At 46.3% G+C, this 111,379-nt stretch overlaps 1 protein-coding gene and 1 pseudogene across 2 annotated transcripts; one reads left to right on the forward strand and one right to left on the reverse strand.

Annotated features, from left to right (window-relative positions):
- Window positions 1-30,766: 30,766 nt before the first annotated feature.
- Window positions 30,767-110,316, forward strand: GALNS (galactosamine (N-acetyl)-6-sulfatase). 2 transcript variants are annotated; one of them, XM_063947522.1, is made up of 15 exons: window positions 30,767-31,049; window positions 55,154-55,277; window positions 55,982-56,056; window positions 57,859-57,961; window positions 60,336-60,479; window positions 62,141-62,207; window positions 67,265-67,392; window positions 70,688-70,827; window positions 70,923-71,026; window positions 79,846-79,982; window positions 87,325-87,427; window positions 90,771-90,892; window positions 101,764-101,881; window positions 107,539-107,673; window positions 108,004-110,316. In XM_063947522.1, the coding sequence occupies exons 1-15, from the start codon at window positions 30,951-30,953 to the stop codon at window positions 108,088-108,090; spliced, it is 1,686 nt and encodes a 561-aa protein (XP_063803592.1). In that variant the 5' UTR covers window positions 30,767-30,950; the 3' UTR covers window positions 108,091-110,316. The 2 variants fall into 2 exon arrangements, with proteins under 2 accessions (XP_063803592.1, XP_063803593.1); XM_063947523.1 differs by lacking the exon at window positions 107,539-107,673 and having other exon boundaries at window positions 30,773-31,049.
- Window positions 94,981-95,100, reverse strand: LOC134981656 (5S ribosomal RNA; annotated as a pseudogene).
- Window positions 110,317-111,379: the final 1,063 nt, after the last annotated feature.

Raw genomic sequence — 111,379 nt, forward strand, 5'->3', positions numbered from 1 at the left:
GATCAAAAGTTTACATACCCTGGAGATTTTGGCCTGATAACATGCACACAAGTTGACACAAATGGGTTTGAATGGCTACTAAAGGTAACCATCCTCACCTGTGATCTGTTTGCTTGTAATGTGTGTGTGTGTGTGTGTGTGTGTGTGTGTGTGTGTGTGTGTGTGTGTGTGTGTGTGTGTGTGTGTGTGTGTGTGTGTGTGTATAAAAGGTCAGTGAGTTTCTGGACTTCTGAAAGACCCTTGCATCTTTCATCCAGTGCTGCACTGACGTGTCTGGATTCTGAGTCATGGGGAAAGCAAAAGAATTGTCAAAGGATCGGCGGGAAAAGGTAACTGAACTATTTAAAACAGGAAGGGGATATAAAAAGATATCCAAGCAATTGAGAATGCCAATCAGCAGTGTTCAAACTCTAATTAAGAAGTGGAAAATGAGGGATTCTGTGGAAACCAAATCACGGTCAGGTAGACCAACAAAAATTTCATCCACAACTGCCAGGAAAATTGTTCGGGATGCAAAGAAAAATCCACAATTAACTTCAGCTGGAATACAGGACTCTGAAAAAAAAGTGGTGTGGTTGTTTTAAGATGCACAATAAGGAGGCATTTGAAGAAAAATGGGCTGCATGGTCGAGTCGCCAGAAGAAAGACATTACTACACAAATGCCACAAAGCATCCCGCTTACAATACTACAAACAGCACAGAGACAAGCCTCAAAACTTCTGGAACAAAGTCATTCGGAGTGATGAGACTTAAATTTGGAGTGGAGTCAACAAGGCCTATGATGAAAGGTACACCATTTTTTACTGTGAAACACGGAGGTGGATCGCTGATGTTTTGGGGATGTGTGAGCTACAAAGGCACTGGAAACTTGGTCAAAATTGATGGCAAGATGAATGCAGCATGTTATCAGAAAATACTGGAGGAAAATTTGCACTCATCAGCCCGGAAGCTGCGCATGGGACGTACTTGGACGTTCCACCATGACAATGATCCAAAACACAAGGCCAAGTCGACCCGTCATTGGCTACAGCAGAATAAAGTGAAGGTTCTGGAGTGGCCATCTCAGGCTCCAGACCGCAATATCATTAAGCCACTCTGGGGAGATCTCTGACGTGCAATTCATGCAAGACAGCCCAAGAATTTACAGGAACTGGAGGCTTTTTGCCAAGAAGAATGGGCAGCTTTACCATCTGAGAAAATAAAGAGCCTCATCCACAACTACCACAAAAGACTTCAAACTGCCATTGATGTTAAAGGGGGCAATACACGGTATTAAGAACTGGGGTATGTAAACTTTTGATCAGGGTCATTTGGGTATTTTCTGTTGTCATTATGATGTAAAAAGAGTAAACACAGTTGTTTGACAATAAATGGCTTCACCCAATGACTAACCACGAGTGAAACAAACGTTTGAGTTATCATTCATATTCTCTGACGTTTGTGTGTGTATGTGTATATATATATATATATATATTATATAAAATCAGCAGCAGTTTGGGTGGCACTCTCAGTACTGGCATTCAATTCAAATAACTGGACAAAAGAGTCTCCTTCACGATTAACATTTTGGTATTATTAACCTTTGCCAGGCTCCTTACGTAGGTTAATAATACCGAAACATTGATTGTGAAGGAGACTCTCGTGTCCAGTTATTTGAATTGAATACCATATACCATATATATTTATATATTAGTCCTTAGGGGCCCCCCATGTCTTAAGTACACCAGGCCCCCCCAAAGCCTTAATTCGGCTCTGCCCGTGCACTGTGGCAGAGGGGGGCGCCACTGGCCAGGGAAGTGGTTGCAGAGAAGTTTCCCTGTGTGAGGCGCAGCCAGAGAGCCCCCAGTCCCATAACTTGCGCCCACCTCACTTTCACTGCCTGTTTCTGGCCTACTCTGCCAGTAACTAAAATCATGAGCTGCAGCTGTCACTGAGTGCAGTCCGGCCAGAGGAGGGAGGAGAGGCCACGATTCCCGCTCAGCCCCTCTTCTCTCACTCTACCTCCGACCCTGCTTGCAATTTCCACCAGCGATCCCCAGAGTTAACATGAAAGCAAGAGCCACGCTGCTGTTCTAGGCCCCGGACCAGGTAAGTAAATAGCAATATAATTGTCACTCACAGCCTGTACCCACCACCCTTTCCTTCTCTGTGTCACACTCTCACCCACTGCTACTGTTGTTACGCTTTCCATGGCATCACCCACTGCTGTCACCCTCTCCCTAGTACCACCCTCTCCCTGTCACCCACTGCTGTCACCCTCTACTTGGCGTCACCCACTGATGTTACCCTCTCCCTGTCACCCACTGCTGTCACCCTCTCCCTGTCACCCTCTCGCTAGCATTACCCTCTCACACCCATGGCGCTATTAAGTTAAGGGAAGCACTGTATAACAAAATTGCATTTATGTCCTCCTTCCACTCCCTCCCTAGTCCCAAAGACTAGCTCTTTTTTTTTTTTTCTTCATAAAAATTTACAATATATTAGCCACCTGCTCATCACAAGTTTGATGAGCAGTCAGGCTGCAGGCATTGGCGGCGGTGGCATCGGACTGATATGCGAATTGGTGGGGGGCCGGGGCAGTTGATGGTGGGTGATTTTGTAAGCCATTGGTGGGGGTGGTGGCCATTAGTGGTGAGGGTAGCGGGCATCAGGGACAGTGGCAGTAGCAGACATCGGCTCAGTGGCGGTAGCGGGCATTGACTCGGCGGCGGTATGGATCATCGGCGGGACTCGGACATTATGGTTGCAGTGCTTCACCAGCTACTGACCTCACCGCATGCCACTGGTGTGGAGGGCTGCTTAAAAGCTATCTATACCCTTGCAGGGGCTACTTGAGCCGCAGAAACTATTGAGGCGTGGGCTCATGAAATAGAGGCTGAGTTTCCGTCCAATTTTTCTGAACATGCCAAACAATGTCTCTCTTATATTGTCACGGCATCTCATTACATTAAAGAAGCAGCTTCAGATGCAGGTGTTCTGGCGGCCAAGGCTGCTACGACATCCATCTTGTCTCGCTGTATTCTCTGGTTGCGGTCCTGGTCGGTAGACTTGGACGCTAAGAAAACCCTGGCGGTGCTCCCGTTTAAAGGAAACATCCTCTTTGGTGAGGATCTCAACAAGATTGACGCTGACTTGGCGTCTGCTAAGACTGCATGTCTACCTAGTATGACTCCTTTGGCCCCGGAGGCTAAGAGTACTTCCTTTCGCCCTCCTGGTAAAGCAAAAGGTCAGGCGTACCCGAAACATTCTCGCACTTCCAAAACCACCAAGCTCAAGCCTAAACCTGCCTGGGCTGCCGGTCTGCCGGCTTCCAAATCTGACAAGCCTGCGGCATGACGGGGCGAGCCTCCCCCTGGGGGATCCCAGGGTGGGAGGCCGACTTCTACAGTTCCGCCAGGTATGGTTGAAGACCACTTCAGACGCTTGGGTACGGGAAGCCATCACCCAAGGATACGCTTTATCCTTCAAGACACGTCCCCCTCCTCGCTGTTGCCTGACGGACATCCCGTCGGATCAGGGGAAAGCAACAACTCTCTGTTTAGTGGTACAGTTCCTCTTGGACACTGGAGTGGTAGTGCTGGTGCCTCTGGCTCAGAGGGGCAGGGTTTACTATCCAACGCTGTTCCTAGTCCCCAAACCAAATGGTTCCTCCCGGCCCATTCTTAACCTCAAATCTTTGAACAAGTTTGTGAGGGTCTCCAAGTTTTGTATGGAGACCCTTCACTCTATTGTCCTGGCTTTGGAACCAGGGGACTATATGGTATCCCTGGATATACAGGATGCTTACCTGCATATCCCTATTGCCATGTCACATCAGCAATACCTGTGGTATACAAGATTTGGCCAAAAAGAATGTGTCTTGGGTAGACCACTGTCATGTCGACCTTTTGTACCTGTCGACCTAAGGCATGTCAGCCTATTGACTGTGGACCATAACATTGTCGATCTATTATATCATAACCAATGGGCATGCTATGCTCATTGATTAACAGCCACCCATTCATACTACTTGACACAGAGGCTGGCAAGGGTTAGTACTTAAACCACAGCCGCCTTCCGTGCTTCTCAATGAATTACTTGTCCTCCTATCGCCCACAAATAGGCAGAATCCTCAGCATGGTTGGGACTAAAAACACTACACTGATCTCAAATATAGGGGGTCATTCTGACCCGTTTGAACGCAGCGGTGCGAACGGATCAGCTCTGCGCAAGCGCGGCGGAGTCAATGCGCAGGCGCTTCATTGCTCAAACGATGCCGGGAACGAAGAAAGCAGTCGCAGCTCGGATCGCAAGAAGATTGACAAGCGGGAGGCGGTTCGGGGCGTCTACTCACCGTTTTCCGGGTGTGGCGTGGAGATCCGAACGCAGGCGTGTCGAGGCGTTTGTAGGGCGGATGTCTGTTGCCCAAAATTTTGTATATTCTTTTACAGTCTCCAGTTTATATATTCCCCTCCTTTTTTAGGAAATTGAACAGCATACTCTTCTCTTTAATCTGGGCCAATAAGAGACCTAAAATTCAATTGGCTACCCATACTAGATCCAGACTGGATGGGGGATTTGCACTCCCCAATTTTCAATTATACTATTATGCTGCTCGAATGTCACATATGAGGGCATGATTACAAGATGTTGATGTCTGCTCTTTACATTATGCGTTTATCCACTGTTATTACCCTGATTTCACTCTTCTGCAGGTTCTACTAAGTGGGAATACTGTATGTCTACTTATTCTCCCCCCCCCCCCCTCCCATTGTCTTCCAATATGTAAAAATTTGTCAGGCCCTTAGAAAATTGGCTAGGTTTGATGACTTAGATCCAGATACTCCCCTTTGGCAGTCTCGTTGGCTCCCTGAATTAAACTCTTTTGACGGGTGAGTAGCGTGGGCCCCTAAAGCTGTAGTATCCTTATCCCAGGTGTATTGTGATGGTATATTGAAATAATTCCAACAATTTAAGGAGGAATTTACCTTGCCTAATTCCAATTTTTATCGGTACGTCCAACTCAGACATGCATTACAAACACAATTAAGGACTCCCCGTATTTCCTACTAAGACCTTTATTCTCAGCCTTGGACATATTAGGACCGTCTCTATGGTTAATTCCTTTCTTCTTGCTCAGTTTCACATTGATCCTCTCTCCCGTCTCCGTGTTAGCTGGGAGACTGATTTGGGTCGTATGGACGATGAGGAGTAGGATCTCGCTAGAAAATACCCATGTACGGCTACGAAATCTCTTTGGCAGATCCAGTTTTATATAGTTCAAAGGACGTATATGACCCCTGTGAGACTGAGCAGGATTGGAGCCGGTCACTCCAGAATGTGCCCTAAATATAACACTACCCAGGGAACTTTTTGGCATCTGGTGTATTACAGGCATTCTGGATGGGGGTCAGGTAGATTCTGGAAGACACGGGTATACCTTCAGTATTGCTTACTCCAAAGTTATGTGTTTTTGGAGCGGATGTCTCTGACTCTCCAAGTGGGAGGGACTGTATGTTCATAATATGTGTGCCTTAGTGAAAATGTGTATTGCCAGGGGGCGGATGGCACATAATGGACCCACATTATCCACTTTTAAAATGCTTGTTAACGATAACGTATTTAAGGAACGCTATGTTTTTATGCAAAATAATGCTAGCTCTAGGTTTTGGAAAATATGGTCTTTTTGGCTTGATTCTACACACTCTGCACCAGATTTTCCTCCATAATTCTTTTCTCATGTATTTATTTATTACCAGTTATTTACATATTCCACAGCGATTTACAGAGACTATTTGCTCATTCACATCAGTCCCTGCTCCAGTGGAGCTTACAGTCTATATTCCCTACCACATGTACACATAGACACATTCACATTAGGGTTCATTTTTGCTGGGAGCCAATTAACCTACCAGTATATTTTTGGATTGTGGGAGGAAACCGGAGTACCCAGAGGAAACCCGCGCAAGTACGGGGAGAATATACAAACTCCACACAGTTAGAGCCACGGTGGGAATTTAACCCATGACCTCAGTGCTGTGAGGCAGTAATGCTAATCATTACACCATCCATACTGCCCGTCATATATAGGACTGTTGAGTATTATTGAGCGAAGATATGGACAGTTCGGAGTGCTTGCTTTTGGCATTATTGCTTATGATTAATTTTGCAATGTAATTGGGATTTACGTCAGCGTGTTGGGATTTTCCCTTTTTTTTTCTTAGGTGTTAGGATTAGTTTAGGTTAGTTGTAAAACTAAAAATTAAAAACAATATTGAAGAAGGTATAAGAATACACGTACAAATTCTTTTATTCTTGAACAGATTCTTTTATTGGATTACAGATCAATTGATTCTCTCTTTGATATGTGCTAGGTGTCCATGGTTTCTATTGTAACTTGTCATACCTCCAATGTTTACTTTTGCCTCCGATTGTATGTATATTGCTTTTTTCTTTTTGTAATGTCTTTACGTGTAAGCATTACTTTCTCTTCAATAAAAAAAAAATACTCTATTAAAAAAAAACTTACCCCAGTGTGGCTGGGACACTAGTTCCCAGGGGCAAAACATGCAGGGGCGGCAGGCATGGAGGGCGTAGTCACAGGGGATGTTGGGCGTAGGGGAAGGGGGGATTGCAATCCCACGCTTTCGGGGCCTGGGATTGCAGTCCCGGCAACCTCCCTTCTCCCGATGGTGGCCCTGCTCACCTAGATAACCGTAACCCACTCCGCAATGATCTACCAACTCCCACCTTACACCTCTTTAGTACATCCTCCACACCACAGCCCACCTCAGTTTCCCCTCTTACTATTCTTTTTCTGCTGCCACTCTCTGCCACCCGCTCACAAAGCAGAGCCAAGCTGCCGACACTCTGAAGCCTAGAGAGCCGCCTGGAGCCTAATTAGGCCGCTGCAGTAGCTAACACAGATCCTTAAATGTTCTGACCCTTCCTGAGAGAAAACTATTGCATTTTGATTAAAATTTTTGGCACATTACTTTTCACAATACAATGTAGAGTCCTGTACAGTCTTCTCTTTTCATTATTAGGGAATTGCAAAACAACGCTATTTTGTGGGTTAAACTATAATGAGCCAATCAGCTAGCTAGGAACTAATCATATAACTGTGGAACTTACCTTATTGATATTTTATCACTATTTCTCCTTACGTCCTAGAGGATGCTGGGGACACTTCAAGAACCATGGGGTATAGACGGGATCCGCAGGAGACATGGGCACTTTAAGACTTTAAAAGGAGTGTGAACTGGCTCCTCCCCCTATGCCCCTCCTCCAGAGTCCAGTTTAGAATCTGTGCCCAGTGAGACTGGATGCACACTGAGGAGCTCTCCTGAGTTTCTCTGAAAAATACTTTTGTTAGGTTTATTATTTTCAGGGAGACCTGCTGGCAACAGGCTCCCTGCATCATGGGACTGAGGGGAGAGAAGCAGACCTACTTCTGTGAGTTTCAAGGCTCTGCTTCTTAGGCTACAGGACACCATTAGCTCCTGAGGGTCTGAACGCTAGGTACACCTAGATGCTCGTTCCCGGAGGACGCCGTCACCCCCCTTACAGAGCCAGAAGTCGAGTGAGTAGAAGATCAGAAGACTTCAGTGACGGCTTTGAGGTAATGCACAGCGGCCGCGCTGCACGCCATGCTCCCACACACACAGCGGCACTAAAGGGTGCAGGGCGCGCGGGGGGGGGGCGCCCTGGGCAGCATAAAATCCTCATGTTAAGACTGGCTATGTGGTATTTAAGTGCCTAGGCATTGAATATTTTAAAAATAATATAAAAAAATAGCGGGGCTGAAGCGCGCCATTAAGGGGGCGTGGCTTAGCCCTCACAGCTCTCATCAGCGCCATTTTCTCTTCACAGAGCTGCAGAGACGCTGGTCCTTCCTCAACACTGCTGTATCAAGTAACAGGGTGCAAAACAGGGGGGGCACAGTTAATTTGGTGCTGGATTTATTATATAAAAGCGCTAACAGGTCTGAGGCATTATATAAAAAAGTTTCAGAACCGGGATAGGCGCTGGGTTGTGAGCTGGCACACTCCCTCTGTGTTTCTCTGACAGGCTTTACTGTGGGTCTGTCCCCTATATGCCCAGTGTGTTTGTGGTGTCGGTACACATGTGTCGGCATGTCTGAGGCTGAGTGCTCTTCCCAGGAGGAGACTGGATTAGGGAAAGAAACGACTGTGGGAGTGACCCTGTCGGTAAATGTTTTGAGTGCTTTGAATGCGAATGTGGCTCTATTAAATAAGAGATTGGATACGTCTGAGTCTCAGACCCAGGCATGGAAGAAATCCGTGGAGGATGTGTTGTCACAAGTTCAGACCCCCTTGGGGTCACAAAAGCGTTCTTTTACCCAGATAGCAGATACAGATACCGACATGGACTCTGACTCCAGTGTCGACTATAGTGATGCCAGATTAAATCCAAAACTGGCTTAAAGCATTCAGTTCATTGTGGCGGTAAAAGACGTGTTACATATCACGGAGGACCCTGCTGTTCCTGATACAAGGGTCTGTATGTTTAAAGGAAAGAAACCTGAGGTAACGTTCCCTCCCTCTCATGAACTGAACGCTCTTTTTGAAAAGGTTAGGGAAAATCCTGACAAGAAGTTTCAGATTCCCAAGAGAATTCCGGTGGCATATCCGTTCCCCTCTGGGGATAGGGAAAAGTGTGAGTCACCCCCCAATGTGGACAAAGCTCTATCACGGCTGTCCAAAAAGGTGGCGCTTCCGTCTCCTGACACGGCAGCCCTAAAGGAACCTGCGGATCGTAAGCAGGAAAATACATTGAAATCCATTTATGTCACTACGGGTACGCTACTCAGACCTGCAGTTGCTTCGGCGTGGGTGAGTAGCGCTATTGAAAAGTGGGCAGATAACTTGTCATCTGAGTTAGATACCCTGGATAGGGATAGCATTCTTTTGACACTGGGTCATATCAGGGATGCTGCAGCCTACCTTATGGAAGCTGCGAGGGACATTGGCCTTTTGGGTTCAAGGGCCAATGCTATGGCAGTCTCAGCTAGGAGAGCATTGTGGATTCATCAATGGAATGCTGATGGCTATGGAGTCTCTGCCATATAAAGGTGGTGTCTTGTTTGGTGACGGCCTCGCTGACCTGATATCTACGGCTACCGCGGGTAAGTCATCCTTTTTACCTTATGTCCCTGCACAACAAAAGAGAACGCACCACTATCGGATGCAGTCCTTTCGGCCCAATAAATACAAAAGAGGACGAGGGTCTTGCTTCCAGAGGAAGAGGAAAGGGGAAAAAGGACACCGGCTGTGGCAGGTTCCCAAGAGCAGAAGTCCTCTCCAGCTTCTACCAAATCCACCGCATGACGCTGGGACTCCTCTGCGGGAGTCCGCACCAGTGGGGGGCACGTCTCCGACTCTTCAGTCATTTCTGGGTTCGTTCGGACCTAGACCCATGGGTATTAGAAATAGTGTCCCAAGGGTACAAGCTGGAATTTCAAGACGTGCCCCCTCGACGATTTTTCAAATCAGCCTTACCAGTTTCTCTTCCGGACAGGGAGGTGGTATGCGGTGCTATACAAAAGCTATGTCAAAATCAAGTCAATGTCACGGTGCCCCCGTCACAACAGGGAGAAGGCTTTTATTCGAGCCTGTTCGTGGTCCCGAAGCCGGACGGTTCGGTCAGACCTATTCTGAACTTAAAATCCCTCAATTTCTATCTAAAAAAATTCAAATTCAAGATGGAGTCTCTCTGAGCAGTGATCTCCAGTCTGGAGGAAGGGGATTTTATGGTGTCGGTCGACATAAAGGATGCCTACTTACACGTCCCCATATATCCTCCACATCAGGCTTACCTTAGGTTTGCCGTTCAGGATGTCATTACCAATTTCAGACGTTACCGTTTGGTCTGTCCACGGCTCCGAGGGTTTTTACCAAAATTATGGCGGAAATGATGGTTCTCCTGCGCAAGCAAGGAGTCACAATTATCCCGTACTTGGACGATCTCCTGATAAAAGTGAGGTCCAAGGAGCAATTACTGCAGAGCATGACTCTCTCCCTGACACTTCTGCAACAACGTGGTTGGCTCCTAAACTTGCCAAAATCACAGTTGGTTCCGACGACAAGGCTGTCGTTCTTGGGTATGATTCTGGACACAGAATTACAGAGAGTTTTTCTTCCAGTGGAAAAGGCTCTGGAAATTCAGAACTTGGTCAAACAGATTCTGAAGCCGGCAAGAGTGTCGATTCATCAATGCACTCGGTTGCTAGGGAAGATGGTGGCGGCCTACGAGGCCATTCAGTTTGGCAGATTCCATGCCAGAGTGTTTCAGTGGAACCTGTTGGACAAATGGTCTGGATCCCATCTGCACATGCACCGACAGATAATCCTGTCTTCCAAGACCAGAATCTCACTCCGGTGGTGGCTGCACAGCTCTCAACTCCTAGAGGGACGCAGATTCGGGATCCAGGACTGGATCCTGGTGACCACGGATGCGAGTCTCCGAGGCTGGGGTGCAGTCACACAGGGGGAAAATTTCCAGGGAAAATGGTCAAGCCAGGAAGCTTGTCTACACATAAACATTCTGGAATTAAGGACCATTTACAATGGCCTTCTACAAGCGGAACATCTTCTTTGCGATCTGCCCGTCTTGATTCAGTCGGACAACGTAACAGCAGTGGCGTACGTAAACCGCCACGGCGGAACGAAGAGCAGAGCGTCAATGGCAGAAGCCACAAAAGTTTTCCGCTGGGCGGAATGCATGTAAGCACTCTTGTCAGCGGTCTTCATTCCGGGTGTGGACAACTGGGAAGCAGACTTCCTCAGTCTCCATCCAGGAGAGTGGGGTCTTCATCAAGAGGTCTTTGCAGAAGTGACAAGTCGTTGGGGAATTCCTCAAATAAACATGATGGCGTCTCGCCTCAACAAGAAACTTCTGAGATATTGTTCCAGGTCGAGGGACCCTCAAGCAATAGCAGTGGACGCCCTAGTGACACCGTGGGTGTTTCAGTCGATATATGTGTTCCCTCCGATTCCACTCATTCCAAAAGTCTTAAAGATCATAAGAAGAACAAGGGTTCATGCAATCCTCATTGTTCCAGACTGGCCGAGGAGGGCCTGGTATCCAGATCTTCAGGAATTACTCATAGGAGATCCCTGGCCTCTTCCTCTACGAAATGATCTGTTACAGCAGGGGCCGTGCGTGTACCAAGACTTACTGCGGCTTCGTTTGACGGCTTGGAGGTTGAACGCAGGATCTTAGCCCGAAAGGGTATTCCCGGTGAAGTAATTCCCACACTGCTTCAGGCTAGAAAAGAGGTAACGGCGAAACATTATCACCGTATTTGGAGGACATATGTGTATTGGTGTGAATCCAAGGAGGCTCCTACGGAAGAATTTCAGCTGGGCCGTTTTCTCCATTTTCTGCAAGCAGGGGTGGTGCGGGCCTAAAGTTAGGCTCAATTAAAGTACAAATTTCGGCATTGTCAATTTTCTTACAAAAAGAATTGGCTTCCCTTCCGGAAGTTCAGACTTTCGTGAAAGGCGTGCCGCACATCCAGCCTCCCTTTGTGCCCCCGGTGGCACCGTGGGATCTTAACGTGGTGTTACAGTTCCTGCAATCTCATTGGTTTGAACCTTTACGTAAGGTAGAGTTGAAATTCGTCACTTGGAAAGCGATCATGCTGTTGGCCTTGGCCTCTGCAAGGCGGGTGTCTGAATTGGCGGCTTTGTCTCACAAGAGCCCCTATTTGATCTTCCATGAAGATAGAGTGGAGTTGAGAATTCGTCAGCAATTTCTGCCTAAAGTGCTGTCATCGTTTCACATGAACCAACCTATTGTGGTGCCAGTGGCTACTGACGCCTTTGAGGAATCAAAGTCTCTAGATGTGGTCAGAGCTTTGAACATTTATGTAGCCAGAACGGCTAAGATTAGGAAAACGGAGGCTCTGTTTGTCCTGTATGATCCCAACAAGAATGGGGCTCCTTCTTCCAAGCAGACTATTGCACGCTGGATCTGTAATACGATTCGGCAAGCTCATTCTACGGCTGGATTGCCGTTACCGAAATCGGTGAAGGCCCATTCTACCAGAAAGGTTGGCTCATCCTAGGCGGCTGCCCAGGGGGTCTCTGCATTACAGCTTTGCCGAGCAGCTACTTGGTCGGGATCAAACACTTTTGCAAAGTTTTACAAGTTTGATACCCTGGCTGAGGAGGACCTCTTGTTTGGTCAATCGGTGCTGCAGAGTCATCCGCACTCTCTCGCCCGTTCTTGAGCTTTGGTATAAACCCCATGGTTCTTGAAGTGTCCCCAGCATCCTCTAGGACATAAAGAGAAAATAGGATTTTAATACCTACCGGTAAACCTTTTCTCTTAGTCCGTAGAGGATGCTGGGCGCCCGTCCCAGTGCGTACTGTATCTGCAGCTATTGGTTATGGTTACACACGTGTTGTGTTGCGTTTATAGTCAGCCTGTTGCTGTCATTAGTCATGCCGTTGCATGCGTTGGGTTAAATGCCATGTTGTACGGCATGTTTGAGGTGTGAACTGGTGTATATCTAACCTTAGTTTAAATCAAAATAAATCCTTTTTCCTCTAAATGTCCGTCTCCCTGGGCACAGTTCCTCTAACTGGAGTCTGGAGTTGGGGCATAGAGGGAGGAGCCAATTCACACCCCTTTTAAAGTCTTAAAGTGCCCATGTCTCCTGCGGATCCCGTCTATACCCCCTGGTTCTTTAAGTGTCCCCAGCATCCGCTACGGACTAAGAGAAAAGGATTTACGGGTAGGTATTAAAATCCTTTTTTTTTTTTTTTTTTTTTTTAATATGTCATATTTAACATATATTAACCTGGGCCCGTGCCTCATACTTCACAGCCTCAGTGAGGATAATAATTCCTAGTTAACTAATAGGATGCATTCTCTTGATTACTGGTTGAGCACACAAAATGGCTACCGTTTGTATGGTGACAGGTCTACGTTAATAGTAAATATGCATATAGGGGGCCATTCCGAGTTGATCGCTAGCTGCCGTTGGCAGCGCAGCGATCAGGCTACAAAAACGGCATTTCTGCGCATGCACCGCAATACGCACGCACATCGTACGGGTACAAAGCCCGTTGTTGTTTTGCACAGGTTCTAGCAAAGTTTCCAGTCGCACTGACGTACGCAAGAAGATTGACAGGAAGGGGTCGTTTCTGGGTGTCAACTGACCGTTTTCAGGGTGTGTTTGCAAAAACACAGGTATGTCTGAAAAAACGCAGGCGTGGCTGGGCGGTCGCTGGGCGGGTTTATGACGTCAAATCTGGACACGAATAGGCTGAAGTGATCGCAAGCGCTGAGTAGGTTCAGAGCTACTCTGAAGCTGCACAAACCTTTTGCAGAGCTCGGCTGCACATGCGTTCACACTTCTGCTAAACTAAAATACACACCCAGTGGGCGGCGGCATAGCGTTTGCACGGCTGCTAAAACTAGCTAGCGAGCGATCAACTCGGAATGACCCCCATTGTCCTTAAAACAGTGAGCTCCAGTATTGTACTTCATCACTATGGTGTCAATAAGAAACCATGGGGGAGATTAAATTAAGCTTAAAGTTCTGTAAGAATTTCGTGCAACCTGCAGTGCGCACAAAGCAGGAGGGAAAACTTTGCTCATTCATTTTTGCTGTTTCCCAAATCCATTTCTCAGGGAACTCTAATAGAGCAGGTTTTCCCTATCTTCTTGCTCCACAGGTGGCACTAATTATTTAACTGGCGATTCTGTGAGGTGATCTGGGAAACGTGTAGTTAGATTTCCCTGAGAAATGGAGTTGGGAAACTCTGCTTTATTGCTAGCAAGGTAAAACAAGTGAGGTTTTCTAGCCTAGTAACCTGCAGTGTACTAACACGAGAGGTTATACCAGAACTTCACTGCTAATTGAATCTCCCCCTATAAATGAAGATAAATGAGAGATATTCATAAAATCTGCCTTGCTACAAGCCCTTACTGCAGAAACTGACCATCCTTGCACAGAAAAGCTCATTTGCGAACTACCCGCACTGTCTCGTTCACTGCACCAGTGCGTCCATATGTGTTAGAATGCATTTTATGAAGCACATCCTATTCCAGTCTTTGGAACTTATTATCTCTTCAGGGCCACACCTGAGAACTTTTTCCAAATCAGTTTAACTTCATTCAGGTCTGATAGGCCCTACACACTGGCCGACAATCCTCAAAGATATCGACAATCTCGTTCATTATTGAACGAGATAACATTCATATCGTGTGGAGTCACCAGCGATGAACGATGCGCGGCCCCGTCGGCTGTGCATGCAGGCCAATATGGACGATCTCGTCCATATTTGCCTGCACTTGTATGGAGCCGTGTGATGGGGGGAGTGAAGAAACCCACTCCTCCCCATCACTGCCCCCTGCCGCTGGGTCGCCCGTCTACCATACCGGTCGGGCAGCTTGACGGCGTATCGCCGTGTCTGTAGGGATGTTTAAAGTAGCCACAGGGTTGGGAGGATATTTGATGTGATTGTGAGTTGGTTGTAAAGCAAAAAAGAGCAAGTAATTTTGCACATGGAACAAACCATATAGCAAGTCGAGAGTTGCACATACATTTATTATATTTGCGTACAAGTTCGAACTGCTTTTACATGTAGCTCACACATGCTGGGCAGCTTTAGTTTACATTGCAATTTACTGTAGATCTGATTAGGGCCACCCCTGACATATATAATCTCTCCTCACATTTACATCTGCCGCCTGCAGTGCAACATGGTTTTGCCAAGGTGCAAAATTACTTGCTCTTTTTTGCTTTACTCCTAACTAAAAGTCGGGCCTATTGTATTTATTATGTCTGGCACTGTTGTACCGAAGAAACACTGAATTGCTCGGACTAAGCCTAGAAATTTGCTTTTCTGCTGAAGAGCAACATGAAGGCTGATCCCTTTCTCTGGAATTCTCTACCTCTCCCCCTCAGACTCTCCACTTCTCTACAAAACTTCAAACGGGCTCTTTAAGGCCTATTTCTTGGCCCAGCCAAATCTAATCCTAACCCTCTGTTCCATGCTCTCTGTCTACCCCATCTGTGTCACCCCTGTCTGCAGTGGCGTAACTACTGCCCCCGCAGTCCTCGCGGTGGCTTGGGGGCGAGGGGCTGCGGGGGCGCCACTGACTTAGAACAGATTGACATGCGGACGAGCGTCCGCATGTCAATCTGCGGTCTCCTCTCCCTCCCTGCTGTGTTGGAGGGACACGGAACGCACATCGCGCGTCTCTCCTGCGTCCCTCCCTGGCTCTCCCCCGGCCGGTCTAAGGAAGTGCCGTTCGTGAGCTCTGATTGGCTCACAAACCGGCACTTCCTTTATTAGACCAGCCGGGGGGAGAGCCAGGAGGGACGCAGGAGAGACGCGCGATGCGCTCCGTGTCCCTCCAACACATGGGGGGGGGGAGCAGGCACTTGGGGCATATACCTGGCACTGTGGGCATATACCTGGCACTGGGGGCATATACCTGGCACTGTGGGGGGAAGATCTGGCACTTGGGGCATATACCTGGCACTGTGGGGGGCAGATCTGGCACTGGGGGCATATACCTGGCACTGTGGGGGGAAGATCTGGCACTGGGGGCATATACCTGGCACTGTGGGGGGCAGATCTGGCACAGGGGGCATATACCTGGCACTGTGGAGGCAGATCTGGCACTGGGGGCATATACCTGGCACTGTGGGGGGAAGATCTGGCACTGGGGGCATATACCTGTCACTGTGGGGGCAGATCTGGCACTGGGGGCATATACCTGGCACTGTGGGGGCAGATCTGGCACTGGGGGCATATACCTGGCACTGTGGGGGGAAGATCTGGCACTGGGGGCATATACCTGGCACTGTGGGGGAATATCTGGCACTGGGGGCATATACCTGGCACTGTGGGGGAATATTTGGCACGGGGGAGCAGGCACTGAGGGGGCATATGTGGCACTGTGGGGGAATATTTGGCACTGGGGGGAGCAGGCACTGAGGGGGCATATGTGGCACTGGGGGGGGGGGGTATATGTGGCACTGGGGGCATGTACCTGGCACTGTGGGGGAATATCTGGCACTAGGGGCATATACCTGGCACTGTGGGGGAATATCTGGCACTGGGGGCATATGTGGCACTGGGAGCATGGCCCTAGCAACAAGCACTACCCCCTAGCAACGAGCATGACACCCAGTGCATGAAACCCCTGGCAACGAGCATGACACCCTGAGCATGAAAACCCCTGGCACCGTGCATGGAACCAAGAGCATGAAACCCCTGGCAACGAGCAGGTAATTTAAAAGTAATTAGAAGCATTAATGTAGAACTTAATGTGTAATGGGCATTACGGTGTGTGTCATAATGTATCAGGCATTATGGTGTGTTGTATACTATATCACGGGCATTGTGGTATAATGTCTCAGGATCATTGTGGTGTGGGTCATACTGTGTCACAGACATTGTATGTGCTATAATGTATCAGGGGCATTGCAGTGTGTAGCATAATGTATAACGGGCATTGCGATTCCTGTCATAATGTGTCACAGGCATTACGGTGTGTGGCATAATGTGTCTGGGGCATTACAGTGTGTGCATATTGTGTCATGTGCATTATTGTGTGTGGAATAATGTCTAAGGGCCATTGCAGTATGTGGCATAATGTATACTGGGCATTACTATAAGGAGGAAAAATGACAAATAATGTAAGGGGCATGAATCAGGATTATTTTTCTTTCCTGTGGTGGCCAACGTATGGGCGTGCAGGTTGCAAAACTGGGGTATAAGGTAGTCTTTTCCTGCAATGCCACGCCCTCCACGCAAAGCCACGCCCATTTCGACAAAGCCACACACCCTTTTTGCCACAGGCGCGCGCATTTTTCTACCTTTGCTAGTGCCAATTACGGGGGGTATGGGGGGGGCGCCGAAGGATTTTTTGGCTTGGGGGAGAAAAATTTCTAGTTACGCCACTGCCTGTCTGTCTGCCTCTCCCCTTTAGAATGTAAGCTCTCACGAGCAGGGCCCTCTTCCCTCATGTGCTTATCCTTTTCTTACTTTAATAATCTTCAACTGCACCAAATCCCGCTGTTTTCTGTCACCCTAATATTCATTTCAGTGTCATCTGCTGATGTAGCTATATTTATTTACCCTGTACTTGTCCTATATTGTCTTCACCTGTCGCTGTTTTGATTATTTGTTTATGTACTCTAATTGGGCGCTGCAGAACCCATGTGTCGCTATATAAATAAAGGATAATAATAATAATGAAGGCGTAAATGTGTCACATTAATAATATAGGACAACACCACATCTCTGGGTCATTTTCATGTGTCTAGATATTTGTGTTACATAGGTGCACCTAGAAACGTGCTTTTATCATAAAAGTACACCTGCAGGGGACCCACCTAAGGTTTGGGGGTAAGGCCCAATCTCTATGACCGCAAAGGACACAGGAAAATAAAATCTCTGTACAAGAAGCAATGACCTTGTCTCCACCTGAAAAATGGGTATAATTCCCCCTTCCCCCCAAATAGTACATTTTAGAAATAAGGATGCCCAGATTTGCAAATTAAAGCATCTTCTATTTATGTTCAAAAAGAGAGTGCGTCTTGGTAAATGGCCATACATTTATAATGAATGATGAAGGCCACCGTCGCAGCGCATTAGGCACCCTGCAAAACAGAGTGGTGTAATGGGTCTGATATCTATACAAAGAAAAGGGAACCGACATGGTATTATATTCTGGGATGAGTTAAATACCAAAGGAAATTTTGTAAATCAGTTCAGGTTGTGGCCCGGAATACAGGAGCATGACATATATTAGTCATGTGGAGTTTTGAAAAAGGATAAAATCACGGAAATGCTGACACGGCCCATTTTATGAGAGAGACATTTGCTAGGATCACAATGTCCTATTTACTTCTTGACTGATTTAACTTGGGTCCAGCTGATTACTCCATAAGCCTCAATGCTTTTCATATTCATAGAATCGGGTGTAATTCAGTCAAAATGTAATTGGGAATACAACAAATCAGTCAAATGCCCCCTCAATCAACTGTGGAACCCTGACACAGGGCCGGCAACAGAAATCTTGGGGCCCCATACAGTGATATCTCTGGGGCCCCCTCAGATGATGTGTATATATATATTTTATGAATGCGTAACAGAATTTGCGCTATATAAGAAACTATATATATATATATATATATATATATATATATATATATATATATATATAGAGAGAGAGAGAGAGAGAGAGAGAGATAGATACATATATATATATATATATATATATATAGCATACCTCCCAACATGACACCTTTCTTATCCATTAACCTGTTCAACACAGGTGCTGGCAATCACAAATTAACAGAAAAGTCAAGAAGCAGAGCATTGTGTCCCTCCTGGAGAGGGTCATGTTGGAAATATGTATACCTCTCCTTCCTCCCCCCTACATACCACAGTCTGCGTCTTCCTCTCTCCTTTCTCCCACACACCCCACAGTCTGTCTCTTCCCAATAACTCCATGCTCCATTCCCAGCTCCACCACCCCAGGAAGAGACTCAACTGTGCTGCACTCCCCAGACCCGAACACTGCACAGCAGACCCTACCAGAAGAGGCCAATGCAGGGCACGGGAATCCTGGCTAGCGGAGCTGCTACCATGTCCCGTAACTTCCTGCAACAGAGCAAAACCCGGAAGAGCGGATGCACACTCACTCTGCACAGTCACTGTGTGTGAGAGGCTCCTGTCACTCTGAGGATGTGGACACACTGCCTGCAGCTCGCTGCCCTATTTGGACAAGACGGCTCACATCCCTGCCGGGTACTTATCAGCCTATACTTGGGGCCCCTCTGATCCTTGGGGCCCGGTACAGTTGTACCCTGCTGTTGCCGGCCCTGCCCTGACATCACAAAGCTGAGCCCACTGTATACTGGTACAGTAAAGAAGGAGATTTGCATTTATTTCCAAGCACACATTATGGCCTACTTGTGTAAAACTCTAAATCGGGCCCTGTATTTCGGTTAGGCTCTGTATTTGACAGCTAGGCAACTGCTTAGGCCACACGCACATGAAAGGGGCAGCTGGCTCCGGCTTCTTCTACCTCATACTTTGGCCCAGGTTTATCAAGACTTGGAGAGTGATACATTTCACAGTGATAAAGTACCAATCAATCAGCGCCTCACTGTCATTTTTCAAACACATATCTACATGATAGTTAGGAGCTGATTGGCTGGTACTATATCACCGTGCAATTTAGCAGTCTTGAAGGCTTGAAAAATCTGGGCCAGAGTTCTCAGGTAGTCCTATATTCTCCTCACAATTCCTCCTTAGGGGTATATGCAATTGCGGTCGAATTCCCGAAATTGTCGAAAAACGGGACTTTTTCGCCCAAAAAAAAAATTCGACAATGCAATTCAGTACTTTCCGTCAAAAAAACTGACTTTCAAAATTTGACTTTTTGAAATTCGACATTTGTCAAATTCGACATTTCTGCAATGGTACAAATGCGGCAATTCGACAAAAGTATATTCAATTGAAGTTTGGAAATTCGACAACAGTGCTTTTAGACAGTAAATTCGTCATTTTCAATCCACCACACTTTGGTGGGTGAATCTAATAAAAAAAATTTAAAACGTGTTTTTTTTATTGGTAATAGCATATCTATTTATATTAGAAGGGATTAGGTACTTGGTTTGTCTTTTTGGGAGGCACAAGTATTATTTATATATTTTGAACCTTTTTTTTTTTTTTTTTTTTTTAGATGGAATGGTAAAATCTCGGAAAAAAATGGCGTGTGGTCCCCCCTCCAAAGCATAACCAGCCTCGGGCTGGTCTAGCCGGTCCTGGTTCTAAAAGTCCGGGGGGAAAATGGACAAGGGATCCCCCGTATTTTTAAAACCAGCACCGGGCTCTGCGCCTGGTGCTGGTGCAAAAAATACGGGGGACAAAAAGAGTAGGGGTCCCCCATATTTTTAACACCAGCATCGGGCTCCACTAGCTGGACAGATAATGCCACAGCCGGGGGTCACTTTTATACAGCGCCCTGCGGCCGTGGCATTAAATATCCAACTAGTCACCCTGGCCGGGGTACCCTGGGGGAGTGGGGACCCATTCAATCAAGGGGTGTGTCCCCCAGCCACCCAAGGGCCAGGGGTGAAGCCCGAGGCTGTCCCCCCCCCCCCCCATCCAAAGGCTGCGGATGGGGGGCTGATAGCCTTGAGAAAATGACAAGAATATTGTTTTTTCCTGTAGTACTACAAGTCCCAGCAAGCCTCCCCCGCAAGCTGGTACTTGGAGAACCACAAGTACCAGCTTGCGGGAGAAAAACGGGCCCGCTGGTACCTGTAGTACTACTGGGAAAAAAATACCCAAATAAAAACAGGAGACACACACCTTGAGAGTAAAACTTTATTGCACACCTGCCGACACACACATACTTACCTATGTTGACCCGCCGACTGCCACGTCTCCTGATCCGACGATCCGGGGTACTTGTGAATAAAATTATACTCACCTCAATCCAGTGTCCAGATATAAATCCTCGTACTTGGCAAAAAAAATAAACGAACACCCGACCAAGCCGGACTGAAAGGGGTCCCATGTTTACACATGGGACCCCTTTCCCCCGAATGCAGAGACCCCCCCCCCCCCCCGTGACTGCTGTCACAGAAAGGTCTCTTAAGCCAATCAGCGAGCGCAACGTCCTGGCACTCTGCTGATTGGCTGCACGTCTGAGCTGTCACAGCGCATCGCAAAGCCTCTCCATTATACTCAATGGTGGGAACTTTGCCGTTAGCGGTGAGGTCACCCGCGGTCAGCGGCTGACCGCGGGTAACCCCACCGCTGACGGCAAAGTTCCCACCATTGAAAGTAATGGAGGGAGCTGTGCGATGCGCTGTCTGAGCTCACACGCGCATACAGCCAATCAGGTGAGTGCAACAAAGTAGCGCTTCCTGATTGGCTGAAGGGACCTCTGTGACAGGAGTCACGTGGGGTCCCGGCATTCGGGGAAAGGGGTCCCATGTGTAAACATGGGACCCCTTTCAGTCCGCTGGTCCGGGTGTTCGTTTATTTTTTTTGCCAAGTACGAGGATTTATATCTGGACACTGGATTGAGGTGAGTATAATTTTATTCACAGGTACCCCGGATCGTCGGATCAGGAGACGTGGCAGTCGGCGGGTCAACATAGGTAAGTATGTGTGTGTCGGCAGGTGTGCAATAAAGTTTTACTCTCAAGGTGTGTGTCTCCTGTTTTTATTTGGGTATTTTTTTCCCAGTAGTACTGCAGGTACCAGCGGGCCCGTTTTCTCCCGCATGCTGGTACTTGTGGTTCTCCAAGTACTAGCTTGCGGGGGAGGCTTGCTGGGACTTGTAGTACTACAGGAAAAAACAATATTCTTTACATTTTCTCAAGGCTATCAGCCCCCCATCCGCAGCCCTTGGATGGGGGGGACAGCCTCGGGCTTCACCCCTGGCCCTTGGGTGGCTGGGGGGGGGACCCCTTGATTGAAGGGGTCCCCACTCCCCCAGGGTACCCCGGCCAGGGGTGACTAGTTGGATATTTAATGCCACGGCCGCAGGGCGCTGTATAAAAGTGACCCCCGGCTGTGGCATTATCTGTCCAGCTAGTAGAGCCCGATGCTGGTGTTAAAAATTCGGGGGACCCCTACTCTTTTTGTCCCCCGTATTTTTTGCACCAGGCGCAGAGCCCGGTGCTGGTTTTAAAAATACGGGGGATCCCCTGTCCATTTTTCCCCCGGATTTTTAGAACCAGGACCAGCTCGAAGAGCCCGAGGCTGGTTATGCTTTGGAGGGGGGACCCCACGCAATTTTTTTTCGGGGTTTTTCCCGTTTTTTAAAAATCGGAACAAAATCCGTCAAATCGGCCGTTTTTCGTCAGCAGGACTGTTGAATCCGTTTTTTATTGAATATGGTCAATTTCGGCACCCACTTGCAGAAATTAGACTGTCGAATTAAAAAACGGCCGAAAAATTGCCGCGATTCGCCGCTAATTGCATATACCCCTTAGTGTCCCTGATGTGTCCCCATCAGCTCTAGTTTAGGGTTGTACCTCTATGATGTAGGATTTTCTGACAGATTTATATTTTCACCTTCTTCATAAAAAAAATTAATGAAAATGACCCTTATTGATTTCTGCAGTAACATATGGCTTTCCACAGGATTTTATAATTTTGACACCAACCTATTGTAAATCACAGACCCATCAATGCAGCAATTAAATATTCCGCACATGTACAAGTATTAATATAAAAGTGAACAGAGGCAAAGTCCTGGCCGGTAAACACAAGGGTGCGCTGTTCTATAATTCCTTTCACCAGTAATGGTGCAAAATACTGTTGTAGATCACACAACCTTATTTCCTAGTGCAGTCCAGAAAGGGGTAGCAAAGTCTGACAGATTGCAGCAGTTCCTGGCGCACCAGCCTGCAGCACCTTTGGGAGGTTTATAAATCTCCTTCTCACCCTCACGGGGTGCTGTAGGGTTTCACAGTAATCATGAGAGACGGTGACACTTGTCATATAACTTTGAGATTACACACACTCACATAAATACACTCATACACCTACTGAAACCTTCCAAGGAACAGGTGAGATTATAGTAAAATCCCCAATCACATGGCCCTTAGTGGTTTATGAGTCCCATCTGATCAGCGTTAGCCAGACTGCACTTGCATCTCTTTCTACCTTGCCAGGAGGAGATGGTATTTCCTGTGTGTCTCATCAATGCTGCTCTGTAGTGAGGTCACTTCATCTGTGAGGGTGACACATGGAGCACAGAAACAGCGATTGCCCCTTGGGCTTGGCCGCATTCACGCACTTACTTATAAGTAACACCTCGCTGAGCTTCTCTTCTGGAGCTGTTGCCATGTTGTAGGAGAAAGGGCACAGACCAGCAATGAGAGACCTATCCAGGATTCACAACATTATTATTTTTTGCAGGTGTTACTGTAACTGTCTCCTTTTATCTAAGACCCTCCTCAGTGAGATATGGGGTAGCTGACAAGTCCCCATACCCACTGCCGCTGGCTTGGTAGATCTCTCAATAAAGCAGCCATAACCTGGCTAAACCTATGGGGGCTGGAGGCTGCTATTTGATTGGAAACAGGGGAACTGCAGCACATACCTCTTAGCCAGTGGCTCAAATTATGACAATAGCAATATTATAATACGATTACTAGAGCTGCCGCCGCAACATGCAGTTTAAGGGACAGAGCAAAACGGGTGCACATGTCCAGTGGCAGCAGCTTCTCCTACCAAGTTTGCTGTGTATGTGGATCTGACCCCTTAATCGGTGCACTGGACCAGAGAGTAGCTGCCAGAAAGAAGAGACAGGTGCCTTACCATGATGGTGGGAGAATGTGTAGAAAGTGCAGTTCTGTCTCCATACCTCCCAACATTGGGAAAGATGAAGCAGGACTCTCTTGCATGGCGCAACCAAAAAATGAGTTTTATGGTAAGAACTTACCTTTGTTAAAACTCTTTCTGCGAGGTACACTGGGCTCCACAAGGATAGACATTGGGGTGTAGAGTAGGATCTTGATCCGAGGCACCAACAGGCTCAAAAGCTTTGACTGTTCCCAAGATGCATAGCGCCGCCTCCTCTATAACCCCGCCTCCGTGCACAGGAGCTCAGTTTTTAGTTAACCAGCCCAATGCAGTAGCAGGAATAGAGACGACAACAGTTAGTAGCCACAAACACCACATTCTCACGACAGGAGAAGTGTCAGCGGCTAATGCCATACCAACCCAAAGAAGCTAAGTGCGTCAGGGTGGGCACCTTGTGGAGCCCAGTGTACCTCGCAGAAAGAGTTTTAACAAAGGTAAGTTCTTACCATAAAACTCGTTTTCTGCTGCGGGGTACACTGGGCTCCACAAGGATAGTTATTGGGGATGTCCTAAAGCAGTTCCTTATGGGAGGGGATGCACTGTAGCGGGCATAAGAACCCGGCGTCCAAAGGAAGCATCCTGGGAAGCGGCAGTATCGAAGGCATAGAACCTTATGAACGTGTTCCCTGAGGACCACGCAGCTGCCTTGCACAATTGTTCAAGGGTCGCATCACGGCGGGCCGCCCAAGAAGGTCCAACGGACCGAGTAGAATGTGCCGTAATGTGAGCAGGAGCTGACAGACCAGCCGTCACATAAGCATGTGCAATCACCATTCTAATCCATCTGGCCAAAGTCTGCTTGTGAGCAGGCCAGCCCCGTTTGTAAAACCCAATCAGAATAAAGAGAGAATCAGATTTCCTAATAGAAGCAGTTCTCTTCACATAGATACGGAGAGCCCGTACCACATCCAAAGACCGCTCTTTGGGAGACAGATAAGGAGAGACAAGGGCCGGAACCACAATCTCCTGATTAAGGTGGAACGAAGAAACCACCTTAGGCAAATAACCAGGACGAGTCCTAAGAACCGCCCAGTCACGGTGAAATATCAGATATGGGGAACTACAAGACAAGGCACCCAAATCCAACACTCTTCTAGCTGAGGCAATAGCCAACAGAAACACCACCTTAAGTGAAAGCCACTTAAGATCAGCTGAACCAAGAGGTTCAAACGGAGACTGTTGTAACGCCTCCAAAACCACCGACAAGTCCCAAGGAGCCACAGGCGGGACATAGGGAGGTTGGATACGCAACACACCCTGAGTAAAGGTATGCACATCAGGTAAGGTCGCAATCTTTCTCTGAAACCACACCGACAAGGCAGATATTTGAACCTTGAGGGAGGCCAGACGCAGGCCTAAGTCCAGGCCCTGCTGAAGAAAAGCCAACAACTTGGCTGTACTAAACTTGGAAGTGTCATAATTGTTAGATGCGCACCAAAGTAAGAATGCCAGACCCTATGGTAAATCCGGGCAGAAGCCGGTTTCCGGGCCCGCAACATAGTTTGAATGACTGCCTCAGAAAACCCTTTAGCCCTCAAGACGGAAGCTTCAAGAGCCACGCCATCAAAGACAGCTGCGCTAGGTTATGGTAGACACTGGGGCCCTGAACGAGGAGGTCTGAATAACCCTGGGCAGGAGTGACACCGGAGGTAACACTTACGGCAGCCGAAACCTCCACGGCACCGCCAGCGCATCCACGAATGCTGCTTGAGGATCCCTTGTCCTTGCTCCGAAGACCGGAACCTTGTGATTGTGTCGAGACGCCATCAGATCCACGTCTGGAAGGCCCCACTTTTCCACTAGGAGTTGAAACACTTCTGGATGGAGGCCCCACTCTCCGGCGTGTACGTCCTGACGACTGAGAAAGTCCGCTTCCCAATTCAGAACTCCCGGAATGAATATTGCGGATATGGCCGGTAGATGGCGTTCCGCCCATTGCAGAATCCGTGAGACTTCCTTCATTGCCAAACGGCTTCGAGTGCCGCCTTGATGATTTATGTAAGCCACTGTGGTGGCGTTGTCCGACTGTACTTGAACAGGACAGTTCTGAATTAAATGCTGGGCCAAGTTCAACGAGTTGAAGACCGCCCGCAATTCCAGAATGTTGATCGGGAGGAGAGATTCCTCCTTGGTCCACCGACCCTGAAGGGAGTGTTGCTCCAGCACCGCGCCCCAAACCCTTAGACTAGCATCTGCCGTCAACAGTACCCAGTCGGATATCCAGAAGGGACGGCCCCTGCACAATCATTGGTCCTGGAGCCACCAGTGCAGCGACAGACGGACCTCCGGAGTCAATGAGATCATGTGAGACCTGATCCGGTGAGGCAGGCCGTCCCACTTGGCCAGAATCAGCCTCTGGAGGGGGCGAGAATGGAATTGAGCATACTCCACCATGTCGAATGCTGACAGCATGAGGCCCAGCACCTGCATTGCCGAATGTATCGACACTTGCGGACGAGAAAGGAAGCAACGAATCCTGTCCTGAAGCTTCAGGACTTTCTCCGGAGACAAGAACAACCGCTGGTTGTGAGTGTCCAATAGCGCTCCCTGGTGTACCATGCTCTGAGCAGGGACCAGGGAGGATTTCTTCCAGTTGATGGGCTTGCAGAAACCGGACAGTCATATCCAGATGACGCAGGAGAAGTTCTGGGGAATTTGCCAGGATCAACAAGTCGTCCAGATACGGCAGGATCCTGACCCCTTGACGGCGGAGTACCACCGTCATCACCGCCATAACTTTGGTGAAGACTCGTGGTGCCGTAGTTAAACCAAAAGATAACGCCCGAAACTGGTAATGTAGGTTGCCAATCGCACACCTCAGGTATTGCTGATGCGACACTGCTATCGGAATATGCAGGTAAGCATCTTGTATATCCAGGGAGACCATATAATCCCCAGGTTCCAAGGCCAGAACTATAGAGCGAAGGGTTTCCATACGGAACTTGGAAACTTTCACAAACCTGTTCAATGCCTTGAGATTGAGGACCGGGAGGACCCATTCGGTTTCGGGACTAGAAACAGCGGAGAATAGTACCCCCGGCCTCTCTGAGCAAGAGGCACCTGTACTACCACTCCTGTATCTAGGAAGGTCTGTACCACCGAGGTGTAGAGTGTTTGCCTTTGTCTGGTCCAAAGGGACGTCTGTCAGGCAAAATCGATGAGGGGGACGGTTTTTGAAGGCTATGGTGTAACCTCGAGTGACGACTTCCCGTACCCAGGTAGCTGAAGTGGTCTTCAACCATTCCTCGGTATACCCTAGAAGCCGGCCCCCCACCCTGGGATCCCCCTGGGGGAAGCCCGCCCCGCCATGCGGCAGGCTTATCGGTCTTGGAAGCTGGCTGACGGGCAGCCCAGGCACTTTTGGGCTTTGGCTTACCAGGTTTGGAAGTGCGGGCCTGCTTGTGGTACGCCTGACCTTTTGCTTTACCTGAAGGACGAAAGGGGCGAAAGGAAGTACCTTTAGCCTTCGACACAGAAGGAGCGGTACTTGGCAGACAGGCAGTTTTGGCAGTAGCCAAGTCAGCCACTATCTTATTTAAGTCCTCCCCAAACAGAATATGTCCCTTAAAAGGGAGTACCTCCAGGGTTTTTCTAGAGTCCAGATCCACAGACCAGGATCTCAGCCACAATATCCAGCGAGCCAGGACTGACGTAGTAGAGGCCTTGGCTGTTAGAATACCAGCATCAGAAGCCGCCTCTTTAATATAGTGAGAAGCTGTGACAATATATGACAAGCACTGTCTAGCATGGTCAGAAGAGATTTCAGCTTCTAACTCCAAGGCCCATGCTTCAATAGCCTCTGCAGCCGATGTTGCTGCAATAGTGGGCCTTTGTGCAACACCCGTGAGGGTGTAAATCGCTTTCAGACAACCCTCCACACGTTGACAACCCTCCACACGTTTATCCGTAGGCTCTTTTAGAGACGTGACGGTAGTGACAGGTAGAGCTGGGGAAACCACCATCCTAGCCACATGCGAGTCCACTGGAGGAGGCGTTTCCCAATTTTTAGACAGCTCTGGCTAGAGATGTGTAGCTCACTCTTGAGCCGCTCTTTTGAGCCGGCTCTACTAAGTGAGCCGTGAGCCGTTTCAAGTGAGCAGCGGTTCTTCAGCGACGGTTCACCTGTGTCAGCTCCCTCTGTCTGTGTGTAACTGTAATGAGATGATTCATGACTCATGAGAAGAAGTGACTCGCTCCCGGCTCCAGGCAGGAAGTGGAACAGAGCCGGCGCAGTGAGCGGCGGTTCATCACTGAGTCAGTGTATGTGAAGAATTGCTCACTGCGCCGGCTCTGTTCTCTAATTCCTGCCTGGAGCCGGGAACGAGTCAGTTCTTCTCATGAGTCATGAATCATCTCATTACAGTAAAGGCCCGTACACACTGGCCGATATATTGCGGGACTGTCGGCCAGTGTGTACGGCCGATACGTCTGTGATCTCCGTCATTCACAGACGTATCGCGTCGGCCGCGCAGCACAGCCGATGGCCAATATATCTACCGATATATTGGCGCGTCGCTGTGTGTGTACAGACCGCCCGTACACATGCTGCGGCGACCGGCGGTGATTGACAGCTGAACTGGGCTGGCGTGTACACACGCCCGCCCAGTTCATGACGTCAGTCCCCGACGGATCGGGCAGTGTGTATGCTCAACACACTGTCCGATCCGTCCATAGATATATCTGCAGATCAATTGATCTGCAGATATATCTATTAGTGTGTACCCACCTTTACACACAGACACAGGTGAATCGCCGCTCACGTGGAGTCTGTTATTTATTGCAGGTGTGTAATTATAAGTATATGTATGTGTGCTTTCCTTTTTTTTTTTAAAGAGAGGATGTGTAAAGGGCGGCTCTTTATTTTCCTCCCCTGGAGAAGAGGGGCAGGGGATGGTAATGTGGGTGCTGCTGCACGAATACCAATATTAATGTAATTAGTGAGCCGTGAGCCATGAGCCGTTCAAAAGAACCGTCTCTTTTCGATGAGCTGAGCCGCTCATGGAAAAGAGCCGAGTTGCCCATCTCTAGCTGTGGCGCGAGGGGATATCGAGCCAGCATCTTCTTTTGAGGCACAAGCTTCTTTCCTGGATTTCCCCAGGATTCCTGAGGTATTTCCACTAGGTGGTCAGAATGAGGTAAAACTTGTTTAACCACCTTCTGACGCTTGAACCTATCTGGTTTCTTAGGAGGGACGGATGGCTCGGGTTCATCCGTAATCTGTAGAATCAACTTAATAGCCTCCAAAAGATCAGGAACATCCACATGTGAACTACCCTCCCCATCAGCCGTATCTGTGTCAGAATCTGTGGGGTCAGTGTAAGCGCCATCTTCATCAGACGAGGTGTCAGAGACAGCAGTGGATTGTGAGGAGGTTAGAGCTCGCTTAGAGGACCCCTTGGTCTTAGACGAGCGAATGTCAGACTTTTTAGTAGTCAAGGACTGGTTCAATGTCTTCAGTTGAGCAGACAAATTATCTGCCCACGGTGGGTTAGCCGCGGGGACCACATACGGTTGAACCGCCATAGGAGGTTCCATAGGGGGCGTTAGTTTAGTAACTAGCGTATGCAGAAGTGTGGAGAAAGTGGCCCACGGCGGGTCATTATGGACCCCCGTTGCCACAGTCCCACTGAGCCCCCAGAACCAGAGCCCGCAGCTGCTATATTCTCCTCATAGGGATCTGTGGCATCAGCAACACCGGCAGTGTGTTCAGACCCAGAACCGTTACCCTCAGAAGCAGACATGATATAACTTGCAGTATCAGGTAACACAGTACAATTGTCAGCAGCACAATACCCCTTGCCTAAACCCCTGCGCGGTGTAGTCAGCACAAGCAGAGATACAGGAGAGATATGGTGACTAAAATCACATAGAAAAATACAATTAAGAGTATATATTGTGAATATCCTATATTATATTATTATAAACCTGACGCACCAAGCCCCCTCAGGTTATAGGATATAGGGACAGCAAGTTGAGTGAGAGACACGAAAGAAAATCACCCAGCAAGCTAATGCACACACATATAGTCACAGTTATACAATGCAGAGGTTATTACCAACAATAATACTGCACTGGACTAGCTTATATATATAGCTATGTAGTCAATAGATATAACACTGCACAGTAAGAACTGGATGTATATCCCAGGGTACTTGTACCAGAGAACCCTGACTAAATGCACTCTTTCTTAACTATCACTGTCTAAATGACATGTAGAATACTTAAGTGTCATGTAAAGTCACAGCGCTGACTACCAGGCGGCTTTACAAAGGAGGATTTGCCCAAGCAGTCCCAGGAACAGTGTAGCTGAGAGAAATGGCGCCCACACACTGACAGGGAGTGAGGGAGAGACAGATATGCAGCTCCAGGGCGGGAACATTTACTGGAAATGGTGCCCTGGGGCTGGGGGAGGGGCTCCAGGTCTAAGCCTTATCCCCTCTGCTGGCAAAACCACCTGGTACTGCGGGCTACAAATAAAAAAGGTTTAAAGAGAAAACCTGACCTGCACCCATGCCCTGGTGATCTAGTGGGATCGCCTGTACTGCCACAGTGTCCAGCGCGTGCGGCCCGCCTCCCACTGGCCTGACCAGAAGAAAACCGGAGCCTCCCGCTGTAGTTACCCGGCAACCAGGGCACAGGAGTGTACAGCGCCGCTGGGGAGAAATGGAGCTGCAGCAGTGAATGTCACTAAACATGTACACACTGCTGCAGCCCTTGAAGTCTTCACTTTTCTTCATTAAAAAAGCTCTTCTTAGGGCTGCCCGGAGCAGCCACTCTGTTATGTGCCTGCTATCTGCAGCACCAACTACAAAACTGAGCTTGTGTGCAGGGAGGCGGGGTTATATAGGAGGCGGCGCTATGCATCTTGGAAACAGTCAAAGCTTTTGAGCATGTTGGTGCCTCGGATCAAGATCCTACTCTACACCCCAATGTCTATCCTTGTGGAGCCCAGTGTACCCCGCAGCAGAAACAGGTGTGTCCTATAGAAAAGGGGGCATGGCTTTTCAACCAGGAGCCACGCCCCCGTTTGCATCACTGTTGGGGCATGGCCAGCGCTCAGTTAGCAGCTGGCCATGCCCCCAGTCCCTGTCTCTCGTGAATAGCGTATACACTGCGCATGCACATTTTGAATGTCGGTGGGATTGGGGGGTCGCATTTTTTTTATGTTTGCACTGGGAGCCAAATTGTCTAGTAACAGCCCTGCCCCTTCTAGAAATACTCTGGTTTGCCCCTGTGTATCGGAGATATCTTCTTTGAATTGCAGAACTGGCCTGTGATTATATATCAAATCACACATACTCCCCCCTGCTACGGTGCTACAAGACATTTATATTACACGTATCCCTCATTTCCTCTTGCAGAGCATCCTGTCCCCCCCCCCCCCTCCACCGTCCTTTTTCAACAGTGTGTGCTCTCTCTGCTCTCAGCTACACGGCAACAGGAAGATTTACAGCAGCAGCGCCGAGCAGTCCGAGGCTGTGTAGTCATGTGACTGCAGCAATCACATGACTGGTTCAACAGTGAAAGTAGAGTAACAGAACTTATAGCGAAGAACTAGCAGTAGCTACAGTACTGCCATGTCTCCTGTGTGGGCTCTGGCTGTTCTCTGTCTTCTCCGACCCGCTCTGGGAACCAACGGGACCCGTCCCAATATCGTTCTGCTGCTGATGGATGATGTGAGTGCACAGGGAGGGCTGGTGTGCTTGTCAGTCTGATAACTTCTTCCTGCTTGTGCGTTCTGAGCATCAGAGCTTACACCTATGTAACAGTATATTGCAGTACACGCCTTTGTGTTTATGTATTGTTACTGTGTAGGCTTTCACACCAGTGCGTTTGCATGTACTAGTTAACACTAATTCAGAGTACATGGGGCTCTAGTGGTTCACTTTTGGAGCTCAGCGGTGCAAAATGTGACTTTGGTGTGTATACAGGTATGGTTGCGTCTATATTCTCTTCGCGCTAAGGACCTTTCCCATAACCCCCTGGGTCCATGTCACAATCTATTTGGAATAGAAAAGTGTGGCGAGCGGAGCGAGACACCGAGCCCGATGCGTGGCGAGCGAAGCAATGCTGCATAGAAAAAAAAAATACCCTAAACGAACGGAGAACGAAGGAAACATTTAGGAGCTGTAAGGGCGGAAGTTGTCTCCTGCCCACTCGTTTTGTCACGTCCAGGTCCTTTGCACGAAGGCAACATAGACACAACCATACAGGTATATGGGATACAGACGGTCTTAGGTTGACCACACTTAGGGGGACATTTAGTAAGCAGTGATAAGAGCGGACAAGTGAGCCAGTGGAGAAGTGCCCATGGCAATCAATCAGCAGCTCTGTATCATTTTATATTATGCAAATTATAGATGTTACTTCAGTGCTGATTGGTTGCCATGGGCAACTTCTCCACTGGCTCACTTCTCAGCTCTTATCACTGCTGAGTATATGTCCCCCCTAGTTCAACAGTCATTAGGTTGACCACTATTGGTCGACATGGTCATTAGGTCGACATGGAAAAATGTCGACATGAGTTTTTCACAAAAATTTTTTCTTCATTTTTTTTAACTATTTCATACGTTTTTACTTTATGATCCACGTGGACTATGATTGGGAATAGTAACCTGTGTCGAGCGCAGCGGTAGCACAGCGAGGCACCTTCGCTAGCCATGCGTGTGGACACAATGCACTAATTGGGGTTCCCCGTCACTTTATGAAGAAAACGACACCAAAAAAAGTAAAAAAAAACTAATGTCAACCTTTTTCCATGTCGATATTTCCAGTCATGGGGTAGATCATTGGTGGCTATGACCCATGGTTTTAAAACACCAATAAAAATACACCAGCATTTAATCTTATTACAGTTGTAAAACCATCGGTACCATAATCGATGGCTTTGAGAACACGTTTCCAAGTAAATCTACACTCTGTCTCAAAATAAAAGCTTTTCTCTATCGTCCTAAGTGGATGCTGGGGTTCCTGAAAGGACCATGGGGAATAGCGGCTCCGCAGGAGACAGGGCACAAAAAAGTAAAGCTTTTACCAGATCAGGTGGTGTGCACTGGCTCCTCCCCCTATGACCCTCCTCCAGACTCCAGTTAGATTTTGTGCCCGAACGAGAAGGGTGCAATCTAGGTGGCTCTCCTAAAGAGCTGCTTAGAGAAAGTTTAGCTTAGGTTTTTTACTTTACAGTGAGTCCTGCTGGCAACAGGATCACTGCAACGAGGGACTTAGGGGAGAAGTAGTGAACTCACCTGCGTGCAGAGTGGATTTGCTGCTTGGCTACTGGACACTAGCTCCAGAGGGACGATCACAGGTACAGCCTGGATGGTCACCGGAGCCGCGCCGCCGGCCCCCTTGCAGACGCTGAAGAGAGAAGAGGTCCAAAATCGGCGGCTGAAGACTCCTGAGTCTTCATAAAGGTAGCGCACAGCACTGCAGCTGTGCGCCATTTTCCTCTCAGCACACTTCACACAACAGTCACTGAGGGTGCAGAGCGCTGGGGGGGGCGCTCTGAGAGGCAAATAAAAACCTTATTAGAGGCAAAAAATACCTCACATATAGCCCACAGAGGCTATATGGAGATATTTAACCCCTGCCTAACTTCAAAAATAGCGGGAGACGAGCCCGCCGAAAAAGGGGCGGGGCCTATCTCCTCAGCACACAGCGCCATTTTCTCTCACAGAAAAGCTGGAGAGAAGGCTCCCAGGCTCTCCCCTGCACTGCACTACAGAAACAGGGTTAAAACAGAGAGAGGGGGCACTGATTTTGGCGATATTGTATATATATAAAAGATGCTATAAGGGAGAAACACTTATATAAGGTTGTCCCTATATAATTATAGCGTTTTTGGTGTGTGCTGGCAGACTCTCCCTCTGTCTCCCCAAAGGGCTAGTGGGTCCTGTCCTCTGTCAGAGCATTCCCGGTGTGTGTGCTGTGTGTCGGTACGTGTGTGTCGACATGTATGAGGACGATGTTGGTGAGGAGGCGGAGAAATTGCCTGTAATGGTGATGTCACTCTCTAGGGAGTCGACACCGGAATGGATGGCTTATTTAGAGAATTACGTGAGAATGTCAACACGCTGCAAGGTCGGTTGACGACATGAGACGGCCGACAATCTATTAGGACCGGTCCAGGCGTCTCAGAAACACCGTCAGGGGTTTTAAAAACGCCCATTTACCTCAGTCGGTCGACACAGACACAGACACGGACACTGAATACAGTGTCGACGGTGAATAAACAAACGTATTTCTCATTAGGGCCACACGTTAAGGGCAATGAAGGAGGTGTTACGTGTTTCTGATACTACAAGTACCACAAGAAAGGGTATTATGTGGGAGTGAAAAAACTACCTGTAGTTTTTCCTGAATCAGATAAAATAAAATGAAGTGTGTGATGATGCGTAGGGTTACCCCGATAGCAAATATTGGCGTTATACCCTTTCCCGCCAGAAATTAGGGTACGTTGGGAAACACCCCTTAGGGTGATAAGGCGCTCACACGCTTATCAAGTGGCGTTACCGTCTCCAGATACGGCCGCCCTCAAGGAGCCAGCTGATAGGAAGCTGGAAAAATATCCTAAAAAGTATATACACACATACGGTGGTTATACTGCGACCAGCGATCGCCATCAGCCTGGAGATGCAGTGCTGGGTTGGCTTGGTCGGATTCCCTGACTGAAAATATTTTATTCATGTAGAGCATTTAATAGGATGCATTCTATATATATGTATGTGAGATGCACAGAGGGATATTTGCTCTCTGGCATCAAGATAAGTGCGTTGTCCATATCTCCCAGAAGATGTCAGGGACACGACAGTGGTCAGGTGATACAGATCCCATACGGCAGATGGAAGTATTGCTGTATAAAGGGAAGGAGTTATTTGGGGGTCGGTCCATCGGACCTGGGGACCACAGCAACAGCTGGGAAATCCAACCTTTTTTACCCCAAGTTACATCTCAGCTAAAAAAGACACCGTCTTTTCAGCCTCAATCTTTCCTTTCCCATGAGGGCATGCAGGCAAAAGGCCAGTCATATCTGCCCAGACATAGAGGTAAGGGAAGTAGACTGCAGCAGGCAGCCCTTTCCCAGGAAAAGAAGCCCTCCACCGCGTCTGCCAAGTCCTCAGCATGACGCTGGGGCCGTGCAAGCGGACTCAAGGTGGGGGGGTAGTCTCAAGAGTCTCAGGGCGCAGTGGGATCACTCGCAAGTTGACCCCTAGATCGTACGAGTATTATCCCAGGGGTAAAGATTGGAGAGTCGAGACATTTTCTCCTCGCAGGTTCCTGAAGTCTGCTTTACCAACGGCTCCCTCCGACAGGGAGGCAGCATTGGTAAAAATTCACAAGCTGTATATCCAGCAGGTGATAATCAAAGTACCCCTCCTACGACAAGGAAAAGGGTATTATTTTTCCACACTATATTGTGGTACTGAAGCCAGACGGCTTGGTGACACATAGTCTAAATCTAAAATGTTTTGAACACTTACATAAAAGGTTCAAATCGAGATAAAGTCACTCAGAGCAGTGATAGCGAACCGGAAAAAAGGGGACTATATGGTGTCCCTGGACATCAAGGATTACCTCCATGTCCAAATTTTGTCCTTCTCATCAAGGGTACCTCTGGTTCGTGGTACAGAACTGTCAATATCAGTTTCAGACGATGCCGTTTGAATTATCCACGGCACCCCGGGCCTTTTTACCAAGGTAATGGCCGAAAAGATGTTTCTTCAAAGAAAAAAGGCATCTAAATTATCCCTTACTTGCACGACCTAAAAAGGGCAAGTTCCAGAGAACAGTTGGAGGTCGGAAGAGCACTATCTAAAGTAGTTCTTCGACGGCACGACTGGATTCTAAATATTCCAAGAATCGCAGCTGTTTTCCGACGATACGTCTGCTGTTCCTAGGGATGATTCTGGACACGGTTCAGAAAAAGGTTTTTCTTCCCGAGGAAAAAGCCAAGGAGTTATCCGACCTGTCAGGAACCTCCTAAAACCAGGAAAGGTGTCTGTACATCAATGCACAAGAGTCCTGGGAAAAATGGTGGCTTTTTACGAAGCAATTCCATTCGGCAGATTCCATGCAAGAATTTTCCAAAGGGATCTGTTGGACAAATGGTCAGGGTCGCATCCTCAGATGCACCTGCGAATAACCCTGTCGCCAAGGACAAGGGTATATCTTCTGTGGTGGTTGCAAAAGGCTCATCTATTGGAGGGCCGCAGATTCGGCATACAGGATTTGATCCTGGTGACCACGGACGCCAGCCTGAGAGGTTGGGGAGCAGTCACACAAGGAAGAAACTTCCAGGGGGTATGGACGAACCTGGAAAAGTCTCTTCACATAAACATTCTGGTACTAAGAGCAATCTAAAATGCTCTAAGCCAGGCGGAACCACTCCTGCAAGGAAAACCGGTGTTGATTCAGTCGGACAACATCACGGCGGTCGCCCATGTAAACAGACAGGGCGGCACAAGAAGCAGGAGTGCAATGGCAGAAGCTGCCAAGATTCTTCGCTGGGCGGAGAATCACGTAATAGCACTGTCAGCAGTGTTCTTCCCGGGCGTGGACAACTGGGAAGCAGACTTCCTCAGCAGACACGATATTCACCCGGGAGAGGGGGGTCTTCATCCAGAAGTCTTCCACATGCTAATAAACTGTTGGGAAAGACCAATGGTAGACATGATGGCGTCTCGCCTCAACAAGAAATTGGACAAGTATTGCGCCAGGTCAAGAGATCCACAGGCAATAGCTGTGGACGCACTGGTAACACCTTGGGTGTACAAATCAGTATATGTGTTTCCTCCTCTGCCTCTCATACCAAAGGTATTGAAGATTATACGGTGAGGAGGAGTAAGAACAATACTAGTGGCTCCGGATTGGCCAAGAAGGACTTGGTACCCGGAACTTCAAGAGTTGGTCACGGACGACCCGTGCCCTCTACTTCTGAGAAGGGACCTGCTACAACAGGGTCCCTGTCTCTTTCAAGACTTACCGCGGCTGCGTTTGACGGCATGGCGGTTGAACGCCAGATCCTAAAAGGGAAAGGCATTCCAGAAGAAGTCATTCCTACCTTGATTAAGGCAAGGAAGGAAGTCACCGCGAAACATTATCACCGCATTTGGCGAAAATATGTCGCGTGGTGCGAGGATCGGAGTGTTCCGACGGAGGAATTTCAACTGGGTCGTTTCCTACATTTCCTACAATCAGGATTGTCTATGGGTCTCAAATTGAGATCTATTAAGGTTCAAATTTCGGCCCTGTCAATATTCTTCCAAAAAGAATTGGCCTCAGTTCCTGAGGTACAGACTTTTGTTAAAGGAGTACTGCATATACAGCCTCCTGTGGTGCCTCCGGTGGCACCGTGGGATCTAAATGTAGTTTTAGATTTCCTCAAATCCCATTGGTTTGAACCATTGAAAAAGGTGGATTTTAAATATCTCACATGGAAAGTGACTATGTTACTGGCCCTGGCTTCCGCCAGGAGAGTATCTGAATTGGCGGCTTTATCTTATAAAAGCCCTTATCTAATCTTCCATTCGGATAGGGCAGAACTGAGGACTCGTCCGCATTTTCTCCCTAAGGTGGTATCAGCGTTTCACCTGAACCAACCTATTGTGGTGCCTGCGGCCACTGGCGACTTGGAGGACTCCAAGTTGTTGGACGTTGTCAGAGCCTTAAAAATATACATTTCAAGGACGGCTGAAGTCAGAAAATCTGACTCGCTGTTGATACTATATGCACCCAACAAGTTGGGTGCCCCTGCTTCTAAGCAGACGATTGCTCGTTGGATTTGTAACACAATTCAACTTGCTCATTCTGTGGCAGGCCTGCCACAGCCTAAATCTGTTAAGGCCCATTCCACAAGGAAGGTGGGCTCATCTTGGGCGGCTGCCCGAGGGGTCTCGGCATTACAATTCTGCCGAGCAGCTACGTGGTCGGGGGAAAACACGTTTGTAAAATTCTACAAATTTGATACCCTGGCAAAAGAGGACTTGGAATTCTCTCATTCGGTGCTGCAGAGTCATCCGCACTCTCCCGCCCGTTTGGGAGCTTTGGTATAATCCCCATGGTCCTTTCAGGAACCCCAGCATCCACTTAGGACGATAGAGAAAATAAGAATTTACTTACCGATAATTCTATTTCTCGGAGTCCGTAGTGGATGCTGGGCGCCCATCCCAAGTGCGGATTATCTGCAATACTGTACATAGTTATTGTTAACAAATTCGGGTTATATTGTTAAGGAGCCATCTTTAAGAGGCTCTTTCTGTTATCATACTGTTAACTGGGTTTAGATCACAAGTTGTACGGTGTGATTGGTGTGGCTGGTATGAGTCTTACCCGGGATTCAAATTGCCTCCCTTATTGTGTACGCTCGTCCGGGCACAGTACCTAACTGGAGTCTGGAGGAGGGTCATAGGGGGAGGAGCCAGTGCACACCACCTGATCTGGTAAAAGCTTTACTTTTTTGTGCCCTGTCTCCTGCGGAGCCGCTATTCCCCATGGTCCTTTCAGGAACCCCAGCATCCACTACGGACTCCGAGAAATAGAATTATCGGTAAGTAAATTCTTATTTTCTCTGACGTCCTAGTGGATGCTGGGAACTCCGTAAGGACCATGGGGAATAGCGGCTCCGCAGGAGACTGGGCACAAAAGTAAAGCTTTAGGACTACCTGGTGTGCACTGGCTCCTCCCCCTATGACCCTCCTCCAAGCCTCAGTTAGATTTTTGTGCCCGGCCGAGAAGGGTGCACACTAGGGGCTCTCCTGAGCTTCTTAGTGAAAGTTTAGTTTTAGCTTTTTTTATTTTTAGTGAGACCTGCTGGCAACAGGCTCACTGCATCGAGGGACTAAGGGGAGAAGAAGCGAACTCACCTGCGTGCAGAGTGGATTGGGCTTCTTAGGCTACTGGACACCATTAGCTCCAGAGGGACCGAACACAGGTCCAGCCTCGGAGCTCGGTCCCAGAGCCGCGCCGCCGGCCCCCTTACAGAGCCAGAAGCAAGAAGAGGTCCGGAAAAATCGGCGGCAGAAGACATCAGTCTTCAACAAGGTAGCGCACAGCACTGCAGCTGTGCGCCATTGTTACTCAGGCACACTTCACACTTCGGTCACTGAGGGTGCAGGGCGCTAGGGGGGGGGCGCCCTGAGCAGCAATGTAAACACCTTGGCTGGCATAAATACACCACATATAACCCCCAGGGCTATATGGATGTATTTTAACCCCTGCCAGAACTCACCAAAAAGCGGGAGAAAAGGCCGCCGAGAAGGGGGCGGAGCCTATCTCCTCAGCACACGGGCGCCATTTTCCATCACAGCTCCGCTGGAAGGACGTCTCCCTGACTCTCCCCTGCAGTCCTGCACTACAGAAAAGGGTAAAAAAGAGAGGGGGGCACTAATTTGGCGCAGTTTTGATACTAACAGCAGCTATAAAGGGAAAAGCACATTTTATAGTGGTATTCCTGTCTATATATAGCGCTCTGGTGTGTGCTGGCATACTCTCCCTCTGTCTCCCCAAAGGGCTAGTGGGGTCCTGTCCTCTATCAGAGCATTCCCTGTGTGTGTGCGGTGTGTCGGTACGATTGTGTCGACATGTTTGAGGAGGAAAATGAGATGGAGGCGGAGCAATTGCCTATTATAGAGTTGTCACCCCCTAGGGAGTCGACATCTGAGTGGATGAGCTTATGGAAGGAATTGCGTGACAGTGTCAGCTCTTTACGACAGACAGTTGACGACATGAGACAGCCGGCTACTCAGCTTGTGCCTGTCCAGGGGTCTCAAACGCCATCAGGGGCTTTAAAACGCCCGTTACCTCAAATCACAGACACGGATACTGACTCCAGTGTCGATGATGAGGAGTCAAACGTGACTTCCACTAGGGCCACACGTTACATGATTGAAGCAATTAAAAATGTATTGCATATCTCTGATAATACAAGTACCACTAAAAAGGGTATTATGTTTGGTGAGAAAAAACTGCCTGTAGTTTTTCCTGTATCCGAGGAATTAAATGAAGTGTGTGATGAGGCGTGGGTTTCCCCCGATAAAAAACTGATAATTCCTAAAAGGTTATTGGCATCGTACCCTTTCCCGCCAGAGGATAGGGCACGTTGGGAAACACCCCCTAGGGTGGATAAAGCGCTCACACGCTTGTCTAAACAGGTAGCACTACCCTCTCCTGATACGGCCGCCCTAAAGGAACCTGCCGATAGAAAGCTGGAGAATATCCTAAAATGTATATACACTCACACGGGTGTTATACTGCGACCAGCAATCGCCTCAGCCTGGATGTGCAGTGCGGGCCTGGCGTGGTCGGATTCCCTGACTGAAAATATTGATACCCTAGATAGGGACAGTATATTACTGACTATAGAGCATTTGAAGGATGCATTTCTATATATGCGTGATGCACAGAGGGATATTTGCCGACTGGCATCAAGAGTTAGCGCGCTGTCCATTTCTGCAAGAAGAGGTTTATGGACGCGGCAGTGGTCAGGTGATGCAGATTCTAAAAGGCACATGGAAGTATTGCCTTATAAGGGGGAGGAGTTATTTGGGGTAGGTCTATCAGACCTGGTAGCCACGGCAACTGCTGGAAAATCCACATTTTCTCTAACGTCCTAAGTGGATGCTGGGGACTCCGTCAGGACCATGGGGAATAGCGGCTCCGCAGGAGACAGGGCACAAAAATAAAGCTTTAGGATTAGGTGGTGTGTACTGGCTCCTCCCCCTATGACCCTCCTCCAAGCCTCAGTTAGGTTTTTGTGCCCGTCCGAGCAGGGTGCAATCTAGGTGGCTCTCCTAAAGAGCTGCTTAAAAAAAGTTTTTAGGTTTTTTATTTTCAGTGAGTCCTGCTGGCAACAGGCTCACTGCATCGAGGGACTTAGGGGAGAGAATTTCAACTCACTTGCGTGCAGGATGGATTGGATTCTTAGGCTACTGGACACCATTAGCTCCAGAGGGAGTCGAAACACAGGTCTCACCCTGGGGTTCGTCCCGGAGCCGCGCCGCCGACCCCCCTTACAGATGCTGAAGATTGAAGGTCCGGAAACAGGCGGCAGAAGGCTCTTCAGTCTTCATGAAGGTAGCGCACAGCACTGCAGCTGTGCGCCATTGTTGTCACACACTTCACACCAAGCGGTCACGGAGGGTGCAGGGCGCTGCTGGGGGCGCCCTGGGCAGCAATATTTAATACCTTTATGGCAAAAGAATACATCACATATAGCCATTGAGGCTATATGTATGTATTTAACCCATGCCAGATATCTAAAACTCCGGGAGAAAAGCCCGCCGAAATAGGGGGCGGGGCTTATTCTCCTCAGCACACAGCGCCATTTTCCTGCTCAGCTCCGCTGTGAGGAAGGCTCCCAGGACTCTCCCCTGCACTGCACTACAGAAACAGGGTAAAACAGAGAGGGGGGGCATTTTTTGGCGATATTTTGATATATTTAAGCTGCTATAAGGAACAACACTTATATAAGGTTGTTCCCATATATATTATAGCGCTTGGGTGTGTGCTGGCAAACTCTCCCTCTGTCTCCCCAAAGGGCTAGTGGGGTCCTGTCTTCGATAAGAGCATTCCCTGTGTGTCGGTACGTGTGTGTCGACATGTATGAGGACGATGTTGGTGTGGAGGCAGAGCAATTGCCGATAATGGTGGTCACCCCCCAGGGAGTCGACACCGGAATGGATGGCTTTGTTTATGGAATTGCGTGATAATGTCAGCACATTACAAAAATCAGTTGACGACATGAGACGGCCGGCAAACCAGTTAGTACCTGCCCAGGCGTCTCAGACACCGTCAGGGGCTGTAAAGCGCCCTTTACCTCAGTCGGTCGACACAGACCCAGACACAGACACTGAATCTAGTGTCGACGGTGATGAAACAAACGTATTTTCAAGTAGGGCCACACGTTATATGATCACGGCAATGAAGGAGGCTTTGCATATCTCTGATACTGCAAGTACCACAAAAAGGGGTATTATGTGGGGGGTGAAAAAACTACCTGTAGTTTTTCCTGAATCAGAGGAATTAAATGATGTATGTGATGAAGCGTGGGTTAACCCAGATAGAAAAGTGCTAATTTCAAAAAAGTTATTAGCATTATACCCTTTCCCGCCAGAGGTTAGGGCGCGCTGGGAAACACCCCCTAGGGTGGATAAGGCGCTCACACGCTTATCAAAACAAGTGGCGTTACCGTCTCCTGATACGGCCGCCCTCAGGGATCCAGCTGATAGGAGACTGGAAACTACCCTAAAAAGTATATACACACATACTGGTGTTATACTGCGACCAGCCATCGCCTCAGCCTGGATGTGCAGTGCTGGGGTCGTCTGGTTGGATTCCCTGACTGAAAATATTGATACCCTGGATAGGGACAGTATTTTATTGACTATAGAGCAATTAAAGGATGCTTTCCTTTATATGCGAGATGCTCAGAGAGATATTTGCACTCTGGCATCGAGAGTAAATGCGATGTCCATATCTGCCAGAAGGAGTTTATGGACGCGACAGTGGTCAGGTGATGCGGATTCCAAACGACATATGGAAGTATTGCCGTATAAAGGGGAGGAATTATTTGGCGTCGGTCTATCGGATCTGGTGGCCACGGCAACTGCCGGAAAATCCACCTTTCTCTATCGTCCTAGTGGATGCTGGGGTTCCTGAAAGGACCATGGGGAATAGCGGCTCCGCAGGAGACAGGGCACAAAAAGTAAAGCTTTTCCAGATCAGGTGGTGTGCACTGGCTCCTCCCCCTATGACCCTCCTCCAGACTCCAGTTAGATTTTTGTGCCCGGCCGAGAAGGGTGCAATCTAGGTGGCTCTCCTAAAGAGCTGCTTAGAAAAAGTTTAGCTTAGGTTTTTTATTTTACAGTGAGTCCTGCTGGCAACAGGATCACTGCAACGAGGGACTGAGGGGAGAAGAAGTGAACTCACCTGCGTGCAGGATGGATTGGCTTCTTGGCTACTGGACATCAGCTCCAGAGGGACGATCACAGGTACAGCCTGGATGGTCACCGGAGCCGCGCCGCCGGCCCCCTTGCAGATGCTGAAGTCAGAAGAGGTCCAGAATCGGCGGCTGAAGACTCCTGCAGTCTTCTAAAGGTAGCGCACAGCACTGCAGTTGTGCGCCATTTTCCTCTCAGCACACTTCACACGCAGTCACTGAGGGTGCAGGGCGCTGGGGGGGGGCGCCCTGGGAGGCAAATGTAACCTATATAAAGGCTAAAAATACCTCACATATAGCCCCCAGAGGCTATATGGAGATATTTAACCCCTGCCTGGATTCACTAAATAGCGGGAGACGAGCCCGTCGGAAAAGGGGCGGGGCCTATCTCCTCAGCACACGGCGCCATTTCCTCTCACAGCTCCGCTGGTCAGGACGGCTCCCAGGTCTCTCCCCTGCACTGCACTACAGAAACAGGGTAAAACAGAGAGGGGGGGCAAATTTATGGCGATATTTTGATATATATAAAGCAGCTATAAGGGAGCACTTATTATAAGGCTATCCCTGTTATATATAGCGCTTTTGGTGTGTGCTGGCAAACTCTCCCTCTGTCTCCCCAAAGGGCTAGTGGGTCCTGTCTTCGTTAGGAGCATTCCCTGTGTGTCTGCTGTGTGTCGGTACGTGTGTGTCGACATGTATGAGGACGATATTGGTGTGGAGGCGGAGCAATTGCCAAATATGAGGATGTCACCCCCTAGGGAGTCGACACCAGAATGGATGCCTTTATTTATGGATCTACGGGATAGTGTCAACACGCTAAAGCAGTCGTTTGACGACATGAGACGGCCGGACAATCAATTAGTGCCTGTCCAGGCGACTCAAACACCGTCAGGGGCTGTGAAACGCCCTTTGCCTCAGTCGGTCGACACAGACCCAGACACAGGCACTGACTCCAGTGGTGACGGTGACGAATCAACCGTATTTTCCAGTAGGGCCACACGTTATATGATTTTGGCAATGAAGGAGGCGTTACATTTAGCTGATACTACAGGTACCACTAAACAGGGTATTATGTGGGGTGTGAAAAAACTACCTATAGTTTTTCCTGAATCAGAAGAATTAAATGACGTGTGTAATGAAGCGTGGGTTGCCCCTGATAAAAAGCTGATAATTTCAAAGAAATTATTGGCATTATACCCTTTCCCGCCAGAGGTTAGGGAGCGCTGGGAAACACCTCCTAGGGTGGACAAGGCGCTAACACGCTTATCTAAACAAGTGGCGTTACCCTCTCCTGAGACGGCCGCACTTAAAGATCCATCAGATAGGAGGATGGAAAATATCCAAAAAAGTATATACACACATGCAGGTGTTATACTACGACCAGCTATAGCGACTGCCTGGATGTGCAGTGCTGGGGTAGTTTGGTCAGAGTCCCTGATTGAAAATATTGATACCCTGGACAGGGACAATATTTTACTGTCGTTAGAACAAATAAAGGATGCATTTCTTTATATGCGTGATGCACAGAGGGATATCTGCACACTGGCATCACGGGTAAGTGCTATGTCCATTTCGGCCAGAAGAGCTTTATGGACGCGACAGTGGACAGGCGATGCGGATTCAAAACGACATATGGAAGTTTTGCCGTATAAAGGGGAGGAGTTATTTGGAGTCGGTCTATCAGATTTGGTGGCCACGGCTACAGCCGGGAAATCCACCTTTCTACCTCAAGTCACTCCCCAACAGAAAAAGGCACCGACTTTTCAACCGCAGCCCTTTCGTTCCTTTAAAAATAAGAGAGCAAAGGGCTATTCATATCTGCCACGAGGCAGAGGTCGAGGGAAGAGACAGCAACAGGCAGCTCCTTCCCAGGAACAGAAGCCTTCCCCGGCTTCTACAAAAGCCTCAGCATGACGCTGGGGCTTCTCAAGCGGACTCGGGGACGGTGGGTGGTCGTCTCAAAAATTACAGCGCGCAGTGGGCTCACTCGCAGGTAGATCCCTGGATCCTGCAGATAATATCTCAGGGGTACAGGTTGGAATTAGAGACAGATCCACCTCGCCGTTTCCTGAAGTCTGCTTTACCAACGTCCCCCTCCGAAAGGGAGACGGTTTTGGAAGCCATTCACAAGCTGTACTCTCAGCAGGTGATAGTCAAGGTACCTCTTCTACAACAAGGGAAGGGGTATTATTCCACTCTTTTTGTGGTACCGAAGCCGGATGGCTCGGTAAGGCCTATTCTAAATCTGAAGTCCTTGAACCTGTACATAAAGAAGTTCAAGTTCAAGATGGAGTCACTCAGAGCAGTGATAGCGAACCTGGAAGAGGGGGACTTTATGGTATCCTTGGACATCAAGGATGCGTATCTCCACGTTCCAATTTACCCCTCACACCAGGGGTACCTCAGGTTCGTTGTACAAAACTGTCACTATCAGTTTCAGACGCTGCCGTTCGGATTGTCCACGGCACCTCGGGTCTTTACAAAGGTAATGGCCGAGATGATGATTCTTCTTCGAAGAAAAGGCATATTAATTATCCCATACTTGGACGATCTCCTAATAAGGGCAAGGTCCAGAGAACAGCTAGAGATGGGATTAGCACTGTCGCAAGAAGTGCTAAAACAGCACGGGTGGATTCTGAATATTCCAAAATCCCAGTTAATGCCGACAACTCGTCTGCTGTTCCTAGGGATGATTCTGGACACGGTTCAGAAAAAGGTTTTTCTCCCGGAGGAAAAAGCCAAGGAGTTATCCGAGCTTGTCAGGAACCTCCTAAAACCAGGAAAGGTGTCTGTACATCAATGCACAAGAGTCCTGGGAAAAATGGTGGCTTCTTACGAAGCAATTCCATTCGGCAGATTCCACGCAAGAATTTTCCAAAGGGATCTGTTGGACAAATGGTCAGGGTCGCATCTTCAGATGCACCTGCGGATAACCCTGTCTCCAAGGACAAGGGTGTCTCTTCTGTGGTGGTTGCAGAGTGCTCATCTATTGGAGGGCCGCAGATTCGGCATACAGGATTGGATCCTGGTGACCACGGACGCCAGCCTGAGAGGTTGGGGAGCAGTCACACAAGGAAGAAACTTCCAGGGAGTATGGACGAGCCTGGAAACGTCTCTTCACATAAACATTCTGGAACTAAGAGCAATATACAATGCTCTAAGCCAGGCAGAACCTCTGCTTCAGGGAAAACCGGTGTTGATCCAGTGGGACAACATCACGGCAGTCGCCCATGTGAACAGACAGGGCGGCACAAGAAGCAGGAGTGCAATGGCAGAAGCTGCAAGGATTCTTCGCTGGGCAGAGAATCATGTGATAGCACTGTCAGCAGTGTTCATCCCGGGAGTGGACAACTGGGAAGCAGACTTCCTCAGCAGACACGATCTTCACCCGGGAGAGTGGGGACTTCATCCAGAAGTCTTCCACTTGCTGGTAACCCGTTGGGAAAGACCAATGGTGGACATGATGGCGTCTCGCCTCAACAAAAAACTGGACAGGTATTGCGCCAGGTCAAGAGATCCGCAGGCAATAGCTGTGGACGCGCTGGTAACGCCTTGGGTGTACCAGTCGGTGTATGTGTTTCCTCCTCTGCCTCTCATACCAAAAGTATTGAGAATTATACGGCAAAGAGGCGTAAGGACGATACTAGTGGTTCCGGATTGGCCAAGAAGGACTTGGTACCCGGAACTTCAAGAGATGATCACGGAAGATCCGTGGCCTCTACCTCTAAGGAGGGACTTGCTTCAGCAGGGTCCCTGTCTGTTTCAAGACTTACCGCGGCTGCGTTTGACGGCATGGCGGTTGAACGCCGGATCCTAAAGGAAAAAGGCATGCCGGAAGAAGTCATTCCTACTTTGATTAAAGCAAGGAAGGAAGTAACCGTGCAACATTATCACCGAATTTGGCGAAAATATGTTGCGTGGTGCGAAGATCGGAGTGCTCCGACGGAGGAATTTCAACTGGGTCGATTCCTACATTTCCTGCAATCAGGATTGTCTATGGGTCTCAAATTGGGATCTATTAAGGTTCAAATTTCGGCCCTGTCGATTTTTTTTCAAAAAGAATTGGCTTCAGTCCCTGAAGTCCAGACCTTTGTTAAGGGAGTGCTACATATACAGCCTCCTGTGGTGCCTCCAGTGGCACCGTGGGATCTCAATGTGGTTTTGGACTTTCTAAAATCTCATTGGTTTGAACCACTAAAGAAGGTGGATTTGAAATATCTCACATGGAAAGTGACCATGCTTCTAGCCCTGGCTTCGGCCAGGAGAGTGTCAGAACTGGCAGCTTTATCTTACAAAAGCCCATATCTGATTTTCCATTCGGACAGGGCAGAACTGCGGACTCGTCCGCATTTTCTCCCTAAGGTGGTGTCAGCATTTCATCTGAACCAGCCTATTGTAGTGCCTGCGGCTACAAGTGACTTGGAGGACTCCAAGTTACTGGACGTTGTCAGAGCATTAAAAATATATATTGCAAGGACAGCTGGAGTCAGAAAATCTGACTCGTTGTTTATATTGTATGCACCCAACAAGATGGGTGCTCCTGCGTCTAAGCAGACGATTGCTCGTTGGATCTGTAGCACAATCCAACTTGCACATTCTGTGGCAGGCCTGCCACAGCCTAAATCTGTAAAGGCCCACTCCACAAGGAAGGTGGGCTCATCTTGGGCGGCTGCCCGAGGGGTCTCGGCATTACAACTTTGCCGAGCAGCTACGTGGTCAGGGGAGAACACGTTTGTAAAATTTTACAAATTTGATACTCTGGCTAAGGAGGACCTGGAGTTCTCTCATTCGGTGCTGCAGAGTCATCCGCACTCTCCCGCCCGTTTGGGAGCTTTGGTATAATCCCCATGGTCCTTTCAGGAACCCCAGCATCCACTAGGACGATAGAGAAAATAAGATTTTACTTACCGATAAATCTATTTCTCGGAGTCCGTAGTGGATGCTGGGCGCCCATCCCAAGTGCGGATTATCTGCAATAATTGTACATAGTTATTGTTAACTAATTCGGGTTATTGTTGAAGGAAGCCATCTTTCAGAGGCTCCGCTGTTATCATACTGTTAACTGGGTTTAGATCACAAGTTGTACGGTGTGATTGGTGTGGCTGGTATGAGTCTTACCCGGGATTCAAAATCCTCCCTTATTGTGTACGCTCGTCCGGGCACAGTACCTAACTGGAGTCTGGAGGAGGGTCATAGGGGGAGGAGCCAGTGCACACCACCTGATCTGGAAAAGCTTTACTTTTTGTGCCCTGTCTCCTGCGGAGCCGCTATTCCCCATGGTCCTTTCAGGAACCCCAGCATCCACTACGGACTCCGAGAAATAGATTTATCGGTAAGTAAAATCTTATTTTTTACCTCAGACCCCCTCCCAACAGAAAAAGACACCGTCTTTTCAGCCGCAGTCCTTTCGGTCCTATAAGAACAAGCGGACAAAAGGACAATCATATCTGCCTCGGGGCAGAGGAAGGGGTAAGAGAGGGCAGCAAGCAGCCCCTGCCCAGGAACAGAAGCCCTCTCAGGGTTCTGCAAAGCCCTCAGCATGACGCTGGGGCCTTACAAGCGGACTCAGGAGCGGTGGGGGGTCGACTCAAGAATTTAAGCGCACAGTGGGCTTGCTCACAGGTGGACCCCTGGATCCTGCAGGTAGTATCTCAGGGTTACAGGTTGGAATTCGAGAAGTCACCCCCTCGCAGGTTCCTAAAGTCTGCTTTGCCAACGTCTCCCTCAGACAGGGCGACGGTATTGGAAGCCATTCACAAGCTGTTTTCTCAGCAGGTGATAGTCAAGGTACCCCTCCTACAACAGGGAAAGGGGTATTACTCCACGCTATTTGTGGTACCGAAGCCGGACGGCTCGGTAAGACCTATTCTAAATCTGAAATCTTTGAACCTGTACATACAAAAATTCAAGTTCAAGATGGAGTCACTCAGAGCAGTGATAGCGAATCTGGAAGAAGGGGACTTTATGGTGTCCCTGGACATAAAGGATGCTTACCTGCATGTCCCAATTTGCCCTTCACATCAAGGGTACCTCAGGTTCGTGGTGCAAAACTGTCATTATCAGTTTCAGACGCTGCCGTTTGGATTGTCCACGGCACCTCGGGTCTTTACCAAGGTAATGGCCGAAATGATGATTCTTCTGCGAAGAAGAGGCGTATTAATTATCCCTTACTTGGACGATCTCCTGATAAGGGCAAGGTCCAGAGAACAGCTGGAGGACGGAGTAGCACTAACCCAACTAGTGCTGCAACAACACGGGTGGATTCTGAATTTTCCAAAATCTCAGTTGACCCCGACGACACGTCTGCTGTTCCTGGGAATGATTCTGGACACGGTTCAGAAAAAGGTGTTTCTTCCGGAGGAGAAAGCCAGGGAGTTATCCGAACTTGTCAGGAACCTCCTAAAACCAGGGAAAGTGTCTGTGCATCAATGCACAAGAGTCCTGGAAAAGATGGTGGCTTCTTACGAAGCGATTCCATTCGGCAGATTCCACGCACGAACTTTTCAGTGGGATCTGCTGGACAAATGGTCCGGATCACACCTGCAGATGCATCAGCGGATAACCTTATCGCCACGGACAAGGGTGTCTCTTCTGTGGTGGTTGCAGAGTGCTCATCTGTTAGAGGGCCGCAGATTCGGCATACAGGACTGGGTCCTGGTGACCACGGATGCCAGTCTGAGAGGCTGGGGAGCGGTCACACAGGGAAGAAACTTCCAGGGAGTATGGTCAAGCCTGGAGATGTCTCTTCACATAAATATACTGGAGCTAAGAGCGATTTACAATGCTCTAAGTCTGGCAAAACCCCTGCTTCAGGGTCAGCCGGTGTTGATCCAGTCGGACAACATCACGGCAGTCGCCCACGTAAACAGACAGGGCGGCACAAGAAGCAGGACAGCAATGGCAGAAGCTGCAAGGATTCTTCGCTGGGCGGAAGATCATGTGATAGCACTGTCAGCAGTATTCATTCCGGGAGTGGACAACTGGGAAGCAGACTTCCTCAGCAGACACGATCTACATCCGGGAGAGTGGGGACTTCATCCAGAAGTCTTCCACATGATGGTGAACCGTTGGGAAAAACCAATGGTGGATATGATGGCGTCCCGCCTCAACAAAAAACTGGACAGGTATTGCACCAGGTCAAGAGACCCTCAGGCAATAGCTGTGGACGCTCTGGTAACACCGTGGGTGTTCCAGTCAGTGTATGTGTTCCCTCCTCTGCCTCTCATACCAAAAGTACTGAGAATTATACGGCAAAAGGGAGTAAGAACGATACTAGTGGCTCCGGATTGGCCAAGAAGAACTTGGTACCCGGAACTTCAAGAGATGCTCACGGAGGATCCGTGGCCTCTACCTCTAAGACGGGACCTGCTTCAGCAGGGACCGTGTCTATTCCAAGACTTACCGCGGCTGCGTTTGACGGCATGGCGGTTGAACGCCGAATTCTAAGGGAAAAAGGCATTCCGGAAGAGGTCATTCCTACACTGGTAAAAGCCAGGAAGGAGGTGACTGCACAACATTATCACCGCATTTGGAGGAAATATGTTGCGTGGTGTGAGGCCAGGAAGGCCCCCACGGAGGAATTTCAACTGGGTCGATTCCTACATTTCCTGCAAACAGGATTGTCTATGGGCCTCAAATTGGGGTCCATTAAGGTTCAAATTTCGGCCCTGTCGATTTTCTTCCAGAAAGAATTGGCTTCAGTTCCTGAAGTCCAGACTTTTGTAAAAGGAGTACTACATATACAGCCCCCGGTTGTGGCCCCAGTGGCACCGTGGGATCTTAATGTAGTCTTGGATTTTCTCAAATCCCATTGGTTTGAGCCGCTCAAATCGGTGGAGTTGAAGTATCTTACATGGAAAGTAACCATGCTACTGGCCCTGGCTTCAGCCAGGAGAGTATCAGAATTGGCGGCTTTATCATATAAGAGCCCATATCTGATTTTCCATACGGACAGGGCAGAACTGCGGACGCGTCCTCATTTTCTGCCTAAGGTGGTGTCAGTGTTTCACCTGAACCAGCCTATTGTGGTGCCTGCGGCTACTAACGATTTGGAGGATTCCAAGTTGTTGGACGTGGTCCGGGCATTGAAAATATATATTTCAAGAACGGCGGGAGTCAGAAAGTCTGACTCACTGTTTATATTGTATGCACCCAACAAGATGGGTGCTCCTGCTTCTAAGCAGACGATTGCTCGTTGGATTTGTAGCACAATTCAACTTGCACATTCTGTGGCAGGCTTGCCACAACCTAAATCTGTCAAGGCCCATTCCACAAGGAAAGTGGGCTCATCCTGGGCGGCTGCCCGGGGGGTCTCGGCATTACAACTCTGCCGAGCTGCTACTTGGTCAGGGGCAAACACGTTTGCAAAATTCTACAAATTTGATACCCTGGCTGAGGAGGACCTTGAGTTCTCTCATTCGGTGCTGCAGAGTCATCCGCACTCTCCCGCCCGTTTGGGAGCTTTGGTATAATCCCCATGGTCCTGACGGAGTCCCCAGCATCCACTTAGGACGTTAGAGAAAATAAGAATTTACTTACCGATAATTCTATTTCTCGTAGTCCGTAGTGGATGCTGGGCGCCCATCCCAAGTGCGGATTGTCTGCAATACTTGTACATAGTTATTGTTACAAACAAATTCGGGTTGTTATTGTTGTGAGCCGTCTGTTCAGAGGCTCCTACGTTTGTCATACTGTTAACTGGGTTCAGATCACAAGTTATACGGTGTGATTGGTGTGGCTGGTATGAGTCTTACCCGGGATTCAATATCCTTCCTTATTGTGTACGCTCGTCCGGGCACAGTATCCTAACTGAGGCTTGGAGGAGGGTCATAGGGGGAGGAGCCAGTACACACCACCTAATCCTAAAGCTTTATTTTTGTGCCCTGTCTCCTGCGGAGCCGCTATTCCCCATGGTCCTGACGGAGTCCCCAGCATCCACTACGGACTACGAGAAATAGAATTATCGGTAAGTAAATTCTTATTTTTACCCCAGGTAGCTTCTCAACCTAAGAAGACGCCGTATTATCAGGCGCAGTCCTTTCGGCCCCATAAGGGCAAGCGGGCAAAAGGCGCCTCATTTCTGCCCCGTGGCAGAGGGAGAGGAAAAAGGCTGCAACAAACAGCCAGTTCCCAGGAACAAAAGCCCTCTCCCGCCTCCGCAAAGTCCTCAGCATGACGCTGGGGCTTTACAAGCGGACTCAGGCACGGTGGGGGCCCGTCTCAAGAAGTTCAGTGCGCAGTGGGCCCACTCGCAAGTGGACCCCTGGATCCTTCAGGTGGTATCTCAGGGGTACAAATTAGAATTCGAGACGTCTCCCCTTCGCCGTTTTCTAAAGTCTGCTTTACCGACGTCTCCCTCAGACAGGGAGGCAGTATTGGAAGCCATTCACAAGCTATATTCCCAGCAGGTGATAATCAAGGTACCCCTCCTACAACAGGGAAAGGGGTACTATTCCACACTATTTGTGGTACCGAAGCCGGACGGCTCGGTGAGACCAATTTTAAACCTAAAATCCTTGAACACTTACATACCAAGGTTCAAATTCAAGATGGAGTCACTCAGAGCAGTGATTGCAAACCTGGAAGAAGGGGACTATATGGTGTCTCTGGACATCAAAGATGCTTACCTACATGTCCCAATTTACCCTTCTCACCAAGGGTACCTCAGGTTTGTGGTACAGAACTGTCACTATCAGTTTCAGACGCTGCCGTTTGGATTGTCCACGGCACCCCGGGTCTTTACCAAGGTAATGGCCGAAATGATGATACTCCTTCGAAGGAAGGGAGTTTTAGTTATCCCTTACTTGGACGATCTCCTGATAAGGGCAAGATCCAGGGAACAGTTGGAAGTCGGAGTAGCACTATCTCAGATAGTGCTGCGCCAGCACGGTTGGATTCTCAATATTCCAAAATCGCAGCTGATCCCGACGACACGACTTCTATTCCTAGGGATGATCCTGGACACAGTCCAGAAAAAGGTGTTTCTCCCGGAGGAGAAAGCCAGGGAGTTATCCGAGCTAGTCAGAAATCTCCTAAAACCAGGCCAAGTCTCAGTGCATCAATGCACAAGGGTCCTGGGAAAGATGGTGGCTTCCTACGAAGCAATCCCATTCGGCAGATTCCACGCAAGAACCTTCCAGTGGGATCTGCTAGACAAATGGTCCGGGTCGCATCTTCAGATGCATCAGCGGATAATCTTGTCACCAAGGACAAGGGTGTCTCTCCTGTGGTGGTTGCAGAGTGCTCATCTTCTAGAGGGCCGCAGATTCGGCATTCAGGACTGGGTCCTGGTGACCACGGATGCCAGCCTGAGAGGCTGGGGAGCAGTCACACAGGGAAGAAATTTCCAGGGCTTGTGGTCAAGCCTGGAGACATCACTTCACATAAATATCCTGGAGCTAAGGGCCATCTACAGTGCTCTAAGCCTAGCAAGACCTCTGCTTCAAGGTCAGTCGGTGCTGATCCAGTCAGACAACATCACGGCAGTCGCCCACGTAAACAGACAGGGCGGCACAAGAAGCAGGAGGGCAATGGCAGAAGTTGCAAGGATTCTTCGCTGGGCGGAAAATCATGTGATAGCACTGTCAGCAGTGTTCATTCCGGGAGTGGACAACTGGGAAGCAGACTTCCTCAGCAGACACGACCTCCACCCGGGAGAGTGGGGACTTCACCCAGAAGTCTTCCACATGATTGTGAACCGTTGGGAAAAACCAAAGGTGGACATGATGGCGTCCCGCCTCAACAAAAAACTAGACAGGTATTGCGCCAGGTCAAGGGACCCTCAGGCAATAGCTGTGGACGCTCTGGTAACACCGTGGGTGTACCAGTCAGTGTATGTGTTCCCTCCTCTGCCTCTCATACCCAAGGTACTGAGAATCATAAGAAGGAGAGGAGTAAGGACTATACTCGTGGCTCCGGATTGGCCAAGAAGGACTTGGTACCCGGAACTTCAAGAGATGCTCACAGAGGACCCGTGGCCTCTACCTCTAAGAAAGGACCTGCTCCAGCAGGGACCCTGTCTGTTCCAAGACTTACCGCGGCTGCGTTTGACGGCATGGCGGTTGAACGCCGGATCCTGAAGGAAAAAGGCATTCCGGATGAAGTCATCCCTACCCTGATCAAAGCCAGGAAGGATGTAACCGTACAGCATTATCACCGTATTTGGCATAAATATGTTGCGTGGTGCGAGGCCAGGAAGGCCCCTACAGAGGAATTTCAACTGGGTCGTTTCCTGCATTTCCTGCAAACAGGACTGTCTATGGGCCTAAAATTAGGGTCCATTAAGGTTCAAATTTCGGCCCTGTCGATTTTCTTCCAGAAAGAACTGGCTTCAGTTCCTGAAGTTCAGACGTTTGTCAAGGGGGTACTGCATATACAGCCTCCTTTTGTGCCTCCAGTGGCACCTTGGGATCTCAATGTAGTTTTGGGGTTCCTAAAATCACATTGGTTTGAACCACTCACCACTGTGGACTTAAAATATCTCACATGGAAAGTGGTGATGCTGTTGGCCCTGGCTTCAGCCAGGCGTGTCTCAGAATTGGCGGCTTTATCCTATAAAAGCCCTTACCTAATTTTTCATACAGACAGGGCAGAATTGAGGACTCGTCCTCAATTTCTCCCTAAGGTGGTTTCAGCGTTTCACTTGAACCAGCCTATTGTGGTACCTGCGGCTACCAGGGACTTGGAGGACTCCAAGTTACTGGACGTAGTCAGGGCCCTGAAAATATATGTTTCCAGGATGGCTGGAGTCAGAAAATCTGACTCGCTGTTTATCCTGTATGCACCCAACAAGCTGGGTGCTCCTGCTTCTAAGCAGACTATTGCTCGTTGGATTTGTAGTACAATTCAGCTTACACATTCTGTGGCAGGCCTGCCACAGCCAAAATCTGTAAAAGCCCATTCCACAAGGAAGGTGGGCTCATCTTGGGCGGCTGCCCGAGGGGTCTCGGCTTTACAACTTTGCCGAGCAGCTACTTGGTCAGGGGCAAACACGTTTGCTAAATTCTACAAATTTGATACCCTGGCTGAGGAGGACCTGGAGTTCTCTCATTCGGTGCTGCAGAGTCATCCGCACTCTCCCGCCCGTTTGGGAGCTTTGGTATAATCCCCCCAGCATCCACTAGGACGTCAGAGAAAATAAGAATTTACTTACCGATAATTCTATTTCTCGTAGTCCGTAGTGGATGCTGGGCGCCCATCCCAAGTGCGGATTGTCTGCAATACTTGTACATAGTTATTGTTACAAAAATCGGGTTATTATTGTTGTGAGCCATCTTTTCAGAGGCTCCTCTGTTATCATGCTGTTAACTGGGTTCAGATCACAGGTTGTACGGTGTGATTGGTGTGGCTGGTATGAGTCTTACCCGGGATTCAAAATCCTTCCTTATTGTGTACGCTCGTCCGGGCACAGTATCCTAACTGAGGCTTGGAGGAGGGTCATAGGGGGAGGAGCCAGTGCACACCAGGTAGTCCTAAAGCTTTACTTTTGTGCCCAGTCTCCTGCGGAGCCGCTATTCCCCATGGTCCTTACGGAGTTCCCAGCATCCACTACGGACTACGAGAAATAGAATTATCGGTAAGTAAATTCTTATTTTTTTAAGTTAACTATTCCTTTGTTTTACTTTACTTTGCTTTGCTTCATAGTGTGCCTTCCCTAGGAGAGCATGTTCAGAACACTATTCTTTTCCCCCCTCCTGCTGTACACCCTGGAGGATGTGACTATAATAATTTATCACAAATTTCTGCCAATATAATTTTTATATTTATACCTTTAAACTGCATGATTGGCAAAAATATTTGTCAACAAAGCTGTTTAAATGACACTGACATTTTGCACTTTTGGTATAGATGGGATGGGGAGATCTCGGTGTGTTTGGTGAACCCTCCAAAGAGACCCCTAATTTGGATCAGATGGCCTTGGAGGGAATCCTGTTTCCAGATTTTTACACAGCAAATCCTCTATGTTCTCCATGTAAGTATGTTTACTATAAACGCTTCAGATTAAAACTAACATTTTGTTTTATATTTTCTAGATGTTTTATATAGTATGTACCATTAAAGTGTGTACCATGCAATCCATAGACTATCAATGAAGACAAGTAGCAGTGTGAACAGGGCACACATATAGAGACATAGGGGGTAATTCTGAGTTGATCGCAGCAATTGGGCAAAACCATGTACACTGCAGGGGGGCAGATATAACATTTGCAGAGAGAGTTAGATTTGGGTGGGTTATTTTGTTTCTGTGCAGGGTAAATACTGGCTGCTTTATTTTTACACTGCAATTTAGATTTCAGTTTGAACACACCCCACCCAAATCTAACTCTCTCTGCACATGTTATATCTGCCCCCCATGCAGTGCACATGGTTTTGCCCAACTGCTAAAAAATTTCCTGCTGCGATCAACTTGGAATTACCCCTCCGTAGAATAAAGACTTAGGCATAGATTTATTAAAGCTTCTACAAATAAAGTGGTGTTGCCCATAGCAACCAATCATATTTTGTCTATCATTTTCTAGGATGCAGTAGAGAAATGATAGCTAGATTCTTATTGGTTGCTATGAGCCCCACTTTCTATTTGTAGACGGTTTAGCAGTTCCATGCAGTTTGTCATTTTAATTAAACCATGTGTGGATCCCCTCCAGTAACAGTATGACTATTCTTTGTATTGTATAGCAAGAGCAGCCTTACTAACTGGACGTCTTCCCATACGGAACGGATTTTACACGACAAACAGCCACGCCAGGAATGGTAAGGGGAACTTCTACTGCTCACTTTGGGTTCTTATTGAGGCAGTTTTTTATTTTGAAACTTGTAATGCTGAGGTGGTATATAATGATTTCCCTCCTGGTAGTGTGTATGTGTGGCGATGGAGAACTCTGAATACAAATTTTCATGTTGAGGGGAAAAAAAAAGAGCAAACACTTTGAACACTACAAAAGAAATAAAGTGCATCCAAACAAAACAACAAATATTGTGTAAGAGAGACGTTAGCTCAGTAAGAATATAAGCTGTATAATATAACGGATGTACATAGGACTGTCTAAGGGGGTTCCAGGGTGCAAGTGGGACGAGTCGGCTCTATAAAGCGTTCCGTAAAAAAAGAGCTTCACATGAGATTCTTTATGTAGCAAGGCCTGCACCCAGTCCATACAGAGCACATAGTAAAGTTTAGTAAGGAAGAGGCGCAATAAATGTGGGATGCTCCTGAATCCAGAAGTGGCGGATAGACCTGGCCACCTCAGAGACGTAGAGGATATTCTATTTATTAATTATTGTTGTTAGTGATTTTGTTTTGCTGACTCATATTTACTGCTGTCTGTTCCCATGGGTGTTACAAGTTATGGCATTGTATTACATTTCCACACTTCCTATTTAACAGGGCCTCCCACCTTCAGACAACTTTAATTTATGAACCTATAAAGCACCCCTATCAGTCTATATTAAATATAATGATATGCTCCCCAGACTGCCTTTTTCCACCACATGTGTATATATACTTGATTTCTTAATTTTTTGTTATATAGCCACAGCATAAAGTACTCTGTTAGGTATATACATACATACAAGAATACACAGGGTTGAAGGGGAGGGACCTGGTTTTCATACCGGCGTTCAGGATGCAGCAGTTTGAATACAGATGCCGTAATTCCAACACTGGCTAGAAGACCAACGTCGGGATACCGAAATTGACCACAGTGCCAGGTGCCGGAATCCCGACTGCCGGCATCCTGATCATAAGTATGCCGGTTAGGGTGAGAATGTTGGGGATAGAGGTTAGGCACTAGAGGGAGCTCCATGGGGATCAGTACGAGATCCCGGCGGTCAGGAGACCGACGCCGGGATCCCGGCAGCGAGCGCAGCGTGTCCCCTCGCGGGTTAGCTGTGCTTGCCACGCTTCAGGCCCAGTCACAAGGTTCTCTTCCCCTCCTGGTGGTGGCGTGGACCACCACCCAAGAGGGGTAACCAGCCAGTGGTCGGGACCCCGACCGCTGGTATTTCAGCTGGTGTCGGGATCCTGACCGTTGGGATCCCGACAAGTGGTAAATTGACTACGTCCCGCCCCATGCTACCACTTCTTCTCCTGTTATTATTAAATTCCATTAACTTACATCCAAGTAGGGCTGTTTTTGTTTTTATTTTGTCCTCTTATATAATGTTAAAGTGCTCTATGGGACAATGCACATTGTTTACAGTGTGTAAGGATTATTTGGGCTGTACTTAAAGACAATGGCAATACTAATCTGGTACTATAATGTGATATTTTGTTAAAAATTACATAAAAAAGCCATAAAGAAAAAAAAAAAACTATATTTAGTGAAATCTGCAAAAGATGATGTGCAACCTGATACAATAAAGTTGCATGACGGTGTAATCTTCATTGCACGGTCTTTTGTACCGTCTTAACTATTAATTTTAAAGTGTCATAATTCATGGTGTCAGTCTAATGTTTATGAACCTGACATTTAAATAACAAAAATGACTGATTCCTCTGTATCCGGCTTTCTTGAGAATATAATAGGTAGATAATAAGTCTGACTCTCTTTGTACAGCGTACACCCCACAAGAGATAGTGGGTGGAATCCCTGATTCTGAGGTGCTGCTTCCTGAGCTGCTGAAGAAGGCTGGATACGTCAATAAAATCATTGGCAAATGGTAAGACCTCTGTAGAAGGTTGATGGTTTCAGGCTACAAGGAGGTAGATTTGAATGGTTATGAACATTACTTGAGGCCTACGTGGAAATGCATCAAACCTGCTAAACCATATAGAAGTGGACAAGTATAGACATTTCCCATAGCAACCAACAATTTGTAGAGTGATAGAAGCTGATTGGGTGCCATGGGCAATTTCTCCACTTGTCCACTCTTTAGAAGGTTTCATACATTTCCCCTGAAATTACTAAGTAAGCTAAGGGTAAATGTTACCTACTACTATATACATGTGTGGATATGGAGAATTGCTTACACTGTATAAAGCTTTGCATTGCTATAGTGGAGGGAACTGTGGACTTTTTAAAAAAGTCTATGTTTGTTTGTATATCAGACATGCTGCAGACTGCTCATAGCATATCTGCACATTGGGGGTCATTCCGAGTTGTTCGCTCGCTGACATTTTTAGCAGAATTGCGATCAGGCTAAAAAACAGCAATTCTGCGCATGTGTATGGTCCGCAGTGCGCACGCGCAAATGCTTTCACACAAAACTATGCAATTTTACACAGGGCTGTGCGACGCTTTTCAGTCGCTCTGCTGATCGGTGAGTGATTGACAGGAAGTGGGTGTTTCTGGGTGGTAACTGAGCGTTTTCCGGGAGTGTGACAAAAAACGCAGGCGTGCCAGCCAAAAACGCAGGAGTGGCTGGGGAAACGGGGGAGTGGCTGGCCGAACGCAGGGCGTGTTTGTGACGTCAAACCAGGAACCAAACAGTCTGCAGTGATCGCAATCTAGGAGTAGGTCTGGAGCTACTCAGAAACTGCAGGGAAATATTTAATAGCAGAATTGCTAACCTTTCGTTAGCAATTCTGCTAAGCTAAGATACACTCCCAGGGGGCGGCGGCCTAGCGTTTGCAATGCTGCTAAAAGCAGCTAGCGAGCGAACAACTCGGAATGAGGGCCATTGCTCAAAAGTTAGAGTAGCACGGTTGGCGTAGTGATTAGCATTACTGCCTCACAATACTGACATTTTGAGTCCAGTTCCCACCAAGGCCTGATCTGTGTAAAAATTGAATGGTTATGGTGTTATTGTCTGACAGTCCTCGAGTCAAATTGTTGACATGCAGTCTGTCCCTAACCTCTGCCCTGCAGCCTAAGGCTGGGTACACATACCTGCAGATATAGGACCCACCGCTATGCCGGCCGATAAAGGTAAGTGTATACACTTACCAATGGGATGCTCGATGTGTCGGTCTGTGTCATGCAACTGGGCGGGCATTTGCATTTAACAGTCCAGCTGTAACGTTGCCCCTGCAGAAAGTGTACGCCGTAAACACAGCACAATGTGCCGACACATCTGCAGTTCTATAGGCCACCGGTTGTGCCGCAGGGCCGACATGAAATGTCTGTGAACAACGTAGTTCACAGACATCTCGCTGGTAAACACCGTCGACAAGCCCACGGTATATCTGCTATTCAATTGAACAGCCTATATATTGGCAAGTATGTACCCAGCATAGCACCAACCCTCCTGGCGGTGCCTAACTCTAGCTATTGGCATACTGAAACTGTTGCCACTTCACATTTTGAACCATGCCGTCGTTCTGATGTTGACATGGTTACTAACAACCTTTCGACCGGATACAAATTTGTATGTTATCCCCGTGTTTCTATAGGCTTTCTCCCACAAGCCAGAAACATACAGTACTGGCAAATGAATTGAATTATGACAATAAATTTGACCTTGGCATTGTGGTTTGGAATATAGATTGTAGGGACTGATGTGAATGATTAGATAGTCTCTGCAAAGTGCTACGTAATATGTGAAGCGCTATATGAAGAACTTAGTAAAGGTCCTCATTCCGAGTTGATCGCACGTAGCAACTTTTTGCTGCTCTTGCGATCAACTAGACGCCGCCTATGGGGGAGTATATTTTAGCATAGCAGGGCTGCGATCGCTTGTGTAGCCCTGCTATGCTAAAAAAGTTTCCTGCAAAACAAGACCAGGGTCAGACTTACTTACCCCGTGCGACGGATCCAGCGACGAAGGTCCCAGGATTGACATCAGACATCCATCCTCCTGTACACACCTGCGTTTGGATCTCCACGCACGGAAAATGGTGAGTATTCGCCCCGGAACGCCTCCCCGCTGTCAATCTTCTTGCGCTAGCATTTACTTTCTTCTCTCTTCTTGTCATTGCCCGGCGACGGCTGTTGCTGGGCAATGACGCGAGTGCGCATTGCGGGCACCACGCATGCGCAGATCCGACCCGTTCGCACCGCAGCGAAGAACCGCTGCATGCGAACGGGCCGGAATGACCCCCTAAATTCTGATCTGCAAAGTCTTACTGCCCCTTTCTGGTTGTACTCTCTTGCAGGCACTTGGGGCACAGACCCAGATATCATCCCCTCAAGCATGGCTTTGATGAATGGTTTGGATCTCCTAACTGTCATTTTGGGCCCTACAATAACAAAGTACGGCCAAATATACCGGTATACAAAGACTGGGACATGATTGGCAGGTAATTTCTCCTCCCACTCCCTAATACAAATGAAACAATGAAAATAAAACTTTTTTCACAAGCATATTTTATTATTTTTAACTTTTGGGTTCAACAGACGCTACTTAAAGTATTTGGGTATTTTGACTTCTAATGCAGCAATGTTAATAAACCTTGCAGTCCATGTTCTGCAGTGTTTGTTCTGTGCTTGGGAGTTCTCAAACGATCATATTTCTATCCCGTGATCCCAGGTATTCGGGTTGTAACTTATGGACAGACACTTACATTCGGGTTCTCACCCGTAGGCACTGAAAGGTTTCTTTAAACACCCAAATGAAATCAATGCAACCAGCCCGTCACCGGAAATGCTGCACACTTACATTTATATCCGCTCTCGCGTTCCCATAAAGGTATCTTTCAATGAAGGTCCAGATAATTCCACGATATCCCAAAAAAGGTTTAATATACAATTAAAACACTGAATCACGCAGAGAGATCCATAAACCACACAAAGAAAGACGCTCCGGCCAGTCCGGCTGCAGATATGGACTGGATGTAATCATGGCAGAGGTTTCAGATGTTCCCGGCTTCTCGGATCTCCTTTCTGGTCACACAGTCGCAACAACTATAACGCGTTTCAAAGGTTTTCCCTCTTCATCAGATAGACTAAGTGTCTGTCCATAAGTTAAGACTCTCATACTCTCTGATCTATATTGGAAGATTATGACTGGGTACACACACGATTTGCCATATCGGAACGGCAAATCGTGTTGATTGTGTAATGTGTACCCATAATTGCGTGCTCCCGCAGATTGCATGTGACCTTTTCCAATTGTCTGTGCTGCATGGCCAACCAGACGATATTGTGTGTTACGCGGTGCAGTGTAATGAAGGAAGGAACGAGATGTCGGTCGTCATTCGTTACATTGCTTGGTGCGTAACGGCAGTCTGGCGGGGTGAAGGGAAATCACCCGAGCATCGGCCCAAATGCCGGTCGTCCTAGTGTGTACCCAGCCTAAGAGTAAAGTCGGGTACAGACTCTCCAATTTATGAGGCCGATCAGCTGATAATTTGGATAGTGTGTATGAAGGAGCCTTAGCGGATAAACGTCTTAAAATGCTGCTGCAACAGTTAGATCGGGAGGTCAGGATCTGGTATACTGCGCACTCTATCCCACTTCTGACCTCCCAATCCCGTTGAAGACATACAAAGGAAGTATACTCTGAGGTAGAAATTGTTCAGTGTGTACAGGTGCAGACTGATCCGGTAATCGCTCTGTTGTATCAGGACATTCATTGTATTGGCAGAATTAGCTGATAGTTTGTACCCAGCATAAACCTCAGTATTGGTCTGCACATTGCCTGAGCGTGAAATATTTTATAATTGCCTGTCCATTATACTGTGGTCATAACCACTCTGCACTATTTTTCTCTCACCTGATCAAAAGTTGGAATGTGCGATTATTAGCTCAGTATTGGACACCTCCTTTATATGGTCTCAGTTGCTGGGGAGTCCAGCTCTGCAGGCCCATTCCCTTTTCATTAGTTCTAAGAGGTGTTCTAAACCTTAAGTCCCTCCCATTAAAAAAATAATTGTAAATGTAATCCATTTAGGCACCTGTTTATTGATTTATATATTTTGGCATTGTGACTCTTAGTACTATTGTGTCATATTCTCTGCAGATATTATGAAGAAATAAGCATCAATCAAAAGACTGGAGAGTCAAATCTAACTCAGATATATTTACAGGTACCGCTGCTTTCTGTTTTCCACTAAAGGGACTTTGTGTGATTCATATAGCAAAAAACAAAATAAGTGTACTGTAAGGCGCAAGTATAACTATTGTGTTGCCGATCCTGAGTCAGACGCAAACGGCTGTGGCAGCTATATTTACCACCTTTATGCTAATGCCACTATCCATACGGCTTTATGTATACTGTCACACTGAATATTTATGTGAAGCTTCTCTAGACAGCTTAGATTTTGCAGCAAAGTCTATGGCGGCAGGAGTGATGGCAAGAAAGGCCTTATGGCTCAGTTCGTGGGCAGCAGATATGCATTCCAAAAATAGGCTTGTCTCTCTCCCATATGAAGGTTCCCTGTTATTTGGTAACAAGCTGGAAGCCATTATACAAAAGATGACAGGAGGTTTGTCTGCAAGATTACCTCAGGACAGGAGGAACAAATTTCCGATTCCATCTCCTAAACAGCAGTTTAGAGAAGCGAGGAGCTATAGACCGGGTTGCCCTTACGGAGGCAGATATTCTTCAGGGACAACTAGACGGTCCTTTCGTCAACCCTGTAGAAGTAGTAGTAGAAGACAATGACTATTACAGGATGTCATCAACTGTGCCAGTCGGGGGCAGACTTTGGGAATTTGTCGATCATTGGCAGGAGTCGGTTCAAGACAGATGGGTATTGGACATGATATCCCAAGGGTATCAGGTAGAGTTCACAGTGGTTCCAGGTTGTGACCGTTTTCTGCTATCAGACCTGCCCTACTGCAACGTTGGAAATAAGAGCTTTAGAATACAGTTTAAATGATCTAATAGTGTTAAGAGCTGTGGAACTTGTCCCTTCATCACAGATAAAGAAGGGCTTCTACTCCCGAATATTCTTGGTGAAGAAAATAATGGTGGGATTCAGAACTATTCTAGATCTCAGACAGGTCAACAGATTAGTGAGAGTAAAGAGATTCCATATGGAGACCCTGAAGTCCATTCTGTTGGGTGTAAAGAAAGAAAGGATTTTATGGTGTCAGTAGATCTCAAAGATGCTTACTTCCACATTCCAGTATCTGTCACAACTGAGGGCCTGAGCTGACGGGAGGCAGCCTCAGTTGTAGGGGCTGAGATGTACCGGAACCTGGGAGGTTGTATCAGACCCCTGGACATGTAAGTAACATGAATAATAACTGCCCGAAGGCGTGACCACGACAACTTGGATAAAAGTCAATGATGTTTATTATGACAACTCCGCAACACAGCAGCAGTAAAAGAAAACGTAAAAGTCAGCAAAGAATAAATACAGTTCCTGGGTACTACAGGATGGCAGGAGCCACAGGGCACTGGTAGTGTGAGATAGTTCTTATGATCTTCTAGATGGAAAGTCCTTACCAGGCCCGACTGTAGCAATGGAGATAACCCAGGATTGTGCCAGCTGGTGTTCCAGGAAAAGCTGGGTTGCTGAAGATAAAACAGCTGCTGTGGATACTGGCTGGAACCAGACTGTTGTTAGCACGGAGTGGATACTGGCTGGAACCAGTTAAATAATAAATGAACTTGGGAGCGATGAAATATGAACTGAAATGTAGAACTTGAGAGCGGAGAAATAATAATACCGGTGGAGAGTGGTAAAGTGTAGAAAGGACACCGGCCCTTTAAGGGAAGCTGTACTCTGCTGGAAGCTGAGCTGGAAGCAGGTAATGTTGTAGCTGGAAACAGATGAATCCACAATGGATTGGAGAGTCAGGCTACACCGCAGGTGGAATGCTGGTGCGGGTCTCTATGGTGGAAGTCTTGAGACAGGAGCTGGAACCTGGAAGACAATCACAGGAGAGAGACAAACAGGAACTAGGTTTGACAACCAAAGCACTGACGCCTTCCTTGCTCAGGCACAGTGTATTTATACCTGCAGCAAGGAAGGGATTGGCTAGGCAATTATGCAGATTATCAATACTGAGAACAGATTGGTGGAAATGATCAGCTGACAGAATCCAAGATGGCTGCGCCCATGCAGACACTTGGAGGGAAGTTTGGTTTGTAATCCATGTGGTAATGAAAACAGTAATGGCGGCGCCGGCCACCGGAGACAGGAGGCGCCAGGCTGACAGATGCACATCCAACCACGCGGACACAGCGGAGGCCGCGGCTGACGTAATCGCCACTCAGACACTCTGCATGCAGAAGTTCAGGGACGGCGGCGGAGGCCGCAGGAGACGCCATGCCAGGTGTAATATGGCGTTTACTGTGACAGCGTCCCAGAGTGACAGGAGAGGATACAGGAATGTACACATCAGGATAACAGATGGGATCCGGTCCTGGAGCGCTGAGCCAGCCTTAGGAGGCATCTGATGGGTAAGAAATGGCGTCCAGATACCCGGATCGTGACAGTATCCAAGCAATCCAGAAAAGACCTCAGATTTTTTTCAGGGAAACCATTTCCAGTTCACCTGTCTTTCTTTTTGGCTCTCAAAATCCCCAAGAACGTCCACAAATGTTCTCGCGGCACTCATAGCTTTTTTTTTTTAAGAGGACATGGTATAGCAATCTGGTTATACCTAGATGATCTATTGAAATGTGGAGGATCAAGAGGAATAGTAAAGGAAGCTCTGGACAAGACAATGCGTGCCCTTCAGTATCACGGCTGGATAATAAATTGGAAGAAGAGTCAGAACCGACACAGTAAACCCAATTTTTTGGAGTACAAGTGGATATTCACCAATATGTTATAGGTCTGTCAGAAAAAAGGTGCAGGAAAATTCAAGACCTCGCATCCTTGGTAAAAAGTTGCAACTTGGTAAAAACATTGCACATGGGAATGCGTTTACTGGTTACTGGGAATGATGTCTTCCACCATAGATACATTACATTGGGCAAGATGGAGAATAAGAGAATTACAATGGGACATACTAAAGTACAGTCGAAGAGGGGACTCATTAGGTTACAGTGTAAAGCTACATCAGACTAAAAGATTCCCTGGCCTGGTGGATAGACCCAGAATTGATCAATAGAAAAATGTCTCTGTGGTATTAACAACAGATGTAAGTGTGACAGGACGGGGACCATATTTGTTACAACAAAACTGTCAAGCTCGATGGAGTCGTCAAGATAGGAGGTTCTCTTTGAATCACAGAGAGATGAAGGCAGTCTGGAATGCGATGAAAACCTTTTAAAGTCAGTTGCTGGGGAGTCATCTGAAGATATTCTCGGACAATGTAGTGGTAGTAGCTTATGTAAACCACAGGGTGGTACTAAGACCAGAGTGCTACTAAAAGGTATCAGAGGTTCTGGAATGGGTAGAAGGACCACCTCAAATCTCTGTCAGCATTGTATGTGGCAGGAAAGGAAAATATGGTGGCAGATTTTCTCAGTAGACAAGAAGTGTTACCAGGCGAATGGGAGTTGGGTGACATGGCATTTCAGAGTATTGTAGAGAGGTTCGGTGAACCTCAGGTGGATCTCATGGCTACATATCTCAATGCAAAATTACCTCTCTTTTTTTTTCTCCCGATTATCATCTTTCAGGAACTGGAGGAGTAGACACCGTTTGCTTGGCATGGAACTTCAAATGGAACTTCAAACTGGAGTATGTGTTCCCACTGTTTCCAATTATCATTCGCATCCTGAAGAAAATCGGGGAGGAAAAACTACGAGTCATAATAGTCCTTCCCTACTGGCCAAAGAGAGTGTGGTTTCTTCAGTAATAAAAACGGCGGTGGAAAAGCCCGGGATATTACCAGTAACAGTGGATGTAGTACACCAGGGGCTACTAGTTCACCCAGGCCTGCTGCAGCTTTGCTTGACGGCATGGAGATTGAACGGGAACTACTGAGAAAGTGTCTGTCTGAACAAGTTATTAATCTTCTGTTGCAGCTGAGAAAGAAGGTCTCCTCTAATGTTTATTATAGGATTTGGGAGATTTTATTTCTTCGGATTCAAGATTCAATGTCAGAGAGGCAGACACGCCTCAAGTATTACAGTTCCTACTCGATGGATTCAAAAAAGGGTTGGCTATATGACCTATTAAAGTTCAGATAGCAGCTCTCAGTGTATTACTGGATCGAAGATTGTCTGAAGAGTATCTTGTAAGGAAGTTCTGTCAGGAAATTCAGAGGATACGGCCTCAAATCAGATCAGTCCTAGCTCCGTGGGATTTGAATTTGATACTGAATGCCTTAATGTTACCTCCTTTTGAACCATTACAAGACATTCCTGTAAAACTATTGACTTGGAAAGTAGTCTATCTAATGGCCATCACCTCACTCACCTCACCTGCTGGATAAAGTTGTTTTGAGAACAAATCCAAGTTTTCTACCTAAGGTAGTTTCAGAATTTCATTTGAATCAGTAAATTTATTCTACCTGCCTTTTATCCTCACCCACAAAACAGGAAAGAGAAAACATTACATAGCTTGGATTTACAATCTCGATTTATCTAGACAGAACCGAAGGTTTTCAGAAGACAAAACATTTGTTTGTGCTTCATGCAGGGGTAAAGAAGGGTGGAACACTAACAAAATAGACTATCTCCAGATGGATTAAAGAACTGTTAACGTTTGTGTTTGAGAAAAGTGGTTGTGACGTTCCCGGAAGAACTGAAGGCACACTCTACCAGGGCGATTGCAACTTCTTGGGCTAAGAAGTCTCAGGTGTTGGCGAAAAACACATGCCTTTTTCTAGCCACTATGCGTTGGATGTTACAGACGCCCACTTTGCTAATCATGTCCTTAAGGGGGCATTATAATATTTATTCAGCATGAAATTATGTGTCTTGGACCATTTGTTACACTTTATTATTATTATTATTATTTGGTATATCCGAGTGTAAGGGCTGCCATGAAGAAGTGTAGGAGAAAAATGCAAATTATAAAAGGGATTAAGAAGAGCTTGAGGTGCAGAATTCATAATTATGAATTAAGAGGAGTTGGTCAATTCAGCAGAATAGGAGATTGATATAAATCTTATAAATATTAGCTCAATCCAATAAGTGTTACCAGTGCTAAGTTTAGGTAATAGTTTCACTTTAAGTTATCTAACCAAGATGATTGCATATAATTGTTTTACTTTTTCTTTTGTCTATTATCAGGAAGCCTTGAATTTCATTAGCAGTTATGGAGTTGGCAAGCAGCCGTTCTTTCTTTACTGGGCAATAGATGCCACTCATGCTCCTGTCTACGCCTCCAAACCATTCCTTGGAACGAGCCGCAGAGGCCTGTAAGCTATGTAGCATAGAATTGAAACACTTGTACATTAAGTATTGCACTATTATTTTAAAGCTCTTAGGAGATTGCGGTCAGTATTCTGAGGTTAGAAACCAGTCATGCATATCGCTTTGGCTTTTATCACGGAAATTTCTGATTCATACAGCTCATCCTGATCTGCGGTCCTAAAGGAGAAGTGTTATTCTTGTTCATCTTATGACATTAACTCATCAATTAGTTGATGTCTGGTTAAACTGGGACTTTGACAAACGTGTGTTCATCAGTAGAGTTTGGCAGCACTGAAGCCTAATGTGCACATCGGCTATGGGCACAATATTCTGTGTGGTCAATCTAATTGCCCGTGAAGGGGGTGAGTTGTAGTTTACCGGTAACGGCACTGAATTCGTCCCACTTGCAGCTCAATCTTTTCCGGACTTGCTGCAAACAAAATTCTGTGAGTACTGTAGTACCTTAAGTGTGCCAAACAACCGCACATACTTGCCACGGTATGAATTTACGGGTGATTTGATTGAGCCCATTGGCTTCTCAGTGTCCCAGGAACTCCTGTGGTGGAAACTGAATTACTTCTCTTCCATTTCTGGTGGTTTGATTCTGCCATATACACCTGAATGATTGGAATCATAAGTCAAACATATACTGTAGATCTCTTGAAGTCCCTATCCATGCAGTTTTTCACTATGGGCATTTCTGAGAAGAAAACCAATCATTTTGGTTCTTTACTGCAAACCATCCAGGCCTTTCTTTCTATATGTAGTCGTTCCAATCCCAGATTACTTATACCCCTGCTTGGTTCAGTTGCCAGGTGGCTCTTTTTCATCCCATTGTGACTCTAGAATGCTGAGATGTCCAGCTTTGGGTGGACATGTTCAGGATGGAGTACTTGAGGTTTGTCATAAACAGACAAAACTAGATCTTGTAAACAAACAGAAGAAAATATACAGCGCTTTTGACACATTTATGGATTTTCACATAGGATTAAAGATTTAATACTACACAGTTAAGGGGGATATCGTATTAGGCCCGGGAAAACATCGGGAGCGAAAAACGTATGTTTTTCGCGATTTTTCCCGATGTTTCACCAATATTTTTTTAACAGGCTATTCAGATTGATCGCCTGTAAAAAAAACAAAAAAAAAAAACAACATTTCTCCCGAAAACACAGGTTCAGTGAAAACTGTGTGTTTTCGGTAGAAACAGCCCCATTTTCGCAGGCGAAACAAAATCCCTGATGAGCGGGACAACCTGCAGCGTCCCATGCCCGCTGCAACAGCAGCAGGCTGGGACCGCAGGCATCCGGAAGCTGTCCTCGGCGCAGTGAACCCTTGCTGAGAAGCCGGGGCAGCGCTGTGACTGCATATCCTCTTTACTCCACCCTCGGCAGCGGTCACATGGCGGGGGAGCGGCCATGTGACAGGAGGAGCTGGAAGAGCAGCGATGCACCGGCGCTGTCAGGAGCCAGCACCTGGTGCAGCTTCGGTTATCCTGCGATAAGTCACCGCTCGTGCTGGCTTATCGGGGGTAATAGGATGGCATCAGTACGAGATCCCGACGGACGGGATCCCGGCGGTCGGAATAGCGACACCGGGATCCCGACCGGCACAATCCCGACAGGGGGACGAGTGCAACGCAGCCCCTTGTGGGTTCGCTACGCTCGGCACACTATTTTAATCTCCCTCTATGGGTGTCGTGGACACCCACAGAGGGAGAATATGTCGGGATTGTGCCGGTCGGGATCCCGGTATCGGTATTACGACCGTCGGGATCCCGTCCGGCGGGATCTTGACCGCATCCCAATAGGATAGCCCCCGGCGGGACAGTTAGCCACAGTAAATTACCGGGGCTAATTGGATATCCCCAAAAAAAATTATAATTAAAAATGAATTCATAAATACAGAGAATTGGGCATATATAGCAACAGTCTCATTAGAAAAGTATCGTCGTGGAAGCCAGTGCATTAAATCCAGATGATAAATTTCACCATTGGGCTGTGATACTATTCCTACACATTTTATGCATTTCACTCAAACGCTTAAATTAAATGTAAAAACGCATGATCATTTTCAAGTGCAGATTTTATTGTTAAAGCCTGTGTGTAGAATTTGGCTTCCTGCTCTTTTGTGTATTAATGCCAAAGCAAAAACCACAAAGTATTTATTGGTGGTGGTTAGAACAAAACGTATATGATAAGAAAGAAGCACATTGATTAAACCAAGGTCTGAACTTGTGTGGAAACTGCATAAATAATTACTGACACTGATTTTGGAATGTTTCTAGCCCCAAAATGTCTCAAAATAGGCTCTATAGCTAAGGGGTTAATTTATTAGCATTGAATATACAGGTTGAGTATCCCATATTCAAATATTCCGAAATACAGAATTTTTGAGTTAGACTGAGATAGTTAAACCTTTGTTTTCTGATGGCTCAATGTTCACAAACTTTGTATAATACACAGTTATTAAAAATATTGTTTAAATGACCTTCAGGCTGTGTGTATAAGGTAAGTATGAAACATAAATGAATTGTGTATATGTACACAAACTTTGTTTAACTCACAAAATTATTAAAAATATTGATTAAAATTACCTTTAGGCTGTGTGTATAAGGTGTATATAAAACATAAATGCATTCTGTGCTTAGACTTAGGTCCCATCGCCATGATATCTCATTATGGTATGCAATTGTTCCAAAATACGGAAAAATCCGATATCCAAAATACTTCTGGTCCCAAGCATTTTGGATAAGGGATACTCAACCTGTATTCTTACTTTCACGCACCCCTCCCCCATGGACAGATTCATTCTTCAGTGAGCAGCTAGCAGGTCTTTTGGAAGGATAACTCAGGCTTTAATAACATATACAGTATATATGGCCCAGATTTATCAATCCTTGGAGAGTGATAAATTGCACGGTGATAAGTACCAACCAATCAGCTCCTAACTGCCACGTTACAGGCTGTGTTTGAAAAATGACAATTAGGAGCTGATTGTTTTTACTTGATCGGCGTGCAGTTTATCACTCTCCAAGGCGTGATAAATCTGGGCCCATATTTGTAGCATACAAAGGGAACCAAGGGATGACGTTTTTATCGATGGAAGATAATAAACCAAGGAAAGGTAAATGTAGCCCGGGAAGTTGTATTAGAATTGTACTGTCACAAAATCCATTAGCAATAACCGTATTCATTAGCACAGAAATACTCTTATTTATGTATATTAATGTTATAGTGTGGTTTTACTTGTTATATCAGGATGTTGGCAGGTACAGACTGTTCATTTTGCCTAATCCAGGTATGGAGACGCAGTACGTGAAATCGATTTCAGTATAGGGAAGATCTTTGACTTGCTTAAGACAAGCGGAATTGCCAAAGACACCTTTGTGTTCTTCACATCTGACAATGGGGCTGCACTCATCTCTGCTCCGAACCAAGGTAACCATCTGCAATATTTGTCCCCATTCATGTAAATACATCACATTTACCCTTCCAGTTTCCGGTTTGTTCTATAACCCACAACTGTCTTGTAGGTGGCAGCAACTCCCCCTTCCTGTGTGGGAAACAGACAACATTTGAGGGTGGGATGAGGGTTCCTGGCATTGCCTGGTGGCCTGGACATTTGGCTGCAGGTCAGGTGCGTATGAATCTGATTTTCACCATTAAGTGGGGACTATTTTATATTGTTAATATATGGCCTGATTCAGCGTTGTATGCTAATGCTGACACGGCTCTGAATGTGTATAGAGATACCATACCTCCCAACTGTCCCATCTTCCTGGGACTGTACCGCTGTCCTTCCTGTGTCCGGCAGTGTTCCGTGGTGGGTGGAAAAGGGCAAAATTGTGGGGGAGTAAACACAATGCTGCTCTGCGTGGCAGAGCAGCAAGCAATCAGCATAAGATGAGGAGAATAGATGCTGCACGCGGTATCTATTCGCCATGCAGGTGGGAGCCTGGGGGCAGCCCAGCATCGGGCACACAGTGACACGATTGGAGAGGTTCTGCAAGGCTCCACCCCTTTTTCCAAAGGCTCCGTCCCTTTCAGGCATGCATGCGCATCTATGGCGTACACACGGTCCACTATCAGCCTTCACAAAAGTTTGGAGGTATGTGATACTGTGCGGAAATCCGCAAATGCTGCAGCTGTCTGTATTTGTATTGAGACTCCCACCTGCGTAAGTACCAGTGGCTGTGCACAAAGACGCAGTGTCAGTCGTAGATCAACCGACTGTAGAACGTCTGTGCAGGAAGTGAGATCCTGGAGCCATTGTCATTACGTACAGGATCACAGATGCAGGCTGATACTCGCCCCAAAAATGGTTCTGTCACATTTGCGGTTTTGCCGCCACTCCCTGTTACCTCCCCCAAACAGTTACTCACTGTCACTCACTTTATGACTAAATATTGTCCTTCGGCTGCTGTAATAAGACCATCTCATCACATGCGCAGTACAACTCCTGCTCACATGACCGTTAATCGCTCACCTGCGAAAACATTGGATTTGTGAACATCTCTGAATCAGGCTCTTACCCAATTACATTAATGCTGGGGGAAGAGAGATGCAGATGCACACTCCTAGCACTGAGAACACTGATAGTAAAAATACTTTAAATAAACCCTCACAATTAACATGGAGTATAATTGAAGTTCTTAGCACACATTTGCGCATATATGCGGGCCCATGTGATGAAGTCACCTAGTCGTGGTACATGGGCCCGCATATTTGCGCAAATGTGTGCTAAGAACTTCAATTTTACTCCATGTTTATTATGAGGGTTTATTTAAATACTTTTACTATCAGTGGGGCAGATGTATTAACCTGGAGAAGGCATAAGGAAGTGATAAACCAGTGATATGTGCAAGGTGATAAAGGCACCAGCCAATCAGATCCTAACTGTTAATTTACATATTGGAGCTGATTGGCTGGTGCCTTTATCACCTTGCACATATCACTGGTTTATCACTTCCTTATGCCTTCTCCAGGTTAATACATCTGCCCCAGTGTTCTTAGTGCTAGGAGTGTGCATCTGCATCTCTCTTCCTCCAGCATAGTATTAGAAGCCTCAGCATGATAGCGATAAATGTAAAAACAAAGGGTAGAGGACTGCGCTGTCGTGCTATCCTGATCTGTTCAAGCTGCTAGGGAGCAAACAATGAGGATTTCCACTATCCCCACAAAGATACTGATAAACGAAAAAAGAGACGTCTCCCAGCGCTAAAAATAATCAGGTTTGGAGTTGATTATAATTAGTGATATCTATAAATATACTTAAGAATCACTCAAAAAGCACTAAAAACGGCAATATAATTTATAAATGAATTTTTTATTGACCTGGTACAAAATAAAATGGGACCCTAATCATAAGGTCTTCTCTATTCTTAAAATTAAAAGTGATCCTAATACCGGTATACAAGAAAAGTTACAAACAACATAGGAACATAAAAAACATAAAAACATAAAACACACAGTGATGCGCTAGATGGCGGTTTATTCACTGTACAAATTCCTCAGATATGTATAGGTACATAGGGCTGATTTATATACCACAGTCAGTGTTCATATTAGGAGTGCATCCAATAGATGGGACATCAGGGACACGCTAAATAGCGATGAATGTTTGTATTCCTTTAAGTGAAGTGCTGTCACAGTCACTACTCGTATGTGGAATCGATCCAACAGAGATTCTGGTAATTACCAGCCAACCTACATAAAGTCTATAATTGACAAAGACTATGAAGGCGGGGGTCTTCACTTCTGAGTGTGTTCAGGATATATAGCTGCACTTACTTCAAAGTATCCGGAAGTCGATAGAACGGGTGTCTGCCGGCAGACGAGATGGCTCCACGATCAACTAGTTTCGCCTGACTAGCAGGCTTCCTCAGGATGGTCGAGCCATATCCATACCCGTTCTTTTATCCCTGTCTTGCGTCACCGTTGTCATGGTGACTATCCTTCTCAGAGTGAACGAGCCTCCGTTCATGTGATGTTCCTGATGACGCGTATTGTTATGGGGACCAGACGTGATGCCGCGTATTGCTCCCTGCATGTCTCCCGCTTGTTGTGGCTTGTAGCCATGGAGACCGGACGTAATGACGCCTGTAACTTAGTCCAGTACTTCCCCATGAAGGCCGGGCACATCCCTCCAGCAGCGTCTCTTGTTACCATGGAGATCTTCTCCTAGCGATGTTCATTTCTTACCCCTCTCATTGTGTGTGGTTGAATAATGGAAAATTCATTATATATACCATATTTATACGTGTCCATAAGTGTTCCTCACGGTAGGTAGATAATGGATCCCATAATTATATAATCCAGGACAGTGTACAACATACAAAAAAGACATGAAACGAAAAGGACATAAAAAGACATAGAAAGACAGTGACTATGGTTTTTAATCTAAGCAATTAATCTCATGTTAAGTGTATATATATATATATATATATATATACACATACAGGTGTATTCCTTTATAACCCCCTGGTTTCTCATGATATTTACTCCATATAGTTGGGTTTTATTCTTTAAGGAAGGGAAAAAGGTCCCATTCTATATTGAGACCTTTGGGTATCCGTGTTTCTAATTCAAAAATCATTTTGGCCTCTTCTCTCAATAGTGCATTGTCCCAGTTTCCTCCTCTCCATGATTTCTGCACTAATTTGATTCCAATAAATTCTAGACCCATGGGATCACTGTTATGCATCTTTGTAAAATGTTCAGGAATACTGTGGTTGTCTTTATTAGTCCTGATATTATTAAGATGCTCATTGATCCTTAAATGTAGACTACGGTATGTCTTTCCTACATATTGTAGCCCACATGGGCACGTCACCAGGTAGATAACACCTTTCGAGTTGCATGTAATTTTGTCCCTTATGGTGTATTCTTTTCCTGTACTTTTAGATGTGTATTTATCTATACACTTGGTAGTGATCTTTCTGGTTTTTTTACATACAACACAGTTATTGCATCTATAGAACCCGGATTTCTTTTCTTTCAACCAAGTTTCTCCTCCTTTGTTCTCATTCTTATAATAACTCCTAACCAGACTTGTTCTTAGATTGGGTGCTCTTTTATAGATTATTCTTGGTTTCATAGGCAAAATTTCTTTGAGGTCATCATCAGCAGTAAGGATATGCCAGTGTTTGTGAATGCTTTCTTCTAGGAACCTTCGTTGACTGGAGTAACCTGTTAAAAACATCACTTCCTGTTTGTTGTTCATATTCTTGTCTTTGTACTGGAGGAGATCTATTCTGGCTACTTTGTCCACCTCGTCTTTACTCTTTTCTAGGTCGCTCTTAGTATAATGTTTCTCCTCAAATTGTTCCATCAAATCCAATACTTGAATGTCATAGTCTGCCTTCTTGGAGCAATTCCTTCTTAATCTTTTCATCTGGCCTTTCGGGACATTAGATAACCACTTGGGATGGTGGTTGCTCTTAAAATTTAAGAAGCTGTTGCAGTCTACATCTTTTCTATATGTCTTCGTTTCAATCTTGTTTCCTTCAATGAAAATCGTTAGGTCCAAAAAATTGATATTTGTATCATTTATCTCACATGTAAATTCCAAGTTGTAAAGATTGTCGTTGATGTTTCTAATGAACTGTTCCAGACTTTCCCTCGTCCCCCTCCAGATGATGAGCACATCGTCTATATATCTTGCCCATAGGGTAAGATATGGAAGGAACTCATTATTGGTCCATATGTGGTCATTTTCCCACTGAGCCAAGAAGAGGTTTGCATATGAAGGTGCAAAATTTGTGCCCATGGCGGTCCCTTGGATTTGTTTGTAGAGAAGACCTTATGATTAGGGTCCCATTTTATTTTGTACCAGGTCAATAAAAAATTCATTTATAAATTATATTGCCGTTTTTAGTGCTTTTTGAGTGATTCTTAAGTATATTTATAGATATCACTAATTATAATCAACTCCAAACCTGATTATTTTTAGCGCTGGGAGACGTCTCTTTTCTCAGCATGATAGCACCTCTTGCTATATTTAGTAATAGGATGTGCAGTCCAGGCCCCCCCCCCCCCCCCCCCATTTTTTTCCCAATTACATTAATGCCTACGACTCAGTGTAGGTTTTTGTTTTTATGTCTAGTGTAGATGACTGAGATTTAAAGGTCCATATATGTTATTCAGTTGAACTTCAACATCTTTGACTCCTGGCCAGACACGTGGGGCTATATTTACTAAAGTGCAATATTGAAGTGGATATGTTGCTCATAGCAACCAATCAAGAGTCTAGCTATTCTAAAAGGTGCCAGATAAATGATATGTAGAATCTGATTGGCTGCTATGGGTAACCTCTCCACATCTAGAAACCTGCACTTTTGGAGATTTACCCCCTGGAAACCCATAGGTGTCGTCTATCAATCACCAGGCCCTTCCCGAGTAGTAACTATATGCAAGGGAGTATCACCAGGTCCCTTTTTAGTAGTGAGTATGGGGTTGATTCAGACCTGATCGTTGCTGTGCGTTTTTGCAGCGGTCTGCGATTAGATATGCGCCGCCCATTGAGAGTGAAAATCCACCCCATGCAAGTGTGTAAATGCATGTGTATGCCGTGCGAAAATTCCACCAGACAGCAGACGCGTTCACAACCCACCATCAAATGATTTTTCCAGTCTGCGCGTGGCCCAATAAGTACTCCTGCAGTGCGATACAAACTGGCTGATTGGGTCCGGAGCTGACGTCACCCACCCTGAAACCGCTTGGGAACGCCTGCGTTTTTTCCTGACACTCGGCCAGTGACTTTTTTTTTATGCCAGTCTTAATACCCTGTTGACCTTTTGACACTCTCGACCCTATGGTATAGACCTAATGACTGCCTATCTTTTTAATGTATATCTTCTGTATCACACTCAATAGAATAGCCTGTAAAAAAAATATTGGCGAAAAATCACCAAAAGAAATTTTATTTTTCGCTCCTGATGTTTTTTTGCAGCTAATTTGATACCCCCCATTATCTACTGGGAGTTTACATGTGTCGGTAAGCTGTCATTTTGTGGACAATCAATGTCAACAATGAATATGCTAACAGGAAAATGCCCAAGGCATTATGCAGAAACCGTTGTTTCACCGGGATCAGTATGAGGGGTGTAGTAGGGTATGCTGGCGGCTGGGCTCCCGGTGACCAGCATACCGGCGCCGGAATCCCGACCACCGGCATACCAACAACGTGGCGAGCGCAAATGAGCCCCTTGAGGGCTCGCTGCGGGCACGGTGGTGCGCTACCACGCTAACTATTCTCCCTCCAAGGGGGTCGTGGACCCCCAAGAGGGAGAAAAAGTGTCGGTATGCCGGCTGTCGGGATTCCTGCGCCGGGATCCCGACAGCCGGCAAACTGAAGACCACCCAGTATGAGATCCCGGCGGTCAGGAGACTGACGCCAGAATCCCGACAGCCGGGATCCCAGTGGTAAACGCAGCATGTCCCTTCGCGGACTTGCTGTGCTCGCCACTATTCGGGCCCAGTGGCATCCTTTGGTCGCCACGGAGTTCTAGTCCCCCTTGGGTTGTGGCGTGGATCACCGTGGGCATAGCGGTCGGGACTCCGACTGGGGGTATTGCAGATGGCGTCGGGTTTCCAGCGGCGGTAACTGACCACCAGGATCCCGTCCAACAGGCAATTGACTGTCTTCCTTTTCACCATAAAGTGATGATCCCAACACAATTAAAATGCTTTAATTAGCATTACAGCTGCGCTGGCGTTCTCCAGTCGATGTATTTACTGTCAAAACATTGATTGTCATTGAAAGGTATATATCCCATAGGTCAGTGCCAATATAGAATGCCAGGTATTTTGCCTACAGTCTCCAAAGGTGGGTACATATATTCACACCTACTACAACATCACAGCTGAAATAGGCAGCTAGTCTAATTGGGATACGGTCGTTAGGTCGACCCAACTTAGGTCAACACTCATTAGGTCGACCACTGAAGGTCAACAATGCCTGTCGACCTAGTACATGTCGACCCAACGACCCACACAGGTCTAATTTGGCACAGTGACTATAATGGCAGATGATGATACTAGGGGATCATTATTAAGCATAGAAAATGTGGCCTATGTGTAATTATTTTCTGGACACAATAAAGGTAGCTATGGGCCTGATTTGGAAGCAAGGCAGAAAAAGCATGCAATTTTGTATCTAGAACAAACCATGTTGCAATGCAAGGGGAGAAAATAAAGTTATATTTTTACTGTGCAGGGCAAATGGCAGCTTTTGCATGTAGCCCACAAATGTTAGCTTTATTTTTACACTGCCGTTTAAAAGTTCAGTATTGGAATACTGGTGTGGTGATGTGCTGCGGTGTTCAGAGATAATACGATGTATAGCTCTCAGCAATGGGATCTCTTTATTATGACTTCAGTATAAAAAAACAACAATGTAGACAAATGAAATATATTCAACCAATACAGGGAAATGTGCAATGTATTTCATTTGCCTACATTGTTGTTTTTTACTGAAGTCATAGTAAAGATCACATTGCTGAGAGATATACATCGTATTATCTCTGTGAACACCGCAGCACATCACCACACCAGCATTCCAATACTGATAGGGGTTGAGCGTTATATACATGATCTATTCAGCCATCTAGCTCAGCAAGGTGGGCAACCGTGCTTAATCTAAGCAGCACTCCCCGCACCACAAAGGTGCACCACAGTGCGCAGCTGAAAGTCTTTTTCTTCCTAAAAGTTCAATTTGGACACACCCCACCCAAATCTACTCTCTCTCTGCACATGTTACATCTGCCCCACCTGCAGTGCAACATGGTTTTGCCCATTTGCTTGCCTTTTTTTGTTTGCTTCCACATCTGAATAGCCCCTATGATCAGTCACTCTATTAATGATACATATCTGGATTTTGTCTGATGTGGACAGCCACATTTGTAGTTCTGTCTCCTTGTCATGAAGGCAGGATCAGCCTGTGTTCGGTAATTGTAAATGATTAGTCATTTCAAGTGGCAAAAGTCATGGGATAGCCATATGTAAAAGTAATGGTAGGTGTCGTCACCGTACTGTGACATTTTGGGAATGACCAGATCTGCGTCAATTGTAATCTGACATCTCATGAGGCAGTTATGCTGCTCATGGCAAGGCGTTGTGAATTATCGGAGTTAGGACGAGGCATTATATTGGATCCTTACGGATGGGATATTCTATTTCTGACGTTGTGCAGACATTCAACATTCCTCGATCTACACTGTCACGTGTGTACTAGAATTACCTCATGGGAGGCATTACCACCCACTGCAGATGACGGGTGCTTAATGATCATGACCAGTGACGTCTGGCAAGAATTGTCCGTAGTAACAGATAAGCGACACTGGCTCAAATCACATCCACATTCAATGCAGGAGTTACCAGACGCATATCCAGCAGGTCAGTGCAGCGTTTTTAGCTTCCATGGGATTAAGGAGCAGAAGACCAATCAGTGTACCCCTGTTAACACTATAACACCTGACACAGCACCACACCTGTACTCTTGACATCACTAACTGGACCCTGAAGGATTGGCAACATGTGGCATGGTCTAAAGAGTCACTGTTCCAGTTGTTTGTGGCTGATGGTACAGTTTGGGTGTGGTGCAGTCCCCATGAGGCCACGGACCCCAATTATCAGCAATTACTGTGCAGGCTGGTGGTGGTTTCATTATGGTTTAGGGTGTGTTCACGTGACATGGGTTGGGACCACCAGAAAACATCATTGACTGTAGCTATGTTGCAGTGCTTGGTGACCATTTGCAGCCCTTCATGGACTTCATGTATCCCCACAACGGTGGAATATTCTAGCAGGACAATGCACTATGGGGGTAATTCCAAGTTGATCGCAGCAGGATTTTTGTTAGCAATTGGGCAAAACCATGTGCACTGCAGGGGAGGCAGATATAACATGTGCAGAGAGAGTTAGATTTGGGTGGGGTGTGTTCAATCTGCAATCTAATTTGCAGTGTAAAAATAAAGCAGCCAGTATTTACCCTGCACAGAAATAAAATAACCCACCCAAATCTAACTCTTTCTGCACATGTTATATCTGCCTCCCCTGCAGTGCACATGGTTTTGCCCAATTGCTATCAAAAATCCTGCTGCGATCAACTTGGAATTACCCCCTATGTCCTCTGTCCCAAGCTGTCCAGAATTGGTTTGAGGAGCATTCTGGAGAGTTCTGACACATGGAGTGGCCACCACGTTTGCACGACGTGAACCCAGTCGATTTATTTATGGGACGTGGTGGAGAGGTCCATTTGTACTCAGGATCATGCACCTACATGTGTTGGCAACAAAGGACAATCGTATTTGGATAACGAGACTGCAACTTAACATAAAATGTGAAAGTTATTAAATCGCTTTAATAAAACAAAGTACTTTGTTATACGTATTTATGATATTGCTACAATTTGGTATTCTATTGGTTCTAACATTAACTATATGTGATTACTCTAAGGTGAGCTACCAGCTGGGCAGCATCATGGATCTATTCACCACCAGCTTGGCCCTGGCAGGAATAGACCCTCCTGGGGACAGGACCATTGATGGCATTGACCTTTCTTCTGTTATTTTGGATGGCAAAGTAATTGAGAGGTGCGGTCCACACAAAATCCATATCTGTGTCTTTGCCCAGTCCTTGCCCATGTTGGTTAGATGAATTAGTGGTGGGATGATGGAGTTTGTGGTTGCCATGTTAATAGATCTATAATCCAGGATCACTCGCTACTATCGATGTAAAAGATGCAAATTTATTATGGTAACTAAGGTGGCAAGTTTTTCTCCAGCCTGAAAACTAACGTGCACATAGACGCATCACTTAAGGCTGGGTACATATTTGACGGTCCGTGAGTCGCCTTACACACAGGCAGATGTACTGATATATCTGCATCGGCCATGCTGCAGGGCCGACCTGATATGTCTGTGAACGTCCTCACAAACATACAGATGTGTCCTTAAGCACTGTTGCTGCAGAACCACCAAATAGCCCCTTGGTTCTCCAGCTTTTTGAGACTTTGTGCGCCAAGCGACTTTTTCGTCCAAAAATGCGTCTTGGGCGCAACAAGATGTACAGATGGTGCCACACTAATCGTGGCTCCGTCTGTGACTAGGTGCGCCCGACAAGGCGCACTGCCAGGAAAGAATGGGGCACGAGTGCGTCGTAAACGCGCCCCATTCACTTTGAATGGGAGCGGCTCTGCATGCTCAGCGGTGGGCCGAGGTGCAAGTGCGCCTAGGCATGCCGCTCGCCCCCGCCTGTGATGCAGCCGAGCTCAATGAGCTTGACTCCATCATTAACTCAGACGCACCAGGAGACTCTGCTGATTAATTTAATATGTGACCCTTGTATCTGTATCTGAATCTGTATACTAAGTGCTATACTACAATGGTTGTGGCTTTTTTCCATGTCAAGTTCTAGTGTGTGCCGTAGACAGACTCAACCGCATACATTTATACAAGTGTTGAATAACAAATTAATATGTGCAGTCTCCTGGTGCGTCTTTGTCACATCACATTGCGACTAAGATGCTTTTCAGTGAAAAGTATGCTCAGTGCAAGCAGAGTCGCAAGGGGCACGGTGGTTCACTTGCGCCAGGGATCTCACATTACATGGCATATTGAGGCTTGGTGTACAAGGACACACCTTTATCAGCTGTACATAGGAGCCAATTGTCTAGCCGATCTGTCATTCCTCGGTTGTATGAACAATGTATCAGCAAGTCTGTACCCAGCATAGGTCATTTTGGAGCCAAGCATCTAGGTGTGTGGGCCCATAGTGATAGACCCTTCTAAATTAAGATGAATGTCAATTGGTATTGAATAAAAATCAGGTTGTCCAATATCCATCATCCACCAATCTGTGCAGTTGCCAGCAGACTACACTGGATTGGCAACATCAGACCTATATGTGTAACCATGACAGTCAAAAAAACGGATATGTCCCATTTGCCTGCACAAAGATTTAGATTTAGCTGTAATTAAGGTGCCCGGATTGTGTTAACGTAAACACACCTTGTAGGATTTTTAGCTGTCTTCACACATTATATATTTCTTTCTTTCTCTAACGTCCTAGTGGATGCTGGGGACTCCGTAAGGACCATGGGGATAGACGGGCTCCGCAGGAGACATGGGCACTTTAAGAAAGAATTTAGGTTCTGGTGTGCACTGGCTCCTCCCTCTATGCCCCTCCTCCAGAACTCAGTTTGATACTGTGCCCAGACGAGCTGGGTGCTTTTCAGTGAGCTCTCCTGAGTTTGCTGAGAGAAAGTATTTTGTTAGGTTTTTTATTTTCAGGGAGCTCTGCTGGCAACAGACTCCCTGCATCGTGGGACTGAGGGGAGAGAAGCAGCCTTACTCTCTGAAGCTTGGTCCTGCTTCTTAGGCTACTGGACACCATTAGCTCCAGAGGGATCGGTACGCAGGATCTCACCCTCGCCGTCCGGTCCCGGAGCCGCGCCGCCGCCCCCCTTGCAGAGCCGGAAGACAGAAGCCGGGTGAGTATGAGAAGCAAAGAAGACTTCAAATCGGCGGCAGAAGACTCTGTGTTCTTCACTGAGGTAACGCACAGCACTGCAGCTGTGCGCCATTGTTCCACACACCTACACATACTCCGGTCACTGTAAGGGTGCAGGGCGTGGGGGGGGGGGGCGGCGCCCTGGGCAGCATTTGGGACCTCTTTTGGCAAAGTTAAGCATATATACAGCTGGGTACTGTATATATGTATGAGCCCCCGCCAAAAAATTGCATATTTAAGCGGGACAGAAGCCCGCCGCCGAGGGGGTGGGGCTTCTTCCTCAGCACTCACCAGCGCCATTTTTTCTCCACAGCACCGCTGAGAGGAAACTCCCCAGGCTCTCCCCTGCAGATACACGGTAGAAGAGGGTAAAAAGAGAGGGGGGGCACATAATTAGGCGCAAAAAGCAATATAAACAGCAGCTACTGGGTTAACATTAAGTTACTGTGTTATTCCTGGGTTTATAGCGCTGGGGTGTGTGCTGGCATACTGTCTCTCTGTCTCTCCAAAGGGCCTTGTGGGGGAACTGTCTTCGAATAGAGCATCCCCTGTGTGTGTGGTGTGTCGGTACGCTTGTGTCGACATGTCTGATGAGGAAGGCTATGTGAAAGCAGAGCGGGAGCAAATGAATGTGGTGTCTCCGCCGACGGCGCCGACACCTGATTGGATGGATATGTGGAAGGTTTTAAATGATAATGTTAATTCCTTGCATAAAAAGTTAGAAAAAGCTGAAGCCTCGGGACAGTCAGGATCCCAACCCGTGCCTGATCCTATGTCGCAGAGGCCGTCAGGGTCTCAGAAGCGCCCACTATCCCAAACTGTTGACACAGATACCGACATGGATTCTGACTCCAGTGTCGATTACGATGATGCAAAGTTACAGCCAAAATTGGCTAAATCCATCTGTTATATGATTATAGCAATTAAGGATGTGTTGCACATCACAGAGGAAACCCCAGTCCCTGACAAGAGGGTGCATATGTATGGGGAAAAGAAGCCGGAGCGGAGGTAACCTTTCCCCCCTCACACAAACTAAATGAGTTATGTGAAAAGGCTTGGGAATCTCCAGATAAAAAAATTGCAGATTTCCAGAAGGATTCTTATGGCGTATCCTTTCCCGGCAACGGACAGGTTACGCTGGGAATCCTCCCCTAGGGTGGACAAAGCTTTAACACGCTTATCCAAGAAGGTAGCCCTGCCGTCACAGGATATGGCTACCCTCAAAGATGCTGCGGATCGCAAACAGGAGGTTACCCTGAAGTCCATTTATACACATTCAGGTACCTTACTGAGGCCGGCAATCGCGTCGGCCTGGGTGTGTAGTGCTGTAGCAGCATGGACGGATACCTTATCTGAGGAAATTTATACCTTAGACAAGGATACTGTATTGTTGACCCTGGGGCATATTAAAGACGCTGTCCTATATATGAGAGATGCTCAAAGAGACATTAGTCTAATGGGTTCTAGAATAAATGCTATGTCGATTTCTGCCAGAAGGGTCCTGTGGACTCGGCAATGGACAGGTGATGCCGACTCAAAAAGGCATATGGAGGTTTTACCTTACAAGGGTGAGGAATTGTTTGGGGAGGGTCTCTCGGACCTGGTCTCCACAGCTACAGCTGGAAAGTCAAATTTTTGGCCTTTTATTCCCTCACAGCCTAAGAGAGCACCGTATTATCAAATGCAGTCCTTTCGATCACAAAGAAACAAGAAAGTCAGAGGTGCGTCCTTTCTTGCCAGAGGCAGGGGCAGAGGTAAGAAGCTGCACAACACAGCTAGTTCCCAGGAACAGAAGTCCTCCCCGGCTTCTACAAAATCCACCGCATGACGCTGGGGCTCCACAGGCGGAGCTAGGCCCGGTGGGGGCACGTCTTCGAAATTTCAGCCAAAAGTGGGTTCACTCCCAGGTGGATCCCTGGGCGATAGAAATTGTGTCTCAGGGATACAAGCTGGAATTCGAAGAGATGCCCCCTCACCGATACCTCAAATCGGCCCTACCAGCTTCCCCCCACGAGAGGGAAATAGTGTTAACTGCAATTTACAAATTGTATCTTCAACAGGTGGTGGTCAAGGTTCCCCTCCTTCAACAGGAAGGGGTTATTATTCGACCATGTTTGTAGTCCCGAAACCGGACGGTTCGGTCAGACCCATATTGAATTTAAAATCCCTGAGCATATACCTGAAAAGGTTCAAGTTCAAGATGGAATCGCTGAGAGCGGTCATCGCAAGCCTGGAAGGGGGGGATTTTATGGTGTCTATGGACATAAAGGATGCATATCTTCATGTCCCTATTTATCCACCTCATCAGGCGGGCGTACCTCAGATTTGTGGTACAGGATTGTCATTACCAATTTCAGACGTTGCTGTTTGGTCTCTCCACGGCACCGAGAATATTTACCAAGATAATGGCGGAAATGATGGTACTCCTGCGGAAGCAAGGGGTCACCATTATCCCGTACTTGGACGATCTCCTCATAAAAGCGAGATCAAGAGAGCAGTTGCTGAATAGCGTCGCACTTTCTCTGGAAGTGTTACGGCAACACGGCTGGATTCTGAATATTCCAAAGTCGCAGTTGGTTCCTACGACTCGTCTGCCTTTCCTGGGCATGATTCTAGACACAGACCAGAAAAGTGTTTATCTCCCGATAGAGAAAGCTCAGGAACTCATGACACTGGTCAGGAACCTATTAAAACCAAAACAGGTGTCAGTACATCACTGCACTCGAGCCCTGGTGGCATCATACGAGGCCATTCCCTTCGGCAGGTTCCATGCGAGGACCTTTCAATGGGACTTACTGGACAAGTGGTCTGGATCACATCTTCAGATGCATCAGTTAATCACCCTATCCCCCAGGGCCAGGGTGTCACTCCTGTGGTTGCTGCAGAGCGCTCACCTTCTCGAGGGCCGCAGATTCGGCATTCAGGACTGGGTCCTGGTGACCACGGACGCAAGCCTCCGAGGTTGGGGAGCAGTCACACAGGGAAGAAATTTCCAAGGTCTGTGGTCAAATCAAGAGACTTGCCTTCACATCAACATCCTGGAACTAAGGGCCATATACAACGCCCTACATCAAGCGGAGACCCTGCTTCGCGACCAACTGGTTCTGATTCAGTCAGACAACATCACCGCAGTGGCTCATGTAAACCGACAAGGCGGCACAAGGAGCAGGGTGGCGATGGCGGAAGCCACCAGAATTCTTCGCTGGGCGGAGAATCACATAAGCGCACTGTCAGCAGTGTTCATTCCGGGAGTGGACAACTGGGAAGCAGACTTCCTCAGCAGACGCGACCTCCACCCGGGAGAGTGGGGACTTCATCAGGAAGTCTTCGCACAGATTACAAGTCGGTGGGAACTGCCACAGGTGGACATGATGGCATCCCGCCTCAACAAAAAGCTACAGAGGTATTGCGCCAGGTCAAGAGACCCTCAGGCGATAGCTGTGGACGCCCTGGTGACACCGTGGGTGTTCCAGTCGGTCTATGTATTTCCTCCTCTTCCTCTCATACCCAAGGTGCTGAGGATAATAAGAAAAAGAGGAGTGAGAACAATCCTCATTGTTCCAGATTGGCCACGAAGGACTTGGTATCCAGATCTGCAAGAAATGCTCACAGAGGACCCGTGGCCTCTTCCTCTAAGACAGGACTTGTTGCAACAGGGGCCCTGTCTGTTCCAAGACTTACCGCGGCTGCATTTGACGGCATGGCGGTTGAACGCCGGATCCTAGCAGAAAAAGGCATTCCGGATGAGGTCATTCCTACGCTGATAAAGGCTAGGAAGGACGTGAAAGCTCAACATTATCACCGTATATGGCGACAATATGTTGCTTGGTGTGAGGCCAGGAATGCTCCTACGGAGGAATTCCAGCTGGGCCATTTCCTTCACTTCCTACAGTCCGGAGTGAATTTGGGCCTAAAATTGGGTTCCATTAAAGTCCAGATTTTGGCCCTATCCATTTTCTTTCAAAAGGAGTTGGCTTCTCTACCTGAAGTTCAGACGTTTGTAAAGGGAGGGCTGCATATTCAGCCTCCTTTTGTGCCTCCAGTGGCACCTTGGGATCTTAACGTGGTGTTAAGTTTCCTGAAATCCCACTGGTTTGAACCACTTAAAACGGTGGAGTTGAAATATCTCACGTGGAAGGTGGTCATGCTATTGGCCTTGGCTTCGGCTAGGCGTGTGTCAGAGTTGGCAGCTTTGTCACATAAAAGCCCCTATCTGGTTTTCCATGTAGATAGAGCAGAATTGCGGACCCGTCCACAATTTCTGCTGAAAGTGGTTTCATCTTTTCATATAAACCAACCTATTGTGGTGCCTGTGGCTACTACTGACTTGGAGGATTCCGAGTTGCTTGATGTGGTCAGGGCTTTGAAGGTTTATGTAGCCAGAACGGCTAGGGTCAAGAGAACAGAGTCGTTGTTTATCCTGTATGCATCCAACAAGCTTGGTGCTCCTGCTTCAAAGCAAACTATTGCTCACTGGATCGGTAACACGATTCAGCAGGCTCATTCTGCGGCTGGATTGCCGCTGCTAAAATCAGTTAAGGCCCATTCCACTAGGAAAGTGGGCTCTTCTTGGGCGGCTGCCTGAGGGGTCTCGGCATTACAACTTTGCCGAGCGGCTACTTGGTCAGGTTCAAACACTTTTGCAAAGTTCTACAAGTTTGATACCCTGGCTGAGGAGGACCTCTTGTTTGCTCAATCGGTGCTGCATAGTCATCCGCACTCTCCCGCCCGTTTGGGAGCTTTGGTATAATCCCCATGGTCCTTACGGAGTCCCCAGCATCCACTAGGACGTTAGAGAAAATAAGATTTTACTTACCGGTAAATCTTTTTCTCGTAGTCCGTAGTGGATGCTGGGCGCCCGTCCCAAGTGCGGACTTCTTCTGCTATGCTTGTATATAGTAATTGCTTCAATAAGGGTTATGTTATGGTTGCATCAGGGTTTGACCTGATGCTCTGTCGTTTGTCATACTGTTAACTGGATGTTTTCACATGTTATACGGTGTGATTTGTGTGGCTGGTATGAATCTTGCCCTGGATTACCAAAATCCTTTCCTTGTACCTTCAGCTCTTCTGGGCACAGTTTCTCTAACTGAGGTCTGGAGGAGGGGCATAGAGGGAGGAGCCAGTGCACACCAGAACCTAAATTCTTTCTTAAAGTGCCCATGTCTCCTGCGGAGCCCGTCTATCCCCATGGTCCTTACGGAGTCCCCAGCATCCACTACGGACTACGAGAAATAGATTTACCGGTAAGTAAAATCTTATTTTTTTTGCCTCACATGCCGTCTCTGGCAAGTCACTCTGGTAGATAAGGTCTACTTGAGGTTCTTAACACATTTCCCACGTGATCAGTACTACATAATATAATGTTATATTCCTTTGGTCTCCTCATTGTTGATTCATGGCCTGTTGTGTTTTCTCCCTCAGGCCTATATTCTATTATCGCGGCAATGAACTGATGGCAGTCCGGCTGGGGCAGTACAAGGCTCATTACTGGACCTGGAGTAACTCATGGGAGGAACTGTCTGAGGTAAATGGCCCTGACTTGTTGTTGTTATTATTATTATTATTATTATTATTATTAGAAGGATTCATTGCAAAAGAATATACTAGGTGAAATATTGCTGGGCCCTCTACCAAAATTAGCCATTCTGAACATTAATGGGGGCTCGGTTCATGTGAGTCACAAACAAGGCTTCACTGTACATACTTTGTCCCATGCACGTGCTCAGAAGGTCACAGTGGTGGCCTTCCGATTTGAAGGCTCAGCATTGCCGCACCCTATAGAAGTTCAACAACAGCTGGAGTGCCAAAGGTTCCCCATAATTGGATTAAGCCATTGAGTAAATGGTAAATGCTGCTTTGGAATCTGAGATCTGCTGAAATGCAGTCTCTCAGTACAGATACTGAATCGATGAAACAAATTATCTCCAAGATGTGAACGGCATCTAATTCTGGTCTTTCCTGTAGTCTGTAACCATGTAAGGGTGTGAATTCTCTCTGCTGCTTTTGAGCTCTGTCATTTCAGGCACTGTAGATATCAGAGGCGTCGGAGATAGATGGGCGCTCCCATGCACATTTTTGCAAGGTAGAGTAGTACAGCCCCACTGATCACTCTTCTGTGCTGCATATGCAGGTTACTACAAAAAATGAAGCAGGCACCATCTGTATAGTCAGCATTCGCTGCATAGCAAATAAATCAATGGCTCTTAATGGCGCACTATTTTCTAGGCAGATTTTTGGCAGTACAGTCCGTTCACAATTCCATGAGAAATCTCTTTCTCTCCTTTTTTTCTTTGTCGATTTAAAAAAAATTAAAAATAAATTAGAACTGGGGATGTTATTTTATACTGTTGCATAGCATACGGTTGTTGTAACCAATAGCAACCTATAAGAAGCTTTCTGTCAATGTTTAAATGTTCTTTTGGAAATGCAAGTAAATGTCACTTGATAGATTGTCCTCATATGTCAGTGTATAGGGATCTATTCACAAAGCAGTAAAAAGAATGTAGAAGTGAGCCAGTGGAGAAGTTGCCCATGGCAACCAATCGGCATTGAAGTAACATTTATCAAGTGCATTCTATAAAATTATACATAGCAGCTGATCGGTTGCCATGGGCAACTTCTCCACCATTTTCACGGCTTCATGAATGGACCCCATAGGCTTATGTGGCCATATGAAAGGAAGGCAGAGAAACAATAGCCAGTGATATATATTTGAATATATTACCATGTATATGTAATAGAACAGTGATTCGCACCAATCCCTGGGACCACGTGCTGTGCCCCCAGCTCCTTTCTGTGTTATTGTGATACCTTGTAATGCTTACTTAAAAGGCCTGATGATATTTTATCACAGACACAGATGTGTCCACATACACCTAGCCTTCAATAGGACAGGTATATTAGGCCTGGAGAAGTGATAAGTGGAAGGTGATAACACACCAGCCAATCATTACGGGTTTGAAAAATGACAGTGAGGAGCTGATTGGCTGGTGCATTATCACTTTCCACTTATCACTTCTTTATCACTTCTCCAGGCTTAATACATCTGCCCCAATATGCCATGCATCACTAGTGTGGACTCTAGCTGAAGGTGCTGATCAGTGAGGAGGAAATATTTACATTTTAGAAGACAAAGGGTTTAGATGAGATGTATCGATACAGCTGGAGGCAGTTACGTGACCGGCGGTCATAATACAGACACCGGAATCCCGCCCCCTTGCAGTGCCGACAGTCTGCATGCCGACTGACAGGGACTATTCCCACTCGTGGGTGTCCACGATACCCCTACAGTGGGAATATAACATGTGGCGAGCCCGCAGAGTCGCATCACATTGCAACTGAGATGCATATTCCAGAGAAAAAGACATTAAGCACAAGCGGAGTTACGCAGGATCTAGCGCGACTGCTTCAATAGTGTATGAGGACACATCTACAGGTGTCGCTTTCATTGATTAAATATATTGATTTATCAATCTAGTCAGTAATGTGTGGCCCTTTTAAAGTTTATAGGACCACCGAATGCCGTCCCGCAAGTGTATAAAGTTGCCTATCCATATCTTAGCTTTGGTGAAGGTTGCTCCCTGTATCATTCTGTGTGCTTATACTACTTCTACTAGAGCCACCATTTATCTTGGTTTTTCCTTTCTTTTTTCTCACGAAGAAGGGGATGCAATTAGCTATGGTAATTTACTGTGGTGGGCTAATTGAACCCCCAGGGCTGTCTAGTCACATGCTAGGCTGTTTCAGTGGGGCGCCTCTCCTTGGCCAGTTTTAAATGGACAGAATGCTCCCTGTCTTCATGGCGGTGCCCCGCTGGAACAGCCTGCCCTCGACCGCCCCTGCTCGCGGATCGCTGTGTTCCATGGCTGGGAAAGGTTGCAGTTTGCTGTCACCGCCGGTGATGCACGTGGCATCTATTCCCGGGAAGGCTTGGGGACAGTCCAGCATCTACGTAAGTGCTATGCAACCCCTAGAAGAGTGATGAAGATGAATCCACGCCCCCTTGTTCTGCATGCCCACAAATGATCATTAATAAACAAATTGTTCCCCCCCACCCCCCCCCCCCCCCCCGCCAAAATAAAATCTGTATTTGTCTTCACTAGTTTATCTGTATGAACACATTAAACATGCTCCTCCCACTTACATCATTCTGCTCCTTCTAAAAATTGATGGGATGGACAGCAAAATTTGTTACCATAAGAATCCAAACAATTGATGATTTATTTCAGTGTTAAAAGTTGCAACTGTGAAATAGTGTCGCTGCGCTATCCTTTTCCTCTCTTACTGTACCCTTCTTTTTTCCTCTATCTACAAAGATATCAGTATACTGTGTGCCAGCTCTCACTCGTACAGTATTTATTCTGTATTCTCACTCATACAAGAGTAAGGGGTCTATTTACTAAGCCTTGGATGGAGATAAAGTGGCCGGAGATAGAGTCCCAACCAACCAGCTTCTAACTGTCATTTTCAAACACAGCCTGTAACATGACAGTTAGTTGCTGATTGGCTGGTACTTTACCTCCATCCAAGACTTAGTAAATAGACCCTTTATTCATGTAAAGACAAGGTAATCTCTTCACAAGGTACACTGTAGTCATTACATTACATTGAGTCACTGCTGTGTAGCTTGTTGGTGGTCCAGCTTTGTAGCACTACAAGTTCCAGCATTGCATGCCAAACATAGCTTGAGAAGGCATTCTGGTACTTATACTACACATCAGTGGGAAGGCCAGAGGTTGCCTGATGAACAGAAATATGTGTAATTCCCCTTTCAAATATTTCACTGTATGAAATTGTCATCTGCAAGTGGAAGATCAGTTTTGTTTGCAATCTCAGTATGACACTAATATTGAGTGATCTGTTTGCAGGGTATTAACTTCTGTCCAGGTCAGAATATTACTGGTGTAACAACACACGACCAAGTGCAGCACGATATCAATCCTCTCTTATTCCACCTGGGACGGGACCCTGGAGAAAAGTATCCCATAAGGTAAAAGGCCTATTGATGTATTCCATAATAAACATCTGTGGGTGGCACATACAGATGTGTCTACTTACATCTAGCTTCCCTGCACGTAAAACAACCCTTCTTTGGTGTGACTCTGTAGTGCCGAGTGTCTTTATGTGTAACTTTTTCCATTATAATGTGTCGTGTTTGTAAAATGATGAGAATAGGACCTTCGAGCAGCCTTGTGTGCGACAACGGCTGTATCTGCATACGAAGTGCTATGCTACAGTGTTTTCCTAGCAACCATTTTCGTATGCAGATACACACAGAATATAGGCATGCTGCTAGCTCTTCATCTGACTCTTATCAAGGTGGGGTCCCTTAACTGTTCTGGTGCAAACAGATTATTTCTCACTTTAAGATAAAGCATACTTTCTGCACCATCTACAGTTTCTCCTGGAGGAGGTACCTCATTTTGTTCCTCATTGTCTACTACTTTCCCAGCCATACTAGGAAAAGGGTCTGATGGTTTCAAGGTCACACCTGCGGGCAGCATGTCACCGGGATGGTCTACTGGCTCTATTCCAGTCACACCTGTAACCATACCGGATTCCCATAATTTCCAAAAATGGGAAGAGTCTCTCCCTATTTATAGCATCATGTACTACGGAAGGGACCACTCCCACATTAACAATAGCTGGACCACAAGGGGTCGCAATACTCACTTCAGCAGTATTAAAATGGCGGGTGTCATAATACATGCAAGTTACACCAATAGTTGTTCGCTGGCACGTTAAAACATTTGCCAACCCATCTTTTACAAGGATAATTAAGCTTCCCGATTCTAATGTCTCTGCACGGTTACCTTCCATGAAAACATTTAATCACATGACTGTCATGTGTTTTAGGTGGCTGATATACCTTTCTGGTTCCATGGCCCCACTGGCCAGCCCGTCTTTGGGCAGAGCACCCATTCTCTTCATTTTTCAGTTCTCTTAACCGCCCAGGACCATTTTTCCACAGAACAGTCTTACCAGGTTTTACAGGAATCCTTTGTCTCCATTAACTGTTCAGCTGTCTTGGGATCCCCATGGCTCACACATTTGCGCAAAGCCACGGACAGGGACCTCAAATAACGGTCCATGACAACTCTTTCCACCATCTGTGGTCCAGTTAATGACTCTGGTTGTAACCATTTTTTGGTCAGATGGATGAGGTCATGCTTTTGTGAGTGAGGAGGTTTGTCTATCTATATAGTACACCCAGCGATGCACACGTTGCTCTCGAACCGACAGGGTAACTCCCAGGCGAGTCCGAATTTCTGTTTTTTGGTTTCCATAGTTCATAGCTGCTGCCATGCTTAAATCAAAATAAGCTTTTTGCAGCTCGCCTGAGAGAGAAATAGTGCCAGCTGGCCGGCACACTGTACTCCACGTTGTTGGATTTTTCCAGCAATTTTGTAGCCCCTTTTACCCAGGACATATATCAGTACTGGTTTCCAAAAAGGGTCAGTCTGTCCCTTTAACTGTACAGGTTTCCACAATCGTGTAGATAAAGCACCACTTAGACTTGCTTCTGTGTGTGAGGTACCACAACTATCAGCATGTCACACTGTGAAAAAGCCTCTGCAGAGTATCACACCTGCAGTTTTACTTTGTGCCTTATCTTTAGCTTCTGTCCGGGCAGACACACACCTGCTTTCTGCAGGGTTCTCAAAGCTGCTGCTCCCTTCACTTATGCGCAGATCATGCTTGCATTCTCCAACACGTGTACCAGGGTCAGGGGGACAGGTACCATCTCCTGGTGTAGCTGGCTGTGTTCAGCACCGAGAGAGAACTCAAGTCTGTTGGTTTGGTGCATCTGGCCTCACGTTTTATTGTGCCGCAAAATAGAAATAAACTTTAAACTAAAATACCTTGCCGGCTGGACTAACTAAACACAGAATAATCCCAACTCACTAGAAAGAAACACAAGGAGCCGTTTACCAGGCACAGCTCACTGTTTCTTTACAGCAGGTTTCACATCAGTCTCTCCTTTTTCCCTAGGCAGTGTGGGAGACCAATGATCAGGCTGACAGCCTTTCTAACAAACCCATACAACCTATCTTTCAACACTATTCCAGTGATCTTGTCACTATATATATATATATATATATATATATGTGTGTGTGTGTAATAGAAGTATAGCGCCACTTGTGAGGGAAAAATCACCTAAAGAGTTTTAAAAAAACACTTATATGTAAAAAACACTCCCTTATGAATAATAGGGTGTCAGCCGTCCCCTAAAATTTCAGCATTGGTAAGATGCTGTATAGTGTTAGGATGAATAGGTAGGGGTTCTGGCGACCAACTGGTGTTTTATATAAAAAAATATTTAGAGGACTAAAATGCAATTTATAAAGGACATGGTAAAAAAGCCTTTTTTGTAAAAAAGTTAAAACAATTTATTTTGCAAAATACATAAAAACACTAGTTTTGAGCAGAAACTGTTTTTTTTACATATAACTACATATATGATAAAATGTGGTAATTTTTTAGTATTGGGTATGTAAAAAAGTATATAAAAAACTTAAGACATAAAAGGAATAAAGGAGATTGTAACTATTAAAAATAGCTTAACTTAAGATGGAGGGTCATACAGGATATTCCAACGCGTTTAGTCAGTCTGACTTCATCAAGGGGTAGTGATCAAGTGTGCAGAGCAGGCTTATATACCTACTGAAAAGGGATTACTAGTTGTGACATCACTTCCTGTCAATTAACAATGTAAAAGTATAAAGTATCCATAGTTTTTATCAATGACAAAGAAACAATGATGGAGCAGTGCTAGTAAGTTAGGGAGAGGCATCCCATAAAGGTTATCTTAAAAAACGAGCTTGATAAGTCCTTTAAAACAGTGTAGTAGAGAGTTCTTATTAGTTTTCCGCACTTCCGCCACACTTCCTGTATCGGCGGCTGTGGAGTGTGCATGCGCGAACGCCCCACTTCCGGTTTCGCGTACAGATGAACGGCTGTGTTCAGAGCTTCGTGCCCCACTTCCGTCCTCAATGGTCGGTAGTCCATGCCCCACTTCCGGTGTATGTGTCCGGAACGTCATATGACGCTTCTTCTTATTTGTCTTTACAGGCACAACGTCTAGGGAGTTCACTGCATTGTCGGCGGCCATTTTAGCGGAGTCCATACATGCAGACATGGATTCTCAGTACATTTTATATGCTCGGTTTCATGGAAAAAAATAAGATAAAATAAACTGCAGTCAACATCGTTTCGCCAAGGATCTTCCTAATTCTTCACTAAGATACAATTATTACAAATGGAGCATGAAAATAAACTATATGCCTATTTTTATCTGTAACATAAGGCTAGTGGTCCAATGGGCAATTAAATGTATTTCTAGACGATCGCAATTTTATGGATGGTGTTTACAGAACGAAGGGGTGGGTGAAATAGAGCAGGAATTTCTTTAAAAATATAAATATAGACTATTAAACATTAGGATATTTACATTCATAAGTACTAGATAAGTAATAAAATATTTTCAGTTGATACTTATTTCTGTATCGTAGTATGTTTAAACATAAGCTGGGTGAAATAAAAGTGAACTATGATATACGTGATAACGTGTGCGTATACAGATGCATACATACATATATATATATATATATATATATATATATATATATATATATATATATACTTGTGCTTTAACCCCGGCACTCACTTTATCCACAGCGGGATATAGCTTGCTCCTGTGCCTTCCCCATCCGCAGGTTCCCCTCCGGTGTAGATAAACCAGATAAATAAGAGGCGGCACTCGGAGACTTGTAGCAAGAAGTGTATTCACAGTGATGTCACTGTGAATACACTTCTTGCTACAAGTCTCCGAGTGCCGCCTCTTATTTATCTGGTTTATATATATATATATATATATATATATATATATATATATATATATATATATATATATATATATATATATATATATATATATATATATATATATATATATATACACAAATAATCACAATTATACACACCTGTCCGTGCCTCAGTGTGTGCCCACTAAGCTAAGTGGCCATGTGTGTACGTGTACGTGAGCTCTAGTCTGACATAGTAGTGTTTATTGCCTATTTTTTACAGTACTTTAGCTTCCCAGGTGGTCTCCCCCTTGGTACTGCTAAAGCCCAACACTGCTTAGCTTCCAAGATCGGACGGGTTTGGGCGTGGAGCCAGTGTGGTATGACTGTATCTGTTGGCTTTAAACAAAATACTCGTTCTTGTGTCAAACATTTTTTATTATTGAGCTGTATATTAATACTTAAGTGCATATATACATATTCAGTGTGATTAAAGTGAGTGAGGATAAAATTATACATATTTTGGAAGAACCTTATAAAAATGGGGCAATTTCATAACCCTCGTTGAATCCTGCCGGGTGCATCGTGTTGAGCTGGTAGATCCAAAACATTTCTCTTTGAGATAATTTGTTCGCCAGATCTCCACCTCTTTCCCCAATCTGTACGTGTTCGATGGCTTTGAAAGTTAAGTCTTCTGGGTTTGATTTGTGTTCCAAGATGAAATGTCTGTAAATGAGGTGGGTATCGATCTTGTTTTTGATACTCCTGACGTGTTCTTGAATTCCCAGTTTTAGCGACCTCTTGGTTTTCCCCACGTACTTCTTCTTGCACGTACATTCCAATAAATATATGACAGAGCTACTGTTACAGTTCAGAAATTCCTTTATCTTAAATTCTTGAGTATCCCCTGAGTCATAAAATGTTTTTCTGTTTGGATTCAGGAACTTGCAGATATTGCATCGTCCACATTTGAATGCTCCTGTGCATTTCAAAAATGTTTGATTGGTTCTCTCCTTAGTGGTGTCACGTAGCATGCTGGGTGCAAGATGGTCTTTAAGATTCTTGGATTTGCGAAAGACTATCTGTGGTTTTTCCGGGAGGATTTCTTTCAATACAGGATCCATAAGTAATATCTTCCAGTGTTCCCTGAAGGATGATTTGATATGGTTCTCATGATGGTTGTAGGTAGTGATGAATGCAGTGGATTCCTTAGGGGCTTCCTTCTTTTTATATTCTAGAAGATCCTCTTTAAGGTATTTGTTCTTACAGTGGCCTTGTCCAGAATTGATTTTGGATATGACTTTTCTTCAAATCGTTTTCTGTATACGGCTACCTGTTCATTGCAGTCCTCTTTCTTGCTACAGTTCCGCTTAATTCTATGGAACTGAGAGTATGGAATATTGTCTTTCCATGTCTTTGAATGGCTGCTTTTGTAGTGGAGGTAGCTGTTTTTATCCACTCCTTTAATTAAGTTTTTAGTCACCACTGACGATCCTTCACCTATTAATACTAAATACAAATATTCTACAGAGATTTTGTTTGTATTGTAAGTAAATGAGAGATTCATATCATTACTTTCTAAAAGGTTAAAAAATTCCATAAAAGCTCCAGGCTGCCGTTCCATATTCTTATAATATCGTCGATATAACGTTTGTACAGGATCACGTTATTCTTAAAATAATGAGTATTGTACACGTAGAGTTCCTCCCATTGTCCCATAAAAAGATTAGCGAAGCTTGGTGCGAAAATCGTGCCCATTGCGGTCCCACAGCGTTGAAGATAAAAGTTCTCTAAAAATTTAAAATAATTTCAACTTAAAATAAAATTCATCACGTCACAGATAAAAACTCTTTGGGTCGCTGTAAGAGTAGGATCCTTGTCTAGAAAGTCCTTACATGCCTTAATACCTTTAGAATGCTCAATGCACATGTATAAAGATTGAACATCTATTGTGATCCATAAATAAGTATCTTTCCATTCTATGGATTTCATCAGATTCAGTACCATGGTTGTGTCTTTAAGATATGACGGTAATTCCTTAACATATGGATTTAGGAAAACATCAACATACTCAGACAATTTAGATGTTAAGGAATCAATTCCAGCGACAATAGGTCTCCCTGGTGGATTTAGTAAGTTTTTATGGATTTTTGGCAGATAATAGAAGATGGGGGTAATGGGACTGGATTGCATTAAGAATTGGAACTCCTCTTTCGTGATACTTCCATTCCGCAGTCCTTGTGTGAGGAGTATTCTCAATTCCTCTATGTACATATCCTTGGGGTCGTCCTGCAATAGTTCATAAGATTTGGTGTCTCCTAGGAGACGGTGTGCCTCTTTTACATAGTTGTCACGGTCCAGGATGACCAGTCCCCCCCCCCCCCCCCCCCCCCTTTGTCAGCAGGTTTTATAACTACGTCTGAGTTCTTCTGTAATTTCTTTAGTGCTTCTTTTTCTCTATTGGTGAGATTTTTTGTGACCACTGGTGCAAGGTCAGTGTCGCATAAGTCTCTTTTTACCAGATCGTAGAATATGCTGATATGGTTGCCTTTCGATTCCACTGGGTAATACTTGGATTTGCGTTTCAATCCTGATCTTGATGCCTCTTCATAGTTTGAAATGATAGCATTATCCTTGCGTGCAAAATGTCTTTTAAGTGTGAGCTTGCGAACAAATTTATTTAAGTCTATGAAAGTCTCAGATTTATTGAGTTTTTCTGTGGGTGCAAATGATAAGCCTTTGCTTAATTATGAAGTTTCGTGATTCGTCAATGCATGCTTTGAAATGTTGAATATCCCCTTCTCCTTTGGGTCTACTACTGTACATTTCTTCTTTTGATGTTGTGATCTTTCCCTCCTGCCGCCCCGTTTTCCTCTTCTTCTACATGGCGCCTTTTTAATGGGGATGCATGTAGGGATTCTTCTTGTAGCGTACCTCTGAACGTGTTTTTTGGACGGGCTCCTAGGCGTGGGGATAAAAAAATCTTTCTCGTCTGTTGATCTCAATCTTTGTAAAGTAGAAAATCTGTTATAAGTTTTGATCTTTTGTGTAGGATACGACTCCTCTCTATTGTTCGGTCTGCCTCTGTGTGGTATTGTTTTCCACACTTGATTCCCACGATTTGGTCTATTCGTGTTGATAAATCTGCTCCAATTCTTTGTTTTTCCATTTTCGTAGTCATCCTTATCACAAAGAAACTTCTTTTCTTTACCCCGTATGACCTCTTCCTCTATGCGTTCTATTTTCTTGTTAAGGACATTTTCATTAATTTTGTAGTCCTCTTTGGTTTTAAAAGGTTCTAATTCGATTTCTTTATCTTTTATGTCTTTTTCGATAGAAGATACATTTTTCCTCCTCTCGGTAATAAGTAGCTTTATTAGATTCATCGAGCAAGTAGGTAGGATAGAGTCCCATTTTTCCATAAACTCTGGGTCTGCAGTCCCAATGGTAGGTTGTTTCACAAGTCTCAGCCCTCTGGGTACCCTATTAACTGAGATGTAATGTTCCAAACCTTTTATATCCCACCATGTTTTAATTTCTTTTACCAAAAGTCTCTCCATGTCCCAAAATAGATCATCTAGATCCCTGGAGGGGGTTGGGATGTCAGTCAACTTGTCTTCACTAAATATTTTTTGGCACCAATAATTTCTCTTATTAGTGCGTTCATTAATTCTGAACATGTTTCAGGTATTTTAACCACAACACCAGGCATCTAAACAAATTGAACCAGTCTTAAATATGTGTAATAGGAGTATAGCGCCACTTGTGAGGGACAAATCACCTAAAGAGTTTTAAAAAAACACTTATATGTAAAAAACACTCCCTTATGAATAATAGGGTGTCAGCCGTCCCCTAAAATTTCAGCATTGGTAAGATGCTGTATAGTGTTAGGATGAATAGGTAGGGGTTCTGGCGACCAACTGGTGTTTATATAAAAAAAATATTTAGAGGACTAAAATGCAATTTATAAAGGACATGGTAAAAAAGCCTTTTTTGTAAAAAAGTAAAAAATTTATTTTGCAAAATACATAAAAACACTAGTTTTGAGCAGAAATTTTTTTCATATAACTACATATATGATAAAATGTGGTAAAACAGTATATATACTAAAAAATTGGGTATGTCAAAAAGTATATAAAAAACTTAAGACATAAAAGGAATAAAGGAGATTGTAACTATTAAAAATAGCTTAACTTAAGATGGAGGGTCATACAGGATATCCCAACGCGTTTCGTCAGTCTGACTTCAACGTGGGCGCGGCACTCCTGGCGACTTGTAGCAATAAGAACTCTTAGATAGGCACAGTGTAAAGTACAACGTTTCAATGCCGGTTTATTTAAGGCATTTTCCTCAGATATAGATATATATAATACGCTTTTGGTTTGGAGATAAGAAAGCAGGAAATAAATTATATAATTAATGAAGCATAAATGATAATCTGTAATATTACTATCTGTAGAAACCGTCCACTGCAAATAGTTTTTTTTTTGTTTTTTTTAAAGCATTTTTCATGACAGTTGTACATATACATATTAACAGGTGTTTTATAGCTATCAGCGCCAGGTTTACTTCTTTCTTTGATACCTTTTGTTAAAGTGACAGATGGCGTCATGAGACGAGTCACTTGCCTCCTTGTGAGCCCCTTGTGAGTCCTGTACATGCTATGCTAGAAATAGTTAAACAGTACATAAGATGTGACCTCCACGATCCCAACGGGTGCAGGAGCATTCTTATCGGCTAATGCTCAGGTAACAGGCATGCATACACACCCATACAGGTAACAGGCATGCATACACACCCATACAGGTAACAGGCATGCATACACACCCATACAGGTAACAGACATGCATACATACACACCCATACAGGTAACGGACATGCATACACACCCATACAGGTAACGGACATGCATACATACACACCCATACAGGTAACGGACATGCATACATACACACCCATACAGGTAACGGACATGCATACATACACACCCATACAGGTAACGGACATGCATACATACACACCCATACAGGTAACGGACATGCATACACACCCATACAGGTAACGGACATGCATACATACACACCCATACAGGTAACGGACATGCATACATACACACCCATACAGGTAACGGACATGCATACACACCCATACAGGTAACGGACATGCATACATACACACCCATACAGGTAACGGACATGCATACACACCCACCCATACAGGTAACGGACATGCATACATACACACCCATACAGGTAACAGACATGCATACATAAACACCCATACAGGTAACGGACATGCATACACACCCATACAGGTAACGGACATGCATACATACACACCCATACAGGTAACGGACATGCATACATACCCATACAGGTAACGGACATGCATACACACCCATACAGGTAACGGACATGCATACACACCCATACAGGTAACGGACATGCATACATACCCATACAGGTAACGGACATGCATACACACCCATACAGGTAACGGACATGCATACACACCCATACAGGTAACGGACATGCATACATACACACCCATACAGGTAACGGACATGCATACATACACACCCATACAGGTAACGGACATGCATACATACACACCCATACAGGTAACGGACATGCATACATACACACCCATACAGGTAACGGACATGCATACATACACACCCATACAGGTAACGGACATGCATACACACCCATACAGGTAACGGACATGCATACACACCCATACAGGTAACGGACATGCATACACACCCATACAGGTAACGGACATGCATACACATCCATACAGGTAACGGACATGCATATACACCCATATAGTCGTTGACTCGTTCACCTGATATCAGGTGATCATGCCATAGATGTTTTTTCTGCTTTTTGCAGCTGGGTTCCGATCTGTCTTGCCTACTGTACTTTAGAGACCGTCGGGCCCCTTTATGTTTGGGCTGATGAAGAGAATAAAGTGAAGCTGTAGCATACAGGCTACAATGGTGAAGCTAAACTTTTTAGGACATGATAAATTAATCTTTTTTGCATTCCCTGTATAAGGCTATGGCAGCATCTTTTGCAATCAAAAAGATAAAGACTCCAGCAGATATCTCTGATATCTGATGCAGTATCTTCATAAGAAATGTCCCTCATATTTAAATAATGTGGCAATCCTCTGGAAAGATTGGTTATCTGGGGATTGAGTGCAAAACTACTTTACTAAAGACACTCCAAGCCGCCACAGTCCAAGTCTTGTTACATCGCTGAACCTGCAGTCCCAATGGACGCCTTCACATCAGGAATGTCCCCTTGGTCTCTTGAAGCACATCGATTCCCTACACCAGAAGCTCCAGCGGATCACGAAAGGGGCAATCCGTGTAAATGGAGCAAGTGCACAGCACACATTTGCTCAGGTGCCCAGGGCACTCCTTCTTCTCAATGGAATGCTTTATATCTCCTTGTGCTTGGCAACTGTGGCAGTGGAGGGGTTAATTCTGACTTGCGCACACAGCAGCACCTGAGTGACCAGGCCAGCTTGCCGCTCTGACAGGTCCAGCACCCCTTCTACTGTACGGACACACAAACGGCTCCCCTACTTCTTCCCTCCTCCTCTTCTCTGTGTCGTCTCCCTCGCAGGGTTCCATTGGAGCGTACGCCCAGCTTCCACTTCGCATGCATTGAGAAGAGGCGACAGACCTTACACGATTATTATGGAAATATATGCTCTCTTAATGGGATGCAGTTAATTTACCAGCTGTCGGGATCCCGGCATACAGGATACCGACACCGGAATGTGGAAATGCCGGCAATTGGAGTCTCAACCCAAGCCCACTATTCCCACTCGAGGGGGAATATAATAGTGTCCAATGTGTGGCGAGCGCAGCAAGCCCGCAAGGGGACTCGCTGTGCTCGCTGGCAGTATTCTGGCTCTCGGGATTACGGCGCCGGTCTCCTGACCACTGGTAAATCATACCGAACCCCTCATAATACTGCATAATGGTGCAATCACTAGATTGCAGTTTTTTCTCTACTCATACTATTCCTTTCTTCTGTTGCAGTGTGTTAAGTAGTGAGTACCAGTCTGCAGTGTCCATGATTTCCTCTGCGGTCCACCAGCACAAGGAAGCCTTGATTCCAGGGGAGCCGCAACTCAACGTGTGTGACCTCGCTGTTATGGTGAGTACAGGGGCTTAGCTCTGGCCTAACCAGCACACAGCAGTGGAGCATCTGGTGAACATTTTGTAAAAACACATTCTTCTAAAACTCCATGTAGAAAGTGATAGCTGAGATCTCTATGGGAGTATGGAGGAGGTGGAGGGTTACACATTTAAATATTTAAATGTGCCTCTCTTCCTGCTATTGCACCGTCCATATCCCAAGAGTACTCCAGTGACCCCTATGGATTCAAAGAAAAGGATTTACCCAGTAAGTACCAAAATCCTATTTTCCATTACATTCATACCTGTGATTCTTTTATAGGTGTTTTTTTTCCCCTCCTGCTGTCTCTGTATGCGATCTTGGATTTATGATCCTTTAGTACCCTCTAGTGGCATCACCCAGAACACACACAGCAAATAATTACCAGTCAAGGATTTTTTTAAAATACTGTCTGTAATAGACAGATTTCTCTTACGTTCTAGGGGATGCTGGGAATCCATTTAGTACCATGGGGTATAGATGGGTCCACTTGGAGCCACGGGCACTTTAGAGGTTTGAGAACGCGTGCTGGCTCCTCCCTCTATGCCCCTCCTACCAGACTCAGTTTAGAAAATGTGCCCGAAGGAGCCAGTCACATCTCTGGAAGCTCCTGAAGAGTTTTCTGCATTTATTTTCTAAGTTTGTTATTTTCAGGCACCAGCCTGTCTGCTTCGTGGGACTTAGTGGGGTTGGGCCGTATCCCCCCCTAAGGGTTAATGGTCCCATTCCCCGCTGACAGGACGCTTGCCCCACCTCGGTGAGCATACATTGCCGCAGCACGCCGCCACCCCTAACAGAAGATGAGTGTTGAGTACTAAGCCGGCGTCCCGGTTAGCGGGTCGCTGGCCATTATGGCGGCATAAGTGTACGTAGACGCACGGATTCTACATGGGGCGGAATGAGTCTCCAGACTTAGTACACTATTGTGTACACTGTACCCAGACTGGCAATACAGGCTTAAAAGCGGGCTTACTCCATTTTATGCACTCAGACACACAAAGCCTGTATAAAGAAGAGCGGGAAGACCGTGCGCCATTGAAGTGGGCGGGGCTTCACTATTAGCGGACCCAGCCGCTCACAGGCGCCATTTTGCCCTACTGCAGCTACACAGATGCTGGCTACAGGACTCTCAACTCCTCCGGAGAGCCTCCAGATTTCCTCAGCGGTACCAGGGGGTCATAGCAGGGGGGAGCTATATACTAGTTTACTAAGTCCCTAATCTTAGGTACTTAGGGGGTAATTCAGAGTTGATCGCAGCAGCAAATTTGTTAGCAGTTGGGCAAAACCATGTGCACTGCAGGTGTGGCAGATATAACATTTGCAGAGAGAGTTAGATTTGGGTGGGTTATTGTTTCTGTGCAGGGTAAATACTGGCTGCTTTATTTTTACACTGCAATTTAGATTTCAGTTTGAGCACACCTCACCCAAATCTAACTCTCTCTGCACATGTTATATCTGCCGCCCTGCAGTGCACATGGTTTTGCCCAACTGCTAACAAATTTGCTGCTGCGATCAACTCTGAATTGCCCCCTTGTCTGCGACCCGGCAAAACTTGGCTTTAGCGACAAGGGCGCCGTGTGCTGGTTCTATCCTCTCTCTGTGTCTCTCGGGAAGGGCTCTTTGTGGGTTAATTGTGCATTTAAGCTTTTCCTGTGTGTGTGCTGTCACTGCTGCAGTATGTCAGGCAAAGAGTGTGTTTCATGTGAGGCACAGTGTTCCTCTTCTCCAGGGGGTTCACTAGTGTGTACTCAGTGTAGTATCCCTTCTCAGGCTAGTGGGGCGGAGCCAGCATGGCTAGACTCCATTAGGGGGATGATATCCAGCCTCAACTCTTCTTCAGAATCAGACCATTCAATTCCAGTCGGACAATGTGATGGCGGTAACGTACATAAACCGACAGGGTGGAACGAAAAGCAGAGCCTCAATGTCAGAGGTGTCAAGAATTCTCCTGTGGGTGGACAAACACGCCATGGCGTTGTCGGCGATCTTCATTCCGGGAGTAGACAACTGGGAAGCAGATTTCCTCAGCAGACACGACCTGCACCCGGGAAAATGGTGCCTCTATCCGGAGGTGTTCCAGTGGCTAACACGTTGGTGGGGGTATCCACAAATCAACATGATGGCCTCTCGACTCAACAAGAAGCTCAAGCGGTATTGTTCCAGGTCAAGGGACCCACAAGCTGTCAAGAATTCTCAAAAGAATAAAAAGGTTACTCAGGTATAGGATATCAGGGTCATGTCCACTTTAAGTCAGCTGTATGATAATCAAGTTCTGAAGTCATTTACTGTATGTAATGAATTTTGTCTACCGTCATCATATTTCTTTAGATATCTACAGTTAAGACATGCCCTGTCTGCCCAATTTCCTGAAGGATTCTCTTCTATAATAAATTCCACAGTTAAAAATTTCTAATCTTCTCTCAGTCCTCGTAGAACGCTCTCCTTTTTGTACTCCTTTTTAATGTCTGCACATCATTCCACGGATCTAACCCATCTTAAGTGTGGCTGGGAAACTGATGTTTGGCCTATGAATGACGATTCCTGGAATCTTATGCTTGTGTCACCACGTAGCTCAACTGCATCTATTAGATTTCAACAGATACAGATTTTTATCTTGCATAGCATTTACCTTATCCCTGTTAAGGAGGGTACACACAGAGAGATCTGTGCTTAAATTCTAAGCAATCTGACCGTGTGTATGCCCCACAGCGATAACTGCGCGGCTCTATTGCCGGTGCTAAATTGGCCTGCATGCAGGCACAATCTAGCAGGTTGGTCATTTCACCGCTGGGTGAAATGAGCGGCCCCTCGCTCGGCACACATCGCTCAGATGTGTGCTGAGCGGTCACCGATGGATTGCTCAGCACACATCTCTCCCCGTGTGAACGGGGCTTAAGACTGATTAAGTTTGCTGGTAAGACCTCTGATGTATGTCCCAAATGTGGTGACTCACCGGGTCCTTTTCTGCATTTATTGTGGAAATTCAATGTGGTGCGTGATTTTTTGGAACAGTGTTATTCAGGCTCTCCATACTGGTTTCCCCTCCTCTATTTTTATGTCCAGACAGTGCATCCTTAGAATATTGGCACCTGACACTCTAGATCAGACGTGTCAAACTCGCGGCCCCTACCACCTGCTTTTGCGACCCGCGGGCTGTGCACCGGACACAGAAGGCGGTCTTCTATTTCAGATCAGGTGCCAGTTCATAAGCCAATCAGAGCTCGCGGACCGGCAGCAGCGGCTCCTCATTGGCTGCCGGACCGCGAGCTTTGATTAGCTCACGAGCCAGCGCTTGACTTCAGTCACCCGCCGCTAGAGGGACACCAGCCACAGCAGAGGCAGCGCGAGCAGAGCCGTGAAAAGTGCGGTGAGCTCACTGCTGGGGGCACGTGTATATTTCACTGTGGGGGCATATTTGTTATCTAGCACTGAGGAGGCATATTTGTTTTCTGGCACCATGGGGGGATATGTGTTATCTGGCACTGTGGGGTCAATTATGTGTATCTGGCACTGTCGGTGGTGATATGAGGGGGAATAACAGCTCCTGGCACACACTGAAATATAGTATTATTATTAAATAGGGGAGAGGGGACCGCACAGTTTTATATATGAGGGGGAATAACAGCTCCTACTACTGATGGCATATGTGTATCTGGCCCCCATATGTGTTTCACACACCCATTTTTTTTGGCACGCGTGCGCACACAGGGGGTCATTCCGAGTTGTTCGCTCGCAAGCTGCTTTTAGCAGCTTTGCACACGCTAAGCCGCCGCCTACTGGGAGTGAATCTTAGCATCTTAAAATTGCGAACGAAAGATTCGCAATATGCGATAAGACATCTCTGTGCAGTTTCTGAGTAGCTCCAGACTTACTCGGCATCTGCGATCAGTTCAGTGCTTGTCGTTCCAGGTTTGACGTCACAAACACACCCAGCGTTCGCCCAGACACTCCCCCATTTCTCCGGCCACTCCCGCGTTTTTCCCAGAAACGGTAGCGTTTTTTCACACACACCCATAAAACGGCCTGTTTCCGCCCAGAAACACCCACTTCCTGTCAATCACACTCCGATCGCCTAAACGAAGAAAAAACCGTGAGTAAAATACCTAACTGTATAGCAAATTTACTTGGCGCAGTCGCAGTGCGGACATTGCGCATGCGCACTAAGCGGAAAATCGCTGCGATGCGAAGAAATTTACCGAGCGAACAACTCGGAATGACCCCCACAGTACCACTAACAAATTTTTCCTACTTGCACCACTGCATTACAGTAAATGTTTTCTTCACAATACTTGACATCTCTTTGATTATACTTTGTTGTTGGTTTTTCTAAAAAAAAACTTCTGAAAATTGCATAAAAGACACTTTCTTTTTCTTGCAGCCCACACAAGACTTAAGGTGCATACACACTGAGCGCTTTTCTCCCCTGCCCAGTGATGTCAGCGGGGGTGAGCGACTAACCATAGCAGGACGCTATGGAAAGCCGCTCACCCCGCCGTTCATATACTGTTAATACCAGTAGATGAACGGCGGCCGCTGGCGATGAAGCAGGAGCGCGCATCAGCGATCATCACTTGTGCATACACACTGGGTGGCTTTGAGCTGAAAGCAGCTCAACACACCAAAAGTGACCTGCTTTCAGCTCAAAATCGCCCAGTGTGTATGGGCCTTTAGGGCTTAATTCAGACCTGATCGCAGTAGCAAATTTCTTAGCTAATGGGCAAAACCATGTGCACTGCAGGGGGGGGGGGGGGCAGATATAACGCGCAGAGAGAGTTAGATTTTGGTGGGGTGTGTTCAATCTGCAATCTAAATTGCAGTGTAAAAATAAAGCAGCCAGTATTTACCCTGCACAGAAATAAAATAACCCACCCAAATCCAGGGCCGGTTCCGGGGCTTCTGGCGCCCCGGGCGGCATTAGGGGGCGTGGCTCCATACAGGGGGCGTGGTCAGTTACGCCCCCTGTACTGTTGTAGGATGTGCGGTGCGCGATGACGTCATCGCGCACCGCACAGCAAAGGTCCTCTCCACGAAGGTAAACTAGACGCTAAGCGTCTAGTTCCCTTCGTGGAGAGGACCTTTGCTGTGCGGTGCGCGATGACGTCAACGCGCACCGCACATCATTACAGTGAAGGTCCTCTCCAGGAAGGGAAATTAGACGCGTAGCGTCTAGTTTCCCTTCACAGCGGGCAGCCCACGAAGGGAAACTAGACGCGTAGCGTCTAGTTTCCCTTCACAACGGACAGCGGGCCGCGGCAGAGGGGGGCACCACAGCAGCAGCGGATCTTGCCATGGTGCGGCGCCCTCCGGAAGGCGGCGCCCCGGGCAAAAGTCCTGCTTGCCCGTGGCAAGATCCGCTGCTGCCCAAATCTAACTCTCTCTGCACATGTTATATCTGCCCCCCCCCCCCCCCCCCCCTGCAGTGCACATGGTTTTGCCCATTAGCTAACAAATTTGCTGCTGCGATCAGGTCTGAATTAGGCCCTTAGACCTTGATTATTCGGCCCAGTTGCGATTTTGAGTTTGACATGCCTGCCCTAGATGAACACACTAATGTATGCTGGCTTGGTGGGTATATAAAGTGTGCTGTTATGGGTAAAAGGGCCGATTTATCATATTTGCTCTGCTTTCTGGCCAAGGGTGGCAGTATTTCTGAAACAGCGCAGATTGTTAACTGTTCGCTTGCTGCTGAGGTGAAGGTGTATCGTGACTCGACAAAAGGCCCCATTGCGAATAACCAACGTGGAAACTGTGGAGCACCAAGTGCCATTAATGTGAGTGTTGAATGTTTGCTGCAAAGGTGCGTCAGGGCCGACCAACATGCTACAGTGGAGCAGCTCACTGACAGAATGAACCTGAGGGCTACCAGACGTGTCTAAAACGACAGCTCAGCGAACCCTGCTGAGTATGGGCTTCTGAAGCGGTTACTCTGGCTGTTAGTTGGTGGTCATAATAATGTGACTCGACTGTGTATACATTAGTTTAATTGAACCTTTTTTATTTTGATTACATTCCTGTGAATGTGCATTAATATGTGTAATGCTTTCTCTGTTATTATGCCTGTATCGTGTGCTTTCTTTAACGTATTTCTACACTTTTAACAGAACTGGTCTCCTCAGGGATGTGAGAAACTCCAGAAGTGTCTGACTCCCCCAGAGTCAACACCGTGGAAATGCTTCTGGCCCCACTGAAGGTTTCCTGGCTTCCCTAAGATTTGATTCATCGTCAGGCTTTATAGCCGAACAAAGAGACATCGATTTGGTTGAGCTGATTGAGGCTATCAAGACTATAACACAGGGTCGGCTGGAATTTCATGTGGTCCTAAAGACTTGCTATGCCTAACACATCCATGAAGTCAGTCATATGCTAAACTGTGAAACTGGACTCCAGGAACAAGCTATTTTAAGAATTAAAGTGCGGAAATCAGTGTGCTTGTAGGGGCAGCAGGTCTGTCTCTTGTGATGATGACACAGTTACTACGGACAACTGCTTAAGTTAATGTCAAACTCCCAAAACAAGGGGATTTGTTTCGACAGGTATTGATGTGATAGTCTATTTTTTTTTTAAGAGCCCATGAAATTAAATCAAATTAGTTGTGGTGTAACTGTCTCCATATCATTGCTAAGGATTCATTGTAAAGTGAAGGACCATAAAGTTTATACTTGTACAGAAAAAAAACACTCGCAGGACATCAGATGGCGCTGTGGGAAAAAAAATCCACTGGGCTTAAAGAGTCATGATGGCTACACCTGCGTCCAAGTTGTGTGATAGGCAGCCATCCAGATTGTGGTCTCATCAACTGGATCTGTCTCTCTGTCTGTGAGGTGGATGGTATTGATAGACCAGCTGTTGAAATCACGATGGTCACAGAATGTCGATAGCGGCATCCCGATGTTCAAAATCCCGACGTATCACAGTAAGTATCTTAACCTTTATCCTAACCCACCCCTCCCACAGTCTAACCCTAACCCTCCCGCTAGTGCACACCCTAAACCTAACCCACCATTGGGTGACGCTGTCAGCATTCTGACCGTTGGGATTTCATCCAACGTTGTCCTCAACGCATCCCCTTTGGGGCCTGTTAGTGCAGGTGGATGAAGACTGCACACACAGGACAGTAGTGGTCAAACGTTTGCTGATGCTGTTGATTTTAATTGCTTAATGTTGGGCTTTGCTTTGGTGACGCATGCTGCAATACCAGGTATTTTACCCAATATAACTGATCTCACAGGCACTCTGACCAACTATAGGCAGTCACTGAAATATTGATGTGAATAAATCTCCTTATTTGACTTTATGTGCAGCCTGAGTGGTTACACAGTTAGGTAAGTTTGGCAAGCAGACTTGTTGTCATTGTCCCATTTATCTAGCAGAACTGTGTGGACCATGCCAGCGCTCTCCCTCTGCTCTATTGAAACCTCTCCCTGAGTTGACAACCTGGAGGAAGAGGAGGCATAAACAGTGATGTTTGTACAAGCTTTGCTTGTGTCCAATCAGCACCTCTGTCAGGCATTAACACAGCTGTTTGTCCTTCAAATCTCTCATTTATGGTGTGTACACACGGTGAGATACTTGCTATGCCCGATTTTCACTTTGCGATTTCCCCTGAACTCCCCGGAGCCCAGCACCACCGATTTTGACTAACTTTTCTTGAGATATGGACTAAGTGTGCTTACGATTTTGGCTTATGTGAGATTTTGGCTTATGTTAGATTTAATTGACATGTGAGATGAACTAGATAGTACACCGATCTAGCAAGGATTGACTTGCCTGCACAGTCTATCTTTTCTTGCGATACCGACCTGGCGGGACCACGCATCGGGATCGCAAGTGGCATAACACCTTGCGATTTGCACTAACTTTTCTTGCAATTTTGACTATATAGTCAAAATCGAAAGAAAAACTCTCACCGTGTGTACACACCATTAGATGACGTGGCAAGAGAAGGTATCCATTGCATTAATGTATTGGCGTTTCTATGCATGGTGCTTATTCATAGTCCGTTACACACAAAGTAACAAAATGTGTCCATAATGTGTGTTGCAGTAATCCCCTTTGCATGTTTGTAGCTACGGCTCCCTCCCATTCACATACTACCACATGCTTCTTTTCATGGACCTCTACTGAACTCTCTACCATACCTGGTCATTCCTGATCCAGCCCCTACCATCCCCAATCACTCCTTTCAGTGCACACTTAGGTACTGTTATTCCCTATCTACCCCAACACGCATCTATGTACCATACAGGTACCATCATTAATCACTGCTATGGAACAGCAATTATCCATTCTTATTATATTGCCTGTCATTCATTTTACTATTTTTCCATTTAATGATTTGTCATACATTGTTTTATTATGCTGCCTCTGTGACTTGCTGCTGTCTCTGCATAAACTGCCATATCACTCTGACTTTATATTCGTGCCTTTACTGTCTTACTTGTAAATGTGTAATGTGGTAAACGCGATACCTGTTTAAAAAAAAAAAGATGGTTACAATGTAATGTTTAAAGCTCTTTCATAGCGTTTGAGCAGAGTCCGTATTGTATAGGTAGGGGTCCGATGTCTGACGGCGACGGTGGCCACACTTCAGATAACAGCGGATGACAGAGTAACTAATCTTTACCTACCTCTGAAGCTTGTTTGCCTCCTCTCCCGCCAGCTGGTTTTCACTGTCTGTTGGCACGTTGCAGTGATGTCACCATTAGCGCTTCTCCAATGCGTTTCAGGCTTCAACTGTCCTAGCTCAAGGATGGCATACAAGGTCTGAGGGGTCTCTTTTATAAGTACATTTTTATTGATTCAAATAAAATGAAAAAGGTTACTTTGCAAAAAAAATTAAATTAAAAGTCGGTATTCTATTACTGCTGTTCTTTTGTAGCATACTCCTGCTTTCTTTAAAAAACAGATGTTGTGTTTGAAAATATGTGTTAATAAGAAATAATATAAATTGCGTTTCATTTCAAATTAGAACATACATTTTTAAAACTATGTGAAGATTTTTATTATTTATTATCCATTTCTTATATAGCGAAGCAAATTCCGTTGCGCTTTACAATTGGACACAATGATGCAACATAACTAGGTAATAAACAAACAGTCAGAGGTAGGAAGGCTCTGCTCGCAATTAAAAAAATGTTCTGTAAATTCTCGTTTTTAGTTTTTGTTTTGTTTGTCCCACATATTGAAGTCCACATGGGCACTCCAATAAGTAAATAAGTCCTTCTGTTATACAACTAGATGAAAGAAAAATGACATATTAGAGGAACCATTTCAATTTAAAATCAGAATTTATACCCTCGGGGATTAAAGTATTCAATTTAAAGATCTACTGCACTTTTTCAAGGTTACCTTCTATGTCTAGATCGGGTATGGGACTCAAGGTCGACACCCGAAATAGGTCGACATGCACAAAATGTCGACTTGAACAAGGTCGACGTGGAAAAAGGTCAACATGAGTTTTTTAATGTTTTTTTTTGT

Source organism: Pseudophryne corroboree, chromosome 12 (genome assembly GCF_028390025.1).
Source record: "Pseudophryne corroboree isolate aPseCor3 chromosome 12, aPseCor3.hap2, whole genome shotgun sequence".
Taxonomy (NCBI): Eukaryota; Metazoa; Chordata; class Amphibia; order Anura; family Myobatrachidae; genus Pseudophryne; species Pseudophryne corroboree.

What these genes read in the sequence shown, in the direction of transcription:
- GALNS (XM_063947522.1), top strand. Translation starts at nt 30,951, where the DNA reads ATGTCTCCTGTGTGGGCTCTGGCTGTTCTCTGTCTTCTCCGACCCGCT. An exon ending in TAACTCAGATATATTTACAG is followed by an intron (nt 62,208 to 67,264) that starts GTACCGCTGCTT and finishes GTCTATTATCAG; the next exon opens with GAAGCCTTGAATTTCATTAG. An exon ending in GGAACGAGCCGCAGAGGCCT is followed by an intron (nt 67,393 to 70,687) that starts GTAAGCTATGTA and finishes TGCCTAATCCAG; the next exon opens with GTATGGAGACGCAGTACGTG.